The sequence below is a fragment of the Scyliorhinus canicula genome, chromosome 26 (genome assembly GCF_902713615.1).
Source record: "Scyliorhinus canicula chromosome 26, sScyCan1.1, whole genome shotgun sequence".
Classification (NCBI taxonomy): Eukaryota; Metazoa; Chordata; class Chondrichthyes; order Carcharhiniformes; family Scyliorhinidae; genus Scyliorhinus; species Scyliorhinus canicula.
Window position 1 is genome coordinate 4,930,166 of NC_052171.1, and position 144,179 is coordinate 5,074,344.

General features: G+C 45.7%; 1 protein-coding gene across 2 annotated transcripts; it reads right to left on the reverse strand.

Moving 5' to 3' along the window:
- Window positions 1-9,330: 9,330 nt before the first annotated feature.
- On the reverse strand, window positions 9,331-107,738 carry LOC119957361 (secreted frizzled-related protein 1-like). 2 transcript variants are annotated; one of them, XM_038785280.1, is made up of 3 exons: window positions 106,840-107,738; window positions 88,285-88,365; window positions 9,331-9,717 (listed from the first exon to the last, which is right to left on the reverse strand). In XM_038785280.1, the coding sequence occupies exons 1-3, from the start codon at window positions 107,366-107,368 to the stop codon at window positions 9,392-9,394; spliced, it is 936 nt and encodes a 311-aa protein (XP_038641208.1). In that variant the 5' UTR covers window positions 107,369-107,738; the 3' UTR covers window positions 9,331-9,391. The 2 variants fall into 2 exon arrangements, with proteins under 2 accessions (XP_038641208.1, XP_038641209.1); XM_038785281.1 differs by having other exon boundaries at window positions 88,285-88,362; window positions 106,840-107,733.
- Between the last annotated feature and the right edge of the window lie 36,441 nt (window positions 107,739-144,179).

Here is a 144,179-nt window from a genome sequence, read left to right on the forward strand (position 1 = left end):
CGATGTTGTGCCAAGCAATGATCACCCTACTCAAACTCACGTATCCACCCTATACCCGTAACCCAACAACTCCCCCTTAACCTTACTTTTTAGGACACTACGGGCAATTTAGCATGGCCAATCCACCTAACCTGCACATCTTTGGACTGTGGGAGGAAACCGGAGCACCCGGAGGAAACCCACGCACACACGGGGAGGACGTGCAGACTCCGCACAGACAGTGACCCAGCCGGGAACCGAACCTGGGACCCTGGAGCTGTGAAGCATTGATGCTAACCACTATGCTACCATGCTGCCCACATGAACCCACAAAGTGTAACCCTGCCACTGCTCTGACCAGTATGTATTCCTCAACTAATACCTAAAATAATTATCTGGTCATTATCACAATACCATTAGTGCACAAATTGCCTGTGTCTCCTACAATACTACACTTCAAATATAATTGGTCATAAAACATTCTGGGATGTTCTCGGACGGTGAAAAATCCACTTCAATCCAGTTCCTTCATTTTGCCCTCCTTGCTTTTTCTTCATTTTAATTAAGGTACAGAACTGGGGGCCCACCACAACTTCCCAGCCAGAGCTTGCTGCGGAGACCAGAACTCTTCATCAGCTGCACACAGTAGGAAATCAGCCCTGATGGACGATCCCACATTTTTATTACTTTCTTGAAACTGCAGCTCAAACATTTTTAGTCCTCATTGTTTTGTGTTATAAATGAGCAAAGCACAGTGAACACAGGGCAGAAATTGCAGAATGAAATATTTTCCAGTGAGCAGTTACAACTAAATTTACCATTTTTAACTAACCTCTTACTCATTTCAATTACTAAGATGTGACTGATTTATTGTCAAGACCTTGTACAGAACAATCTGTGGTTTAAAAAAAAAATTTTGCTCACAATTATTTCATTAAAACTGAAAATTCTACTTTTTTTTTCCACTGCTCTTCCACCCAAATTATAAGGGTTAGATTCCTTGTAACTCAATTAGCTTATGCCGTCTTTATATTCTCCCTATCCATTTGAGACTTGTGAAGTATGCTGGTCACAAGGTCTGGCTGGATCGCAACTCTGGAGAACTCTTTTTCTATTACTAATTGTACATTGTCTCTGGATTGGGGGGAATTTTAGTCGGCAGAAGGTTTGGGGTGAGCGGGGGTGAGGGGTTTAAATCAGGGTGTCTGAATTACTAAACTAGTGACATCACCATTGTATTGCCATCCGTCTGTTCTTCTTGAACCTCCTAGTGAATGCACTCACATTGTGATATTCGGTGCAATCAAGAATTTCAATCCATGGGCGGCACGGTGGGGCTGTGGTTAGCACTGCTGCCTCACGGCCCCGAGGACATGGGTTCGATCCTGGCCCCAGGTCATTGTCCATGTGGAGTTTGCACATTCTCCCCTTGTCTCCATGGGTCTCACCCCCACAACCCAAAAGATGTGCAAACTAGGTGGATTGGCCATGCTAATTTGCCCCTTAAATGGAAAAATGTTTTAAAAAAAGAATTTCAATCCAGTGATAATCAAGAAATGGCAGTAATAAATGCCGAATGAGTATTGTGTAACTTGTGAGGGAATTTACAGATAGTGGTGTTCCAATGCACCCTCTCTCCTTTCCCTTGTAGGGGTTGGAAGTCAGGGGTTTGTGAGGTGCAGCTAAAGAAGCTTCACATCATTTTATTTTGTGCAGGTAACCACTGCAACCAGTGGATGTTTCTCCCCAATTTTCATTGGTCTCAACGGAAGCCTTCTTGGGGGCACATTCAGTCAAATGCTGCCTTGATTTCAAGGCAGTGACTTTCACCTCACCTCCTGTTCAGTTCTTTTTGTCTCTGAATCATTGCTGGAAAGAGCTTTGGAGTTCTTCGTGGCTATTGATGACTCAAGGCAACTCACATACTGCTCATTTTGAGCTAAAAGAGCTGTTATTAAGCAATCCAATTTGGCATGGTAGTACTGGCAAATTACAATGGAGGCTATTCCCTGTGAAGGTGAAATTTAGTCTCTACAATGACTGTCTGGTGGTCACTCCTCTCAATATCATCATGACAAGACATATCAGTGATAGTTCTTAGAGAATGAGTTCAAGTGAGACATCATGGAATCATAGAATTTACAGTGCAGAAGGAGGCCATTTGGCCCATCGAGTCTGCACCGGCTCTTGGAAAGAGCACCCTTCTTAAGCCCACACCTCTACCCTATCCCCGTAACCCAGTAACCCCACCTATCCTTTTTGGACACTAAGGGCAGTTTATCATGGTCAATCTACCTAACCTGCACATCTTTGGACTGTGGGAGGAAACTGGAAAACCAGGAGGAAACCCACGAAGATACGGGGAGAATGTGCAGACTCCACACAGACAGTGACCCAAGCCGGGAATCGAACCTGAGACCCTGGAGCTCTGAAGCAACAGTGCTAATGTGCTGCCCATCATGTTGGTGACTAAGGAGTCTGGGACATTGGCTGATAGGTAGGAGTTGTATTAATAAGACCGTATTAGTCTGTTACTGGACGAGTCTGGAACTCAACTTTTTATACCAGTTCCCCAACATTAGTGGAAAGGTCTTTGAAGGGTCAATTTGGCTTGGCGTATCTTTGCTGTATCCTCATTTGATGCCAAGGCTGAGAGTTCCATCCAGTTTTATTCTTCCTGCTTTTCGTTGCAATTTGACGCAACGGAGTATCTTGCTTGACCAGTTCAGAATGCAGTTAGAAGTCAACCATGTTGGTCAGGTTTTCACATTACATAATAGCTAGGTTCATTCCAGGTTCACTGGACTCCCAGTTTGGTTACATACCGACTAAACTACTGAGTGATGGCACCATCTGTTTTTGTAAAACAATTATGTCTAATTGTCATTTTCCCAGTTAGTGTTCGTAACTCATCAGTTGCTTTCCAAACGCATGTTAGCTGCCAGTAAATCCTGAAAATGATTTGCATGAGCTATAACTCATAAATATTAAGCCATTACTATTAATATATTTTTGCTCGACAGTGTAGATATAGGAATGAAAAGTACTGTTGTGTGCATGACCATCATTTCATAGTTCTGAAAACACTTACAAACGGACAAGTTGTTCCACTGCTTCTCAGAAAAACAGGCTACAAAATTGGCATGCTGCAGGGAATTTACAGTTTTTCTTAATGCGTGTTATGAAGAGAAAATACAATAGGTATGATATCACATTGCACAGTTGAAAGAATTTCCTTGCGCTTTTCGTCCCCCTCTGCTTTAATGCAAACCTGCTGTGCTGTCTGACACATTGAATAATTGCAGTCAGGCTTTGAAGTGTGTCTTTTTCAGTTTTGACTTTTTTAAAAAATCCCCACATAAATGCTTCAGCAATCATTGCCTGCTATTAATTGCTGTGTCAGCAACAATTCACATTTTTGTTGCCATACAGTTAATCAACTTCAGGGGAAAAAATGGTTGACGGGCAGCCAACAGCAAACAGTTTTACAACTCCAGTGTGCTGTCAGAGGGCTCTACCAACCCAGGTCCTTTATCTGTGCCCTGTTGTGAAAACCAAGTGTTTCTCAGCTTCTCAGCATGAACTGAAGTAGATGGGGGGGGACTGCAATAGAGTCAGAAATACATCTTCCTTTGCTGATTCTAAACCTCCTAAATGCGCAGCTTTTGAGATTAGATTTTAGTTTGCCATCTTGGTGCAAATTAGAGACTGGCACAGATTTGAAAGACAAGAAAAAAGTATGGGTTTTCTTCACCAATTGTAGACTATTGAGCAGGCAGGTTTTCGGTTTATGTACATCTTATTTAGCTCACTATTCTCATGCAACAAAATTTCATGCTCGTGATCAAATACTTGTGCCCATTAGAATCCCCGATTACTGACTGGCGTTTTTTGTATAACTCTGTTTCCTCCACTCTCTAATATGCAAGGTTGTACAAGGATGGGCAGCAGGGTAGCATGGTGGTTAGCATAAATGCTTCACAGCTCCAGGGTCCCAGGTTCGATTCCCGGCTGGGTCACTGTCTGTGTGGAGTCTGCACGTCCTCCCCGTGTGTGCGTGGGTTTCCTCCGGGTGCTCCGGTTTCCTCCCACAGTCCAAAGATGTGCGGGTTAGGTGGATTGGCCATGCTAAATTGCCCGTAGTGTCCTAATAAAAGTAAGGTTAGGGGGGGGGGGGGGGTTGTTGGGTTACGGGTATAGGGTGGATACGTGGGTTTGAGTAGGGTGATCATGGCTCGGCACAACATTGAGGGCCGAAGGGCCTGTTCTGTGCTGTACTGTTCTATGTTCTATGTTCTATGTTCTATGATGGCTTTTCCCAAGTTTGAGCCAAGTGATGGGAAGTGACAAGACCCTCACTACCATCCTGGCAGTCAACTGCAACCTTGGCACAGCCCGAGGTGTGAATCAGTGAATGTTTCTTCAGTATAGCCCCCGTGTATGATGTTTTTAACCAACTATGTCGTTGAGAGGTCTTTTTTTTACAAAGAATTATTCAATTGGTGGGTGGAGCTTGGGCGAGCCGGAACTGGGAAATTGGCAAGCTCGGTCTGCTGCCCAATCCCCAGTGAATGCACAGGCATTTCAATCTGGCTCATTTTGAGCAGAATCCTAATGAAGCAGTTGTCCTGTGCTCAATAGAATGCAGTTCTTTAAATGGAAAGCAATCACAGCATTTCATATTTTAGGTGGTGCACGGAAGGAATCATGATCAGGTCAGCAGGTGATGAGATCAGCAGGCACCAAGATCGACTGTGAGGGCATCAACCCTATCTGAAGCCTCTGGTATACTTACCCACAGGGCAGGGTGAATGGGATTCTAACAAGTGCAAGCATGTTATTTTGTTTACGGGAATTTGTGGGCTAAATATGATGTGCCCAAACAATAGCACAAACCTGCATGCTCAATTATCTAAGACTGCACTCCTTACCATTAGGACAACTAAGCAGAAAATCTATAGCTTTTCTTTGTCTATTGTTTATCTATTGTTTAAGGGGCTGTTTCGCACACTGGGCTAAATTGCTGGCTTTGAAAGAAGACCAAGCAGGCCAGCAGCACGGTTCGATTCCCGTAACAGCCTCCCCGGACAGGCACCGGAATGTGGCGACTCGGGGCTTTTCACAGTAACTTCATTTGAAGTCTACTCGTGACAATAAGCAATTTTCATTTCATTTTCATTTCATCTCTCTGCCAGTCTGTAATTTTCACCAAGCTAGTTTCCTCCCCCCATTCCTCCCACTCCTTCCAGAGGTAAAGGACTCAGGTTTGGAGAATTGATGGCTCGCAGAGCACATTGGAGGATCAATTGTAGGGCTGTGCCCTCTAATGCAATGACATGCAAAGCCACCCTACATCACAGTCACCAACACCCACAACCTTTCTTCTTTGTTGATCCACCAGGTCAGCATAAGAACCACTTGCAGAATTAGCCCTGCTCCAACCCTGATGAGTGTCACCTTTTTCGCTTCTTCCAGTATAGAGCAGCAGCAGTACAACCCCACTGCATTTCGCCAAGTGCAGGCTCGATAGATTTCCTCTCTATCTGACACAGTTGCCCAGTTGCATTTGCATGTTGTGTTCACATTTTATTGAAAATTAAATTTCAGCACTCTAACACTGACATAACCTAGAGTAATGTTTCTTTTGACTGGAGTGCTACAAAGTTGACCAGTCACTGGGCATTTGATTACACTCAGTGCTTGCAAGTGGCAAGTGTAAACCCACGGCTAATTTTTGTTCCAACTGTTTTTACCCTGTGGAAAGTAACTCTGGCTGAATTAGAATGTCATGTCCGTGGAATAAATATTGCATCGCTCTCTTGTCTACCTATGTCGGGAAGAGAGCCAGAACCACTTTTACCTCCCACTTTAATGCTACGTTCTTTTGTTTCCTCTTCATCTGTGTTGAATTGAATGGTTTAAAATGAATATCTTCTTTCCTTCAAATGTCAGACAGAGGATTAAACAACTCTTAACATTTTTGTTCACTACATATGCAATTAATTATCATCGATTTACCCAAAAAACCAGTTACTCTGAAAAATATGGATCCACTTAATGTGGACATCACTTGATGGAGCAACTGCTTCCATCTGCAGACAGGCTTGCTTTCTGTGGTGAAGGTTTCAGCTGAGAAGTTACAGGCTTTCATATCTGCATTTTGCTTAACTCTTTTTTGGGGTTGACCAGCCCCATGTGAATAAAAAGCAAGATTACACGTTGGGATTAAAACTCACAAACAAGCATTTGAGGTGCTTTCTCCCCGACCCTTGCTGTTTCTTCAGTTTTCTCCTGTTCTATTCAATATATTCTTTCATGGGACGTGAGCATGACTGGCATTTGCTGCCCATCCCGAATTGCTCTTGGACTGAGTGTGTTGCGGAGGCCATTTCAGAGAGCAGTTAAGAGTGAACCACATTGCTGTGGGTCTGAAGTCACATATAGGCCAGACCGGGTAAGGATGGAAGATTTCCTTCCCGAAAGGACATTAGTGATCCAGATGGGCTTTTGCAATAATTGACGATGCTTTCATAGTTTTCATTTTTATTCATTTGAATTAAAATTTCGCCGTCTGCCGGGATGGGATTTGGACCGATTTCCCCAGAGAAATTTTCTAGGCCTCTGGATTGCTATCCCAGTGACATTTACCGCTGCATCACTGTCTTCCCATGAATATGGTGCCTCCCCGCTCCAGGGACCTGGGTTCGATTCTGACCTCGTGACTGTGTGGAGTTTGCATATTCACTCTGTGACTGCGTGGGTCTCCTCCGGATGCTCCAGTTTCCTCTCACAGTCCAAAGATGTGTAGGTTAGGTGGATTGGCAATGATCAATTGCCCCTCAATGTCCAAAGGTTAGGTGGGGTTACAGGGATAGTAGGGGGATTGGGCCTCGGTAGGGTGCTCTTTCGGAGGGTTGGTGCAGACTGAATGGGCTGAAGGGTCTCCTTCTGAAGTGCAGGGATTCTATGGTTATAGGTTACTCAGCTGAGGTATGGTTCCACATATCACCCAAGTGGTCCCTTTTATTGGAAAATCAGGACTGTTTGGCTTTGGAAGGCATCACCTCAACTGAGTTATGCAATTCCCAACATTACCAATCAATGATGGAAACTTGGGCTGATTTATTTTCATTGCCCAGCCATGTCAACATGGGAGAGAAAATAAGTTTTGGTCCTTCCCTGATTTGTATGAGACAGTGAATTGTCCAGAGTCTTGCAATGAGCTCTCCTTCCCTTTCAATAGCATTGCCAATGGAAGCCCAAAAGGACCACATGACCTCCTCTGACAGATCTAAATTACAGCAAACTGTTTGGAGATAAGCCCAATGAGGGGCAACATAAGGTGGATGGAGCCAACTTTCCCGGTTTCTGCTTTGCAATTCTCCATCTGAAGATCATCTGACTTGATTGGCGGGATGGTTTGCAAACGCAAAGCCTCACCTTCCTTCACCGTGCTGCCCACAAGAAAATCCATTTTCGCAAGATCAGATTTTGAAATAGGAAACAAAGTTCAATTTTTGAACCAATTTATTTTCAAAAAGCGGGTCTAATCACAAGGAACTACAAAGGAAGCAGCTCTTTAATCCTTACAATTATCCAAACTGTTTGAAATAAGTAAAATAAAGTCAGTTGAAAGCAAATACTTTGCCAGATACCTTGTCTTGGCAGAATGTAATATCCACAGTGCACTTAGATCAATAAAAGCAACACACTTAAATCTTTAAGCTTTCTGTCTACGGCCTTAATCGTCATAACTTTTAAGTAAGTAAACTAATTAAAACAGATGAAAATAAATCAGTGTGATACAGAAACACTATTGTTTTACCGAGCGAATGTAAATCTGTAAAAAAAAAAATCGATTATAAAAGCACAAAAGAATAAACAATAGAAATGAAAAAGCTGCTGATATTTGATTGTAATTTACAAAACTATTTTGTTCCGGTATGAAAATCATCATGTGGCAAACGCCACCAGCAATGAAGCTCAATTTAAAAAGCGTGCAATGTATTAAAGATCAGCCATGATCTCATTGAATGGTGGAGCAGGCCCGACGGACCAGATGGCCTACTGCTCCTAGTTCGTATGTTGTTATAACCTTCCTAACTCTTGTTCGCAAACCTACCAAGGGCAAAACTTAGTTCTCACCGATTCCGCTCCCAAGTTTTCGAATTTGTCCATTTCAAAAGGCTACTTTTTCTTCCCCAAATTACTTCTTAACGCTGGGTGAATATGGAGCAGTTCAAAGCTGTCAGTCTGTAAAATATGAAGCTGCAGTGCCAGAAAGAGATGGGGGGTCTTGGGCAATGATCCAATTCCTACAGCACATGAGATTCGATAAGCCTTTCAAGGAGTTTTGAATCTTACAATTGTGCTGAGGGACAAAGTGACGATCAGATGATAATTCTAATCTGCAACAATGAGCATTTTCGGTTCAGCATTGTGGACAGAAGCCCAGTGGTCTTCTGGAAACACTGTGCACATCCAGGGTCCTTGAGCAGATCTGGAATTCCCAGTGGAACCCAGCACTCTGTAATCCTGGCCAATTACTCACTTGTACGGACTAGAATTGGGCCAGCACGGTAGCATACTGGTTAGCACAATTGCTCCACAGCTCCAGGGTCCCAGGTTCGATTCCCGGCTTGGGTCGCTGTCTGTTCAGAGTCTGCACGTTCTCCCCGTGTGTGCGTGGGTTTCCTCCGGGTGCCCCGGTTTCCTCTCACAGCCCAAAGATGTGCGGGTTAGGTGGATTGGCCATGCTAAATTGCCCTTAGTGTTTAAAATTGCCGTTAGTGTTGGGTGGGGTTACTGGGTTATGGCGATAGGGTGGAGGTGTGGGCTTGGGTGGGGTGCTCTTTCCAAGAGCCGGTGCAGACTCGATGGGCCGAATGGCCTCCTTCTGCACTGTAAATTCTATGAAAAAAAAATTCTATGAATGTAACGATCAGTAAAATTCTCAGGGCTGTGCTTTTTTTGTCCCTTGTGGTTCTCTGAAGAACATCCAGTAATCGGATGTGGGGGTGGTCAAGGCTAAATCAGTTTTTGTAATGTTCCAAAATCATTCCTAACTCTAAATTCAATCTGCTCACACTTTTGAAGGATTTTAATTATGACGTCCTTCCTATCTGTCTGAACAGTTTTGGGTGCCATTTAATGAACATAAAAGTCACAGAATATATCCTAACACCTCCCTTTTAAATTTCTTGTTCTCTCTCTCTGGCTTAATAATCTATGCTATTGAATTGATTAACAGAAAGAAATAAAGAATCATTTTCATTACACACAGGCTCTAAATAAAAGTGGAAAATCATACTTCAAAAGGTCATCCTATTTTATAGAAACAAAAATGTTGAATTTTTTTAAAAGCATGTGCAAGTTCAACCGTTGTCATTTGATTAAAGAACAAGGCAGACAATCATTTGAAGACACCCTGGAATGTTGGACAAACATGAGTCTTCATTTTCTTCACAGCTTTTTTGACTTCCTTGCTCTTTTTATCCCACCTGTGGATAACCGTCAGCAGGTTCTGTTTGTTCACCTTTCGGCCCATAATGAGGAAGTTACTGTTGAGATTGTCCAGCTGGTGGCAAGGGCAGTCTGCCCCGTTCTTAATGTACAAGGTTAACTTCTTCAGGTCCTTTTTCTTGAGTGGTCCGAGTTTCAGAGGCTTTTTCTTTTTCTGTGGTATGATTTTTCGATCTCCGTTCTCCTTCTTGACTTCCTTTATCTTCATTTTTAGAGCTTGAATAAAATAGCACAATTGTTAGTTGAAAGTTGACAACAAGTGATACCATTACTAGTAATGGACAGCATTTTTATTAATCTTCCTTCAATAGCTGGAGACTACAGAGTTTGTGCCTGGCAACGTGTACAGGCATTTACTTTCATTGCAATGTGCAACCTTGCTCAATTGTTTAGTTGCACAGGTGAGGTTCAGGTTTAGTTTCTGACTATAAACATATTCCAGGAGAAAGCAAGAGATTTTTAAACAACCAAGTTTGCCGGGCCCACTTTGGCTGCTTTTGGAGGCAACCTAAATTATAATGTTTGTAAAATGTTTGAATGGATGGAGGATATAGCGTAGCATGTTTTTAAGAGGGGACCGAATCACATAGAATTTATCGCACAAAGAGATGGGCAACTTGGGCCAATTGGTTCATGCTGGTCTTTGTTCTCCATGTGCCGACTTCATCAAAACCTGTCCGCATATTTTTTCCCTTCCTTTCTCCCTCACTTACTCCCTATAAATGCATCCCTGCTATTCACCGTCACAACATTATGTGGAGGCAGGTTCCACCCTCGAACCGCGCTCTGGGAAAATAAACTTCTGCTGCATTTGTTATTGGATTTGTTCATGGCTCTTCTACAATTTCAGTCTACCCCATGGGCAGAAACTTATCTCGACATCTAGTTAAAAGATGTTGACGCGCTGCCTGGGCTCAGTTATAACTGGGGTTCGAGCACACGATGCTCATCTTTTTAAAAGCAGGAAAAAAAAATCTCTTTAGTAAAATTCTCTCTCGGATTACATGTGAGCTGGTGAACCTTTACTACACTGGATTCTTAAGACAATATGCATGTTGAACAGCTGCAATCCTGCGGGTGTGAATGTGGCATTGCCAGACAAAGCCCTAAGGCATTAAGTCAGCTTCCTCACAATGCTCAGGAGGTTTCCATATTTTTAACCCTCTTCATACATCTTGGAGAGTATATATCAGATTTTGTAATATGTTATCGCCACCCTCATTAATCTCAACTAGAGTGAAATATTTCAACTGATATTTTTTTTAGGATGGCTCACAATGGATGACTTTGCTTGAGTGGGGCCTCACGGTAGCATGGTGGTTAGCATCAATGCTTCACAGCTCCAGGATCCCAGGTTCGATTCCCGGCTGGGTCACTGTCTGTGTGGAGTCTGCACGTCCTCCCCGTGTGTGCGTGGGTTTCCTCCGGGTGCTCCGGTTTCCTCCCACAGTCCAAAGATGTGCAGGTTAGGTGGATTGGCCATGCTAAATTGCCCGTAGTGTAAGGTTAATGGGGGGATTGTTGGGTTACGGGTATACGGGTTACGTGGGTTTAAGTAGGGTGATCATTGCTCGGCACAACATCGACGGCCGAAGGGCCTGTTCTGTGCTGTACTGTTCTATGTTCTATGTTAAGGGCATCTAACCTAAAATGTGCCCATGGGTTAATAAACTAGAAGAACCGCTGTCAGGCTTCAGGTGTCCAAAGCCAAGTTAGTTGCAAAGTAAAAACAAATTTCTGGAAATACTCAGCAGCTCAAGCATCATATATGGAAATTGAATAGAATTGTTGGCCCCGTAACTCATGGTAGCAATCTCTGGCGGATTGCTACTGTCGACGGACTTACCCACATTGGGATTCTAAGCCCGATTTACCCAACCTTTCTCACTCAGGCTGGGTGAGACAGGGGCAGCGAAACGTGCCCCTGGCTGCATCGATGTGGGATAACTGGGGTGCAGAGAGGCAAAAGAAAAATCTTTATATGGCACCAGCTGCCTGAAGGAGGTGTTTCAATGGACAAGTAAAAGGTAAGTGGCCCAGACAACAGGGTAGAGGTTGGCCGGGTTGGACTGGTCTGGAGAGGGCAAAGGGGTGAGACAGGAGGTGGGGGGGGGGAGGGGGGGGTAGACAGGGTCAGGTTGTGCAGCACCCAAGAGAGTGGGGAGTTGGGTTGGTCCAGAGAGTAGGGGCGGGGGGAGGGTTGGACTGGTAAGGGTGGAGGGTGGCGGGGTTGTCAGACTGGAGTGGGTGGGGGGGGTCAGACCTTGGACTGTCAGGTTGGGGGAGGGGAGTGTGGTGTCCCAGGCTGGTTCTGGGTTTTCTTAAATAGTTACTCTGGAGTTAGAAGAATTTTTTTCCCTCTATCTCTTTCAGAGTAACTATCAGGGTAAAACTGGCAGAACCATCCGAAGTTAACGATTTAAATTGTTTCTGTCAGATGGTTCCCATCCCAACGCAACTATTCACAGGAAGTTTGCTGAGTAAACCCTTACGTGGGAACTTCCTAGACGGATTCCCCAGCGCATCATTGGGGCAACCCCTAAATGCGTCACTGGGGAACCAGGATGTTTGGGGTTTCAGGCTGCTGTAACCATTGCTGCCTGACATGCCAAATATCTCTCATACTTTCTTCTTGATTTCAGATTTCCAACCTCTGCATTCCAAGGTTAAGCGGAAGATCCAAGCTCAGGCCATGGGACTGGTGTCTTAGAATCTTCCGAATCTAAACTTTTGCACAGCCTTCCTGTCATTGGTTCTGTCTGACTTTGTAAACAACTTTCTATTTTTTCTCTGACTACATACAGGGGCAGCACGGTAGCATAGTGGTTAGCATCAATGCTTCACAGCTCCAGGGTCCCAGGTTCGGTTCCCGGCTGGGTCACTGTCTGTGCGGAGTCTGCACGTCCTCTCCGTGTGTGCGTGGGTTTCCTCCGGGTGCTCCGGTTTCCTCCCACGGTCCAAAGATGTGCGGGTTAGGTGGATTGGCCATGCTAAAATTGCCCATAGTGTCCTAAAAAGTAAGGTTAAGGGGGAGTTGTTGGGTTACGGGTATAGGGTGGATACGTGAGTTTGAGTAGGGTAATCATTGCTCGGCACAACATTGAGGGCCGAAGGGCCTGTTCTGTGCTGTACTGTTCTAAATTCTAAATTCTAAATTATTCTCAGTATGGTCACTGGGCATAACCAGACACCTGTTTTTTTTTTGTTGAACATTATTCTCACATGACTACTGCCAAAGAAACAGAAAACTTCCACTTTCAGGAGGTTCCCAAGTGTTTCGCAGCCCAAGGATTATTTTGCAGTCCAGTGAAATATTAGAGCCAATTTGCCGAGTGTAAAGTTCACCCCAGCAAATGACCGGTTCAGTCATCTCTTGCTGGTGGTACTGGTTGAAAGGGCAACATCAGTCAGCATACCACTGGACCTCTCAATCAGCAAGAGCTCTCACAACACTGAATCATTGCAAGGAGAACAAGATACGACAAATCCATCCGGGTAAACTTCAAAGTCTATTTTGCATTTAAATACATTATTTTTGGCACCTTTTTTCTCAGTGGAATGCTAAGCTGTGGTTAGATCCACAGGGGATGAAGAATGATTTGGAAGGGCAACTGAGCCCAAGACTCTGAATGAGCTTAATTAACATTGATGAAAATAGTAATTAATCTGAAGGACTTCAGAAGTGTTGTAATTTCAAATGTATTTAATGTTAATGCCAGGAATCTGAGTTTGCAGGGACATCTTTTTTGCAACAGGTAATCAAAATATTGAACAGAAATGGATACAAAAAATGTCACTCAGATAAAATTTGATGTTAAGTATTAAAATATTAAGTTTCTTTGATATGATCCTGAATTCCAGCTGCAGTGAAATTCGGCGGAATTCTCCGCTCCCCACGTGGCGTGGGAAGATCGTGGGAGGGCCTCCCGACATTTTTCATGCCCCCCTGGCGCTCCCAGCGATTCTCTCCCCCCCTCCCCCCCCGCTCACGGCGAACGGCGATTCTCCAAGCCCGATGGGCCATGCGGCCGGCCCTTCACGCCCGTTTCAACACACCAGCAACCACACCTGGCCGCTGCATTCGTGAAACGGGCACCAGATGCCTGTTTGGGGCATCTAGGGGCCCGATTGGCACGGGAGCACCATGACTGTGCTCGGGAGGAGACAGGTGATCGGTGCCCACCGATCGTCGGGTCAGCGTCCAAAACAGACGCACTCTTTCCCCTCCGCCGCCCGGCAAGATCAAGCCGCCACGTCTTGCCGGGCAGCTGAGGAGAAAGACGGCCACCACGCATGCGCGGTACGCGCCGTCTGTGCGATGAAGTCAACCGCGCATGCGCGGGTTGGACCCGGCAACCCGCGCATGCGCGGATGACTTCACATTCTCGGCGTGACGAGGTCACTGCCGAGAAAGACGGAGGCCCGCTCCTAGCCCCCCAGGTGGGGGTGAATTAGGTGCGGGGAGCGGGCTCCGAGGCCGTCGTGAACCTCGGCCGAGTTCACAACGGCCTTCACGAATTCGGCCCCCTGCGGAGAATTCCGCCCATTATCTTTGACATCTGAAAACTCACTTTACAAGGTTTACTGATTTATATTCCTTTCATGAATTTCCATCGTTGAGGGAGGTGGCTGGAGTTGGGAGAATTTCTGGCTCAGCCTGCCTACCTTAGGAGCAAGTACCAAGAAAGACTGGATTTTCATGCTGTAGGTGGGGTAACAGCTGGAGTCTACCCAGATAACCTGGGGAAAAGTTCAGAGGCTGGTAATAAAGCAGGCTATTTAAGAGGAGTACCTTGGTGCTATGAGACTTCATTCCAGTTCTCATGAGAAAGGTGACGCCCTCTAGCTCTCACCGCTCACACTCCCCATGCCCCAATCATGCCACTGCCTATTGCCAGTTTATGCCTCCCCCCCCATGTGAAGCTGTGGCACTTTCATGGCCATAATTGGGCTTCTCTGTGAGCCCAGAAATCCATTACAATGATGAAACAGCTATGTCGAGGAAAAAGATTGCTTGACTGAAAGCTCCGGCTCTTGGATCTCTTCTGTCAATTGCACAGCATTAATTTACACTTGATCAAGGTTTCAACTCCAGCAATTTCTGCTATTGATAATTTAAAAGGATGAATGACACCTCTTTATTAGCCAGCAGTAAAAAGGATTTATTTTTAAGAAAGTGGACATTTATCCATTTTTTCTTTCTTTTTCAAAATACTTTTTTTAATCCTGTTGATGTTTTTGGGTTAATTGATGCTATAAGTCAATCGTAGGTGAATGGATATGGAAATGCCATATGTTTAGCATGGGGAGTGGGTAGGGGCATTTCGAGGCATGGGAAGCATGAGGTGGATCTTTTGACATTACCTTCAAAGGGTTCCCGCATGCAAACTATAGTTCACAATGCCTCGAGGTGCCTCGAGGTGGGAGTGACTGAAAAGCTGGGCCGACATCCATGAAAATCGTTGAGTGCTGGAACATGCCTGTTCCCAGAATGGGACCAGCTAATTCCGGAATGCCAAATGTGGGCACGCAACAGAACAAACACACACCCTTGAAAAGGAACCCCCAAAGATCAGAGACCCTGGGAATGGGATTAGGAATACTGGAAATCGGGCGCCGGCCACCATCTTCAGCCATCTAGAGTCTCTCAGTTTATGTGAAAATCCAGCTGCAGTTTTCATTTAAAATAAATATTTGATGTTGAATGTTGTGAAATGAAGACAGCTGAAGGTATTAAAGGTAGAAATAACTGATTTTTTTTTTGTTCATTCTCATGTTATGGGTGTTGAAGGCAAAGCCGGCTTTTATTGCTCCTCTCTTTCTGCTTGAGGTGATTTTCTTGAAGTGCTGATAACATGGTGACACAATGCAGTGTCTTTCTCGGTCTCTTATTTCAACAAGAAATTGGGTCAGCTCCCCAATTACTGAAATAGCAACCCATTCCCTCCCACTATCTATTCAGAAGGTGTCGTTAGTGCCTTTTGAAGCAATTTATTTCAAAACTCTTCCTCAAAATCTATCTTACAGTAAGTGCTACATCAGCTGAGTAGCACGGTGGCACAGTGGTTAGCACTGTTGCTTCACAGCGCCCGGGGCCTCGGGTTTGATTCCCGGTCTGGGTCACTGCCTATGCGGAGTCGGCACGTTCTGCCCATTTCTGGGTGGGTTTCCTCCGGATGCACTGGTTTCCTCCCACAAGTCCCGAAATGGATATTCTGAATTCTCCCTCTGTGTACCCAAACAGGCGCCGGAGTGTGGCGACTGGGAGCTTTTCACAGTAACTTCATTGCAGTGTTAATGTCAGCCTACTTGTGGCAATAATAAAGATTATTATTATAAGTAGTAAATTGCCTTTAATTTAAAAAAAAGAAAAATTGAATAGAAACAATAAAACAATTGCGCTCAAGATCCACTCATCACAGATTAGGGTCTTGTTCATTTTGAAATAGCCAAGCTGTTGATGCTCTCTTAATCATTCAAGAAATGTTCCTGTTGGCTTCTTCAGATAAGCACAGAGGACATCGCTGCAGGAATTGTCCAGGACCCTGGCCATAGCCCAACTGCATTCAGCTGCTGATTAATGACTTTTAGGTGGAAGGTTTGAGGTGAAACTATTTACTGATAATTGCAGCTTTCAGTTCCATTCACGATGCCACACGTCATAAAAATGTTCCTGCCCTCATGCAGCGAAACATGGACAATCTGACTTTGGACAAGTAAGTGACATGTAATATTAGTGCCAACCAAGTGCCAGGCAATGAGCAGTTTCATCAAGTCCAGCCACCCCGCAGTGACGTTCAGAGGCATTACCGTCACCATTGCTTTTCCCAGGGCATCGGGGCAAGGGCAAATAATGCCAGCCTTACCACTGATACCTCTTTCCCAAAAATAATTTAAAATAATTCATGCTAAATACGTATAGTCAGGGTATAGCCTGCAGCTTCTCATCCTTCTGTGTCTTAGTTTGGCTGTTGGTACCATTTATTCTAAACCCAGTTGATGCCACAATCTGTATCAAACTTGGTTTTAGGTTTTACTGCAAACTTGCCAAATTTTTCAATAGGACTTGATTTTGAAGAAACTATAAAGACACAAACGACTTGATAGATTTATTGACTGTCTTACTCTTCATACTGAAAGGCTGACTTGGAGAAATATTTTGACATTGTCAGTGATGCATGCTACAGTTTGCCACGGTTGATAAGTCACATGATCTCAATGCTTCTTTTTTGCCTGACAGTGTTGGATGTATTAAATTTCTGGGGAGGCCCCCAGTGGCTCGCAAGGTAGATGCCTAATCTGCGATGACAATGATCATAGAAAGCAGACAGGAAAACAGGAGGAGTGCTGCATCAAATGGTATCCACTGAAGAGCTACAATCATTGACCAGATGAAGTTTCAGCTTCATAATGGCCTCGATGGTGTCTTGCAATGGAGACAAATAACTAAACGCAAGAATAGATCAAGCAACACGTGATTTCAAACTACCCAAGATGATTTTGAACAGTAAATAGCTTTCCATAAAAACAAAGATTAGGTTCTGCAAAGCAAAATGTGCAACTCAAAATGTGCTCGCCACTCTACTTTTATAGCATACACTGGATGGATTTTGTTCCCAACACTGAACTAATACAATGCTCAGAACAGCCTTCAGATTCATCTGTCATCTGTAATAGATGGCTCAACTGGCTTAGTCGTTGTCATCTGATCTCTGTCATTGTGGCCTGCCCACCAGTTCATACAATGAGCCCTTACTGGAGGAAGTGGTAAAGGATTACTCAAGATGAAACCAGTGCCAGGTTGTCACAATGGAAATCTACTGGTCAGTGGACACTGGCATGACACAAGAATATTGGCTGCGGACAGGAGAGAATGAAGTTCGTCAGCTCCTTCTTGATCACGAAGATGCAGGGACTACTAAGTCTAAGTAATTGACCATTATCGTTTTAGAATCAATCCTGCAATATAAAGAGGGTGGATTCCAAAGCACAGGAAAGCCTCCGCTTTCACTGCACAATCGCTGTTGTCATATAGGTAGCCAGAAATGGCAGCCATGGTTCTCTCCCAAGTCAGAAGGCTGTAGGTTCAACTCCGCTTGAGCATGAGCATATAAGTCCAGACTGAGACTTCAGCACAGTATTGAGGGAATGTTGCACTGATGGAGTTGGGAGTTTTTTGGATTGTCAGATTAGCTGGTCAGTGAGCACAGATCCTTAAAGGGCCAAGTTAATCTCACAAGACTGTAATCATTGACCTGCATGACAACACCTCAACGGCACTGCACTGGACGTGAAGCACCATGGGATGCCCAAGCTCAACGACGCAATATAAATATCAATCTTTATTTCCTTATTAAGTACACCCTTTGAAGATGTGACTCATGGTACACTCGAACCGCAACCTTTTAGGCCAGAAGTGTTATTTTAATGACTGACCCTGAGATTAGACCACCTCTTCAGTCAATTGCATTGTTGGTAATTGTGCATCACGTTTCATACACTGCTTGCAGAAGAATAAAAGGGAATTGTTTGGTGGAGACTGAGAAGCTATAATGAATGTTCATTTACATTAAATACTTCTTCTGTCTACTACTTCTGTGTATGTTGTTTGTTTTTTTAATTGCATGGCAGTTAGCCCTTGTGGCGTCTTTGGAGACAACTGACTGGAAAAAGATGGTGAAGACATACACCAGGGATTGAATTAATCTCAGCAGGGCCGTAATCATTGACCAGATTAATCTTCAGCTTCATTGTGGTCTCGATGGTGCCTTGCAATGAAGACTCCTCCAGACCAACATGGATGACACGATCCACTATTTGCTATTTAAAGACAAAATGTATTTCAACACTGACAGAAGAGAAAACTGCAAAACAATGCACAGGCTGTTCCGGGGAAAAAAGTCCTATTCGGGTTTTTTGCCTTTTTGTTGCACACAGACCCAGTAATACCAGAGCCCATAAGACAGAATTACAGCTATTCATCCCATCAAGTCTGCACTACCATTCAATCATGGCTGATGTGATGCTTTGTTTGCAACACTTCTCATGGTACTGTTGCTGTTATTTTTATGTGGGACTGTTCACAAAAGATTACTGAGCTTTCTCGAGAATTCAGTGTTTCACTGTCCCATGTTTACACGTGGATTGTGTGTACACAAGAACTGAGCTTGCTGATTTATCAATTTTGTTCTCTTTAAAACGCGGTCTTCAATCTATAAAGAAATGTACTTGAACAGCATCAACTGCATTATTGATAGGTGGGATCGTACTTTCAACAATCCTACAACTCTTGTACTCATAAGAATAGTTGTGAAGTTCTAATCCTGTAGAAATTGGGAAGTGATTGCTGCTGATTGCACACATAGAAACAGAAAATAGGAGCAGGAGAAGGCCAGTTGGCCCCTCTAGCCTGCTCTGCTGTTCATTATGATCATCCAACTCAGTAACCTGTTCCAGCTTTCCCCTTCATATTCTTTGATCCTTTAGGCCTTAAAAGCTAGATCTAACTCCTTCCTGTAAACATACTGGGCTGGATTCTTCCACCCTGCCTGTCACAAGATCGCCACAGGCTGGAGATGAACCATTGTAAAGGTTCCATTGGATGGGAATTTCAGGTCACAGCTGGAGAATGCCGACCACAATGTTTTGCTCGCAACGTCTTTCTGTGGTAGCAAATTCCCCAGGCTCAGCACTCTCTGTGTGAAGAAAGTTCTCATCATCTCAGTCCAAAATGGTCTACACCAGGGGTGGGCAAACTTTTCCGTGCAAGGGCCACATTCAGAAATTCACAATTCACAAAGGGCCGCATAGTATATTAAGTAAAATAATTACTTCACCCGGTTATGATTCTGGGCGCCTCATATAGAACATAGAACAGTACAGCACAGAACAGGCCCTTCGGCCCTCGACTTTGTGCCGAGCAATGATCACCCTACTCAAGTCAACGTATTCACCCTATACCAGTAAGTAACCCAACAGCCCCCCCCATTAACCTTAAAAAAAAATTTTTTTTTTTAAAGTTTTTAAAAAAAAGTTTTTTTTTAATGACTTGGTGGGCCGCAGAAATACCTTTGGTGGGCCGCATGCGGCCCGCGGGCCGTAGTTTGCCCACCCCTGGTCTACACGTATCCTCAGACTGTGACTCCTGGTCTGGACACCCTCGCCATTGGGAACGCCCTTCCTCCACCATGTTAGAATTTTATAGGTTTCTAGACGTCCACCATCATCCTTTTAAATTCCAGCGAATATAATCCTAACTGACTCAGTCTCTCCTCAGACATCAGACCCGCCATCCCAGGAAGTCTGGTCAACCTTTGCAACACTCCCTCTGGAGCAAGAACATCCTCAGATCCCAAGCTTCTTGGAAATGATACTTCTTCCAACACTCCCAATTCCCTATGTCTCTACAAGTTATGTCGCCCCGTCCTGACATCATTGGTATTTGTTCAAATTTGAAGAAAAGTTTGTTGAATCCTGTATCACTTTGGTCATCTCTGCATCTGACTATGACAATGACATGCGCCCATCTGAATACCAGAGATTACCGCTTGGTTTCTGGGCCATTAACAAGGCAGATAATTTACAATCTGTTCCTGGAATTCGAAAACAAAGGATTTTTACTTTTGCATCAGGAAATAATCAATGCCGCAAACAACTTGTATTTGGATGATGCCTTGAATGTGGTGAAGTCCTCCAAGGCCACAAGCGCATAATTGGACAAACATTGACAGCAAGCCAAAGGAGCAAATACTCAGATAGGTGACCAAAAGCTGGGTCAAGACAGATCGGTTTTATGGAGGGTGGTAATGGAGGAAAGGAAGGTGGAGAAGATGAGCATCATGATGACACGAAATGTTTCCCCACTGAGTCTGTTTCGATGCACACTTGATGTCACCTCTGCTCATGCAAAAATGTAGATTTTGTGGAACCATTTACCAGACAGGAATGAAAACCGTCTTAACTGTTTGCCTATAATCGCCGACATTTGTCATCTCTATTTTGTCAGAAAACGCAGTTATGCACCCCATTGCAAGTTCTCCAAGTTGTTTGAAAGTTATCATCTGTAAAAAGTGTTTATGTTTAAATTATGACTTCAATCAATAAAGTGAATGGAAAAACAGAGGGCTTCTTAGCCGAACATAATTGTGAAAAAGCAGTTGGTGAAAGTTTCTGTTTCCGAGCAGGTAAACTAACCACTCTGTAAGACTTGCCAGGTGAGACTGTGGCATTAACACTGAGGCATAACCCTTCCACAATCACAAAGGGAAAGTCATTTGCCAAGTTGTTTAAAATTAATATAAACATTCAATATAAATTTGTGGTCTCCACAAATCTCTCTTCCAAGTATTGATTTATGGAATCTGGAACTAATTACTGCAATGAAATAGTTCCATTTTCTGTGGTTGTCTGCAGTTTTTTTTCATGAGTATTACATTACCCTGGCCTTAATTTTTACTTGATTACACTCTGTGAAGAACCTTGAGACACTATAAAGATGCTGAGTAAAAGTCAGTTGATATTACATTATTCACTGGTTACAATTCTAGCAGTACAGCAAGTCACGTTGTGGACAGTAAGACATAGGGGAAGTAGGCCATTCAGCCCATCGAGCCTGCTATGCCATTCGAAGAGATTATGACTGAACTGATGGAATAATCCTCAACTCCATTTTCCCACCTTATCCCAACAACCCTCATTAAAAATGTCTCTATCTAGTATTGAACTTTTTAGCATTGGATTCCTTTCCATGGTTGAAATCAAAAATCTTGAGCAAAGCTACATGTCCAAGTCTAGCCCTGCGGCAACTGACCCTCCATCGATGTGAGGGGAGTCACCATAACTTCTCAATTACATTTATTTCACTTTTATCAATAGAGTTGGCATATCTAAAAATGTAAATAACCCAAGCTTTAGACATTTTGCTTTTACGTTATTTTTCCCCCAATCTTATTTCCCTTCAAGCAGATGCTCCTCTTGGGGTAAGGTTCCACAAAGACTGGAAATCCTGGTAGTAGCCTTCACAAGTTCCTTCTGCATGATGCCAGAGGCAGGTGAGTGTTGGCAAGCTGTTGGTGGAACTAGATGACCCTGATCCCACCCCCAGCCAATTATCAACAGGTGTCACTACATATGGGGTGGCACGGTGGCACAGTGCACAATCTCCTGGGAGGCAACCTGCGCCTCAGCTGGTGCGCTAAAGGGCGACTGGCTTTCTCCCCATGTTCACAGAATGTTCCCCTCGAGGACTCGATGGGCCGAATGGCCTCCTTCTGCGCTGTAAATTCTATGTTGCAGCTGGCTCACCACCTCACCCATTGAGAGTAACTCAAATTGTGTCTGCAACTTCTTCCTACTCGCCAGCAACTTCGATGTGGGGGCAACTGATGGCCCACCTCAAGGATGGAATCCACCAGCCTCTGCTGCTCCACCTTCCCAGTATTTTTCTGGTGTGACTTGCAGGAGATATCTCCCCACTAATGACCACCTTCAGGACCTCCCACAACATAGAAGGAGAGATAGACTCATAGACTCCCCAAATGAGGAGGATGCACGTTCGCAAAATCCTTAGTCTGCCAGCAACGCTGTGTCTAATCTCCATGGCAGGTAGTGAGGGGGATCCGGCTCTAATACAAATCCTCAAAAGGTGGAACATAGTCTGAGATCACAATTGCTGAATAGCCCTCCCTCTTCACCCCAGGAAGGAGGGACCTACCACCACAAAAATGTCAATCCAAACCTGATGGACATGGGAGAAAAAAGAATAATCGTTATCACTCGGATGCAAAAACTGCCAAGGGTCTCCCCACCCCCAATCTGTTTCGTAAATGCCAAGAATGCCTTTGCCACCCCCGATGGGATCAGATACTTTGGTCCAGATCAGCCCAACCCAGGGTCCAAAACACATTTTGTGCTCCCGTAAAATTAGCAGGTGTGAGGCCAAGACAGGAATAGAAACCAGTCACTTGGTAATAGCAGCCATCTCATCCCAATTTGGCGCATATATAGAACATAGAACATAGAACAGTACAGCACAGAACAGGCCCTTCGGCCCTCGATGTTGTGCCGAGCCATGATCACCCTACTCAAACCCACGTATCCACCCTATACCCGTAACCCAACAACCCCCCCCCCCCACCTTACTTTTTAGGACACTATGGGCAATTTAGCATGGCCAATCCACCTAACCCGCACATCTTTGGACTGTGGGAGGAAACCGGAGCACCCGGAGGAAACTCACGCACACACGGGGAGGACGTGCAGACTCCGCACAGACAGTGACCCAGCCGGGAATCGAACCTGGGACCCTGGAGCTGTGAAGCATTTATGCTGACCAACATGCTACCGTAACTAGAACCACCAACTTTCCCCCCAAAGAACCACTGTCTGCTAAGATCTTATCCGCCAAAAAAGGAGCCCTTACATTCATCAAAAATATCACCACCCCCCCTCCCCCCCCCCCTCCCCCCCTCCCCCCCCCCCTCCCCCCCTCCCACCACTCCCCGGGCCATACCATTAGAATAGAATAGAACAGTACAGCACAGAACAGGCCCTTCGGCCCTCGATGTTGTGCCGAGCAATGATCACCCTACTTAACCACGTAACCCGTATACCCGTAACCCAACAATCCCCCCATTAACCTTACACTACGGGCAATTTAGCATGGCCAATCCACCTAACCCGCACATCTTTGGACTGTGGGAGGAAACCGGAGCACCCGGAGGAAACCCACGCACACACGGGGAGGATGTGCAGACTCCACACAGACAGTGACCCAGCCGGGAATCGAACCTGGGACCCTGGAGCTGTGAAGCATTGATGCTAACCACCATGCTACCGTGAGGCCCCTTGTACCATTGAACCCCAAGTGAAATGCCTGTCCTCGCCATCCCTTCCGTAGCCTTGCCTGGTCCCTGACCCCCAAATTAGTCTCCTGCAGAAACACCACTTCAGCATTCAAACTCTTCAGGTGAGCAAATATCCTCCATGTTTTCAATTCTCTTACATTCCAAGTGACCAACCGAATTGGGGGCCTTCTACACGTGCCGCCCCCTCCCCCCAACTCCCCGCAACACTGCCTCAGCCATTTCCACCAAACGGGGCAATCCAACAACTACTAAAGAGTAGAAGCACCAGGCCCACCCGAGATGGTCACCAAACCCACCCCGACCAAGACAAAGGAACGAAAAAACTGGAGTCACCGTCAGAAAATTATCCCGACCCTCCCTCCCGCCTCCCAACAGTACCCCATCCCCCCAAAAAAATCAAACAATCAAATGGCAAACGAAGACCCCGAGCCCCTACCTCAATTACCCCGACCCCAAACTAAACAAAAGCACTAAGCTCATTCTCTAAAACTAGACTAAAATAATGAGCTGCAGCTACCCCCACCATTCCACTCCCGTGAGCTAACTTTTCAGCCAGCAGGGTGACCCCCTCCCAGAGTGGAATTGTAAATAGCCACAACCACTAGCCTCTCCCACCCAAATCCAACTTTAATGACCAAAGAAAAAACACCCATCCCACACAAGAACAAGAAAATACAAACTTTCCCAAGAAACCCCAACAAATCCCCATAACCATATGACCTCCCCTAGATACAAAGACCTTGTGAAAATTACAATTAACTCAACCCCCAGCCCATGCTTCTTAACAAAAGCATTTGCCTCCTCCAGCGCACTGAAATATTCGCCCCTTGCATCAAACGTCCTTCTGAGACATGCAGGGTATACCACTCCAACTTGAACTCCACTCTTATACAATGCGGCCGTGGACTTGTAAAACAATGTCCGCTTTTTAGACAGCTCTGTGCCCACATCTTGATACAGCCTGATAGCGTGGCCCTCTCATTTTTAGTCCTGATGATCCTTCGTCCACCTCCTCCTGATAGCTACGGAACCTCATGATGATTGCCCATAGTGGTTTGCCAGGATTGGGCGTCCGCCTGAGAGACCAGTGGGCTCGATCCAGCTTGGGAGGGAACATCAATCCATCCTCCCCCACTATCGTCCAAAACATCTTTGAGACCGAATCTGTCGGATTTGGGCCTTTCTTCTCTCCAGCAGCCCCACAATTCTAAGATTCCGTCTCCTAGAGCGATTCTCCAGATCAGCCACCTGGACCCTTAGTGCTTTACCATCATCGGCCAACAGTGCCATCTCAGCTTCCAAAGATGTCTCTGGCTCGAGAGAGAGAGAGAGAGAGAGAGAGAGAGAGAGCTGCCTCTACACCCTGTTCGCCACGCCATACACCTTTACTGCCTCCTCAGCCTTCTGCAATACCGACCAAATAGGAGCTCTGGCCTCTTCTATTGACATGTGGAGGTCCTTGGAGACAGCGTGCCACTGCTTCTGCTTTTCTGTTGCCAAGATGCCTGTAAGCATCTCGGCCGTCAGTGGAATGGCCAGAATCACGGTAGTGGCCTCCGCCATTCGAAAAACCTTGGGAGGGTTCCGAATCTACCGATGAATTTTTATTTGCAGACTTACTTGTCTTGGACTTGATGGGCATATCTCTTGCATGGGAACCTTATCCCATCAAAATAATCAAAATAATTTTAGCTGACAAAAGCCCCAAACAATTGGGCAGAAAGGGCAAAGATATACTACCCTGGCGGGAGCTACCTCGTGTGCAACTACTCCCCACATGCCGCCACTGGAAGTTCTCCTATTCAGCCAATACTTATGTGTGTGTGTGGGTGGCCCAGGAATGTTTGCCGGATTGTTTCATGGCTAGCCTTTTATTACATAGAACATATTTTGATTTTTCTGTAACTAGCAGAACATCCTGTACCATAGGAGCAGCCTAGGACACAACTTTGCACCTTTCATGCCTGATATTGTGAGGTGTTTTGTTGGCTTCAAATATATTTACCTGGGCATTCATGGAAAAACACAAGGTAAGAGTAGCCAAAACATATGTTTGCTCCTTTAGCTGAGGGAGAAACTCTCACGTCCAAGGCAAAACTTTATTGATGCTAGACCCGTGCCAAGAAAGTTGAAATGAAATGAAAATGGCTTATTGTCACGAGTAGGCTTCAATGAAGTTACTGTGAAAAGCCCCTAGTCGCCACATTCCGGCGCCTGTTCGGGGAGGCTGTTACGGGAATCGAACCGTGCTGCTGGCCTGCTTGGTCTGCTTTCAAAGCCAGCGATTAGCCCTGTGAGCTAAACAGCCCCTGTTCAGTGTTCATCCCTCCATCTCACTTTTTAAGGCAAATCTCTACAACCCCCTATTCTGGGCTGGTTTAGCACAGTGGGATAAACAGCTGGCTTGTAATGCAAAATAAAGTTCAAAGTTCAGTGTTGTGCTAAGCGAATGGATCCTAACCCCCCAACCCCCCCCTCCCCAGACATCATTACGTTAAAACAAACCCCTATCTGCCTGTTTGGATGGACACACAAGACATGAAAGGCACTACTTAAAGAGAAGCAGGGAGTTTTCCTGGTCTACTTTTTATTCCCTTCAGTGGATCACCGCAATCAAAAAACTGGGCATTCCCCTCACTTGATGTTTGTGGGATAACGATGCAAGAACATTCCAACATAATAATCACAAACTTCCAAAAGGGCTTTGCAATATCCTGCGAAAGCTGCCATATAAATTACACTTGTTCATTTCATTCAGTTTTCAGATTCCATTGAATATTGCATTTTTAAAACCCTCTTGTTACTCAGCATGATTTGCTTTGGGAACGCAACTGATGCCTTACAAATCTTGGTTACAATATATTTAAAGTATTATGTTTCCACTGTCTGTGTGGAGTTTGCACATTCTCCCCGTGTCTGCGTGGGTTTCGCCCCCACAACCCAAAAATGTGCAGAGTAGGTGGATTGGCCACGCTAAATTGCCCCTTAATTGGAAAAAATAATTGGGTAATCTAAATTTATATAAAAAAAAACAAAAAAAAAAAGTATTATGTTTCTACATCCATTTATTTCTCGTAATATATATTCTGGAGAAGTGTCGGAACACTTATGAGAAGAGCCAATATACACCATCGAAACATTATTTCCATCAAGATTTGCATTCATTTCAATGAACAGTTTAAATGTTTTGAATTAGAAAGTAGTAAAATGGAGTTTGCACGTCAAACAATGGGAATTTGCAAAGGCGACAAACCCCCCCCCCCCCCTTACCTCCCCACCCATACCATGAGGCAGCACACTAAGCTCAGGGTTGGTAGTGCTGGCAAGCAATTTTTTATAAAGTCTCGAGTGAATTCATGAGGCCAAGACAATCACTCGCACATTAATCAAGCTTTTGACTCTCCTCTGCTGAAAATCAATTGTTCATTACTGTAGTCCGATTTCTTGGCAACATCAGGAATTCATATAATGTTTCATAGACACATAAGTGCAACTCATTAACTTTTATTTGCACTCTGATCCTATCTCTGCACCTCACTTTTTAAGGCACATCTCTACAACCCCCTATTCTGGGCTGGTTTAGCACAGTGGGATAAACAGCTGGCTTGTAATGCAAAACAAAGCCTGCAGCGCGGGTTCAAGCAAAACAATGCCAGCAACGCGGGTTCAATTCCCATACCGGCCTCCCCGAACAGGCGCTGGAATGTGGCGACTAGGGACTTTTCACAGTAACTTCATTGAAGCCTACTTGTGACAATAAGCGATTATCATTATTATCTTGTGGCTTCTGTTGTGTCCTGAAGCAATGCTCAACATGGACAAGGAGTCTGGCCCCAGCCCTTAACTGGCACCACAGGAGTTGCACAAGATCAGTCCAGAGACGGCTGTATGAATAAACCTGTCAAGGAAATATCCAATTGCGCACTCTGCTTTCCGAAGTACTTATGCTAAAATTGGGAACGCGAGAGATTATGGGGAGGATCCTTACCCAAAGCACTTGAGCAGCTCCACCATCATGTCACTTCACCAAAACTTCTAGTTGCATGAAGTTTGACTGAGGAATAACTAAGTAGCAGTTACACAAAGCTACATATGCCAAAGTCACAGTTAAGGCAAAAATAGTGTTGTTATGCTTGAGAAGAATCTGTACCACATGGCTGAATAATGAAGCTTCTGGAGCTTCCAGTGTCCAATGAGTCATGACGTACTTCATACACATTCTTGAATTGATTCCACAAAGGAAAAGTGTTTGATAGGAGAGTGATGCAATATTTTTTAAATGTTGCAATGACTTTGGAGCCTGGTCAAAGGTCCCTTTGATGTATTTCTCAACAAAATGGGATGAAAAATAAGTTGAAGCAAGCTGCTCTGTAGCCACACCATGGATGATTTTTGTTCAAATAAAAAGCACCAGAAATGATTCTCTTCCAGAAAATGGATGGTTTCAACAAAGGGCAGATGATTAGAGTTTTGGGTTTTGGGTGGCACAGTGGTCAGCCCAGCGCCAGGGACCCGAGTTCGATTCCAACCTCGGGTGCCTGTCTGTATGGAGTTTGCACATTCTCCTCGTGTCTGCATGTGGTTCCTCTGGGTGCTCCAGTTTCCTCCCACAGTGACAAAATGTGCAGGTTAGGTGGATTGGCCACGATGAATGCGCGGGGTTACGGTAATAGGGCAGAGGTAGAGTGCTCTTTTGGAAAGTTGGTGCACTCTTGATAGGCCAAATGGCCTCATTCTACACTGTAGGGATTCGACGAACAAATTTAAATTGCATTTTATTTTTTGATCTGCCTCGTGCACGGTGTCCTTAATTAACTTTCAAATGGTTTTGAAGATATAAAACAGATTTTAGAAAGCAGAAACAAAGCATAGTCTTACAAATGTACAAATAAACACAGCTGCACAGCAAATAACTCTGGTGCCTAGTTCATTGTTCCAAAGATGTTTTGTTATGCATCTATTGGAATTGTGCATTCTGCTGCCACATGTATTTATTCTCAAAAGCAAACATGCAAAATTTGCACATATGTCTGGTTTCCATCATTTGTGTCAGCACACAACTCAAGCACTTCAGATAATTCTCAGTTGGCAATGTAAGCTGTTCCACTTCAACTTGCATAGCGGACTTAATCTGCATTAAATCTGAATTTAAATACACGCATATGGATACCCTTTATTCAATTTGATCCTCCAATGCAGCTTTGGAAGCAAAGGAAATGAAATGGAATGTCTATTTTTTTGTCACTAATACATTAGTGAGTAGGCACGGGAAATTTATGGGGGTGTCGCCAGGACTGAAAAAATGCAGCTATGAGAAAAAACTCATAGAGCGCTTGTCCTCTTTAGAACAGAGGAGCCTGAAGAGAGATTATATTGATGTTATAACCTGCCTTCTTTCCACTGGCTGGGGACTAATGGCAATCCCACAATCCTTTGGGCGTATGAGCTTCCCCAATGAGGGGGGGTGGGGGGGGGGGGGGGGGCGGAGAAATCATTAGCAGATTCCCTGCATAAATAAAGCTGGCCAGTTTGGAAACAGCTAGAGAGGAGTGAGCAGCAAGGGAAGTTGCTGCTGCTGCTGCTGCTGCTGCTGCTGCTGCTGCTGCTGCTGCTGCTGCTGCTGCTGCTGCTGTTGCTGCTGCTGTTGCTGCTGCTGCTGCTGCTGCTGCTGCTGCTGCTGCTGTTGCTGCTGTTGCTGCTGCTGCTGCTGCTGCTGCTGCTGCTGCTGCTGCTGCTGCGTATATATATGTTATTGTACATAAATGTTATTTCTTTCTATCCTTCAACTCATGCTGGATTCTTCACAAAACTGGCGATGAGGGTTAAAGTGGATAGCTGTCTACGTTGCTGAAGCCACCTCCCTGGATTTCTGTTGGATACAGGTTGGAAGTTGTTTTCTATTACACCATGCCTCTGTATGGACGTTTGGATGTTTTTGATGCTGCGCTGGAAAGTTGGAACCGGTACCCACAACGGATGCGTTACTATTTCCGGGCAAACAACATCACCGAAAACAAACACCAGGTGGTTATTTTGCACACTGCCTGCGGCCCGCATACGTTTGGGGTGATTAGGAGCCTTATGTACCCAGCCGCGCCGGACACCAAGGCGTTTGATGAACTTGTGAACTTAGTGGGGCAACATTTTAACCCACGATAGACCAGCGTTACCAGTTTGAGAGGAACCCAGGAGAATCCCTTGCAGAGTTTTTATCCAGGCTATGCAGGATTGCGGAGTACTGTGACTATGGTGAGACCTTGTCAGAAAGGTTACGCGACCGTTGGTTTGCGGTGTTAACAATGCGGTCACCCAGAGAAAGTTGTTAGCTGAGCCAACATTGACTTTTCAACAGGCCATTCGAATAGTATGGTACCGAGAGAGCGCAGAATGGGGAGTGCAGGAGCTACAGGGAATGGAGGTGCACGCCTTGGGGTGCAATCCCTTCCGTCCGAAAGCGACCCCCCGCACCCCTGCGGTACCTTGGGCGAGGCAACGTCCGGATCGACGCCAGTGGCCGTCGGACATTCCTCCCCAAAGGGAGCCTTCTTCAGAACCAATGGATGAGGAGCCATGTCCGTGTCAGCCTTGTGGCCACCGACCCCATCGAGGAAACCGGTCCTCGGGGTGCCAGAGGCGCCGTCGTTCCGACAGAAACTAGGGCCATACCTTCTATTTGTATGAACCTGCGGCGACTACTCCTGAGGACGTGGAGACGGAGGATGACTGCCTGCAGCTGCATTGTGTGGCAGCTCCCCGTGTGGTCCCCATTGAGGTGACAGGACGTGTCAATGGTCTCCCGCTTGAGATGGAGTTGGACACTGGCACAGCAGTCTCCGTGATTGCCCAGAGGACATTCGACATCATCAAGCAGGGTATACAGACCCCTTACATTAACCGACACACAGGCCAGGTTGGCCACCTACACGGGGGAACCATTGGACATTGCAGGAACTACTATGACCCCTGATGTTTATGGATGCCAAGAGGGGCGTTTCCCACTTATTGTGGTGCGCGGCCACGGGCCCAGCCTGTTGGGTCGGGACTGGTTGCGCCATTTGCGGCTACAGTGGCAGCACATCCTCCAAACAGGTTCTGGAGGGTTGACTGAGGTGCTAGGACGGTACCCAGATGTATTCTTATTTCTTTCTACCCTCCAACTCGTGCTGGATTCTCACAAAAATTGACATGCACAAGATTGAGGGGCCTGGTTAGAGTGGCTGTGAATGGCCTGTCTACTTTGTAGAGAGGTCAATGGCTAGGGAGAGGAGACTTAAAGTGATTGGTAGAAAGATGAAAGGGGAGATAAGGTCTGGAACATACTGCCTGAAAAGGTTATTGCAGGAAAAATCCATCAACCCATTTAAAACATTTCTACATATGCACCTTAAGCGCTGTAACCATTTTTTTGTTCTTCGGATGTGGTTGGGAGGTATGGTTCGGCCAGCGTTTGTTGCCCATCCCTAATTGCCCTTACTACAGGGGGTGGGAGGGGGGGGAAGTTAAGAGTCAACTGCAATATTGTGTGGGCCTGGAGTCACATGTAGGCCAGACCAGGTAAGGACGGCAGATTTCCTTCCCTGAAGGACATGAGTGAACCAGATGGGTTTTTACAACAATCTACAATGGTTTCATCATCATTATTCTTTTAATTCCAGATTTTTATTGAATTCAAATTTCACCATAAGACCATAAGATACAGGAGCAGAATTAGGCCACTCGGCCCATCGAATCTGCTCTGCCATTCAATCAGGGCGTGGTGGGATTCAAACCCGGTATCCCATTACCCTGGCTCTCCGGAGTATGAGTCTAATGACAATACCGCTATGTCACCGCCTTCCTGCAGGACTATGGACCAGATGCAGCAAATGGGGTTAGGCTGGATGGTTCGTTTTTCAGCCGATTCGGGCATTATGGGCAAAGTGGTCTCGTCTTGTGCCATAAACGTACCATGATTCTAATCCATGATTGAACTGAATAAGCATCATTGTCAAAGCACAGACTGTTACAGGAAGAATCCAGTGGGATTTTGTAATTTACCAAATTCCTGCCTCAGTTAATCCCCCCCCCCCTCTTAATGTACGAACAGTGACACAAGCATTTTGTAAGAGGGTGTGGAAGGGGAGGATGTAACCAGTGTTTGTGGCATCACGACCCAGTGGGAGCAGTCTCTGTTCTGAGTCACAGCACTGCGTTCAGCTCCTGCCGTGGAGTCTTCAGCACAAAGATCTCCAGGGCAACACAGTGTGAGAGTGCTGCACTGTTGGTATTGCTCTTTCAGGTGAGACATCACGGCAAAACTCTTCTGTCTCACGGTGACAGTAAAAGATTCCATGTCACTATTTCGGGGAATAGGAACAGGTGGGGTGTGTTCACCCCCATCCCCGCCCCAACGCAATCCTGCGCGCCCTGGCCAATATTTATCCTTCAGCCAACATGTGCTTGCTGTGCATAAATATGCTGCTGCATTTCATGGGCAGCACGGTAGCATTGTGGATAGCACAATGGCTTCACAGCTTCAGGGTCCCAGGTTCGATTCCGGCTTGGGTCACTGTCTGTGCGGAGTCTGCACATCCTCCCCGTGTGTGCGTGGGTTTCCTCCGGGTGCTCCCACAGTCCAAAGATGTGCAGGTTAGGTGAATTGGCAATGATAAATTGCCCTTAGTGTCCAAAATTGCCCTTAGTGTTGGGTGGGGTTACTGGGTTATTGGGATAGGGGGAGGTGTTGACCTTGGGTAGGGTGCTCTTTCCAAGAGCCGGTACAGACTCGATGGGCCGAATGGCCTCCTTCTGCACTGTAAATTCTATGTAAAAAAAAACATTCAAACTGGTTTCTGCTCTTCAGAAAGTGCTTAATTGGCTGTAAAACTCTTTTTGGGATGTCCTGAGGTTGTTCAAGCAAGGTGCTGCAATTCCTTTATAGTGGACAACTCGAGCAGAACTTTGAAGTAGAAGAGCAACAGTTAATCTCCTTGGCATACAAACCCATTCACTCCTTGTGTAAATTTATGAGTTTTGGATGATGAGGTGTGGGTGTGTGTTTGATGTTGGTGCATGAATAAAGAGACAGCTTGAGTCATGACATCCCCATTTAAGTAGCAGAGAAGAAATTTCCGACAAAGAAGTTAAGCATTTCTGGGCTAATATTCCCACAGAGTAATTTCAAGACCGAATTGCCACTTACACCCACTTTTTAAAAAAAAAACAATTGTGCAGGGCAGTGTAAAATTGAGCTCATCGGTACTTTGCGGCATCAGCTACAATAATATACTGTCTCTTCTGGGAGTAAAAATTGAAATGAGAAGCTTAACAAGTGGAAAATTGCTCCAAAGAGTCACATCCCAGAACCATTGGTGGTATGAATTGCTAACGTCTAATACAACTGAGATGTATTTATATTTTAAATTTAATTCTAAAGTTATTTCTGAAGTGACCCAAACTTGAAAGGAAAAATAAATTATTTTCCATTTCTCCTTAATTACGAAGATAGTGCAGCATAACAAAGCTTTCTTTTGCCTTTGGCACTGTCAATCAGCATAGAGAGTATTTGACTGGAGCACCACAGTGATGTTAGAACACTTGTGATGCTAATAATTGCTAACTGACAACTTCAAAGCTAAACAGATGCAAATGTTGCACTACTGTAATCTCAGTAATTGAAAGAGAATTAGAGGATTAGTTTTTGTTTGTTAAATGAATTCAAGTGAAGATCGTTTTTCTCAGTGTTTTCCAATTGAAGTGGTCCTGCTTCCAGCATGGATTGACCAGATATTACTGACTCAGTGAATGAGGTGGCGTAAGGAGGAGGAGGAGGATCTGCCATTCTTACCTGGTCTGGCCTACGTGTTACTGCAGACCCACAGCAATGTGGTGGGCTCTTGAATACCTGCTGAAGTGATCAAGAAAGTGATTCCGTTTTATCAACGCTGTGAAGTGTAAAAGGGATCAAACTCATCAGACCACCTGGCATCGGCCTCAGCACATGAGCCGACAATGACAATCCAACCCGGTCAACATGGCCAAAAGTCCTCCTTACTAACATTGGGCTTGAGCCACAATTATGAGGTCACTCCTACAGATTCTAAGGAATTACTCCGTGAGTACAATTATGTCACTGACACCACCTTCACTGTTGGTGGGGTCATACACAACAGAGGTGGCGGCAAAGTGAGATGCAGTCACGAGGGAGATGTCCTGGGAGTCTCTGGACCCCATGAAGATTTATGCCATCAGGTCAAACATGGGCAAGGAGACCTCCTGTGTGATATCACCTATTTCCACATCCCCACTCCCTCAGCTCATGAATCAGTGCTCCTCCACGTGGAAGAAGAACGGAGGGTGACAAGGGCACAGAACATACTCTGGGTGGGGGAAATAAGTATCTTGAATGCAAATTCATAATGGAGCTAGCAGCCAGTAGGCAGCATTGCTCATTGCTGTAGTCACAGAAGTAACTAAAAAAGGCATAATATTTGCCTTCATTATGAAAAATGAAATGAAATAAAAATTGCTTATTGTCACAAGTAGGCTTCAAATGAAGTTACTGTGAAAAGCCCTTAGTCGCCCATTCCAGCGCCTGTTCGGGGTGCTGGTACGGGAATTGAACCGTGCTGCTGGCCTGCCTTGGTCTGCTTTAAAAGCCAGCTCTTTAGCCCTGTGAGAAACCAGCCCCTTCATAGAATTTACATGTGCAGAAGTGCATTCGGCCCATCGAGTCTGTACCGGCTCTTGGAAAGAGCACCCTACCCAAGCCCACACCTCCACCCTATCCCCATAACCCAGCAATCTCAATTTTGGACACTCAGGGCAATTTAGCGCGGCCAATCCATCTAACCTGCACATCTTTGGACCGTGGGAGGAAACCGGAGCACCCGGAGGAAACCCACGTAGATACGGGCAGAACGTGCAGACTCCGCATAGATAGTGACCCAAGCCGGGATTCGAAACTGGGACCCTGGAGCTGTGAAGCAACTGTGATAACCACTGTGTTACCGTGCTGCCAACTAGTTATCTCCGACTAGTGATCTTAAGTAGCAAGATGAGGCAATTAAAAAGACAATTTTTTCACTGAACGCCCTTCCATTTACAACATTCAGAAACTGACAGTGCATGTACTTCATTGAAAAATGATTGGATTCATTCAGACTGCTCAGGCTTTCCACAGAATTATTTTCTTCCTGTTCAGTAATTCCTTTCACTCATCCAAAGTGGAATATTGTCTGCTATTTCAAACTCATATTTCAGCTCTGCTGATGATCTAATTTAGGAAGGACACAGTCTGGACATGAACATTTCGGGCCTAAATCCCATTGCTCAGTTCCCAGTATGTGCTACTCAGTTGATATCATGGCTCTGTGGCTCTGATAAACAGATTCTCTGAGCCTGATTTTCCGTTTTGCCGGCAGTGCACCCATGCCCGGGGATTTCCCGACGGTGCGGGCTGCCCACAATTGGAAAACCATTGTCTGGCTGGCGGGACGGGGAATCCCGCTGCCAGTGGGGCCGGGGGGGGGGCGTGCGATTCGGCATGTCGGAAATTTGTTCCATTTATCTGCACTGACCACACACAACACCGTTGGTGCTGGTGGTGGAGAGAAACATATCATCAGTGTTACGCTTTTTATTATATTTACAAGAATGACTTTCACATAATTTCTGTTTTCTTCAATTAGAATGTCGAATGTCCACCAGACACTTCAATATTATGGATATGTTGAGCAAACAAACATTAGATTGCTCATTCTGAACTATTCAAATAACTGGAGACCAGAATGTACACCTACGTTCCAGCTATTGTTTACATAAATGAAATGAAATATTTCTCAGGAGCTTTTTCTCATTAAATGCTAACTTTAAAGCTAACTTTAAAGCAGATCTTACTGTGCCAACTGTTTAAGGTCGTGAGTCACAGCCGGCCAGACCAAGGCAGTTCAACATTTGATCGCGGATTTTATTGGATTAGCTGAGTTTAGCTGGGGTAGGGCGAAAAGCTTCAATCGCCGACTGGCTCTGAAAATGTAGAATCGCCCAGGGGTCCCACTGCTAATCACTGCCCAGCAACCCTTTGTGTGGATGTGAGATCAGGATAGGAAAAGCTGGCTTGTGATTGCACTGTCACCCATTGTCAAACACTTCACTCATTCTAGCCCCCCTCACAACTAGAGTATTGGGAGGCGCTCTGGTCGTGTATGATTTGACAAGCCCGAGAGCAGAGATCATAGAATTTATATCATGGAATTTGCAGTGCAGAAGGAGGGCATTCAGCCCATCGGGTCTACACCGATCCATGGAAAGATCACCCTATCTAAGCCTACATCTCCACCCTATCCCCGTAACCCAGTAACCCCATCAGGGGGAGGACAGGAAACAAAAAACAGCAATGCAGCCAAGGGAAGTGATCAGAAGTGTGATTCAGATGTTTGGATATTCTTCTCTAGTTTTCTTTTTTCAGCTGTAATCTGTTCATTGCAATAAAGTTCGCATTGCAAAACATCAAAGGGGCAGAGTCATGGGCCAGGCTGCAGTTAACGTTCTCCAATCGCACTGACTCACATCCCAAGCTGCATTACCCCTTCCACATTTGAAGCCAGGTGGCCCACAACCTGCTGTTGGCTTCCTTCCCCTTCACACCCTCGCAACCCAATTCTTTAGTCAGAGCTAAAATGTTCCCAGAAGGAAAAAATATATTTTTCAGCAGATATTTTTAATCCACGCTCTCCTCTTCCTTGCTATCTGTAATAAATGTGTTGGAAGGCTATGAGAAATATCAAAAGGGGATGAAGCTTCCTCTCAACTACATGCTCAGATAATTTAAGCTGATTTGAATTCAACTTTAGCTTTATGCTCCATTAACTATTTGGAAAACATTCAACCCCTTTAGTCAAATACTTTTCAAATTAGTGTCCATTGACACTCATGAGCGAGATAGCTCAGTAATTAGATGGGTGGGGCGGCACGGTGGTACAGTGGTTAGCACTGCTACCTCACCACCGAGGTCCCGGGTTGGATCCTGGTCCCAGATCACTGTCCATGTGGAGTTTGCACATTCTCCCCGTGTTTGTGTGGGTTTAACCCCCACAACCCAAAGATGTGCAGGGTAGTTGGATTGGCCACGCTAAATTGCCCCTTAATTGGAAAAAAATGAATTGAGTACTTTAAATTTATATATTTTTTTAAAATTATTCATAAAATTAATTAGATGGGTAGGCTTGGTTTATTACATGTCCATAACAATAGAACTTTCTGTCACTTTCTGGAAACATGACTAAAAGATCAATAACAGTCCCACAGTCCAAAGATGTGCGGGTTAGGTGGATTGGCCATGCTAAATTGCCCGTAGTGTCCTAATTAAAGTAAGGTTAAGGAGGGGGTTGTTGGGTTACGGGTATAGGGTGGATACGTGGGTTTGAGTAGGGTGATCATGGCTCGGCACAACATTGAGGGCCGAAGGGCCTGTTCTGTGCTGTACTGTTCTATGTTCTATGTTCTAACAAAACTGTTTTATTTTGTGAAAATGGGATTGCGGGAACTAAGCAAACTTTGCATGTTATCCCCAGTCAAAAGTCTAAATCATTACTTTTGGGTTTTTTGTAATGCGCTCAGATCGTTCAGACAGGTGGGTAAGCTTCAGACAATATTGTAAATCAGTCCAAATTTTAATTTCACTGCAACAGAACAAAAGTCAAACTGAGCATGTTTCAACCAGTCGAATATGGATCCTTATGCAAAGGTAGCTCTTTCACTGCACAGAAAGTAAAAGCAACATGATGCATTGCCAAAACACTTCTCCCTTTGTAGTCTGGGCAGCAGCTAAAGCAATAATCAGATTTTCCCAAGCAATGAGACATTATTATGGCCAGAACGGATTGATCTGCTGGAAATCAAAATAGGTCCCCAACAAAGCTCAGCCAAGTTGCATCTTGTTCATTGATCAGTTCTACATTGACAGCACTGAATGAGTTGAGGTGTTGGATGGTAGGAGTTACAGCATGCTCCTGTGTGTGTGTGTGTGTGTGTATGTTTGTCATTGTGATCCAGAGTTAATTTGTATAACAGCTCTTTTAATTTTAAACTTAACCAATAGGAGCAGCAACAGAAAAAAAAGATGATTCTTGGCGAGAAGGGCCACCGGGTCTCTGAATCCGAGTTGCGATTCCCCCCCCCCCCCCCCCCCCCCCCCCGCCCCCGGGCCCAGTTCGTTTGATCCAGAGCAGATCTCATGTGCAGCAAATGAACCATGAAGAACATTTTTTTTAAAGTTCAAAACGCAAGAGAGATCACTCACTTACCTGAGCAGTGTTCTTTCGAATAGGTGGCACGATGCTTAGCTGGTGCAGAGTGCTATCACCTGGCATTTTGTGTTTTGGTTCAATTCCTAACCGAGATTGACCCAAATAGTTAGCTCTGTTTTGTTGTTAGCAGCTCCCAAGGTAAATTTGTGTCAAGGCAGATATAACACCAATCAATTATTGTAATTGAAAACACATTTTTCCTCATTTACATTGAAATGGATTCATGCTGTTGGTAAGCCCCATCACTTTTAGATTCAAGTGATTCTCCTTTTTGCAAGCATCTGGTATGAATAAGACTTCTGTTTGTATGGAAAAGAAAAATCATGTGACAGCCTTCAAATGGATAAAATATTGGTTTTCCAGTAGATTTTAAAAAAAGAACTATGTACTCTAGCTTCTGAAAACTGCCCCATCTTTGCAAGCAGGTATTCTTTTTTTCTTTAAATTGCTATTGTTATGGGATAATACCGAGAAAGATTAAACCAGCTTTAACAATTGAAAGGCGCACATTGACAGTGCCAATTTGTTTGAATCTGTGCATCCCTTCCATTCAAAGCTGAATGAAGCTGTGCAGCAGAAAGGATGGACCCTTCTCCAATGCTCCTTTCACTGCTCATTTGGTTGTGAAACAGCAACAATAGCCTGGGGAGGGGACGTGGGTGCATGTCCTAATGCCCTATGTCATCGAGACTCTGGGCTCGATCTTCCCAAAATGGAACAAAGTCCCGAGTGAGCGCTCGCCGGAACTCCCCTTGTAGCGAGAGATCGGGACGCTATATTTAAATGGCATCCCGATCTTCAAGGCCCCAAAAAGAATCCCGACCTCCCCCCACCTAGCCCAAATGCAACACAGGAGGATAATTTCAAGAAGGAATTAGATCTAGCTCTTGGGGCTAATGTGATCAAGGGATATGGGAGGAAGGCGTGGTCAGGGTTTTGAACTTGATGATCAGCCATAACCACAGGAATAACGGTACAGACTCGAAGGGCCAAATGGCCGCCTCCTGTTTCTATTTTCTATCTGGGTGAACCAAATGCCACCATCAGCCTGTTCTTACTGTTGATGTGGAAAACAGTTTCTTCCCTGGTCGGAGACATTTGGGGAAAATCCAGTGAAACATTTGAGTACCAGCCAGTGCTGATGTCCAAGACTCCTTCTAATCTTGGAAACATTTATCATTTGGATTACAACTGGATTCCTGTCTCAACGTTCTGCCAACCACACACCACCCTATTTGCATTCAATTGTCAGAATATTTGGCGAGTAGGGCAGCACGGTGGCCTAGTGGTTAGCACAACCGCCTCACGACGCTGAGGTCCCAGGTTCGATCCTGGCTCTGGGTCGCTGTCCGTGTGGAGTTTGCACATTCTCCCCGTGTCTGCGTGGGTTTCGCCCCCACAACCCAAAAATGTGCAGAGTAGGTGGATTGGCCACGCTAAATTGCCCCTTAATAGAAAAAATAATTGGGTAATCTAAATTTATAAAAAAAAAATTTTAAAAAAAAGAATATTTGGCGAGCAGGAAAGAAAATACATTGTGATTTGTGTATTTTTAGTGCCTGTGTTTTGGGCATAATCAGAGTGTGTCGAGTTCCAAAATTCCTCTCCGCAGTGCAAGTCACTTGTGGGGCAAACCATTTTGGATGTCACACGTTGATGAGAGAGTTTTAGTGCCCACATTGGATGTTCACCAGAACGATACAGAGCAGGGAATTCAGTTCATTAATTTTGATATCAGCATTCTAATTTGGAACCCCACACTCCAACTAACACCTTTTGTTGTTCCTCTACAAATTGCGGGTCATGGTGGGTCATGGGCAGGTGCCGAAAGGATCAATGAGCGATTGGTCGCGGCATTCCCAATTGCGAGAGAAGCGGCCAATGGCCACGACCGGCTTTTAAATTGAGAATGCCAGCTGTGACCGTCTTTTAAATAGAATGATGCAATCTTCCAGCCAGAAGCGGTGGCAGAGAGCAGGTCATGTGTCTGGCACATACACTGACGTCACGCCCCCTGTATATCCAGGCTTTTGGTGCAAAATCACAGGAGAGATTTCTCCATTTTAAAGCTGTGAGCAAACAGGAAAGCAGGCCTGCAAAGAACTGAAGATGGGTCATTTTAAACAAAGAAAAAAATGATATCGGGAACAAAGCAGTGTAAAGATGATTTATTGAGGTATGGCTTTGTTAATTGTGCCAATGCAAATCAGGATGCAAAGCTCATGTGTGTTATATGCAGGGAAGTACTGACAAATTAAAGTTGAAAACTCTCAATACATCAAAGACATTTTCAGACTACGCACAGCGAGTTAGAGGACAAACCTCTTGATTTTTTTTTTGAAGGATGCAGCAAGGTCTTAAATCATCAGCTGAAGTCCTGAGCAGAAATTTAACATTCAATGACAAAGCAAGTGAGATCCTGAAGACCAAGCAGGGCCACCTTTCGCATAAAAGGTAAGCGAAAATGGTGTGTAGCAAAGGTCAGCCAGTTGGTAAACGTGGTTCCCAGGAAAAAAAGTCTGAAAGATACCGGTGTAGCAAGTGCAAGACTTCCTTTTTTGCTGACTTCAGCAGTCCTGTACAAACCAGCTGCCCCCTAGACATGGGTGAACTTGTAGGCATCACCCTTGGAATATAGCATGATTTGGAGAATGAACAGAGATTAAACAGAAAGCAGGATAAGCTGCTGGAAGAGGAAAGAGGACAATAGTTCTCAACAGGAAAACATTTCTGCCCAGTGTGTTCAGGCAGCAATCCTCCAAGCTGACACCTCAACGTGGAATAATAGGTGAGAAGTCCCTGGTTCCTCACTGAAAACTGCCGTCTGCTGTCGTCACAAATGCAATCTGACAGCAGGACAAGAACCACATTACCAAGGGTTGCGAAGATGACCCTGGCAATTATTTTTTTTCCTACATCTGGCCCCTTCCAGACTGAAGCTGTAGACACTGGTGACATGCCACAGTTTGTGTCAGGGAAATCATTGAAGCTCTCTGCATTGAGAACTAACTACATTTCTTTCGCTCTTGCCCAAGAGAAACAAGAAGAGTCAGCATGTTGCTTTGCTCAGATTGTCAGTTTCCCTATGGTGTGGGGTTCCATCAACTGCAAACATATTGTGTTTTCAGGGAACCACGTGTCAACTCTGCTCCACACTGGAGACCAAAGGATCTCACTGTCCCAATGTCCAGCTGGCATACGAACATAGACAGAGAATCATGAAGACAATGCCCAATATCGTGGAAGCATTAAATTCCTTCATTCTGTAGCAGTCTGCTGTGCCATCTATCTTTTCAGCCACAACAACAAAGCAAAGGGCATCTACTGAAGATCTGATTCATGAGGCCATGAAACCTCTTATGCCCCGCCATCTAGATCCCTGGGGCTTGACTCCTGGCATTGAATTCCATGGCTGTGCGTTCCCACTGCCTTCTGAGCTTGTGGAGGGCCTCTGAACCTCTTACAGATACAGGACATCACTCCTTCCCCAAGGCCTTCCACTGCAGTGCCTGAAAAACTTGGAGCCTGGATTTTCCTACATTGTGCCATTCTTCAATATTTTGCAGACTGGAGTCACCTGCTGTAGCCACAATGCACTGCCTCTTTAAGTGGGTAGCTTTACACAATTGCGGCTACCTTCAAATGCCAGCTGCTTGCGATATTGGCCAGGGGCCAATCAGCAGCATAGTTGGTGCTGGCTGGAGGCCGAAACCACAGAAATAAACAGGCGGCACCAAGTCTGCATCACAATCATGGGCATGGGTTAACCACACCCATTTTCAGGCATGAATGAATTTAGCCGCACAATCTGTGTGCTGCAACCTGCAAGGTATGAAGAACTTTCACACCTTGTTATTTTATGAATAATACTCGGCCCGAACCTTTTCCACACATCTTGTCCGCTTCCTATAACTACGAATAGTTATCAGTTGCTTTTTTCGAGTATTGAGAACTGTTTCTAAGTTGTCACATCATCAACAGGTGACTTTCAAAACATGGCTTCGAAAGGCAATCAATTTGAACTATTACAACTGGGTTGGGGAAGAAGCAATGTTTCTGTAGCTTGCATTGTGGCAAGGTTGACTCCTGTGCTTAGAATCATAGAATCCCTACAGTGCAGAAGGAGGCCATTTGGCCCATCGTCTGCACCAACCCTGCGATGGAGCACCCTAGTCCCCCACCCTATCCCCATAACGCCATCTGACCTTTTTATGAATAACACTCGGCCCGAACCTTTTCCACACATCTTGACCGCTTTCTATAACTACGAATAGTTATCAGTTGCTTGTTACGAGTATTGAGAACTGTTTCTAAGTTGTCACATCATCAACAGGTGACTTTCAAAACATGGCTTCGAAAGGCAATCAATTTGAACTATTGCAACTGGGTTGGGGAAGAAGCAATGTTTCTGTAGCTTGCATTGTGGCAAGGTTGACTCCTGTGCTTAGAATCATAGAATCCCTACAGTGCAGAAGGAGGCCATTTGGCCCATCAAGTCTGCACCAACCCTGCAAAGGAGCACCCTAGTCCCCCACCCCCATAACCCCATCTGACCTTTTTAGGCACTGAGGGGCAATTTAGCATGGCCAATTCCCCTAGCTCATGCAACTCCTTTTTGCAAAGAATCACTTGATATTCTCCTCAACCTTGTGGGCATTGGCAGAACTTTATACATTTATCTGATTCTTTCTGTGGAACAGTGGAGAAGCTGAAGAATGATTGCTTTCCCCCACTGTCTTGTAGCTGCAACAATGCCTTGCTGAGATGATTAATCCATTAAACTGGCTCCAGTTCTAAATTGTGGCAAGATTCCTTCTGTCCCAAAGTTGGTCAACATTTCCCTGTCTCCATAGATTACAAAACAAGCCACAGGGTGTCACAAGTCCGGAGCTGGAAAAACATTGGGCCAGTTTGGGTTGTGAAAATAATGGTGAGACACTCAGCCTAAATTGTCATTCATGCGCAAATTGAATAGTGACCACCCATATGCACTTAAGCACTAAAATATCCAATTATTGCTGTCCAGGATGTAAAATTCCTCCACAAGCTGAGTGAGGATTCAGTGCAGATTCACCGGAAGGATACCAGAGTTAGGTAAATGGGTTTTTCTCCCAGAGAAACAATTTCCATTTATTCACCCTTGTGAAATATAGAATATTCTTTGCTGTCTTGTTCATTTTTCTTGAAGAAAGAGCTGTACAGAAAGAGACTGGCAAGTCTATGCTGTGGAGTATTTAGACTCCACACGAGCTTGCCCCAATACCTCTTTACCCCTTTCTCCTGAATCTCTCTATTCCTTTGTCCTTCAGGTATGCAATGATCCTCAACTTAGACATTTTGTTTGATAAAATGACAGTAAAAATGATGTTCCAGTAAAGAACGAGCAACATAAATATAGAATCAACAGGCTGTCATACAAATATCAGAGTGTTAGAACCTGTCAGAGTTACCATGGAGCTACAAGCCCTGGCAGTATGACCATGTCAATGTAATGGGTTATGCAATGAAATGTTACAAGGAACATGTCTTGCAGCTTTTCAAGTCTGTTTTTTAAAACAAAAATGTGCAAAACCAAACTTTATTTTGGAGCTTGACCATATTTTGGTTCACAGATTTTTAATGTTACTGTTTTGTTTTATTCGATTAACCTCGACATGGGTTCTAGCAAAGCCTCTAAATACGATCCTTTAGGCGTCACCAGCACCCTTCACCTGCCAAGAAAGCTCTGCAGCACTGAGGTAAAACTTTAGCGAAGTGAGTTGCTTCGACCAACTTGGGCATCAATCCGTGTTAAGAATGTGCCTGTGGGTTGCAGGAGATTTACCTGGACAGCAAAAGTTCTGTGTAACAGCAGAGCAGGTACGAGGTGGGGGAAAGGTCATTCTTACAGTGCAACAGAAGCGGAGAAACCTTGACACTGAGCCCCCATCGCAGTTCGTATACTGCTGAAACAATCAGCCACACCTCTAAGCTTATTACCTCTAAGCTTGACTATTTCTGTCAGTTTTCCCATGTTCTACCCTCTGTAATCTTGAGGGAATTCAAAGCTCTACTGCCTGTGTCCTTACTCGCACCATGTTCTGTTCACCCATCAGCCCTGTACTGATCTGTACTGGCTCTCGATTGAGCAACATCACAATTTTAAAATTTTCATCCTTGTTTTCGATTCACTCTCATCCGCAACTCCCCCGCTTTCTCTAATTCCTCCCCCACTTCCAGTCCCCCAACTCTCCAAAATACCTGTGCTCATTTAATTCGGCGATTAAAATTCTCCAATTTTAATTGCTGCTCCATTGGTGGCCGTGAACTCCGAGCTCTGGAATTCTGTCTCTAAAGCTATCTGCCTCGCTTCATCTGACACCTTTCATTCTCACTCCACAGTATAAATATTTCCCACTTTCTCTGTCTGTTAGCTTTGACAAAGAGTCATCGGACTCGAAACATTAGCTCTTTTCTCTCCCTGCAGATGCTGCCAGGCCTGCTGAGATTTCCCAGCATTTTCTTTTTGGTCTCTGCCTCACTTTCCTCCTTCAAGACATTCCTTAAAACCTATCTAACCGTTACCAAGCTTTTAGCCATCTGACTCAATATCTCGTTACGTGGCTCAACGTTCAATTTTGTTTTCGCAAGCTTCCACAAAGTACATGGGATGTTCTGTAAAGATAAAGCTGCCAAACAGTACAAGTGTTGTGCGGATGATGGAAATGGGGAAAATAGAAATGTTAAATCAAAAAGAAAACGACTAAAAAAGACGGAAAGGAAAAAAAGGGAGCAGCCAATTTGCACACAGCAAACTCCAAGAGGAAGCAATATAAGAATGGGCAGACACGTCAGGACCCCATGCTAAACATATATTTATCATAGTGCAAATATTGTGAGCTTCAGATGAAAAGAAGCCTCAAATATTCTCTTTCAAAAAAACTGATATTACAGTAAATATTTATTAATTTAGACAGTTTGAAGCACCCAATGTGGATTCTGAAACAAGGCTGGGGTGTGGAGAAATTTTGAAACAAAATTGGAATGTTTGTTAAGTTGTCAAAACCTTTGATCTTCAAAGGATTGCAGGTTAGCATACAAACCATGCATGGGAATTATTCCAAATTGTTTGAAGAGAGAAAAGGAATCAGAATTAAAAATATGAATTGCAAGTCACATGTTTCCTTACATCACACTGTGGGCGGTAGAATGCAAGCTCCAAGTTAACCCTTTGTGTGTCAGACCCTCATACTGCACATCTAGGGGTCAGTGTCGTCCTGGACAGAGCCGTGTGTAGAAGCAAGCATGGAGATAGCTCCCAGCTTGGATCTTTACTGTGCACATGTACTTTCTTGTAGTTAATCAAAACTTACTGAAGACACTGAACACCTTAATGAGACCGACTATGTCGAATATGTTGTAACATATGTCGTCTGAAAATATAACGGGCGCAATTCTCCGCACTCACAACGGTGCGGAGAATAGCGGGCAGCGTAAATTTTTACGGCCACGCTGGTCTGACGCCCTCCCGCTATTCTCCCCCCCCCACGCCCGCCCCCTGACACGAATCGCTGCCCGCCGTTTTTTTACGGCGAGCAGCGATTCTCAGCTGGCCGATGGCCCGAATTCCAAGCCCTTTACGACCGTTTTTATGAATGTCAAACACACCTGGTCTGACCGTTCGTAAAAACGGCCGTAAAGTCCCGATCTGGTGAACCATGGCACCGATTGGCACGGCAGTACCAGGGTGCACACCGATCGCGGGCAGCGGGTACTTACCCCGCGCACTCTTTATCCTTCCGCCACCCCGCTGTATCCATTCGCGGGGCGGCTGAGGGGCATACCGGCCCGCGCATGCGCGGGTTTCACGCAAATGCGTGATGACGTCATCCGCGCATGCGCGGGTTGGAGTCTTCCAATCCGCGCATGCGCGGCTGATGTCATGTGACGCGTCAGCCATCGCAAACTCTGGCTAGCGGGCTTAACAAAATTCGTTAAGCCCGCGATGCCGGAGTTCACGGCCGCGGGATGCTAGCCCCGACCGGGGACCAGAATCGGTTCCCAGTCGGGGGGGGCGGAGGCTGGCGTCAAACCCGCACGTTTTTGACGCCAGCCTCACGATTTCTCCCGGGTGCGGAGAATCACGCCCAACAGGTTTGTTTCAAACACGAGCTTTCGGAGCACTGCTCCTTCCTCAGGTGAATGGAGAGGAACATACCTACCATCTTCTTCTCTGGAATAAATCCTTCTGTGGCTTTCTCAAATGGAATCATCTCGTGTTTAAGAAACGCAGTTATAAATTCAACCAAACCTCCCAGAACTCAAATAATGGCCTCTCATTTGTTTGTAGCTGGGTGGGTGTTTGGAGGAAACACCACAACAAAAAAAGGACAGTGATTTCAGAAGAAATCTAACAAAATGCCAAGTAAGTGGTTGTGCAATCAACAGAAAAAATGATGTGGAACTGTGAGTTGATGGAAAACAGTGCAACAAAATGGGCTGGATTCTCCAATTTGAAGACTCAGTGCTGGTACCGTCGTGGGAAAGTGGCATTTTACGTCAGAAAAATACAGCGCAAAAGCTTCACAAATCCTCCATCTGGTGGGGGGCTAGCAGGCACGCAACGTAAACCTTTACCTGCGCATACAGCCAGAGAATTGCCGGGTCTGTGGCGGTGCAGGCGTACGGTGGTGGCCTGCAGTTGCCGCGCCGTGCACCTTGCCCCCTCCCGGACTACCCCCACCAGTGCCCCAGCCCCCGCCAAAGACCCCCTGCCAGCAGAACGCCCCCCCCCCCCCCCACCCACCCCCGGTGCTGGATTCAGTCTGCAGCCGCCACGTCGGGTTCATGAACAAAAATAGCATGAGTGACCCATACCGTCGGGAAGTCGGCCCATCGGGGGCGGAGCAGTGTAGTTCGCCGTTTTTGAGGTGGCGGAGCATTGCAAAAGCAGTGATTTCGGCGTCGGCGACCAGAGAATCCTGCCCAACGTTTTTTTTTTTTTTTTTTTAATTTTTTTATTGGAATTTTTTGCAGAAAATATAACAAAAAGTATAGCAAAAAGCAGTAATATGCAACTAACAGCCCCATAACACCCACAATTCCCCCCATACCGTAACATCACATGTATCACATTCCCCCACCCCCCCCCCCAACAAGAGAACTTAACCATAAATTAAAATTAGATAAATCAAATTTAAATAAAATAAGCTAACATAATCAACGCCCCCCCCCCCCCCCCCCCCCCCCCCCGGGTTGCTGCTGCTACTGTCCCAGTACCCTATCGTTGAGCCAGAAAGTCGAGGAAAGGTTGCCACCGTTTAAAGAACCCTTGCACCGATCCTCTCAGGGCGAATTTGATCTTCTCTAGCTTAATGAAACCCGCCATGTCATTGATCCAGGTCTCCACGCTTGGGGGCCTCGCGTCCTTCCACTGTAGCAAAATCCTTCGCCGGGCTACTAGGGACGCAAAGGCCAGCACACCGGCCTCTTTCGCCTCCTGCACTCCCGGCTCTACCCCAACCCCAAAGATCGCGAGTCCCCATCCTGGCTTGACCCTGGATCCCACCACCCTTGACACCGTCCTCGCCACCCCCTTCCAGAACTCCTCCAATGCCGGGCATGCCCAGAACATATGGGCATGGTTCGCTGGACTCCCCGAGCACCTGGCACACCTATCTTCACCCCCAAAGAACCTACTCATCCTCGTCCCAGTCATGTGGGCCCTATGCAGCACCTTGAATTGGATGAGGCTAAGACGCGCACACGAGGAGGAAGAATTTACCCTCTCCAGGGCATCAGCCCATGTCCCGTCTTCGATCTGTTCCCCCAGTTCCCCCTCCCACTTCGTTTTCAGCTCCTCTACTGACGCCTCTTCCTTCTCCTGCATAAGCTTGTAGATATCGGATATCTTCCCCTCCCCGACCCAGACCCCCGAGAGCACCCTGTCACTCACCCACTTCGCGGGGAGCGCAGGGAATCCCTCCACCTGCCGTCTAGCAAATGCCTTTACCTGCAGATATCTAAACATGTTTCCCGGCGGGAGCCCAAATTTCTCTTCCAACTCCCCCAGGCTCGCAAACCTTCCGTCGATAAACAGGTCCTTCAGCTGTCTAATGCCCGCTCTATACCATCCCCGAAATCCCCCATCCATGTTCCCCGGGACGAACCTATGGTTCCCCCTTAACGGAGCCTCCATCGAGCCCCCCACTTCTCCCCTATGTCGCCTCCACTGCCCCCAAATCTTGATGGTAGCCGCCACCACCGGACTCGTGGTATACCTCGTGGGAGGGAGCGGCCACGGCGCCGTTACCAGGGCCCCCAGGCTTGTATCCCCACAGGACGCTCTCTCCATCCGTTTCCATGCTGCCCCCTCCCCCGCCATCACCCACTTACGCACCATCGACACGTTGGCCGCCCAGTAATACCCCGAGAGGTTGGGCAACGCCAGCCCCCCCCCCATCCCTACTCCGCTCCAAGAAGACCCTCTTCACCCTCGGGGTGCCATGCGCCCAAACAAATCCCATGATGCTGCTGGTCACCCTTTTAAAAAAGGCCCTAGGGATAAAGATGGGCAAGCACTGGAAGAGGAACAAGAACCTCGGGAGAACCGTCATTTTGACGGATTGCACTCTGCCCGCCAGCGATAGCGGCACCATGTCCCACCTTTTAAATTCCTCCTCCATCTGTTCCACTAGTCTGGTGAAGTTAAGCTTATGAAGAGCCCCCCAACTCCTGGCCACCTGCACCCCCAGGTACCTGAAACTCTTCACTGCCCTCCTGAAGGGATGCCCAACGTTTTTAAACAGTATACCAAGAGGAGGCAAAGGGGATTAAAGCTATGGGAAAGGCAAAGTGCAGGTAAGGTCAAAGTAACACAAATATTGTTCATGAGGAAAAGAGATCAACCATTTAAACCCTTACCAAAATAATATTCAGTGTTTTTTTTTCCATTGCCCTCCTTCCCTTCCCCTTCCAATGGGGCAGAGGTAGACATCCTATCCCCTCCCCTATGTATCGAATCGGAGTCTTCACAATGAAGGGCAAGTGTTTTGAATCTGCTGACATGTTCTGTCCACCAAGGCAACTCCCAGAGCACACTGGCACCGTTCCAACTGAGATCCCTGGATAATAAGTGAAGATAGAAACCCTGGCCAATTTTGAAACAAGGATAGTGCGGAGAAAGCACTCAATGGATAAACTTACAGAGCTGACCCAAAGTAATCAGTCCACTTTGTCGCCTGATATCAGAAAGTAAAGGCCGTGGGCAGCACAGTAGCATGGTGGTTAGCATAAATGCTTCACAGCTCCAGGGTCCCAGGTTCGGTTCCCGGCTGGGTCACTGTCTGTGCGGAGTCTGCACGTCCTCCCCGTGTGTGCGTGGGTTTCCTCCGGGTGCTCCGGTTTCCTCCCACAGTCCAAAGATGTGCGGGTTAGGTGGATTGGCCAGGCTAAATTGCCCGTAGTGTCCTAAAAAGTAAGGTTAAGGGGGAAGTTGTTGGGTTGCGGGTATAGGGTGGATACGTGGGTTTGAGTAGGGTGATCATTGCTTGGCACAACATCGAGGGCCAAAGGGCCTGTTCTGTGCTGTACTGTTCTATATTCTATGATTAAAATGCCCGAAAAGCTCCTTGGATCCCTGGCATTTGTACTCGTTGAAAACGAGTGTCGATGTATTACTGACAAGAAGTGGGAGCACTCCACATCAACATGCAGCAGAAAAAGATTTCAGTGTGAATAAGATGAACCAAACTTTACTTTAGCACAAATAATTCTGATGATTCATGACGGATCCTGGGATACTTGCGGTTTTATTCCGTTTTTTAAGCATTCTCTCTCATTTTCGTTCCAACTTGTGAACTTTCTTTGCCAAAACATCCATTTGAGACTGATTGAAAAGTGAGAGTAGATGTACTCACTTCAATCACTCCCTTTGCCACCCACATCCTGTTTTATTTGATTAGCAACCAAGTCCTAGGAGTTCCCATACCCCTTCCTGCCACCCATTCAGTGAAAAAAGGCAGTCAATCCCAGAGTTTTGTCACTTTTCCACGTACGTGAGCTGAGAAATAGCACAAATATGTTGCCAGGTGACAGGGAACAATAACGCTCTCTGTCTCTATCCCCAATCTTTCACTATTCCTTTCTTTCTGTGTTTGACCTTTTCCGTAACTTCCTTTAACCTCAGAATACGCTTTTGTACCAAAAAGTGCATTTTCTAAAAATAATTTTCACAGTAACTTCATTGCCGTGTTAATGTGAGCCTACTTGTGACACTAAAAAGATTATTATTATTCTGATCTAAATCATTTTTAATCTTTATTATTTTAATCTTTATTATTGTCTCAAGTAGGCTTACACTAACATTGCAATGAAGTGACTGAAAATCCCCTGGACACCACATTTCGGCACCTGTCCAGATACACAGAGGGAGAATTCAGAATGCCCAATTCACCTAATAAGTACGTCTTTCGGGACTTGTGGAAGGAAACCGGAGCACCCGGAGGAAACCCATGCAGACACTGGGAGAACGTGCAGACTCCGGACACAGACAGTGACCCAAGCGATAATAGAACCTAGGACTCTGGTGCTGTGAAGCAACAGCGCTAACCACGGTGCACCGTGCCATCCATAATACCTGCTCATTAAAATATTTACATTGCCAAGGCAGCATGGTGGCGCAATGGTTAGCACTGCTTCCTCACGGCTCCGAAGTCCCAGGTTTCAACCCAGCCCTGGATCACTGTCCGTGTGGAGTTTGGCCACACTAAATTGCCCCTTAATTGGAAAAAAATAATTGGCTACTCTAAATTTATTTTTTTTGAATGACATTGCTTACCATCTCCTGGAGTCATACAATCCTGCAGCACAGAAAAGGCCCTTTGGCCCATTGCATCTATGCCGGTCAAAATCATTCATCTACATTTACGAGGTATCTTGATGGATGCATGAATAGGAATGAAATAGAGGGTTATGAACCAAGTAAAGGCAGAAGGTTTATTTAGTTCGGGCATCAATATCGGCACAGACTTGGAGGGCCTGTTCCCTGTGCTGTCATTTACTTTGTTCTTTGTTCTTACCTATTCTAATCCTATTTTCCAGCACGTCCTATCACCTTGTATGCCTTGGGATCTCAAGTACACATCTAAATACATCTTAAATGTTCTGAGGGTCTCTGCCTCCACCACCCTTTCAGGCAGCGAGTTCCAAACTCTCACCATCCTCTGGGTAAAACAGTATTTCCTCACATCCCCTCTAAACCTCCTGCCTGTTATCTTAAATCTGGTCATTGGTCCTTCCACCAAGAGGAAATGTTTGTTCCTGTCTACTTTATCTATACCCCTCATCATTTTATACATCTCAATCATGTTCACCTTCAGTCTCCTCTGCTCCAGGGAAAACAATCCCAGTCTAATCCAATCTCTCTTCATAACTATAACTCTCCAGCCCAGGCAACATCCTGGTAAATCTCCTCTGCACCCTTTCCAGTGCTATCACAACCCTCCTGCAATGTGAATTCCAGAACAGCACACAATACTCTAGCTAACCAACGTTTTATACAATTCCAGCATCAGCTTCCTGCTCTTAAATTCTAAGCCTCGGCTAATAAAGCAAAGTATACCATATGCCTTTTTAACCACTGGTTTCACCTGCTCTGCTACCTTAAGGGACCAGTGTACATGCACACCGAGATCCGGCTGATCCTCGGTGCTTCCTAGAGTCTGGCCATTTATCATGTGTTCCCTTGCTTATTTATCCTGCCCAAGTGCATCACCTCACACTTATCCGGATTGAATTCCATTTCCTGGGAGTGAATTGTCTGTCCTCCCTTCATCCTGCCCCTGTTAAATTCGAATAATAATAATATTTATTACTGTCACAAGTAGGTTTACATTAACACTGCAATGAAGTTACTGTGAAAATCCCCTAGCCGCCACATTCTGGCGCCTGTTCGGGTACACGGAGGGAGAATTCAGAATGTCCATTTCACCTAACAGCGCGTCTTTCAGGACTTATGGACGAAACCGGAGCACCGGGAGGAAACCCACGCAGACACGGGGAGAACGTGCAGACTCAGCACAGACAGTGACCCAAGCCGGGAATCGAACCTGGGACCCTGTGGGTACTGTGAAGTAACAGTGCTAACCACTGTGCTACCAGTCAGTTTAGAGGTAGCTTGATATCCGGGTTCAGGAATTTTACAATTTTAACATCTGACCTGACCCCCAAACTTGCTAGCTTCTGGATGTTAAAATTTGCCCCCATGAAGTCCCTGGCTTGTTGATTAATGCCAGAAAACCACAGGAGAGACTTCCTTTAGGCATTTACACAATAAGCCTGATATGAATCCTCTTCATCCAAACAAACGGGTAGCAATACACAAGTAATTTCTGGTGCATGGGATATTTATGCACATATCTCTGCAAAGGGAATGTAAATGTGTTTCAGAATAGATTTCAAAGCCCTGGCAAAAACATGGAGGGAGGCATTGAATGTAAGGAAATAATTAGGGATAAAATCTTGGCATCAGGACCTCTTTTCAAAATAATAAAAATCAATTATTCCACAAATTCTGAATAATTTTAACATCTTTCTTTAATTCCCACCCTTGTTTGCTTTCGCCTTGGTCCACAAGCAGTGACTCATGTTGGGGTTTGATTTAATAGGTGCTATTCACACTCCAATGCCGAGTGGCTATGCTCCATGTTGAACAATCAGTTGGTTCGCTATTCAGCAACTGGGGCTTCACAGCCAAGTACAATCATGTCATCAGCTGGGAACTATACAGAAGCATTTTCCAGCAAGGAGGAACTGGATAGCCATCAGGCGGGGAATTTGATTCATCTGAGTTGGCCACTTGAAAACTTTACCAAGGTTAACCGTAGCCTGTATTTTTAAAAGTAGTCAGTCATTGAAAGCATTTAATTCAGCAACAGCGCATGGTGATGCAAACCCCTCACACAGTCACACCAAATATCCCCCCCCCCACCACCTTCATGGTCCCAAAGACATTACTCTTCAAGTAAATATTTACAGCAAGTGGAATCATTTTACTTCCTGCTTTGTTTGCACCAGAGAACAACTTATTTCACTATTTTACTGAGGTGACTACAAGAGGTCGAGGGGCATAGACAGGGTGGCTAGGAAGGAATAATCCCCCTCAGTGCAGGGGTCAATTACCAGTGGGTATAGATTTAAGGTAAGGGGCAGGAGGTTTAAAGGGGATGTGAGGAAAGACTTTAGCACCCAGAAAGCCGTTGGATTCTGGAACTCGCTGGCTGAAAGGGTGGTGGAGGCAGGAACCCTCACAACATTTAATAAGTATTTGGATGAGCACATGAAATGCCATAGCAAACAAGGCTACGGAGCAAGTGCTGGAAAATGGGAATACAGTAGATAGGTGTTTACGGCTGGCATGTGAAGTGTTGGCTAGTGTAGACTTGAGAGATGAACAGACACTTCCAACACTGATGAAGGTTCAACTCAATTTTATTAACTACTTCTAACTAACTAACACACGATGACTGTGGGTCTAAATAATGCTAACTTAAACTAGAGACCTAAGCCTTGTCCGAACCAGTTGATTCTCTCAGCACGTGTTGTGAGTTCGTGCTGGGCTGAATGAGTTCCTGTTACACTCAGAGGCAGCACCCAGAATGAGCGGGAACCGTGGTGCCCTCTGCCTTTATAGTGTGTGTATTCTAACTGGTGATTGGCTGCAGTGTTTGTACATGTTGATTGGTCCCTGTGTGTGTCCATCAGTGTGTGTCTGCACCATGAGATATTGGTGTATATTATGACAGCATGATGTGCCAAAAGACCTCTTGCTGTGCTGTAGAAACTCTAGAGCAGTCACAGGAATTTGATACAGAGGCAACAAGCTGTACCCTGGCACACAGCAAGAGTTACCGCCACATTGCTCCACGGAGCTAAAGGTTGCTGCCTAAACTTCCCCTGCCCTTTTATTGTGATCTCAGGCATCAACCCATTTAACATCAACCAGGTAAAGCCTTTGTTCTGGTAGCAGATATAGAAATTTCATCTCCACTGGTTTGTTGCCAATGATGCACAACGCATTTTCAACCCAATTGAGTTCAGTGTGATACCCAGCTCAAGTCTCTGCAAGCAAGTAAGGTAATTTGCCAGATTTGTTTTTCAAGCGTGTCCATTTAAAATATGACTGAAACATCAAGGATAAATAAAACAGGATGTCAGAATTCATCATACATTCCTTGCAATGTTTTAAAAAAACATTTGGGCCATTGACGGCGAGATGCCGTGTTATAAGGTTTCTTTAGCCCTTGCCCATCTCAGAAGGGAGTCTGCAATCTCTTTCCTGCATGACAGAAATAAATTCTGTCCTGCAATGGGAATCATTTAAACATCCTCAGTGTAATTGTGCTGGAGGCCATTGGTTTTCATTGAAGTTGGGCTACCGCTTTCGAGATTCAGCCTACTGCGTTTTTTGTACTATATCACTGCGAGAGTAGAATCTGATTGATATCTCTCTCGTGCCTGTCTTTTTAAAAATCAGCAAACTCTAACATTCCAGCATGCTAGGAAAGGGCAGTGTGTGGCTTCATTCTCACTGAGGAGAAGCAGTCAGATCCACACGCCAATCAGCAATGATTGACAGCTTTATTTTTCCACTTTCCAACCCACAGACTGGTCCATTTGACGTGAAACAATTATGTCCAAAAGCAGATAATCCCACCGAGGCCTTTCAGGGCTTTTTTTCTGCTTTCATCTTTCTACTGACTACAGTTTAAGTGAAGGGCAGAGGTCAGATTCAGGTTGGAAATTTCCTCCTATCTGCTGAACAGCAACAACCTCATTTGCCAAATTAACAAGCAAATTGAATACAAACCCCCCTCCCCCGCCCGCATGACTGGCGCACATTTGTTCTCACGCCAACCCTTCTACTTGATTTTCCCAATTCTCTCTTTCTGGTTTCATCCCTTTTTCCCCTGCCAGGTCTCTGTCACCACAACTCTCAATCGTGTTCATTTAGCTGCCCGTGCTGCCTCACTCAAGTGACTATCGACTGCAAGAGGCACCACGGCTGTTCGTGACTCTGACGCCACTCGTAACACAACTCACCCGGCAACCCCGACCCACTCCCCGCCCCTCCCAATTACCACTTTCTGACCCCCAACAGCCCAAGGCAAACTTTGCATTTTTTTGGATGTTAACTAACTCAGCCTGTGAAGGAACCTTGGGCCTTGAAAGTCAATGATGCACAAATTTACAAAACCACAGGAGGGAACGTTATCATTATTCGCTCTGATCCCCAATTCCCTTATTTCTCCTGATTCATCTAGAAGATCAACATCAAGCTCCCCTTCTTAATTATGATTAATTATGATAATAATCTTTATTGTCACAAGTAGGCTTACATTAACACTACAATTAAGTTACTGTGAAAATCCCTCGTCGTCACACCATGGTGCCTGTTCGGGTACACTGAGGGAGAATTCAGAATGTCCAATTCACCTAACAGCACGTCTGTCAGGACTTGTGAAGGAAACCGGAGCGCCCGGAGGAAACCCACGCAGACACGAGAAGAACGTGCAGGCTCCACACAGACAGTGACCCAAGTCGGGACTCGAACCTGGGACCCTGAAGCTGTGAAGCAATTGTGCTAACCACTGTAATAATAATAATAGCTTATTGTCACAAGTAGGCTTCAATGAAGTTACTGTGAAAAGCCCCCAGTCGCCACATTCCGGCACCTGTTCGGGAGGCTGGTACGGGAATTGAACCCGCACTGCTAGCCTTGTTCTGCTTTGCAAGCCAGCTATTTAGCCCACTGTGCTAAACCAGCCCCTATCTACCATGTACTACCATGCCGTCCACTGTGCTACCATGCTGGCTCCAGATCTGACGGGCTGCTTTGACCTCCAACGGCACCCACACGCAACTCTCCCTGTCCAGCTCCACCTGCAATGCCAGCGACCTGGAACACTTCTAAGGTGAGACCATTTGCACCGGTTTACCCTCAGCTTCTCACCAGTTCTCACCATTGGAGCTTCTCAAAAGGGATAAATTCCATCTGTTCCCCCTCATGCGAGCTTGTTCACTCGCCTCCTCAGGTGATCCCCATCCTCAGAGACACCTGCTCCCTTTCCTGCCTTTCCACCTCTGATACATTCTGACACCAACTCACCGCTAGGTTCAGCAATGGTTAATTCATTTTTAAAATTACCCTAGATGTAGAGGGTTGAATAAAATTTAAATATGCACTCAGTTGTTCAGCTGATTTGGAAGAAGCAATTTCTCACAAGCAAGTGTGATATGATTCATTTTCACCGACAGGAACAAAGCATTCTTTGTGTCAAATGTACAACATGAATGTGAAAGGATTCTAAAGCTGAAAGGCACAGCCATATTGCACCCTTCAGCCATTGATAAGGGCCAGGGATTTTGAACCGTGAAAACTTGCTTCTTGCGCAATGCAGACAATGAACAGCAGAGAATTGTTTGTGAAAAATGCATTTATATTCAAAACTCGGCTTTTGGAATGCTGAATAAAAAAAAACCTATTTGATAGTGTTTTGAACTTAAATCATCTTGAGCAGTACTTCAAAATGAAGATTTTCCAACAGATGCCTTTGACATTTGCTGGTGTTCGAGAATTGAAAGTACTCCTATTTGTATCAGTGGAATAAATGTTAGCATTAAACTAATGCACAAAGCAACAAAGCAGCAGTTTGCAGAATTGTAATGATTATATTTATCTTTAATATCCAAACACTTCCAATTTCACATCCCAAAGACATGTATCTCCTTTAACCTTGGAGTTATCAATATTCATTTCTTCGCTCAAATGCACATTGTGTATGTTGTGTTCATTATAGCATGCATTCCCAAATGTGATCAGCATCCAACAACTAGAGTGGCTGACTTGTCAGTTGTTAGTTCATTCCTTTGTGTGTGAGCTGCCACTGGGGTTAGGGTCACGGTAGGTCAGGGTTGACCAATGGACATTGAGTCATTTTAGGGCCCCACAAACCTATTACTTGGGACAGGTCGAGACCAGGAGTTTCAGGCATCACATATTTCCGTGCAACAGGATATGTCTATAAAATGGGCCTCGCAGAATTTTTGTTGGACTGGGCTGTTGAAGCTTTTACATGCTCCACAGCTGGATAAACTAAATATTTGCCCTTTTGTTTTCCTGGTCTTGTGCCAGTTGCTGAGGCTGACAAGCTGAAGGAGCCAAATTAACTTGTGCAGTAGAAATAAAATAGCGTCGATGCACCCCCAATGTTTTTTTTAAAAATATTTTTATTCTCCTTTTTCACAATTTATCTCCCGAATTTACACCCAACAACAATCAATAACCAACAACAAATATGTCAAACCCCATAACAATAACAACGATCCCATCCTCCTACCAACCCCCAAACATGAGCCCGCATGTTAACATCAACAAATGACAAAGAGAAAAAGGAATCGGGGATTACCCCTAGCCATCTTTAACACACATAGCCCCCCTCCCCCCACAACCCACCCACCCACCCCCCCCAACTAATGTTCGATGTTATCCAGTTCTTGAAATTGCATAATAAATAGTGCCCGTGACTTGTAGAACCCCTCCTTCCCTGAGCTTCCCCTCAGTTCGAACTTAACCTTCTCAAGGGTCAAGTATTCCAACAGGTCCCCCCGCCACGCCAGGGCACAGGGTGGAGCGGCCGCTCTCCATCCCAGCAGGATCCGCCTTCGGGCGATCAACGAGGCGAAGGCTACAACATCTACCTCCGCACCCACTCCCAACCCCGGCTGGTCTGACACCCCGAATATGGCCTCCCGGGGACCCGGGTCCAGTTTCACACGCACCACCTTGGAAATTACCCTAAACACCTCCTTCCAGTACTACCCAAGCCTTGGCCAGATGCACCCCCAATGTTAATGGGCTGTATCTGTGTAGTTCATCCCCCCCCCATACACGTTTGCATCATTAACATCGGTTTGTTCCTCCTTCAAGTTTGCCCTAATTTGGTTTTCATCTCTCGTTAATCAAAATAAAATATTCAAAATGAAAATGAGTCAAAACATGACTGATAATTTGAAAATGTCAACAATTGATGCTTGTCCCACTTGCCAAGAAGAATATGCTGAAATATTAGCACAAACCGGTAGGACAGTACTTAGCACTGTTGCTTCACAGCTCTACGGTCCTTGGTTCGGTTCCCGGTTTGGGTCACTGTTTGTGTGGAGTCTGAACGTTCCCCCTGTGTCTGCGTATGTTTCCTCCGGGTGCTCCAGTTTCCTCCCACAAGTCCCAAAAGACAAGGGGCGGGATTCTCCGACCCCCTCGCCGGGTCGAGAATCGCCGGAGGGAAGGCGTGAATCCCACCCCCGCCAGCTGGCGAAATCTCCGGCACCGGGATTTTGGCAGGGGCGGGAATCGCGGCACGCCGGTCGGCAGCTGCTGGCAGCGGCCCCTCCCGCCGATTCTCCGGCCCGCGATGGGCCGAGTGGCCGCTCGTTTTCGGCGAGTCCCGTCGGCGTAAATCACAGGTCATTACCGGCGTGACCTGGCTCCACGGGTGGCCTGCAGAGTCCTCGGGGAGGTCGCTGGGAGATCTGGCCCCGGGGAAGGGGGGGGGTGGGTGCCCCCAAGGCGGCCTGGTCCGCGATCGGGGCCCACCGATCCGGGGGCGGGCCTGTGCTGCGTGGGCACGCTTTCCCTCCGCACCAGCCGCTGCCAAACTCCGCCATGGCCGGTGCGGAGAAGAACCCCCCCTGCGCATGCGCTGGGATGACGCCAGCACACGCTGGTGCTCCCGCGCATGCGCCAACTCGCGCCGGCCAGCGGAGGCCCCTTTGCGCTAGCTGGCATGGCGCCAAACACTCCGGCGCCGGCCTAGACCCTGAAGGTGCAGAGGATTCAGCACCTTCGGGGCGGCCCGGTGCTGGAGTGGTTCACGTCACACGTCGGCGCCGGAGTGACGCGCACCGCCAGTTCCCGTCCGCGCTGTCAGGGGAATTGGACATTCTGAATTCTCCCTCTGTGTACAAGGCGCCGGAGTGTGGCGACTAGCGGCTTGTCACAGTAACTTCATTGCAGTGTTAATGTAAGCCTACTTGTGACAATAAAGATTATTTATTTAAAAAAACATACAAAACGGAAATTGTTGTTGATGCAATTTGTTTGAAATCAAGCAGAAGATAAAGGGGAGGAGATAGATTTATGTGCTGATGATCTAGGAGCAGATGGCAGTGGGGATGGCAAACTGCAGGACAGGAAACTTGAAAGTCATGTTTTCCCACAGGCCAAGGGGATTTAACTCCACATGCAATTTGTATCCCTTTTCTCCATCCAGATAGCACCTTGAGTGGCAGGCTTGGCATCTGGTTGGGCACAGAGCTCTGTAGAGAAGCTGAGGAACAGCTAAAGCAGTCCCATCTCCATTAAAACCTGGAAGTCAGCTTCCGGACGAACTTGAAATGAATACCCAAAACACCTCACCTCATCGAACCCTAACCGGTACCCAGTCCCAACCACTCCCTCATGATAACACTCCTCCCCTCCACCATTGTCTGTGATACATGAAATCAGGTGGGTGTGTGGTGGTCTTTTTTTTCCTAAGTATGCTTTTCCCACCTCGCTCCAATCTGACATTGAATGGGATGGGGGCGGCAAAAGCATGGGAAACAGGGGATAAGCTAAATTTCTCTTTGCAGAGAGCTGACATGGTCTTGACAGGCCAAAGCGCCTTACTATGTGCTGCAAGGATTCTATGAGAAGGATGGTGTGGCGCACACAGATTCTCGCTTTTTTGCCCTTTTTAGATTCCTCCCAATTCTGGACAAGTAAAGCTATTGGATATTAATTTAGCCATCTACTCAACACAATAGTCCCTCAATATTGCAGCCGTGTCTCTTAAATGATAGCATGCAGTTTGCAGTCATTGCAGCATCACCAAGTCCATTTGAAATGTTGCTCACACCTCGCAGGAGGAACACACCTCAAACATTCCTTTCAAGTAACTGGGTTGAATCAATATCCTCCCCTGTATTGCCGCAAATCCTGGAAAAGTTCTTTAGATTTTAATGCCATTAAGCACTCCTTTCTCATTAGTTTCATTTTGAGGGAAGGGGCTGGAGGTTTCGAGGGGATTTGAGGAAAAACATTTTACCCTTAGGATGGTGGGAGTCTGGAATGCACTTCCTGGGAGGGGAGTAGTGGCGGGAAACGTCACAACCTTTGGACGAGCACTTAAAATATCACAACATTAAAGGCTATGGGCCAAGTGCTGGAAAGCGGGATTGGTGTGGATCTAGTGCAGTTTTGTTGGTGCAGACTCGATGGGCTGAAGGGCCTCTTCTGTCCTGTGTGACAATGAACTACACAGAGCTGGACTTCAATTTATTGGTCAGATTCAAAAAAGCAAAATAAATAAGAGACAGCCAAGGATGGCACTGAGAACAGACACAAAGTTAGAAGACTTGAGTGCCAATCCCCACTTCAGCACTATCTGGGCTGACACAATTCTGAAGGGTGGGGGGAGCTCTCCCCAGTCGCCTGGCCAACACTTCTCCCCGACAAACATCTTTAAGAAAGAAAACCCAGAGTACCTGATCATTACCAAGTTAATCTTCGTTGGTCATGCAACCCAATTGGCTGCCATGTTTGCTACATGACAATACTGACTATACTTCAAAGGTACTACATTGGCTGTCAAGTGCTTCCTGACATCACAAAATCAAGAAAGAAAGGTAGCTGATAAATGCAAGCCTTGCTTTCTTTCTGATTCCACGGTGTGAAACAAAGCTGAAAAAATGCACCAATCCTCCCCCACCTCCCCTCCCTCATTTAGGCAAGGCTTATTTTCACTGGATTCAATCACTTACTAATGAAAGTTCTCAAACAGCAGCTGATAAACATTGTTTATTTTCCATTAGAGAAAAACGATATGCTGATACACTTGGGAGTTGATATTTGTAATGACATACTAAATTAAAAACCTATCTGCAGTACAAGTCCTTTCCTAGAGAGCAGGGATGAATGTTGGTTGCAACAATAAGAATGAGTTAGCGCCACGATATTCTTTAATATTTAATTGATATCGATTTATATTCCACGCCTTCAATTTATGTGAGGAAAGGCTCGTTGGATCAGCAAAGCTTTGTTTTGTTTGGTGGTTCAGTATACCCCCTGCAGCCGTGTATCTTAACCTGTTAATCTTAACCTAACCTTAATCTTAACCTTTCTTACTGGGCCATCACTTAGCTTATCAGTGTAATTTCTCCCAATAGACTATTCTGCAGCATGCTACAATGGCCAGGCTATTTCCTTATGTGTTCCTGCTCAGAAAATTCCACTCCTCATTTCTGGAAATTGATGGGCTGATATCAGGACTTCAAGCGTTCATTAAAAAGCAATATCAGGCTGACGTTTTTACTGCTCTCGCTGTCTTGGGTGGGAGGGAGAGGGGGGGGGGTGCGAGGAAGAGAGAGACGACGAGATGCTAAGAACATTTTTGTATTAGAATAAAAACTATTGTGATTGCTCAGGGAAATCGGAAAACAAGGTGTTTTTCTCCCAGCTCTGCGTTTTGCTTAAATATTGCATTTCATTTCTCAGTCTCGAAGGGCTGCAGTGAATATTCGATTGTATGGGATGACATTTTCTTTTCTTTCCTCTGAAGATTGTTTGGGATGAGGGGAGGTGATTATATTGTGGCTATTTCTCTGAGGAGGTGAGTCACCAGACATAACTTTTTTTGTCGTAATTGGAGAAGGGGGGGGGGGGGGGGGGGGGAGGGGGGGGGGGGGGGCGGTGGAGTCGTTATTCCCAAAGCCCTTTTCTTCCCCAATAATTTTTTTGAAATGAACCCGATGGTTTTTTTAAGTGCCTGCAGAGCAATTAAAACTATCAAACAAAACGCTTGAGGGATTTGGTTGCTTCATTTTGTGGAGAGAATAAAGAGAGCAGGTTTAAGGGTTTATTAAAAGGATAGGTTTGTGCTAAACTGTGCCTCCGGCGACATCTCTGGCTCTTGAAAAAAACCCACAAATAAGCATAGCTGCAGTTTAGAGCAAAGCCATTTGAAATAGAGGTGGTGGCTTGTGGTACTTAAAGCACCATTGTAGCCTGTCTTCCATGAGCTTATCACCCAACTAGGAGGGAGAAATATTTTCATGAGTGGTTGAAGTGAGATGGGACAGTCAAGGACAACCCACTCAGTCAAGCATAAGGCCCCGAATGGCCTCCTTCTGTACAGTAATGACTATATGACTCATTCACTTCTAACTTGATGCTTACAGCAAAAGATCTCCATTCCCTTGAGAGTTCCAAAGATATTTGTCCATGAAGCATGAAGCCTTGCATGATGAACAAAAATATTTCTACCCCCCCCCCCCCTCCCCCCCACCATTTAGAGCAGACTAACTGCATAAAATTCCAACACTTATTCAGCCACAAAGAGAATGATTGGCAGAGTAAGCATTTTGTGGTGCTCATTGAGAGAAGCGCTCATTGTTAGGCAGGACACACAAGAGCTCCTCGATGCTATTTGAAGAATGCTGTGCGAGTCTCAGAATTGTAAATGTTTCATTAAAATTCTTCAAGTGTGCAAGACTGCCTTTTCCTCCCGCCGCCCAACAACACCCGCCCGCCCCTCCTCCCGTGGGCCTCGCTTCAGAGAAAGATTAAAAGAGTTTCTTCCCTTGCTCTTGATTGAAAAATGAAAGGAGGATGTTACCTCCAACAATCCCGTCATGTACTAAACCACCAAATTGTCACAACTTTCAACTACGTGGTCAGCTGTAAACAAAAGTGCACAAGGGGGAAAATTGCCTCGGTCACTGTGACTCAACATTCTGCTCGAACTGCTCAACCCGTTTTAGCTTTTACAGACCTTATACTTAAAACTTACAGTCCAACTGGGTATTCAGATGAAAAAGCTGCACCATAATATTAAATAGGCAACTTGTTGAAAGTCTCATAAATCTTAAAATCCTCATAAATATTCAGCAAAGGAATTGCATAAAAGTTTACGGCACTGAATCAGACCATTTGGCCCAAATGTCTCCCTGCGCCTGTGTTTATGCTCCAATTTACATGGAAGATTAAAGAGAAAAGAAAACAATTTTTAAAGATAATTAATTGTCCTTGCCACAAGGTTGATTGCAACTGGAAAACAATTAGTTGGCACAGTAAGCAGTTTAGTTGGCCGCAAAAACCTAAAGAGTGTTGACAGATTAAGTGAGTGGCAGTGCTGTAGCAGATGGACTTCAATGTGGCAAAGTGTGAGATTATCCGTAGATAGATCAGAAGCTAGGAACTACAGAGGAGGAGAGAGATTAAGGGATCCATGTTCAGAAATCACTTGTCGCTCACGGGCACCAACAACACATTGTTCAAAACGCTTATGGATGTTAACCTTTAAGTCAAAGGGATGGAAGTTGGGTTACAGCTTTTTTGATCTCAGATTATACTCCATTGAGAACGCTGCATTCAGTTTTGAGCAGCAAGCTGTAGGAAGGATATACTGGTCATGGAAGGAGTACACCATAGATTCACTAGAATGATACTTGGATGAAAAAAGTGACATGATGATAAATTGACACGTCTAGGCTTGTGTTCCCTTGATTACACAAAATAAAGGCGTGATCTGATTGAGTTGCACAACGTGACAAAATGAGCTGATAGCGTAAAGAAAGACAAAACAGGCCCCAGAACAAGATAAATTAAAACAAGGTTATTCAGGACTGTTCAGCAGGGCGCAATTCTTCACCTTCGGGGAAATATAGTCGGGGCTCGAGGGCTGAATGTCCTACATATTGTCCTCTGTTTTGAATCTTCCAATTAGAACAGCATTGAAAAGTTTCAGAATGTTTGGGCTGCTCTGAAGAATGGGCGTGTTAAAGAATCATCTGATGAAACACTGAGATAACGGGAGGTTCAGCTCCAGTTCTGGGCAGAATTCATTAATCGCAGATAGCAGAGTACAAGGAACCCGTCATGGCTCCAGGAAAGAAAGAGTTCAAATAAAGCATTCCATTTTCTGACTCCAGATTGCTGTGTGTGTGTGTGTGTCTGGAAAGGAAATGCGATCGGATTCAGGTGTGATATCTCTCATGATCAAACCTCCTGTGCCACCTGAAATAACAGGCTGCACACACAAAGGATGGCAAACCGGGTCTCGATCAACAGCAAGAGAGTCGTATAGTTTTGTCTTGGGCAGCGATTAACAGATTAATTTTCAGGTAAACATGTATTGAATGAGATGTGCTCATCTTCTGTTTTTTCTTTATTCAAAAATTACCATATCACTTGCAAACTCCAGGACAAAGCAGCCCGCCTGATTGGCATCGCTTTCCACAAACATTCATTCCCTCCTCCACCACCAAACAGTGGTAGCAGTGTGTACAATCGACCAGATGTACTGCAGGAACTCACTAAGGCTCCTTTGGCGGCACCATCCAAACCCAGAACTGCTCCCATCTAGGCCGACAAGGGCAGCAGAGGCACAGGTACGTCCCCTCAGAACATAAGAACTAGAAGCAGAGGAGGCAATTCAGGCCCTCTAGTCGGCTCCGCCATTCAGTGTGATAATATTAGACCTATTCTTAGGGTAGCACGGTGACGCACTGCTGTCTCACGGCGCCGAGGAGCCAGGTTCGATCCCGGCACTGTCCGTGTGGAGTTTGATCATTCTCCCCGTGTTTGCGTGGGTTTTGCCCCCACAACACAAAGATGTGCAGGGTAGGTGGATTCGGCACACTAAATTGCCCCTTAATTGGAAAAAAATGAATTGGGTACTCTAAATTTAAAAAAAATAGCTGATCTAATCTTGACCTCAACTTCACTTTCCTGCCTGTTCTTCATAACCCTTCAACCCATTACTGATTAAAAATTTGCCCATTGCTTCCTTGAATGTACTCAATGTCCCAGCATCCACAATGCTCTGGAGTAGTGAATTCCACAGATTCACCACCCTTTGAGAGAAGTCATTTCTCCTCATCTCGGTTTTAAATTTGCTGTCCCTTATCCTAAAACTATGACCTCTCGTTCTAGATTGTCCACTCTATGTCGACTTTGCCAATTCATTTTATTATCTTTTATACCTCAATTAGCTTTCCTCTCATTCAGAGGCAACTCCATTTCATTCTGTCCTGCCAGAGACAAACAGGCGATGCTAGTATGTGGCTTTGCAGGCTGCAGGTTAGCAGTCAGTGTTCACGCATTGTTTTTGTGGTCACTAGGTGCTCAATCTGCCCAAGATCAGAAAGAATAGGGTTTCCACTTCTCAATATGCTGCCAGTATATGAGCATGGACAGAGAACCGTGCAGGTCAATAATCGGTATCATGGCAGAAAACACAATGGGCGGGATTCTCCCAGCCCTGGGCCGGGCCGGAGAATCCCCGTGACTGGGCCACGCAGCCCTGATGCCGGCACGCGATTCTACGGCCAAGAGCCGTAAGACAAAGAAACCGAGTCCCACCGGTGCCGTTCTAACCTGCTCTGAGCCGGCGGGGCCTCGTCGTTGAAGGGTCAGGTGGTGGCCTGTGGGGGTTTCCGACCCCGGGGTGGGCCTCTGATGTGGCCTGGCCCGCGATCGGGCCCCACCGATCGGCGGGCCGGCCTCTCTGACTGGGGGCCTCCTTTCCGACGCGCCGGCCCCTGTAGCCCTGCGCCATGTTGAGTCGGGGCCGGCGCGTTGAAGGAAGCCACTGTGCATGCACGGATCCCACGGCACCCAGTTCGGGCCGGGTTCGGCAGCTGGAGCGGCGTGAACCACTCCAGCGCCCTGCTGGCCCTCTGTAGGGGCCAGAATTACTCCTGGCAGTGGCCCATTCCACGCCGTCGTAAAATGCGATGGCATGGACACTCTGCCGCAGGATGGGAGAATCCCGCTTATTGTCTTCATTCTGCAGCAAGCCACTCCAATCTATCCTCACAGATACTTACAGCATTGGTATCCATGCCAGCCAGTAAACTGGGAAGAACTCCCCAGCTCTTCTTTGACAAATGCCATGGGACCTTGTATGCCCATATGAAGATGTAGATGTTGGACCTGAAATGTAGCATCCTGACAGTGGAGCTCTCCCTTGGTACGGCACTGGAATACCAGCTGACATTAAATGCTCAAGTCTCCAAGTCTGGGGCTTGAATCCGGGGCATTCTGAAGGAGAGGGGAAAGTGAGCCCTGCATATGCACTTACCAGAAAGCAGAGAGGAATGGGTCGTGACAAGAGTGTAATTGGGGAAAGGCACGTTGGCCAATTTACCCTACCCCTTCCCCTCTCCCAGACCGGGGCTGCCATTGCCAAATGGATCCCAAATGTTGACTTGACTAAGATCAGCTGAGGCAACAAGATGTGTTTTTTTTTTAGAAAAAGCTCCCTGGAGTTTTGTCCAAAGCATACATTGAAGTTGCAGTTCAACTGGAATGGAAAGGAGCTTTCTCTAAAACCTATACCTCACACAAACCCTGAATTGGTTTCTATTCTGCCCTCTGTTGATTCTGTTACTTTAGCCTTTGGGAAACAAATTCATTTCTTTTATTCGAGCTTGCCCTTCTCGCACTGAAATTTATGTAAAGCACGTTTCAAAAATAAAACAAGTAACTATTGAACTCACCCCTCAAGGCACAGTTATAGAAAAAATTGGCAACAAAATAATGGCTCCTTTCAAAGATTTTTACGTTAACATATAAAGGGGTTATTGCCCTGAATGTATTTCTAATGGCAGAACATAGGCTAAAATGGATTCAAAAGGCAGTAGCTCATGTTCTAGGATAAATATTTAAGAATTAAATGAAGTCTGCATAGGTCTCTTCGATTTCAATTGGGAGTCTGCCATGGTAGGCGAGGGTGATCTGGAAGGATGTTGAATAATTACATTTTCGTCGAATGTGGAAAGATCACTCAGATTTAACTGCAGGTCAGCTTTTGTGCAATCTGTCAGCAAAGCACACTGAAATGGTTAACAAGCAGCCACTTGGAAAAAGGGACTGGAGATGGAGTAGTCTGTTTGGCCCCTTGAGCCTGCTCTGCCATTTAACTGGATTACATCTAATCTTCTAACTTGTCATCTTCCTACACGATCCCCATATCCCATGATGTCTTCGGAATCTCGAAATTTATCAACCTTAACATTGAAATACTCAAAGACTCAGCCTCCGCAACACTCTGGAGTAGAGAATTCCCAAAGATTCACCACCCTCTGACTGAAGAAATTGCCCACAATCTCGCCGATAAATGGCTTACCTCTTCTTCTGAGACTATGTCCCCTGGCTCTGGACCCCCCCCCCCCACCTCTCCCCCAGCCAGGGGAAACATCCTTCATCCACCTATTATGTGGGGGACTAGAGAAGTTGGGAACGTCCACCAGAGCAGAGATGTTCAAGATGATCAAGGGTTTTGCTTGAGGAAGTAAGGAAAAATACTGGAGGAGGAGGAAAATGGCGAGGGCCCTTTTCTCCACAGACCAAATACATTTTCTTGTTCTTTGGGGGGGTGTGGGGGGGGTGTGGAGGGGGGGGGGGGGGGGGGGGAACAACTTTGGCTGATATATTAACAAAGGTATTAACCTACTGACTTTGCACCTTTATGAAAATCAGGGCTGGTAAACAATGTCACACACTCATATCTCACAACGCAAATTTTATTCCCAAAAACACTGCACAATGTTGTCTTTTTGGAAACCACTTTCCCATCTGTTTTGCAAAGCTGTCATCGGCTTAACTCTCAAAGAAAGTATGTAGATGACCACAGGCGCAGACTCTCTCTGTCTTATCTAGGTTTTAAGAAAATCTGTTCCTGATAAAGGCTGTTTAATGTACAGGATGTAGAAAATTGCATTACACTGAATCACAGAGCTCAAAACCACACAATAGTTCCATGGCTAAGCATAGCCAACTAAATGCTACTGAAGCCATCACTTCCAGCATCCTGCCATAGAATCACCTTCCAATGTACAGATTCCATCCCTCTCCCAGTTATTTGCTGTGGATAAATTGACTTTCTGATAATTTCTTAGGTCACTGATTTCCGCATTCAATTCTCCGATTCCTGAAGAATGATGAAGCGATAGACTGTGTTGCCTTAATGCAATCAAACCCATGATATATTTCAAACTTGCGTGCGCTGACATGCAGGGCAATGCTAACTGTTGGCCAAGTACGTCCCAACAACAGAAGATTGCTGTTTGCCGTTAATTATGAAATTTTACCTGTGCACATTTAAACTATGGCCGAAGTTTGGCATGCTATTAAAATGCACCAGAGAGAGAAGGAAAAAAATAATCATCCACTTGGATGCAAACGCTTTTTATGCAATGAGCTCAAAACTTCAGGGAAATGGTGCACCAATACTGGCTGCCATTATTTTGCCTATTTTCCCCCTCTTCATCATTTAAAGTTTGTGACTCAAATTGAAGAACGGTTCTATGGTGTCAACTTCCTTCTCCTGCCTCCCCAAGTTAAGAATAGATAGAACAGTACAGCACAGAACAGGCCCTTCGGCCCTCGATGTTGTGCCGAGCCATGATCACCCTACTCAAACCCACGTATCCACCCTATACCCGTAAGCCAACAACCCCCCCCCCCCCCCCCCCTTAACCTTACTTTTTAGGACTCTACGGGCAATTTAGCATGGCCAATCCACCTAACCCGCACATCTTTGGACTGTGGGAGGAAACCGGAGCACCCGGAGGAAACCCATGCACACACGGGGAGGACGTGCAGACTCCGCACAGACAGTGACCCAGCCGGGAATCGAACCTGGGACCCTGGAGCTGTGAAGCATTTATGCTAACCACCATGCTACCGTGCTGCCCTAAGTTGTTTTTCATTATTTCATGCCAGTGGATGTCACTGGCAAGGCCAGCGTTTTCTGCCCATCCCTTGAACTGGGGCCTTGCTGGGGCAGTTCAGCGTCAACCAAATGGACCTGAAGTCACACATAGGCCAGATCGGCGAAGGACGAGAGATTTCCTTCCCTGTGTGAGATTGGTGAACAATTATTGTTTCATGCTAACCGTTACTTAGACTGGTTTTCAATTCAAAATTTATTAACTGACTTTAAATTCCACCAGCTGCCACAGTGGGATCTCAACATGTCTCCTCAGAACATTAGCCTGGGCCTCTGGTTTATGAGTCCAGTGACAGACCACACCATCTCCCCGGACCTCCAAATGGTCAGTCTTTACATGTGTGTATAGGCAGTTGGTTCAGGTTGGCTGTTTGATCGTGAGGAGTATCATAGTCAATTTCTACTCTGTGCGCTCGGTGTTTGCATGCCTCTATTCTCCCGGGAGAACTTGACGCCTCATGATCAGGGAAGTTAGCTGAGTGACTAGAAATGTGTACATCCCCATCACCCAGACAGGTTAGAATTCAAGCCTTCAAATCTAGACATGAAAACAGTATAGAACTGGTGCCCTAAACTACCTTAAACACATTGCAGACATGGCCAAGCCATCACATTGCAATAATTCAGCATTACCTGCTGCTTTGTGTTCTCAACTCTTACAGATACAAAACTCTGAATCTCATTCACTTAGTGTTATCTGTCTGCGATCTGTCTTGAGAGATTTGAGTAATTCTGTTCAACTAGATGTTTCTGTTACTTCACTGCATCGTGTCTTTTTCCATTCAAAGAAATGAGGTGGCCATTTGGCCCATCAGATTTGTGCTGACCCGTTTTTCAGTTCGCCCAACTCCACCGCTCTATCCCTAAAGCCATGCAGTTTTTTCGGCCTTCAAATATTTATCCTATTCATTTTCAAAACAAAATTGGGCGCGATTGACCCATAAATATGATTCGGCACGATTCAATGCCTCTCACAAGGTTTGCGACGCTCAGAATGCCTCGCAAGATCTAAGACAATCTCATGAGATGCTGCGATCTGGATCTCGTCCTCACTGGGCAGGATCCGGATCCAGATATTTCAGTGCACTGTTCGCCTCACTGACTGCGCCCGATGCTCCTGAGGCCTGGGATTGAACACCCATGGAGGCCTCGCCGTGGTGCCATTGGATACTGGTTCACACAAACGTGGACCAGGTGTACCAGCACCTTGGGGGGAGTCTCCCAGGCCATCGGAGGCTCCCGGGTGGTTGGGCTCTGGGCAGGGACCAATTCCTGGTTTTGAAACCTCCATTCTCTTTGCATTTCTGCCAAATCGTACAACTTCCTGTGTATTTACGTTGAGCTGCAATTATTTCAATATGACCATGTTCCTCATCTGTGCCCGCCTGTAATTTCCAGTATCCTTATTGACCATTTACTGCACCGCCATAAAATACTCCATAATTTGCTTGAGCATCTGAATCTGGTCCATGTACACATGACAACGCTATCACTGCAGAGTACCACGACATAGTATGTGCAGAGCTATTGGTCTGGAATTCCAGCTAGTAACATTCAGTTAATGATTCTGGCATCTAGTTCCAACGCAGAATCCATTGGGTCCTATTCTGGGCTCACACATCTAACCTTGATATTTCAGAGTGAAATTGAACATCAGAAATAACTCTATGCATCAGTTCAAATCTACTTGTTGCTTATTTGTTATGGACATCTGGATTTAAGCAATGCTGATTGTTTTTTTAAAAATAAATTTAGAGTATCCAATTATATATTTTTTTCCAATTAAGGGGCATTTATTTTTAGTGTGGGCAATCCACCTAACCTGTACATCTTTGGGTTGTGGGGGTGAAACCCATGCAGACATGGGGAGAGTATGCAAATTCCACACGGACAGTGAGCCAGGGCTGTGATTTGAATACGGGTCCTCAGTGCTGTAGTCCCAGTGCTAACCACTGTGCCACATGCCGCCCCAGCAATACCGAGTGTTGACTTTCATAAGTTGTTTGTAATAAACTGCAATGGTATATGAAAATGAAAATCGCTTATTGTCACGAGTAGGCTTCAATGAAGTTACTGTGAAAAGCCCCTAGTCGCCACATTCCGGCGCCTGTCCGGGGAGGCTGGTACGGGAATCGAACCGTGCTGCTGGCCTGCTTGGTCTGCTTTAAAAGCCAGCGGTTTAGCCCAGTGAGCTAAATATATAAAGCACTGTTCATCATACTTTATATATATTTTTTAAATTATTCTTTCATGGAATGTAGGCATGTCTAGCTCGACCAGCATTTATTGCACAATCCTAATTGCCCTTGAGAGGGTGGTGGTGGGCTGCCTTCTTGAATTGCTGCTGTCCATGTGTTGCAGGAACACTCACAGTGCTGTTGGGGAGGGAGTTACAGGCTTTTGACCCATGGACAGTGAACGTACGACGATATATTTCCAAGTCAAGATGGTGAGTGGCTTGGAAGGAAAATGCAGTTGGTGTTGTTCCCATGCATTTGCTGCTCTTGTCTTTCTAGACGGTAAATGGCGTGGGTTTGGACGCTGCTTTTAAAGGAGCCTTGTTGAGTTGCTGCAGTGCATCTTGTAGATTGTATACACGGCTGCCACTGTGTCGTGGTGCAGGGAATAAATGTTGAAGGTGGTGGATGGGGTGCCAATGTAGCGGCTGCTTTGTCCTAGATGGTATCAAAATTCTTGTGTTGTTGGAGCCGCACACCGCGAAAGTGGCACGTATTCCACCACACGCCTGATATGTGCCTTGTGGATAACGGACAAGCTTCAGGGAATCAGGAGTTGAGTTACTCGCTACAGAATTCCCAACACTGTTTTCTTTTGCAGCCACACTATTCAGACAACAGTGTTTACATACAAACAGCACCTTGTTGTCATGACGGTGCAATCTCTGGCGACGAACACTCTGGCCTCACCGAGTGTGCACATCAGGTGCTTTAATCTCATTGAAAACATTGTTATCTGCCCTCCAATTCTTTAACTCAGCAACAACAACTTGCATTCATCTGGTGCCTTTAACGGATCTGACATCAAGCTGCAGTAGGCACTATTGTGGCAGATGACCGAAGCTCGTTTGAGGAGCGTCTTAAAGGAGAAGAGTGAGATAGAGATGTATTGCTACACAGCGCCGTGGACCCGGGTTCTATTCCCAGCTTGGGTCACTGTCTGTGCGGAGTCTGCACGTTCTCCCCGTGTCTGCGTGGGTTTCCTCCGGGTGCTCCGGTTTCCTCCCACAAGTCCCGACAGACGTGCTGTTAGGTGAGTTGGATGTTTTGAATTCTCCCTCAGTGTACCTGAACAGGCGCCAGAATGTAGCGACTAGGGGCTTTACACAGTAACTTCATTGCAGTGTGAATGTAAGCCTACTTGTGACACTAATAAAGATGATTATTATTCTTCAGAAACACCCCGCTATTCAACGGCACTTTGCTGGGTTTGTTTGGCCTCTGGGGCTTTCTCTCCGCCAAGGCTGCACTTAGAGTCATTTCCCGCTGATGAGTGCCCCCCCCTCCCCCCCCTGGTTTTTGAACCCCCCCCTTTTGAACCTCGGAGGCCCCTGGGAACATTGCCCCTCCACCTGATAAAGCACCCCTGGTCCAATCCCTAGCAGCGTCAACCAGGAATTCCAGATTGCAACGTCTCGCGAGCATTTTGAGCATCGCAAATCTCGCCAGAGGCTTCCCGCAAGATTCAACGACCTCGTCCAAACACCAAGTTGGGCACGACGAGGCTGTTAAACTACCCCCCATGGCTGATCGTGGGCTGCAGCTAAACTAGAACATAGAACATACAGTGCAGAAGGAGGCCATTTGGCCCATCGAGTCTGCACCGATCCACTTAAGCTCTCACTTCCACCCTATCCCCGTAACCCAATAACCCCTCCTAACCTTTTTTGGTCACTAACGGCAATTTGTCATGGCCAATCCACCTAACCTGCACGTCTTTGGACTGTAGGAGGAAACCCACGCAGACACGGGGAGAACGTGCAGAATTTACATAGACAGTGACCCAGCAGGGAATCGAACCTGGGGCCCTGGCGCTGTGAAGCCACAGTGCTGTCCACCTGTGCTACCGTGCCGCCCTTGTCCTACCGTGCCACCTTAAACTATCCTGCTTGCAGGGCAGCACGGTGGCACAGTGGTTAGCATTACTGCCTACGGCGCTGAGGACCCGGGTTCGAATCCCGGCCCTTGGTCACTGTCTGTGTGGAGTTTGCACATTCTCCCCGTGTTAGCGTGGGTTTCGCCCCCACAACCCAAAGATGTGCAGGTTAGGTTGATTAGCCATGTTAAATTGCCCCTTAATTGGAAAAAATAATTGGGTACTCTAAATTTATTTTAAAAAAAGAAGAGGAAAAAAAAACTATCCTGCTTGCTCCCGACGTCTCTCTCTCCTTCAAGACCAACAGTCTGTGTAGCTCAGCCTGAAGTATATTGAATGATGATATTTACAATGCCCTGGGATAGAGAATTCCAATGATTCACAACCCTTCCAAGAAAATGATTACAGAAAACATTCTGAGCGATCGGCCCCTTTGCCTGACACGGAGCTGCCTTGTACTCGACTCCCCAGTTAGGGGTAAGAACATCTCAGTGACTACCCTGTCAATCTCTTTTACAATCTTGAATGCTTCACAAAGATCATCTCTCGCTCGAAGCTCCAGAGAATATTAGATCCAATTCACTCAATCTCTCATCATCGGTCAACCATCTCATCCCAGTGTCCAATCCAGTGAAGCTTCATTGTACTCCCTCCAATACAATATATCCTTCCTCAAATACAGACACCACATGATGGATTTCAGTCTGATCATCATCTGATATCATTATCTGAACAAACCTGAATTAGTGTCATTTTATCTGACTGTTATTGTGCTTTGCCATGTGCTAGACTGGCCCAGGACACTTCAAATTCCAGATAGCAACATTTCTGTTGAAGATATTTCAAGCAATGTACCTTCTTCTAATCAATCAACAGGTACCTGGTATTATTACAGGTCCTGAAACAAAATACTGAGGCACAAATCATAAAAGTCAATAATAACCATTATCCTGCTTCATATGTTTTCCTTTCAACATCACCAAGATTGGAAAATTATATTCCAAGCTAACAGGTTGACAGACAGTGGCACACCATCATAAAGTGATAATCAATATGACTAAACAAGCTGAAAGCATTCATCCAATCTCAGAATTCTCAACCAAAGGGCAGCATGGTGGCACAGTGGTTAGCACTGCAGCCTCACGGGCGCCGAGGTCGCAGGTTCGATCCCGGCTCTGGGTCGCTGTCTGTGTGGAGTTTACACATTCTCCCCTGTTTGCAGGGCTTTTTCCCCCACAACAGAAAGATGTGTAGGGTAGGTGGACTGGCCATGCCTAATTGCCCCTTCATTGGTAAAGATGAATTGGGGACTCCAAATTTTTTTTTTTTTTAATTCTCAGTCATGTTTAAAAGCTGGTAGGGGTGGTCTCTGGAGGCCATGGCGGCGGCAGAAGAAAACGAGTGCCCCCACGGCACTGGCCTGCCCGCCGATCACTGACCCTCAGCTGTCAGATTGCCAACTATGATTGAATGTATTCCTGGAGATTCCATCACATGACTTTCCCACACTCCAGCCATTCGGCATCCAACACATCCATCTTTGTGTCACCAAGTGGGAAATGCGTGGCTGACAGCCAAACAGCCTTCATTCCCTTCATTTCCCATATTTAATAACTGGTAAAAAGAAAAATGTTCAAAGAAAATCACAAAGAAAAACTTTTTTTTTCCATGTCCTGATGATTTGCAGACAGTGGTGTCCTGGAGATGGATCATTCCTGGAGACTCCAGGCTAATCTTGGGAGGGTTGGCAATAACCATCCCTCCACTTATTCCCCCCACTGGAAGTAGTGTTGCTCATGACAAGAAAAAAAGTTATTGAAAAAGGAGAACAGTAAGTAAATTTGCACAGTTTGAACATACTTAATCTCTGGGAGGTTTAGGTATAACCTGCTGTGACTTATTCTACTTAAGCACTGGGTTTAGCACAAGGAAAGGAGCAGGAAGCATACTCTGTACCAACAGTGCCACCTCAGGCCAGCCAATGACATATACAGCTGTTGAACTGAGCAGCTCTTAACAGAGCAAAGCTACCAAAATGCTGTCAGGCTTCGGCCAGTAGAGCATCCCCCCCCCCCCCCCCCCCCCCCCTCCCCCCCAACCACCACCCCACCACCCCACCCCCAATTCAACCTCTACGCATTCTGGATTAACTTCCCTGCTGTAATCCCCCACCTCCCCCCACACCACCACTCATTTGTGTAAAGCACTTGACTTGAAGTGCAGCAGATGCCACATGGACGTGTTGGAGATTCCACGCTGCTATCACAGCAACAGCCACATAGTCAAGGTCAGAGGGTGAAGCTGCAGCGAAGCACGCTGCCGGCTGTCAGTGCATAGTCACAGCAAGCATTGGATCTCAAAAGATTTAAGCTGGAAAGCCATGTACCAGCCTCCCCGGACAGGCGCCGGACTGTGGCGACTAGGGGCTTTTCGCAGTAATTTCATTGAAGCCTACTCATGACAATAAGCGATTTTCATTTTTCATTTCATGAGAAGAAATCAGATCTTCGCTGTGCAAATATTAAAGGCTCAAGTACAAGCTATGATTTTCTTTTAATAATCTGCAATCCTCTGCTGGTTTTAGTGTTACTGTGCTGCCTTCAAGTATGAAGGCCACCCTACCATTTGCAACAGCACAAAAAAATCACTCCAGCGGTTGAACTGGTGGCCGAGCTGAAACGATCAATAGGTGTACGAGATCAAGAAAGTTCCCCGGCTCAATCCTGGCCTGTGCCAAGCCATCTGGCCTTTGATGATTTGGCAGTACAGGGCGGCACAGTTTGGTTTTATTGCTCGCCAGCTTTGGGAATGGGAAATCAGACATAGTATCTTCTCCTGTTTGCTGCGTGTACATATGCATGACCACTGGGCAAGAGTGATACCCTGTCAGGATGACTCATCATGGCAACACTGGGCTCTTGGGTGAGATAATGTGGGCATGCATCTTAACAAGGAGAAATAAGAATGGGGGAAGAGGAAGGAATGAAAAATAATTTGTTCATAGAGCTGTGGGTCATCAGCTCCACCAGGGTACCTTCAGCTGAATGGCGCAATCTAGAACTCTAGATCCACATTCCAATCCATCCTTCTACATTCAAGAAATCGTGCACAGCCATGCCACTGGAGACATACCGTGTAAAACAAAGATGAATCCCTATTTACATTTTACTGTCAAAACATGCCCAAAGCCATGATGCATTCAGTTTCCAAACAAAAAAATATTTTCCTCACTCAGACAAACTGATGTTTCACAAATGCATCAAGTTTTCTCAAGCTAGGCAGACACAGTATGTACTTATGCCTGTTTTTAAATGGGAGGATTTTCCTCCGACAGGTTTCCAGCCTCCCACCAGAAGTTATAACTTGAGGAGGACCGCTCTGCATCAAACATGGCCAACCAAGAGACTCGTCAACTCTTACCACCACCGGCCATAGGCATATTGGAAGCATTTACAGGTTGATGATCAACCTGTTCAGCCATGATACGAACACCTTTATGACAGCCATTAAGTCTTGCCATGGGGCTCTAACCTGGAGCTTCTGACTCAAGAGATAGGAACGCTACGAAATGTCACCAAGACCACCACCATCTTGAATTTCAACACTGCTGAGTTAGCTGATCCATGTCAGGTCTTGCACAAGTTATTTTCATCAGGGGATAGCTATTCTATCAGAGTTGCAGCTGCTGGTCCAGTGGTACCCGCCCACTCTCATTTAATAAACCCCATGTGCAAACACTAGGGGCATGATTCTCCACCCCCAAGCCGGGTGGGAGAATCGCGAGGTCCGCTCTCGCACCTCCCGCTATTCTCCCACCCCCCCCAAAATGGCGTGTCGCGTTTTGCGACAAGCCGCTCGGAGAATCGCGGGCTACCGTTTTTCACGGCGGCCCGCGATTCTCCGGCCCGGATGGGCCGAGCGGCCTGCCGTTCGTGACCGGTTCACGACGGCGGCAACCACACCTGGTTGCTGCCGTCGTGAATGTGGCGTGAGATGCCTGTTTGGGGCTTGTGGGGGGCATACAGGGGACTGAGCACCACGGCCATGCTCGGGAGGGGACAGGCCCACGATCGGTGGCCTCCGATCGTCGGGCTGGCGTCTCAACGGGACGCACTCTTTCCCCTCCGCCGCCCCGCAGGATCAAGCCGCCACGTCTTGCGGGGCGGCGGAGGGGAAGACGGCAACCGTGCATGGTTTGAGCCGTCGTGATGGCAACCGCGCATCCGCGGGTCTGAGCCGTCGTGGCATCAGTCGCGCATGCGCAGGTTGGAGGCGGCCAACCTGCGCATGCGTGGCTGACGTCATTAGGCGCGTCGGCCACGTCATTCTCGGCGCGGCGGGCCTTGATGCCAGCGACAAGGCTGGGCGGCCGAGATTCACGACACGGCCCTTCTAGCCCCCCGGTGGGGGGAGAATAGGGGGCCAGGAGCGGCCTCCGATGCCATCGTGAACCACTCTGGGTTTCACGACGGCGACGGGCCTGGCAGAGAATTCCGCCCTAGGTGTGCACAGGACAGAGCAGGTCCGTGATACCACAACTGTTGAACTGCCTGAAGATGCTCTCTGTTGTCACATGAAAAGTGCCTAACTGGTCTGCAAAATCATCTATCTGTGGCTAACACTGCTGCCTCACATTGCCAGGGGCCTGGGTTCAATTAAAGCCTTGGGTGATGTGTGGAGTTTTCACATTCTCCCACTTTCTGTGTGGGCTTCCTCCGGGTGCTCTTTACTTGCTACTATATTCTTGTGTGTGCCAAAATGTTCCAGACGCATGCTGTTTTAAAACACAGTATCTTCTATGCCTTGTGCTTCCAAGTCCCCCAACATGTTCCAAATGTACTTCCCAGGCTCAGAAACAATGGCATTGCCTTTCTCTTTGTGACCAAGAGGTGTCAACCTGTTCAAAAACTGCAGCCGTGTACCTCAGCCGTGGCTCAGTGGTAGCCAGCCTGCTTGAGTCAAAAGGTTGTCGGTTCAAGTCCGGCTCGGTCTTGAGCAGAAATTCCACATTGAAGGTTTCAGTGCCAGCACTGAGGGAATACAGCATTGTCAGGGGTGCGGTCTTTTGGGACATACATTAAACAGAGGTCCCATCTGCCTTCTCAGGTGAAGAAAAAAGATACAGCAGCAAAATTTCAAACAAGAGCAGAGGAGTTTGCTCCGTTGTGCCAGCCAATTTTCAAACTTTAATCAACATCTGGCAAATTGATTATTAGTCACTGTTTGTCAGACGTTGCTGTGCATACATTTGCTACTTTCATTCTTACAGGACAAGTGACAGCAGCACTTCAAAAGCATTTGATTGAGTACAAGGTGCTTTGTGAAATTCTAAAGCTGTGGAAGGCACCGTATAAATGCATGTTGTTCTTTTTCATTTTATGACATGCGACAAACGAGGCAAAATTTCATCTGCAAAAGTTGGCACAGCCACTCAGCCATGAGTGAGTTCTGGCTTGTAAGCAAAGTTGGAGGAGCTAGAGAAGTGGTGTCAGTCACGAAGAAGCCAGTAAAAACAGATCGGGTTCCAACTTGATACTGTTTCAATGCTGGAAAAACAAATATAGCCCTTACTTATTCCCCTCCCCACCAAAAATAAATAAATAAAGTAGGACAATCCTTGGGTCAATTCAGCTGAAACGAATACATTCAGATGTTGCAACGTCAGCTCAATAAGTGCATGGAACCAGTTGCATATTTCTTAGTTAGTCATGAAAAAGGCAAGTCTTTGCAAAACCATTCCCCAGGGGTGGAGTGAACATGTGAAGGACATGAGGGGGGAGGGGGATGGGGAGGGTGGGGGGGGGGGGGGGGGGGGTGGGGGGGGGGGGGAAACGGCGGTGGAAAGAGAAGATTAATAGCTCAATGTATGCAATTCCTCTGTGAACAAAGTTGTGTATTTTTTCCAGTCGCCAAAGAAGACCCAATATTTGGTGGAGGGGTCTCTGTTGGTTACAAGCTCGATTCAACTAAATGGGAACAAAGTCCCATAGTGAGCGCGTTTAGCAACTTGCATTGTACAAGGGGCCTCAGCGGGGAACGCACATCCGAGGCCGCAAATAGACCCGTTTTGTGCACTGGGGAGCGAGGAGGCCCCTCTGAGGTCCCCGAAGCAAACCCGGACCCCCCCCCCTCCCCAGCCCAAACGCACTCGCGAGGTCTCTGAGGCGAAGCGGATAAATCTCCCCACCTCAGGTATCTTGGGAACCTGCACATTAACGTGAGACTAGCTGTCTCACCCTAATATGCAGATTTGCCAAAAACGTGATCTTACATCGCACTGACTCGCGAAATAAGGTTGCATCGCGTGAGGCATATCAACCATGCTGCACTGCGCGCGAGCTGCTTTTCTGGCACAGTGTGGCCATTGGATCGTGCCCAACATTTTAAATTCGCTCATCGGGACTAGATGTTTTGTGAAGCCTTAAAAATAGGGCCAATTTCTACAGAAGAGTAGCCATTTTCTACAGTTACTGAGGCAAAGCAACATGATGAAACGTTCTGATTCCCAGAATTGCAGGATTCTCGGGAGCTTGCAGACAAACTGAAAACAATTCAACATCCAATCTGCTCAAGTTGCTTCTTTCGATCTTTCTCCCGTCAGCAATGAATTGGGCAACAAAGAGATGTTCGACCTTTTCCGAAGAGATGCCAGAGGGGCAACATTGTTCTCAAGTGAGGAACAAGCCAGCCTGCCCATTCGGGTGTACCTTCTCGTATCCAATCCCTGAGCTGCCTGTGTGCAAGTCGTCAGGGAATAATGCAGTGGGGGATGCAAAGGGGGAAAGACGTTGACACAGAAGGCAATGAGATTATGGTAACAATATAGCAAAAATGCAATTGTGCATGTGCTGTGGGAAGGACTGAAGGGTTTGTAAATAATGGCTTTGGCCTGCAGTTCCACATGGATTGCTTTTGCACACATTTTTAATTGGCACAGTTCAGACTATTCAGCATGCTCTTTCTGAACTTTAAGTGCACCTCTTAGATTTGGCTTCCCGTTCCTTTGTGGGAACAAGACTTTGTTGCACCATGGTCCCAGTCCACCATAACTACAACTACAAAAGCCCCTGGCATCAGTGAGGCACTACTTCTCGATTTACTGCCGCTTCTTCCACTACCTTGGCCAAGTTCTGTCCATGGGTTTTAGCCGGTCACAGGGGTTCCTTTCCAAAATAAAACTGTAGCCATCACAATCTCTCTCCGGGGTTCAGCGTCCTTTTAAAAAGGCAGTAAATTCAAGATGTGGAACTGCATTGTGTTAAATCTGAGCGAGGCAGTGTGTTTAGACTCCTGGTATGTTTGACGGAAAAAGAGTGAGACAAGTAATAAACTAGCTGACAGGAACACTCATCACGAGCGAGACTGTGGCAGGAACAAAAGTGGTTTTATTATGTGCTTGCCCAGTTTAACTGAGTGCTCTTTTCAAACTACATACAAACAGCACCTTCATTTTCACTGCACAATGTTTCATTTTTGAGTGTCTGGAAAAGTGCTGAATTACCAAGTTACCAGCCTTATCAGTCTACTGTTCAAAAGAAGATTAAGTTGCAATGTGAAATCGCAATGAAATAAAATATTTGTTTTTTTTAATCCAAAATGGATTGTTAAAATATTTCATTAGCAACTGTGTGCCATATTGGCAGGATTTATTGTTTTCTGTTCCAATTGTAACTGTGGTATGAATACAAATGCCTGGTGGCTTAAAGCAGTGTTTTTCAAACATTCTTTTCCTGGGATCCACATTGCAACACACCGGGCGCGATTCTCCGCACTCACGACGGGGCCGAGAATAGCGGGCGGCGCAAATTTTTACGGTTACGCTGGTCCGACGCCCTCCCGCTATTCTCCCCCCCCCCCCCCCACGCCCACCCCCCGACACGAATCGCTGCTCGCCGTTTTTTTACGGCGAGCAGCGATTCTCCCCTGGCCGATGGGCCGATTTCCAAGGCCTTTACGGCCGTTTTCACGAATTTGAATACACCTGCTATACCAGTTCGTGAAAACGGCGCCAAAGTGCCGTTCTGCACAACCATGCCACCGATTGGCACGGCCGCACCACAGCCATGCCAAGGGTGGCATGGGACCGCGATCAGTGGGCACCGATCGCGGGCAGCGGGTACTTACCCCGCGCACTCTTTGTTACTCCGTCGCCCCGCTGGATCAGTCCGCGGGGCGGCTGAGGGGCATTACCGACCGCGCATGCGCGGGTCTGATGCATATGCGCGGATGACGTCATCATATGCGTCAGCCGTCGCTAACTTTGGCGCGCGGGCTTCGCGAAATTCGTTAAGTGAAATGCCGTAGTTCACGGGGCCGTGATGCTAGCCCTGACCGGGGAGCTGAATCGGGTCCCGGGCGGGGGCGCGGAGGCTGCCTTGAAACATGGCCGTTTTCATGGCAGCCTTCACGACTCTCCGCATTTGCGGAGAATCGCGCCCATCATTTTTGTTTAACTTTAATACGACAGGTGAGCCTACTTGGTCCTTGCGATCTCAGTTGCTTTATCATTAAATCATGATTTAAGTTCTTGCCGCATCCCTTGAAAAAAATCAAGAGGTTTATTCTCTGATTGGCCTTTAAAGTTTTGAGAATTTTTAACTTTTATTGGCCAGTACTTCCCTGCATTGAACACACGTGGGCTTTACATCCTGATTTGCATGAGCACAATTAACAAAAATCATCTTTATGCTGCTTTGTTCCTGATTTCAGTTTTTTTTTCTTTAAAAGGATGGGCAGGGTAGATGGATTGGCCATGCTAAATTGCCACTTAATTGGAAAAAAATAATTGGGCTCTCTAAATTTTTTTTTTAAATGTGATTCGGTGGGGAAGTAAATTTTTCCCTGACTGACCCTGTGAAAGTGTGTGTCAGATTCTCACCCACATCTGGTGGTTCCACTTGAAAGTTGCTTTGATGCCTTATTGTTTCATTTGTTTTGCAGTAATGGCAACCAGCGAATTGGTAACAGTAGTTTGCATTGATGTAACCCTTGCCACAGGCAGTCACAGTCAATGCAAGACCCTTCCCCACAAAAAAAATAGATGTTTTTAATATAAATTTATAGCACCCAATTCATTTATTCCAATTAAGGGGCAATTTAGCGTGTCCAATCCATCTATCTTGCACATCTTTGTGTTGTGTGGGCGAAACCCATGCAAACATAGGGAGAATGTGCAAACTCACACGGACAGTGGCCCAGATCCGGGATTGAAACTGGAACCGCGGCGCCGTGAGGCAGCAGTGCTAACCACTGCACCATTGTGCTGCCCTTCCACAAAAAAAATATACAAGGCCACTTTCCCCTGGGCCGAGTCAGCTGAGGATTAGTAAAGTCTTGCTGGTTTATCTCAGGCAAATAATGGGAGGCCCAAAGATAATGAGAGTTGAGACCATTTCCTGAAAAGAAAGATGTCACAGGCTCTCAGTGAGACATTTGGCAATGCTCCATGGTGACATAGAGACAAGGAAGCTTCAACATTAATTCCCCTCTTTGGGTTAGCACTGCTGCCTCATGGTGCTGAGGACCTGGTTCGATCCCGGCCCTGGGTCACTGTCCGTGTGGTGTTTGCACATTCTCCCCGTGTCTTCGTGGGTTTCACCTCCACAACCCAAAGATGTGCAAGTTAGGTGGATTGGCCACACTAAATTGTCTCTTAATTGAAAAAAAAAAGAATTGGGAACTCTAAATTTAATTTTAAAAAATTGATTCCCCACTTTGTGCTCAGTTAGACAGCATGTTACTGGGTCACCGGCACGACAATTGGTTGTCAGCTTTCGCAAGCCAGCCATGACCTTTATTGGTTGAGGTAGGGTAGGATTGACCTCGGCTAAATGATCTGGTGGTACTGCCTGTGCCCAAGCAAGATTGACCATCAACAGTAATGTGGCATTGAGGCCTGTTTGAACGAAGACAAGACAGAAGAGGATGGCAGTGAAAAAGGGAACTGTTGCCATGGAAAGTACAACTTGTTCCAAGTTAAATATGTGCTGATGCTGGTGAAAAGGCTAAGAGTGACTTATTTAAAATATTTCTGAAGTGTCTCAGGTAACTAAAACATTGTGGGTTTTGTGTTGAATTTTTCTCATTTTCTTTTCAAAACCTAACACATGTGGAAGAACAGAAGGAGCAGTGTTCAGTGTGAAAAAGTTTCCCTGGGTCACAAACCACATGCAGCAAAATCGATCCAGACTAATTCATCAAAAGTGTGACCACTTGCTTAGATTGCATTTAATTGCTCGACTATAGCGAGACGCTGCTGTACCTCTGATTTAACTCTTTCACCAGGCCCCACTGAGAAGTTCCCAGTGCAGACTCCTGAAAGGTTGCACTCGTTCAACTTTCTCTGCTCCATTCCCTTAACGAAAGAACAAATTGGCTCACTTGTATGTGCAGTTCCACAGTTGATGGCCACCTTGATTTGACTTGGATCCCAGCCCAGTTGGATTCTCCTCACACCACCACAGCTGAACCTCCACCAAGAACCCATGGATCCAAAACAAGTATAGCTTGCTGCACTGCAAGTGAGAACCGTTCAGATATTTGAACACAAGGGCGAACACAAGCACCTCTGTCCTATCAAAGATCAGATAAGAGGGCAGATCAGACATCAAGGAGCTTTCTGGTTTGGATAGAGTTACTATGCCATGGCGTTGGAATTCGATCATACCACACACATGCACAGACACATGCACACACACCTCAGTGTCCAATATCACAGATAGCGATGCACACTTGTTCCGCACCAGTTGTGTGCTGCCACCATGTTGGATGACGCTCCTCTAATATGTGTATAAAGCAAGAAACTGATCTATGGCCTACCTAAATTGTAGTTTAAAAGTCTTTCTCAGGCCCCTTTGCAAATGTTCTTCTGAAATCAGATGCAGTCCTTGCTTGGCAGATTACCTGAGGTTCACTGATAGGCAGTGGTGCCTCAACCAATTGTTAGAAGCTGCCACCCACAAGGTGGGTCTCTATATGAAATGACCCAACATTGTGCACATTGAGCCATTTACCACACCTGTTTTTAACATGAGGTGGCTATTTCTGAAGCAGGCGTAGCCTAAGCCCTGCCCCAAAACTGTGCATTTTTTGTTCAAATTGCTGTGAATTAGGTGCTGTTTGCTGGTCTATAATCTGAATAAAAGTCACATCAGCAGTGGGAAGAGCCTTTGGTGGGGGAAAAAGGGAGCAAAAGCGAATGTTTATAGGATGTTTGCCAGGCTGCATAAAACAACACCATACCACAATCAAAACAGATCTCCAGTCTGATATTCGCATTTTCGAATCTCCCCCCGCGCCCCCAGTGTACAGCACCACCCTCCCTGACAGCCCTTCACACACCCATCAGTCCTTCAACTCTCATTCAGTGTGCATCTCCCCTCATCTCACTTCACCACTGTCGACTAGAGATTTCAGCTGACTTGACCACGCTCGCTCAAACTCCTCAATGCACACCCCACCACACTTAATCATTTCCTTATTTCTTCACCATCTATTTCTCTGATCTTCAGTCACTTCCCCGAACTGCTTCCCCACAGTTCAGCATCTACTTCCTTTCATTATTTTTCAGTAAAGCTTTGTGGAATCTTATACATTAAAAGCGCGATATAAATCATTGTCATCTGAGCTTGGCTCAGATGTACGGCCACTTGAACAAGACACTGGATATTGGTAAAAGCCTGGACACCACACTCCTTTCTGAAGGAGAAAGGAAGAAAATGGAGTGTCGTGAGTAAAAATCAGGAGTGAAACTTCAATTTGTATCAGTAAATCTGCCGCTAAAGTCAGCACAATGCTGGTCTTTCAGTGGAGAAGTTTTAAAGACATAAAATAGACAAAATTTAAGACAGTGAATATTTGAAAATAGTGCGAGGAGCTAACAGGCAGTATCTGCACAATCTTCAGTCAGTGAATAAGGAGGAGCAGGGCCAAAATAAATGGCAATTTGCCTGACACACACTGTTCCCAAGCTGTTAAAATCACACTTTAATAAGCTTTAGTCTTTGAGAGTCTGTCAAACAGAAGTGGTTTATAGTTGGACAGATGTGATTCCTGCTGTAGCATTTTAATTGAAGTGACACTTCTGATCACTGTGTATAAACATTTAGCACTGTTAAATACCACTTTAAATACCAAAAATACTATTTAGGAATCTCTTGTCAGTGTGATAGTTTTAAACACATTGGCCATTTAGACTAAAAAGAGATAAAGAAGCTTATCATTTAGTCCCATGTTACTTTTTGTATTATTACTCTGAATGACAGTAACAGGAGGAGGCCATTCAGCCCCTCGAGCCTGTTCCACCATTCAATGGAACCATATCTAATCTGCAAACCTTCTCCCATATCTCTTCATATCTTTTGTTAACAAAACTCTTCTGGGTTGACAAATCTGTCAAGTTTATTGCAGAGCACATTGGAGATATAACACACTGGAGATATGACAAATTATTTCGAACAGCATGACTGAAAGATAACAGGTATCTGACTTTGAGTGGCATTTTTGGATGAGATCGATACAGCAACTTCAATGGAAATGAAATTCCTATCAACAGCTGAATTGATACTGCCCGCTTCACATATCTTATGTAAGGAGTCGCCAATATTTGAAGGGCAATTTGTGGGTCAGCGAACTTTGCCCACAGGTCTCATGAATGGCAGGTCTACAATTTTCCATCATGTGCTAGCTGCAGACAAAGCTCTCGGTGATCAACTCAAATGTCAAAAAACAGGAGTGGTTTCACGGATACTTCCACGCCCTTACATACCGGTGATCAATGCTCAGTCAGATCCTACATTCAAACATTATTCTCAGAGATGGAAAGGTTCGAAACACCTCCTTATGGTCTACCAGTCTTAATGAAAGCAGATGCATCACAAGGAAATAAAATATCTTCCTGATAACAGGTCTGACATTTATATTGAGTGCCTACCATTCCACAATATTCTTTTGAGTTCAATTGCTGTGTTTTTGTCTTTTCCAATTTGCCACTTTACTGTGCTCATCATTTTGCACAGAAAATGGGCAGCACGGTGGCACAGTGGGTTAGCCCTGCAGCCTCACGGCGCCGAGGTCCCAGGTTCGATCCCGGCTCTGGGTCATTGTCCGTGTGGAATTTGCACATTCTCCCCGTGTTTGCGTGGGTTTCGCCCCCACAACGCAAAAGATGTGTAGGCTCGGTGGATTGGCCATGCTAAATTGTCCCTTAATTGGAAAAAATGAATTGGGTACTCAAAATTTTTTTTTTAAATATTGCACAAAAAAGACAGACTCTGCCCAATCAGGTTGTAACAAAACAATCTTTCTCATTGCATATCAGCAAATTGGGAATTTCTGTAGGATACTGCTTCTGTGACAGAATGCACAGTGACTCCATGTAAGAATTAAGTGTGTAATAATATGAAATAACTCGATCTGTACATACTGAAATATTATCTCCCCCCCCCCCCCCCCACCAACACACACACAGAAAATCAACAGATTTTACACCCATATTCATTCCTAGGCAATAACAGGCACACGGGAACACCATCATCTCCAAGTCACTCACTAGCCTGATTTGGGACCATATTGCCGTTGCTTCACTGTTGCTGGGTTAAAATGCAAGAACTAACAGCCCTTGGGGTGTACCATCCGAACATGGAATGCAGCGGTTCAAGAAGGCAACTCACCAACATCTTCTCAAGGGCAACAATGGCCCAGCCAGTGATGCCCATATGCCACGAACAAATTCTTTCAAATCCCAAAAATGAAGTAAATAAACAACAACTACATGCCAACCAGCACCCCTCTCCATCAAGCTTATGCAGGGGGAATCAAAGGTGTTTATGTGTCAACTAGCCCCATTCCCTCTTGCTACCCTCCTGTTCTCCCCATTCCCATGGCTTTCCAATGAGATGCGGATCTGGTTCCATTGGCAAAGAGCTGGATGAAAAGACAGTGGCTAGTTTCTGAAGGAAACAAGTACGGGTTGACTAGAGATTTCTCGAGACGGAAGCTGAGGGAGAGTAAAGGAGGTGCACAGCACAAGTTGGAAACATTAGACATAGGAAGAAAACAGCAAGGAGAAAAGGCTGACAATTCCTAGGGGTGCACATCACCAAAAATCTGTCCTGGTCCACTCACGTCGACGCTATCACCAAGAAAGCACAACAGCGCCTATACTTCCTCAGGAAACTAAGGAAATTCGGCATGTCCACATTAACCCTTACCAACTTTTACAGATGCACTATAGAAAGCATCCTATCGGGCTGCATCACAGCCTGGTATGGCAACTGCTCGGCCCAGGACCGCAAGGAACTTCAGAGAGTCGTGAATACCGCCCAGTCCATCACATGAACCTGCCTCCCATCCATGGACTCCATCTACACCTCCCGCTGCCGGGGGTAAGCGGGCAGCATAATCAAGGATCCCTCCCACCCGGCTTACTCACTTTTCCAACTTCTTCCATCGGGCAGGAGATACAGAAGTCTGAGAACACGGACGAACAGACTCAAAAACAGCTTCTTCCCCACTGTCACCAGACTCCTAAATGACCCTCTTATTGACTGACCTCATTAACACTACACCCTGTATGCTTCATCCGATGCCAATGCTTATGTAGTTACATTGTATATCTTGTGTTGCCCTATTATGTATTTTCTTGAATTTTGTTTAATTCCCTTTTCTTCCATGTACTGAATGATCTGTTGAGCTGCTTGCAGAAAAATATTTTTCACTGTACCTCGGTACACGTGACAATAAACAAATCCAATCCAATCCAATCCAATGTAATAGATAAGAGAAAACTCAGAGCACCTCCATCATGGAACTCTTGATCCAACCATGAATTTTTCAAATCTGACATATGAGCTACAGGTGTAAATACTTCCCTGATCCTCAACCATCCCGCATCGAGAGAGCAACATAAATGGAACTTGTCTCAGCTTTTCGGCCTCCAAGCCATACTCTCTGTGCTCCTCATTCCCACACCTGCCCAAGAAGGAACAAATGACTTCCTCTCAGCACCTGGCTAGGTGTTGCTTTGACTCAGTTGGCAGCACACTTGTGTCCAAGTCAGGTCCTTGTGAGTTTAAATCTGACCTCAGGATCAGAGTGCTTTAACCCTTGCTGAGGGCGTGCTGCATTATCAGTGGCATTAACCAAGGCTCAGATCCCATATTCAAATGTTATACTCCAAGATAGAAAGGTTTGGCACATCCCCTTACAGTCTTAATGAATCCAGATTGCTGGCACTGCACTATCTATCAACATATGTAAGAACATGTAAGAATAGCTATACCAATGCTCTGACTGGTGAACCTCTGATGTTGTGGTTTAGATTCTATCAACGTTTCCCTAAAGGTAGCACAGCTTGATACACAGGGTCTTCTGACAGGTGCATCAGCTGGCAGCAAGGCAGTTGCAACAAGAGATCTTCTGTCACCTCAGCTCTCCCTGGGAAAGCCTGGGAAGCTACAGCCACAGCCCCAGAGCTTCAGAGATGAAATAGACAAACTCCCCTTCATCTACTGGAAATACCATCAGTAACATGGTACAGAAGGCTGAAATTCATCAACCCACCAAAAGCAAAATTGAAGTCAGAGGGTTTCCCCACACATTTCAAAACCCTCAGTGTCGGCAATTAAGTTGACAGAATTAAACGTATCTGGGAAAAGAGGTCAAACACAAGCTTGATTGGGTCCGTTAATGGTGAACGCAACTTACCAAATTCACTTGCACAGAGGTGATCCAGAATAATGTCTGTATTCATCTCATTGTCACATGGTGGACATACATCCAATTCTGCTGGAAAGAAGCAGGCAAACAAGGTGGTGAGAAACAGCAGCAACTGTTTATTGTCGAGCTGGTTACAACAACACAATCAATACCCGCACTTAGTGTTTTGAAAGTAGGAAAATGTTCCCATGCTGAACAGAATTATAAATCAAACAATTAATCAGGCTACAAGAGTTGACGATGAATAAAAAAAGGAATTCTCCAGAGGAAATAATAGCTTCTTCAAAGAGGTCAAATTAAAGATAGAGAGTAAATTCTGAAACAGCATAGCATTCAGGAGATTCCGTAGACTAGGTGAAATACAACATCAAACCAATCATCCATATTAACAAATCATCACGTTATTTTACTACTCAGAAAATAGGTTGACCCCGTTTCCAGAGGTCTTCGGTCCTGTTCTGGAGCTCCGAGTGGCAACACCTTACCAAATCTCCAGTTGCTCTTGTCTGCGCAAATGTTGCAGGTTAGCAAGCTATTTGAGCACCAAGGACTACTCTATGTTTAGCCTATCCGATTCTCAGCCATCACCAACAGGGATTACTGGATAATCACCAGGAGTGACCTCCTTTCCGCACCATTCGGGAAGATGACCAACCAACAAATGCAGACAAGGACCTTTGTAATATTTATGGTTCAGGACACCAGGGTGATGCATTTATCCAGCAGACCAACAGAAATGCCTGCATTTATGTAGTGTCTTTAATGACCTTAGGACATCTCAAACCACATTGCAGCCAATGAAGTACTGTTGATTAGTCATCATTGGTAATGTAGGAAATAGGGCCATGACTTTATAATCTGGTTTTATTTACATGGATTGAGGGGCAAATATTGGCCAAGGTACTGGGAGAGCTCTCCTGTGAGGAGGCGAGATGCGGCCTTGGTTTAACTTTTAATGCAAAACATAATACCTCCAACACTGCAAACCTCTCCCAGCACTGCACAAGAATGTCAGCCTAGATTTTCGCCCTGTGGTGGGATTGGAAACCGCACACGCTTATGACTCAAGCAGGAGTGCTAACTCACGGAACCACATTTCCTCACTGCGAATAGACCAGCAAATTGGGTGAAGCTGAGAGCCCAACATCCAGACTTGGCTCAGACTCAGTGGAACCACACTGTTTGACTGGTATGACAACTTGTGTACACAGGTGGCTCATGCAAGACACTGTTTAATGGTTCCATCAGCTGGAGTGCAGTGAAAGATTGATTGTGCTGCAGTGCTGGATTACAGTTCTCCTGACAGACACTGCTCACAGCTATTTACGTCACATGCTGATTCAGCAGACCCCAGCCTCTTACTGCACAGTTATTTATTTTACTTGTCATGTGCAATTTCACAGTGAAATAAAAGCAAGCCTTGCTTCAATGTTCCCCCACTGCCCCCATTGTACCCTCCTTGGTGATTACTAGAACACTTTTCTCAACTGACAGAAAAGGCTTTTTAATTTTGGTTCTTCTTTCCAAACCAAAACTTTGGACTTTCCCCAGATTAAGCTTGCCTTTTTTCCCCCTCTCGGTACGGAGGAGGAACATTTGAAATCAGAATGTTCAAAAGACCATTTTAACATAGCTGAACGGAGTGGCATTGGGTGCAGGTGGAGAATCAATGGACAAAATAACTGAAAGTCTACTGGGAAGAGGGCCCCAATCCACTGATTTTCGGGTGAACTCAACTCATTGCCAAGAGGGAGATTGGCATTTCAAGTGCGCCAGTGAAGCTGGACGCCTTGGACTTTGTGGATTTAACTTGCTTTGCAGACTTATAAAAGGCCCCGGCTGAATTCTCTGTTAACTCAGCAGAGGGCAGGCAACAGTCTTGTGCTGGCTGCTACCATCTGCACCAGCATGGATCTATCAGCATCGTTAATTTGAATTGGTTTTCTGGAACATTTGAATAAATTCATGTCGACGCATCCTAAATTTCTATCTAGAAAACCAGACATGATTGACCAGTCCTTCATTCCCCTGTCCTGTAACTGCTCCAAAGTCTCTTTCCCAATCTTCCCACGACTTCAGAAGGAAACCTCCACGCGTTTGCAATAAGCAAGAGCAGAGTTCAATTTGGAAACTGATCCAAACCAGCAACTGGATTACCTTGGTGAACATTTGAGTAAGGATCTGTGACGAATGGAGAATTTTAAGAACAGTGGATTATAACTATCGGGCAATGAAAGGGTTAAGAGCCTGGGGTTAGAATGTGTTTGACTGCAGTGGTCATCTTTAAAAAGGAATCCTGTTTTGCAGGTCCTGGGAGTTTTCAGGAGCCAGGAGGTGAAATTGACCAAGTGGAATGTGTTTTTCAGTCTGGGCTAATGCACTGTGGTTTGACTGGAGACAGTCCTTGGAGAGTTCATGTCCTTTCAATCCCTGGGGAGTTAATTTTTTTTCGGGTTGTGAAGTTAAAGAGTTTAATATTGTATCCATATTAAATTTGTGTTTTAAAATACCAAATCCCTATATATTGTGCAATCACTCTTGGAATAAAAGATTATTTCCGCACAGTTTTAAAAAATAAACTAAAATATTGCGCTTTTGGTCCGTTATCCTAGCCACGGTTGGGGTCCTGTCTGGGATCCTAATAGATCCAAATTATGTATTTGCTTCATAGGTTTATCTGAAAAGGGCAGCAAGGACAAGCTATTTAATCATAAGCTTACACAGAAATTTGCTTGCTAGAACCACTCGCAGCATCCATCACCAAAACATGTTGGAGGGGAGAGAATGTCCATCATGGCTAAGGTATAGCAAGCTGCTTATCCAGACGTGGGCTGACAAGTGGCAAATTACCTTTGAGGACTCCTCTGCAACTCAACATCCTGGGGGTTACCATTGATCAGAAATTGAACTGGACTATCCGTATTAATATTGTGGGTACTAGGGCAGGTCAAAGGCTAAGAAACCAACGGTAATGTCAAGGGGCGATGGTTATATCCTTTTGTAGGAGATGGCCATTGCCTGCCACTTGTATGGCACAAAGGTAATTTGCCACTTGTCAGCCCAAGCCTGGATATTATCCAAGTCTTGCTGCATTTGTCTGATGAGTTGCGAATGGTGCTGAAAAATATGCAATCATCAGCGAACGTTCCCACTTCTGACTTTATGATGGAAGGGAGATTATTGATGATGCAGCTGAAGATGGTTAGATAAATTCCTGGAACTCCTTTCCTAACAGCACTGTGGATGTACCACAGTACAAGACCCTGTTTGCTTTCTCATGAGGACAAATATTATCCCATTGTGTCATTTTAGAATGAGGAGAGTTCTGCCTGGTGCCCTAGCCAAGATTTAATTCATTGATAACACCCCAAACACACAATGTGGTCATTTATCTCACTGCTGTTGTGTGGAAGCTTGCTGGCCACCATCTTAATAGTTCGTCAGGATGTCTGAACTCTGCCAAGCTCACATTTCTTGCTTTGTGAAATTAGGCCAGATTCTGTGGTGGAGGAATCCAGAGTTATCACATTTAGGGATTAAATCAGAAAGCACACACAATTGGAAATCCAGAACTCCCCCTTTCTTGCAAGGATACCAAAATTTGTGAAATTAAAAGTTGAGATTTTTGTTAACAATGGTGTGAACATGTGTGAGATCGTGCACTGTGCAAATTGGCTGCCACATTTGCAGCAACTATTTAATGAGCTGCAAAATTCTGTGTGGCATTCAGAGGATATGAAAGGTGCTATGTAAATGCAGGATGCTTTTCTTTACATCACCCTGTTGGATCATATTCACTAGCATCATCCTCTGTACAAAATAACAAGTCCGATGGTGCAGTTTCGAAAATGAAAGGCTGCACCATCTGCTGGCAAGTAAATGGGAACAGGAGGATTTGCAGTAAAACAAAATCTGTGTGCAAATTGGAATCCGCTTCACATTCCCTGAATGATTGGTTTGGTTTCTGTCACTTTTACAGAGTTTACTGAGTCACCATAAAACTTGCATTGCATTTCAAATCAGCAGTTTTCCAATGTGAAGGTTGCAATTGTAGATGGCAAAGTGAGATATTCTTTTTTTTTCCAAATTAAGGGGCAACTCATTGTTGCCACTGCACATCTTTGGGTTGTGCGGGTGAGACCCACGCAAACACGGGGAGAACGTGCAAACTCCACGCGGAGTGTGACCTGGGGCCAGGATCGAACCCGGATCTTGGCACTGTGAGGCAGCAGTGGTAACCACTGCACCACTGTGCCGCCCCGAAGTGAGATTTTCTTACATTACAACAGTGACTACATGTCAGAAACACTTCATTAACAAAAGTGCTTTAGAATGTCCTGAAATTACTGAAGAAGGGTTTGCGCAAACGTTCAAAGAGTTCAACGGCCATTTCACACACAGTTGAGTTGCGAAGCAAAGATATAGGGCTGGATTCTCTGTCGGCGGTATCCTCTGTTTCGCCGGCAGCATGCTCATGCCCACGGATTCCCGATGGGGTGGGGGTGCGCACAATGAGAAACCCCCATTGGGTGACTGCCGGGACGCAGAACCCCACTGCCTGCGGGGGATGCGCCGCACCAGAAAACGGGTGCAGTGGGATGGAGAATCCCGCCCATTGAATCTGAAAACTATGAGCTGTGACCAAACTTGAATCCAATTGAGGCATTCAAAGGCCATTACAATCCACAAGTGTGCAGATTGGTTGAGAATCAGTATTTGAACCTAGAGATCAAGCTGGTGATTGGACATGTCCTCCCCAGTATCTGATTTACTCATTCATAGTTCAGATGGTGAGTTATTTTGTACAAGTGGCATATTATAGTACAGACCCCAACAATCTATATCATTAACCCTGGTTGATATTCATCATAGTTGCAATATCATTTACCATAATCTTAACGAAGAAATTTGCAAAGTGAAGATCTACGTCAATTATTTACGCATGGTTTAAGTTCCTTCCGATTTAGTTCCATTATTCATCAATGATTTTGAGGAGGGAACCAAATGTAGACTTTTCAAATTTGCTGACAACGTGAAATTTTTGGGGATATGAGTGGTGAGGAGATTGTGAAGAGACTTCAAGGCATATGCAATACCTGGCAGATGCAATATAACGTAGATAATCATGAGGCCATCCTTTACAGATGGAGAAACAGAACGGCAGAGTATTATTTAAATATTGACACACAGGGGATCCGGGTGCCCTTGTACACCAGTCACAAAAGCAATTATGCAGCAAGCAGTTAGGAAGGTAAGTGGTATGTTGGCCTTCATTGCAAGAGAACATTGAGTAGAAGGGAGGAAGGGCATCTAGAATAAAGGGTCACAGTGCAGGGCCATTTAGGACTGAAAGGAGAATAATCTTCACAAAAAGGGTGGTGAACCTATGTAACTCTCTGCCACTGAAGGTTGTGGAGGCCAAGTCGCTGAATGTATTTAAGAAGGAAATAGATAGATTTCTGGACTCTAAAGGTGTCAAGGGGCCTGGCGGGAGCAGGATGATTATGGTGTTGAGATAGATGATCAACCATAATCAAACTGAATGGCAGAACAGGCTTGAATAGCTGCACGGCCTACTGATCCGCCTATTTTCTGTGTTTCTATGATGGGAGAGGACGTTCCCCACTTCAGAATATTTTGTATCCCTGTGATACGAGGCTATATTTGTATTTAAATACCAGCCTAATTTCACATCCACTCACTTGCATATTCTGCCCATTACAGCGATCCATCTCTGCGCAACAACTCATTAAATAGCTGGTTTAGCACACTGGGCTAAATCGCTGGCTTTTAAAGCAGACCAAGGCAGGTCAGCAGCACGGTTCAATTCCCGTACCAGCCTCCCCGAACAGGCGCCGGAATGTGGCGACTAGGGGCTTTTCACAGTAACTTCATTTGAAGCCTACTTGTGACAATAAGTGATTTTCATTTAATTCATTTTCAAATGTCATCCACATGTCTGCTTCGTATACTACATGAAACAGATGGATACCATTGGATTATACAGACACATACTGTGCCAGAAACAGAGCATGAGTGCATATGTTATCTGAGGCACAACTCCTCGGAGCAACTTTTTTCTCCTCCCAATGCAAGCACCATCTATGGCACACACAAGTGAGGAGAACTGGAGTTCAGGCAGAGAACCAAAAAGTAAAAGTATGAGTTTAAATGGCTCCACCCTGCTTGCTGAGTCCATGGTTTCAGGAATCAGGGGCGGAATTCTCCGACCCCCGGGGCCGGCGTCAATCCCGCCCCCGCCGTGTCCCGAATTCTCCGCCCCCCCCCCCCCCCCCCGAGATTCGGTCGGCGGGCCCCCCGCGGCGATTCTCCGGCCCGCAATGGGCCAAAGTCCCGCCCCTGACAGGCCTTTCCCGCCGGCGTGGTTTAAACCACCTCTGGTTCCGGTGGGATTGGCGGCGCAGGCGGGCTCCGGGGTCCTGGGGGGGCGCGGGCCGATCTGGCCCTGGGGGGTGCCCCCACGGTGGCCTGGCCCGCGATCGGGGCCCACCGATCGGCAGTCGGTGGGGGCATTCTTTTTCTTCTGCCCTGCCATGGCCCTCACCATGGCGGGGGCAGAAGAGACCCCCCTAACGCACCGGCGCATGGGCGGACTTCTGCCGGCCGACGAAGGCTTTTCGGCCTCGGCTGGCGGGGCGCCAAAGGCTGTTTGCGCCGGCCGGCGGAGTGGGAGCCACTCCGGCGCGGGCCTAGCCCCTCAATGTGAGGGCTTGGCCCCTAAAGGTGCGGTTCACGTCACTCTGTCCTGCCGGGATCCCCCGCCCCGCCGGGTAGGAGAGAATCAGGGGTTTCGCTGGTTGTCAACTGCATCAGCACAAAAGGCACACAGTGGCCTTGGGAAGGTTGTTTCTGTATTTGAGGATTGACAGCCAAAGGGGTGTCCTCTCTGCCTCCCTATATCTTTATCAGTATCTGATAGCGTAGAAGGTGGCCACTTGGCTGACAGACCTGTCCAATTATTCCCGTTCCCCTATTCTTTCTCCCCTCCCATGCAACCTTTCTCCCCGTTCATGTATTTACTGAATTGTCTTTTGAAAGTTGCCACTGAATCTGTTTCTGCCACCCTTTCAGGCAGAGCATTCTATATCCTACCTCAGTTTGTGCAAAAGACATTTAATCTGGTGTCAAAGTTTGGAAAGGATTAATTACTACATTTAGTCTGGTGATGGAATTAATAGCAAAGTCAAGTTACAGTGCTTTCCCCTGGGCTCTCATAACACTACTGACTCGGAATCAGAAAAGTCGGGGTTTCAATCCCCCTTCACAGACTGGAGACCATAATATCGACCGTCACCTCAGTGCAATAGGCCAGAAGACCAGTCAGAGGTGCCATCTTACAGAGAAGCCGGAAAACTAAGTGTTCTCATGTGGGTGTGGGGGGAGTGAAAGAGAGAAGGGAGTAAATACTCCTGCTCCTCATTGACCATGAACAGTGTTTGGAAAGCCACTTCACCTTCTTACTGAAGATGACCTCACCTCTCTTCAATTGTCCTCTGTTCGAGAAAATGGCAGAGGCGGCTACAGTGGCTGCAGACACTCCGATAACGACGAATACGCTTCCCGGTGTGCCATCAACGGAGTTTGATAAGCAGTGGAGAGCAATGGCAGAGGGCCTCCGAAAGCCCTGGGTCTTATCAGATCGAAATTGGAAAAGACCTCAGATGGGGAAGGAACATGGCGACGTGTTCGAGGGAATGGAGAAACTTTGACGAGGCATATTGAGCAAATTGCCTCGTTGGGGGCCAAGATCATAATTGTAGCTGGCGAGACTAAGTTGCTGAGGGCCAAATCAATTATATTGAGAACCGTTCAAGGAAGCAGAACCTCGGAGTTGTGGGATTGTCGGGGGTATGGCGGGCTCGGCTCCCACTGCGTATTTTTTGCAGATGTTTGGGAAGATCATGTGGTGAGGGAAGACATAAATTGCCTCTGGAGCTGGACAGGGCTCATAGGACACTCTGGCAGAAGCCCCGACCGAACAAACCACCACGGGCAGTCATCATTTGGTTTCACAGCTTTCAGAAGAAGGAAAGGCTCCTGGGGTGGGCCAGGTAATACCTTGACTGGAAATGGGAAGGTAACCTCATTCGGATCTACCAAGATGTTGGAGTTGCGGAAGAGGGAGGTGAGCCAGGTATCTCATTCAGTTTTCGACGAGGGGGGGGCGGGGGGGGCGATTTTGATCCACAAGTGGGTTCCTTTTTCGGGAGCAAACACTATGGCACCACCAACGGCAGATATGTAATGGTCTGGGCAGCACGGTGGCCTAGTGGTTAGCACAACCGCCTCACGGCGCTGAGGTCCCAGGTTCGATCCCGGCTCTGGGTCATTGTCCGTGTGGAGTTTGCACATTCTCCCCGTGTCTGCGTGGGTTTCGCCCCCACAACCCAAAAACGTGCAGAGTAGGTGGATTGGCCACGCTAAATTGCCCCTTAATTGGAAAAAATAATTGGGTAATCTAAATTTATTTAAAAAAATTTGCGGGAAGGTTGGTGGTATTGATCAATGTCTATGCTCCATATTGGGACAACATTTGGCGATTGGGGCTGGTTAGCACAGGGCTAAATAGCTGGCTTTTAAAGCAGACCAAGGCAGGCCAGCAGCGTGAGTTAAATTCCTGTACCAGCCTCCCCGACCAGGTGCCGGAATGTGGCGACTAGGGGCTTTTCACAGTAACTTCATTTGAAGCCTACTCGTGACACTAAGCGATTTTCATTTCATTTCATTTTCATACAGCATTTGTGAGGAGACTGCTGGCATCCGTTCCTGATCTGGACATGTATCAACTGGTTTTTGGAGGGGATTTAAACTGTACTTGATCCAAACTTGGATCGATCAATTCTAGACCAAAGTTGTTGGCTCTAAAGTTGTTGGGGTAGCTAAAGAGCTGTTAGCTTTTACGGAGCAGTTGGGGGAAGCAGGAGGTGGCAGATCTATGGCAGCTTTTACACCTAAGAGATGAGGAAATTTCATTTTTTTCTCAGGTCCACAGGTTTATTCTAGGATAGATGTTTTTCTGATGGGTAGGTCTCTTTTCCCATGGGTGAGGAAGACGGAGTACTCAGCTAGTCTAATTTCGGACTATGCTCCTCATTTGTTGGAACTGGTTCTGGAGTTGGGCTTCATTCAACGCCCACTGTGGAGGTTGGATGCAGCGCTGTTAGCGGACAAGGAGCTTTGTGGGCATATGTCTTTTGCCATTGAGGATCAGCATGAGTCTGTCTCACCCTCCACATTGTGGGAAGCCTTTCGAGCGGTTAATAGAGGGGAGATAATCGCCTATCAGGCGAATCTAGAGAGGACTGCAAGGACGGAGTGGCAGAGGCTGGTGGGGGGCTATCCTTGAGGTAGACTACCAGTATTCATGTGATCCTATCAGAGCTGCTAGCGAGCAGGAAGAAGCTCCAGATGCAGTTTGGCAGTTTGAACTGTTGCCTACAGGAAAGACAGTGAACCAATGACATGTTCAATGACTCATCCTGGGATTCGTTGCCCGCCACACTTTCACAGTCTATCTCTCTTTTTCCGAGGAAGAACAAGGAATGCACAGAATGTGGGTCAAATCAAGCCATATCGCCGTTAAACGCAGACACTAAGCTATTTGCCAATGTGTTGGCCCTGAAACTGGAGCCTGATCTTCTGGAGGTGATGCGGAAGACCATAGAACATAGAACATAGAACAGTACAGCACAGAACAGGCCCTTCGGCCCTCAATGTTGTGCCGAGCCATGATCACCCTACTCAAACCCACCCTATATCCGTAACCCAACAACCCCCCCCCCCCTTAACCTTACTTTTATTAGGACACTACGGGCAATTTATCATGGCCAATCCACCTAACCCGCACATCTTTGGACATTGGACCACACAGGCTTCGTTAAAGGTCAGCAATTGTCAGCCAATATATGATGGTTGTTGAATATTGTTCCTTCCCTCTCTCCTGTGCCCGAACCAGAGGTGATTGTATCCAAGGATGCCGAGAAAGCATTTGAAAGGGTGGAGTGGGCGGTATCTCCTTGGGATACATTTTGTGGGTTAGGTTATTGTATGAGGCCCGCAGGCTAGTGTTGGTACTAATGCCTCGAGATCGGGGTACTTTTCTTTGAATAGGGGTCAGGACAGGGGTGCCCACTGTCTCAGTTTTTGTTTGCTTTAGTTATTGAGACTGTGGCCGCTGTGTTGCGGTCTTCCGTTAAGTGGAAGAGGATAAGGCGGTGCGGGAGGGGGGGTGTTACCTTTTCATCATGCCAGGTCTATCTTCCGTTATCTGGGTATCCAGATGGCCCATGACTGGGCCCTGCTCCACAAATTGATCTGTGCTGGTTTGGTGAGCAAGGCTATATCCGACTTGTATAAGTAGAATAACCTTCCCTTGTCCTTAGCGGGCAATGTCCAGAGTGTAGGTGCAGCTAAGGTCTAGCTGCCGTTTTCTCTGGCAAGATTAACGGCCTCACTGCTATTTTCCCAGCAAGGTTTTCTTCGAACCTGGTGTTTGTGTCTACTCTGAGGATATGAAAGCAATTTAGGCAGCATTTTAGGCTTAAATCCATGTCATTGTATCTGTGATAACCACCTATTTATGCCATTGAGCTTTGACTGAACATTAAGGTCATGGGGTCTTGAGAATTTTGACTCTCTGGAATGGATTTGTTCAGATCCCTGCAGATTCGTAATTTTGTGCTGATTTCCGTCATTTCCCTTGGCACCTCCGTCATCCCTGCTGAGGAGGATTCTATCTTTAGCAGAGTCTGGTGGGGGGGAATATTTCAGGTATCCAGGGGCAGATCCTGTCAGTGGAGTTGGTCCTGATGGATGGAGTGAAGGCAAAGTGGGAGGAGGAACTGAGACCTATTTTGGATGAGGTGTGGAGTGAAGCTCTTCACAGGGTGAACTCTGTGTCCTTTGCATGGCTCAGCCTGATCCAGCTTAAGGCGATACAATGGGCTCACTCAAGGCTAGGATCAGTGGTTTCTTTCTGGGGGTAGATGATAAGTGTGAGCAGTGTTCTCGGGGGCCGGCTAATCACACCCATATGTTCTGGTCGTGTCCCAAGCTGGAAAGCTTTTGGATTTCTTTCTTTAACACCATGTCAGCAATTCTTAACATCGATCTGCAGCCTTGTCCTTTGGTGGCCATTTTTGGGGTGTCGGACTCGCCGGGGCCGAAGGCGGATGCCCTTTGTTTGCTTTCTTAACTTCCCAAAGGAGAGTTCTGCTGGGGTGGAGGTCCTCTATTCTGCCCAGCGCTTTGGAATGGTTTGGTGATCTTATGGAATTTGCGCATTTGGAGAAGGTCACGGACAATGTCAGGAGTCAGTTGAGGGGTTCTTCCTGAAATGGCAGCTATTGATGTCCTTCTTTTAAAGAGTTAGTCTCCATCAGTTGTTGTGGGATGGGGGGGTTAGCTTAGTTTATTGGGATGGGGCGGAAAAGAGGTCTTTTTTTGCTTTGGACGGGGTTTATATGGTTGGTTCAGTTTTGGTTACATTGCATTTTGTAACATCTGTCTTTTATGTTGTTAGTTTGTTATAAATTGAAAACTTTATAAAAATATTTTTGAAAAAATTATTTCCCGAAACCTGGGCAACCCAAACGACTATTGTTAAACCTGAAAAGCATGTTCACCTCGAGACTGCAACCACTGAAATGTTTAAATTGCCAATCCCACCTCCTCTATCTGCCCCATTGAACTATCTTCATTAAAGTCTGTTCACACTTGGGTTCGGCCCAAGTCGTCTGTTCTTGTGTGTTCGGCCCAAGCTCTCTCTTTGTGTGTCAAAAAAGAACATGTGGCTTCCCGCTTTATCTAACTTCCAAATGTCTGACAATAATAATGAGACACTTTCTTCCCGAGTTTGATGAGCTGTTGGATTAGCCACCTTCAATCCTTTATTAAGTACTTGCTGCTTATTCTGCATGTCAGCAATCATTAAGCCTTCCTAACGAGACCTTGAAGAAACCCATGGGAGGCTGATGAATATAAACTGACAAGAGTGATGCTGAGGGGTGATTATAGCATTGTTCTCCAAGGACAAGCTGCAAGGTTAATAGATTAGCAGCTAAAACAGTGGTAGTTTCACAAAGAGTAAGTGGAACCGAGAGAGAAGGGTTTTTGTAAAGGTGCATTATTGTGTTTGTCACTCAAATCCTTCAGCAGTTGTGCACAAAAATAACAATCCTTGTCCAAAAAATATTGGTCGGAGCTCTCGAGTATATCGGAGTGCATTTCAAATTTAATACTGCACTGCCAAATGTAACTTCAAAAAAGTGTGCGTGAACAGGCGGCACAGAACAAAGCTGTCCCAGTCTGTGTCCTGGTGGCTTCAGAACAGACTTTACAACGTAGGGAACTCAGCTGATGGGAAAATAATACCACAGATTGGTGATGGTGCCTAAACTTCACTTGCTTCTCTTGATGACTTTTCAATACCTAGGGTACGACGATGAACTTGCATTTACATCTTGTCTTTAACGCTATCAGCCCTGCAGCTTTCCCTCCAACGCAAAAGGACCCCACGCCTCCTGTTTCTCCCCTATTATCCTTCTTTCACTCTCACTGTCCTCACTAGTATGACCCTCCCACTCCCTTTTTTCCTCCTCATTTTGTGTTGTCGCCTCACATGGGGCAGGGAAAGGCAGTCAGTGTGTTTTGGATTGTTTGAATGAAGAGGCAGTGACTTTCCTCTGGACTGTAAAACTCCACGATCCCAAGGTTCTAGATGTTCCACCCCCAACAGATAAGCTCTTCTCACCCCTCTTGGCCCCACCCCTCCCTACCCCCACCCAAAGCCCAAACTGGCAATGTAGCAGCATTTGGAACAGAATGGGTCATTCAGCCCCTCAGGTTGGCCTTGTCATTCAATCATGGCCGATACACTGTAACTTCCTACCTTTGCCCCAAATCCTCAAATACCTTTATCTGACTAAATCTATCCACCTCGGTCTTGAAAGCGCTAATTGTTCCAGCATCCAGAACCTTTTGATAGAGCGTGTGTTCCAGATTTCCACTACTGTGCAATATAAAGCTGGCTCAGTTTGCATCTGTTCATCTACTTTTCACATGCTGTCTCAATTCAACCCCCTTCGTAACGTCCCCCAAACAAACAGACCACAGCCAGAAAACTCTTATCAAAATAAAAAAGGACCAACATTTTTACTTTTCTAATCAGCCTGTCTCTTTTCTTTTAATTTGCAGCTCCATTCACATTTCGACAGCTGTTTTTATTCCAAACCATACACTTGTCATTGAGAAATGAGACTGTTTTATATACCTCAAGGCAGGTCACTTGATGAACAGAACATTCACTCACTGCACTGTGATTAAAACCAGAGCTCTAATACTTTCTATGGCACTGCTGTAAGACTCGGCTTTCTCTATAAAAACTGAACATAATTATTACCGCCCCCCAAACCAACGTTATAGGTCATTTAGAAAATACAAAAAAGGAATATACAAAGCATTCACTGCTGAAACAGAAACATAAGAATGTCAGGGAATAGAAAAAGTGTCCTGTGTTGGACCATCTCTCTTCTGGTGCATATGAAATCTGTTAGTTGTATGCATCAGTGTGTGGAGCCGTCTGTCTAAAGTGTGTATGTGTGTACAATGAATGTACTATTGTGTTTGTGCTGCATCTATGTGGGCATAAAGTTAAGCCTTCAGACATAAACTGCTGTCCTGGGTCAGGTAAAGAGGCTCACAAAACAACTTACATGAGGTTATGAAGCAAGAAGGTGCAATTCATTCACCTTGCCCCATTTGAAATCTACATTCACAGTTTGAAAAACAAATCCTATCTTTCATATTTCAAGATTAGTTAGGGACACTCTGTCCAAGAATTTAGTGATGCCTCCAAGTGGCGCCTGTAACAAAGCTTTCTTTGATGGCCGAGCCTGTTTGTGGCTTTGCATTGGTAACTGAGATCTGCAAATGGCCCAGTAAGATGGCAGTTCCCTTTTATTCTATTTTCAGGCAGAATTCATTTCTTGTTCGAAAACTGCTGACAATGCCCAGTCAGATTGATCTCACACCATGGTTGCGATTCTCCCGAGTTACGAAAACTCGGGAAGCTGGCGTCAAAAACGGGCGCTTTTGACGCCAGCCTCCGCCCCCCCCCCCCCCCCCCCCCCCCCCCCCCGACCGGGAACCGATTCATCTTCCCGGTCGGGGCTAGTATCGCACGGCCGTGAACTCCGGCATCGCGGGCTTAACGAATTTCGTTAAGCCCGCTAGCCAGAGTTAGCGACGGCTGACGCGTCACATGACGTCAGCCGCGCATGCGCAGATTGGACGACTCCAAACCGCGTATGCGCGGATGACGTCATGGCGCTTGTGCGTGAAACCCGCGCATGCGCGGGCCGTTATGCCCCGCAGAAGCCCCGCGGATGGATCCATCAGGGCGGCGGAGGGAGAAAGAGTGCGCGGGGTAAGTACCCGCTGCCCGATCGCGGGCCCATGGCACCCTTGGCACGGCCGCACCGGTGCCATGGTTCCTGAGAACGGGACTTTACGGCCGTTTTTACGAATGGTCAGAGCAGGCGTGTTTTACGCTTGTAAAAACGGCCGTAAAGGCCTTGGAAATCGGCCCATCGGCCAGGAGTGAATCGCTGCTCGCCGTAAAAAAACGGCGGGCAGCGATTCGTGTCAGGAGGCGGGCGTGGGGGGGGGGAGAATAGCGGGAGGGTGTCGGACCAGCGTGTCCGTAAAAATTTACGCCGCCCGCTATTCTCCGAATTTTCGTGAGAGCGGAGAATTGCGCCCCATGTGTTTCTGACACACACATTGTGCACAAGTAGCTGCCACCAACAGGTAAACCAGCTGGATTGGGTCAGATCACATGTTAACAAGTAGCAGGTGTCAAAAAAAAACAGGACCACTCCCGTTGTTGTTCACCACAAATTGCAACCAGCAATTGTGCATGGAACCAACCTTTTTGTGGCAGCAACTGAGAGCATTGCTCCTGAAACCTTTGTAGCAAAGTAATAACAGTGTCCTATCCAATGTGAAACTATCTCAGATTAGGAAAAGTCAAAATTTGATCCATGGTCCATTCTGAGTTGAATGATCTCAACTGGAATAAAGCTCACTTTGTCTCAAGACCCACAGACAGTTGAAAGATCAACAAGTCAAACATGATTCCCCCTTCTAACTGTGAATCAGTAATCACTCCATTAATGTAATGTGCCTGTATGAAGCAAAGACAGGACCAAACTGAGATGTCCCATACAATCAAATTGCTTCCTAAGCTCAGCCATTAGAGATAGTGCCCATGGAACAGTAACCGAACACCCGTCTGTGCAAGGGGGTGTGGAGAATAGCAGCAAACAAAGTGTCTGAACGCCGCTGAAGTTTCTTCTCCTCCAGCATTGGAGGGGCTTCTGACTGCATTAACAGATGGGTTTATGTCAAGAGGAAGGCTCTAAGTGTTAAAAATGCATTGTTAGATGCTGAACACAGCCCAGAAAACTGGCTCCCACCCAGGATAAACTAATAACCATTCTGTTTGCTCCAAATATTCATCCTCTGGGTGCAAGGAACCAAGAGCTATGTTTTAAATAGTTTTTGTTATGTATTTTTGTAAATTTACAAGGAACTAACTATACTCCAAAGTCATCAGTAAATAGTTTGGTGTCCCTTTTAGGAGGCATTTTCAGGAGTTTAAAAGGAGGCTTTTTTGTGATAAATTAATTCAATTGAAAATGGGTTTAACTTAACTGGGTTGTCACTCAAATATATCAAGTGTTACTTAAGGCAGCCTGAATGCTTTGATTCACAGCAGATTTTCTATTTGATGAGATGCAAATGAGTTTGAACAGGAATTCTGTGGACAAAACACTTTATCGAATGGGCACAAATTGCACCCATTTGGAAAACTCTATCCACCAGTTCCTTTCATTAATGTTGATGGAAGTTTGTTTTGTGAAGCGAGCAGAAATAAAGGCACTGTTTAATTTACAGCTATCACTCCCATTCACAAGACCCAAATGCTAATCTGTTCATAATTATTCATCAATGCTTCATAATCTCTGGCCAAGATCAACATTGCAGACTTGCGAAGCAGTTCAGATTGTCACTTTGTTTGAAATATAAACACCATTCTTCTGACTACATGGCAATCTTGTCCCATTGCATTCTTCATCACTTCAACACTTAGCCTATATTCCACTTTATAAGCAGGGGACATTTATATTGGCCTGCATAGAGAACCTTTTGGTTAAAAATAAATGTTATGTTTTGACTAAACTAAACTGGTGTGATCAAGCCCAGACTTGGATTGTTTTAAATCAAGCTCCAGCCCATATGGGGTCAAAGCCCTCACCACTTAAACCCCAGCCTTCAGACTGCACAGTCAAATAGAACGAGCTGATATGGAGACCAGTGTAACACCAATCAAATGACAAGTTCATGCAGTAAGCAACAGACCAAGACAACAGCTTGCCTTTATGTAACAAAAAAACACATAAGGAGTGATTGGAACAGGTTTGGTCAAAGAGCTCGATTTTAAAGCACAGGAGAGAGAGGTACAAAGGCAGAAGTTCCAAAGCACATGGAGATATGGCTGCCAACGGCGGAATAGCCTACATACATGTTACCAAGTCTCAAAATGGGCATTTGGCTCGGTAGAATGAGATTTGCATCTATATTTTTGCAAGAAGTCAATGTCTTAAAGAGAGGGAAGAGGGATTGGTGAACTATCAAATGGCAATTATTCTCTCCATTCACACACAGGCCAAACAAAAACAACAATTTATTTGGATGTTTGCTCAGGATCAGATAGGTTTGTCTCCATTCTGCTGTATTAGTTTCATAAGGCCGACACAATTGTCCATTGAAGATATCCAGGGTTCCACTCATCATACATTTGCTGAAAATGTTGCAGAACGGAAGCAATAAAAGCAAGAGTTGTCACCAGCCAGCAGGCGGGCTGATTTGAGGGCCAACAATGGTTCCATTGCCAATGAAGTTCACTTAAATATTCAGTGTAATCATAGCCATTTTTCTCTTACCTGCATGCTTCCTTTCCTTACTGCAAGTTATGGATTGTTACTGGACTATAATTTCATGGTATCACTACCTTCCAGTGTCTAGGTTCTTCAGGCTCTTCGGCCTTTGGGGAGGGACGCGGGTGAAGGGGGGGGGGGGGGGAGGGTAGAGAGCATGACCCTTGTCTGATGACCAAGAATATGCAAACAGGAACAGACAGGCCTCGACTGTCTTTGTCTCTCACACCCTGCCCAAAGGTTCATTTCAGGAAAATCTGTTCAACTTTGCAATGAATGCGACCATCAGTGTGCATCTCTTGTGAAAATGCCCCAGTGAAAGATTACTGAAGGACATCTTGCCAAGCAAGTACTTAAGTAAATAAATATTGCCCTGATTGAAAGCTGCTATCTCAGCTCAGGATTTAAAAAAACAAAAGCACATATTCGGACTTTGTACATCCAATCTATAATCCTCATAAAAAAATAGGATGCTGTAATTATGAGTATCCGGTGCAAATCTATCTTGCTGAAGCAATGTAACAATGTAACAGAGTAACTGACAGGTAAATCCTCTCTTTCCAGCACAAGTATAGAAGTGCCCCAGAAATCTTACAATGATGTAGACATCGCCCGATATCAAGCCAATAGCATGAAGGTCCTGCAGACATGGAAATATATTGTTTCAGATCACTTTGATTAGATTACTTTGAAACGACTCCCAGATTATCTATTAATTTATTTCACCATTGCCAATGCTTATTCACAATTAAGGGGGATGCATTTCACAAACTTTAGTTTAGTTGGAGGGGAACACAAGGAAGTCCATGGTAGGCTGCTGCTCCATAGCTGCGTGGAAACATGGGCACAACAGTTTCAGACAACTGGAGGGGTAAAATTTCCCTTAATAACTAGCAGAAAGGGATGGTTAACAGCAGCTCCTGTGCTTGACCTACCTTTGTGACCAACCCCCAGCAAACTGCAGCCGTTCAAATCCACTTGGATCGAGACACAGAAGCGTGGCCCCGCTCGCTGGCAGATTGGCTCAAAATAAACTCTTCAAGCGAAAGGGAAGGAGTGAGTGAACACTCTGGACATTCAGAAGCAAAGCAGAGACACATCGCGGACAAAGCAGAGTGGGGCTGCGACCATTTGGGAAACCCCAGATTTCCCGGTCACAACCAGGACAATTAATTTCTCTCTCGCCCAACTGTTGCCCACACACCCACCCATTGGCATCGCCGTTTGAAAGAGTCGGGTTGGGAGAAATGACAAATGGTTAAGGATAAACCTTGATCTGCAGGAATTTACTTCTGCACTGTAAATTCTATGTTTTTCAACTGGGTGAAACTTCCAGCTAAACACGGCGCTGGGAAGAAGAATTCAGCACAAGCCACTTACTCACATGAAGTTTAGCAATGGGATAAAGCAGGGGTCACTTGTGAGCCGTCATTAAAGCTATCTATCCTCTTTCACATTTCTAGGACAATCTCTTTTCGATATTTAGCCTCTTTTAGACCGCAGTGAAAGCTGCCAATCTTACCTTGCGAGCTGGTCGACTGAGTGGCATTGGGGTTTGGAAGGGCGATGCACAAGTCATTGTCCAGTGGGAATTTGTCACATTTCAGCATGTCCGGCCAGGGGAAGCCAAAGAACTCCATGACAGGTGTGCAGGCATCTCGGACTGCCGTGCAGAGGGAGCGGCACGGATAGATGGGTCTGTCCAGGCAGATAGGGGCGTACAGGGAACACAGGAAGAGCTTAGTATTGGGGTGACAGTTCTTATTGAGCAGCGGCACCCAGCTGCTGGCCTGTTGCTGCACCTCCTCCATGGTCTCGTGGTCCAACAGGTTGGGGAGGCTCATTTTGTGATAGCCCACGTTATTGCACAGTCTCAGGGCAAAGGGAATGTCCACGCAGTGGGGAGGCTTGATGTAAAAGCGACTGTCTGCTTGCCAGCTCGATTCGTCCAATTCCATCGCGGCACAACAGGCAACTAGCCCTATGCTCAGTGGGAGAAAGGCTGTGTAAAAGTTCCAGCAAGTCTTCCTGGAAATGCTTCTTCCTCCCATTTTCCTTGTTGCTGGAGAGTCCTGTGTGCCGATGGCCAAGTCACGCTTCTCTCTTTTGTGCTGTTGGACTTTAAGCTTCACTCTCCAGGATCACAGGATCAGCCTTTCGAGAAAGCAGCAGTGTTTGGTCTTATTGTGCGCCCGGCTTTCAAACAGCACCGCCTCGAAGAGATCAGTACCTGTCTCTTTTTTCATCATCTAGTCTAGCCAGGCTCTGTGTGTCTCTTTTAATCCCCCCCCCCCTCTTCAGCCCTCTGTGCACCGAATGTTGTGTAGAAGCAGTGTGGCTTGATAAAAAAGGCTGCCCCAACATCCAGCTTTTCTCAGCATCAAGTTTGTACTGCCTGGAATGTGCAGCTTCCTGTCTTCCCATTCCAGCCTCTGCGTCTCGCAAAGCAACCAATCAGCCTGGAGCTATCCCCCCCCCCCCCCCCCCCCCCTGATTCCTCCCCTCTGGAAGTGTCAATTACAGCCCTGACTTACCAATCAGTGACAGGCAGCACCCCCCCGGGTCTCTCCACCTCACCCCCCACCCCCAGCTTTCATTTCTTCTTTCACTTCTGGCCAATTGTAGTAACACACTGAAATGAAAAATAGGACATGTTTCTTTCTGACGGAGCTTCTGAGCGGTTCCAAGCAACAACGCCGGCACGTTTTATCTCTGACTTTACTTGAACTTCTGGAAAGCGCTGGCATGCTTGTCAGCTCCGGGTCAATTTCATCAATGCAGCAACAGAGGAAGAGCCCACCCCGGCATTCCCTGGTCTCATGTCAGCTGCCCCCATCTCCCACTCTTCACCACAGCTGACTCGGAAACTTCCAGGCAGCCAGGCGAACTTTCCAGAACACCTTCTATGCCAGCTAATTATTCCAAGAAAGTTTCTCCTTTACAGATTTTGTGTTTTTTTTTGTCTCAGCCTACTAGGCAGAAGTTGAAGCGAGGCTAAACTACTGGATTTGACGAGGAAAAGTGAGTTGATGGAACTTTGCAAGCAGCGAGTGCTCCAGCGTGCTGCCTGAAACGCCATTTACCTTGTCAGCATCTGCAGAACTCTTTTCATCAAGTCTGCATCTGATGCATGGCAATATTCTTCCCCTTTTGTGCTTTCCCCCCTCTTCTCTTTCTGCGTGACTTTGGTGGCCAGAAGACCATTTACCCTGGGTGGCAATGGGTTGAGTTACAGGGACGTTCAATTCTCATCGCCAATATCATTGAAGCAATTTACTGTCACCACTCAGAACTGTTTCAACCCTCTCTGTGCCCACCTGGGTTAATAGATTGGCCCCACGTTACGATGCCGATCTCTGCTGATTAAGATTCATCAGTAAAACAGATATATACAACTGCACATTAATTTCACTCCCTAGGGTGGCGGCTTAAATCTGACACTATACCCAAGCAAAATAGTGCGAAAAATCACCTCACCGTCTGTTCAGGGTGGGTCGATGTCAGCTCAGGCAGAAGGGGGCAGTACAATCGGTCCATGCCAATCCAAGGCCAGAATGAGAACCGGTGCTGACTGGCTATTAGTGACATTTGCTAGAATGGTTTGCCGATGGGGGTGGCGTGCGGGGCAGTGGTTAGCACTGGGACTGCGGCGCTGAGGACCCGGGTTCGAGTCCCGGTCCTGGGTCACTGTCTGTGTGGAGTTTGCACATTTTCCCCCTGTCTACGTGGGTTTCATCCCCACAACCCAAAGATGTGCAGCTTAGTTTAGGACACGCTAAATTGCCCCTAAAACTGGAAAATAAATAATTGGGTCCTCTAAATTCATTAAAAAGAGAATGGTTGCCAATGGTTGCACAGACTGCTGACACTCCCTGTTTAGGTTTGAAATGTGAAATGGCCAGTTCTAAAGGTGATGCCAATAGGTGGGCATCAGTGATGCAGCCAGCATTTGTTGTCCATCCCTAACTTCCCCTTGAGAAGACGATGGTGGCCAGTCTGAGTGATGAAGATGTTCATACAGTGCCAGGATCATTAGCCAGTGATGGTGAGGGAACTCCATTTGGATGAATGCTTCAATGCCATCCCATCATTTACATGGTCTTTTTTAAAAATAAATTTAGATTACCCAATTATTTTTTCCAATCAAAGGGCAATTTAGCGTGGCCAATCCACCTACTCTGCACATTTTTGGGTTGTGGGGGCGAAACCCACGCAGACACGGGGAGAATGTGCAAACTCCACACGGACAGTGACCCAGAGCCGGGATCGAACCTGGGACCTCAGCGCCGTGAGGCAGCTGCGCTAACTAGTAGGCCACCGTGCTGCCCCATTTACATGGTCTTGAAAGTAGACAGATGACCATTCAGCAAAGAGAAAAGGCCAGTTGGCCAGTCATTGCTGATTGGGGTTGACTCAGCTCAATACAACTTCAATCAGCTTTGTTGGACCAAAGATTATTTTGGCTCTCGTATCCATCAGAGTGTTCCAAAGAAAGGCCTGCATTCCTGTACACTTTTCACAATCAGCACACGCCTCAATGCATTTTACAGCCAATTAAATACTTTTGAAAGTCCCCTGACTGATGGAATGTAGGAAATGAAGCTGTTAATTTCACACAAACAGCACTATGATAATGGGCAGTTAATATGATGTTGATTGAGAGATACATACTGGCCAGGATACTGGGGAGAACTCCTCTTCTGCACAATAATGCCATGAAATCGTTTACATCAACCCAAGTAGATAGATGGTGGCCTTGGTTCTACATTTCATTGAGAGATTGGTCCCCCCAACAATGCAGCACTTGCGTCAGCCTTGGGTTTTCACACGCAATTCAGGAGAGGGACGTGTACCCAGAGATTTAGAGGCAAGCATGTTACAGCTTACACAGTTTAACAGAAGCTATTTCTAATCAATTTGCTTCTCACTATTTTAAATTTAAGTCCTTGATATCACATTCTTGCTTACTTTGATGTGATATTCATGATTTATCTAATCTGTCAGATTTAATATTTATCTATCTGCATGATCTGCCTCTCTTGTTCATAAAATGCAGATCAGTCGGATTCCTTTTTCAAGTCTGATGTAAATCACTCCTGTTGTTAAATGCGTGCTCTTACTTCTTAAAAGACGCAGTTATAGGCTGATGCAAACAGTCTCTGGACATTTGTGCGACAGGACAGGTCAACTGTACACTTGACAGATTTTCTTCGAAAAAATGTGAATGACACTGATATCAAACAGTTTACTGTGGAAAATTGTTTAAATGGCAGGAAAGCCCCATTTAAAAAGTAAGTGTTGAGGAAGAATCCTTTGCATTTACACCTAAATGACAGGAAATTTGTTGAATAACTGAGTAAGTTATTAGCGAGGTCACTAAAGTAAACAGTGCAAATGAGTTCAAGAAACAATCCAATACTTTTAGAGAGAGAGAGAGAGGCAAAGAGAGAAAGGATTGAGGAATGCTCAGGTGCTGACAAAAGATTCCTGTCTTTACGTTGATGGTGCCATCTTCCACTGTTACATTAGTTGAAGTGTCTTGCTTGATCAAACCTCCATTATGAACCTCAATAGATACAATGTTTTGTACAAAACACACTCTTCATTTAACTGTTACATTTGCATGTCTCACTTTAGCAGTCAGACTTCAGGGACGAGATTCTCCCATTGGGAGACTAAATCCCAACGCCGGAATGAAAACCGGAGTGTTTCACTCCAGTGTCGGAGGCCGCTCCTTGCCCCCTATTCTCCCACCCCCAGGGGGCTAGGAGTGGCGCCACGTCAATTACACTTGCCGGGCCTTGGTGACGCGTGAAAGCGCCGCCGCGTAATTTACGTGGCCGGCTCCAACCTGCGCATACGTGGTTGCCGTCCTCCCCGCGGGCGTCTCGCAAGAAATCTTGGATTGATTCTCCTTCAGTTCCTCCTTCAGCGAGGCCGGCCCGCCGATCGGTGGGCACCGATTGCGGGCCAGACCCCTTTTGAGTGCCCCACCCCCGTGCTGGATCCCCGCTCCCCCCCCCCCCCCACAGGCCTCCTCCCCAGCGTTCCTGCGCTGTTCCCGCCGGCAGCGACCAGGTGTGGACGGCGCCGGCGGGAACCCGTCGTATTGGGCAGGCTGCTCGGCCCATCCGGGCAGGAGAATCGCCGCTCGCCCATTACAAACGGCGAGCGGCGATTCTCCGAGCGGTCAGCTGTAAATCTCGCCGCGCCTGTTTGGGGGGGTGGGAGAATTGCGTGTGTGTGGGCGTGGCGGGACTCGCCCGGTGCCCCAGGGATTCTCCCACCCAGCATGGGGGGGGGGAGAATTGCGCCCCAGATGTGAGACACCTGATTCCGGTGTGGAAGACCACATACGATAGCTAACATGTATTGGACTGTGGTTAATTGTATCATGAGGGAGCACAAAGAAATGGAAAGCAACTGAAAAAAATCCTTAAAGATCTAAGCGTACGTGTATATTTTGGTCTCTAATTAATGTAGGGCAATTGCATTCACCTGGAAAGATTTCCTTTTTTTTCAATAAATATTTTTATTGCCCTCCTTTTTCACATTTTCATCCAAATTTACACCCATCAACAAACAATCAACGGTAACAAATACAATGTCAATCTCCAAGCCAACAATTCCTCCCTCCCACCAACCCCCAAACACCTTCAACATTTTAAATACAAACATCAAAAGAAAAGATTCAGGAATCCACCATCCACCCCAGATATAGTAACGAACAACATACACAGTCCAACACCCCACTACCACCCCAACCCCCCTCCCCAATGGTCACTGTCATCCAATTCTTGAAAGTCCATAATAAGCAAAGCCCATGAATTTAGAACCCTTCCATCCTTCCCCTCAACTCAAACTTTACCTTCTCGAGTGTTAAAAACTCCAACAGATGCCCCCGCCACACCAGGGCACAGGGTGGAGAATCTGACCTCCACCCCAACAAGGCGATCAACAAAGCGAAGGCTAAAACATCTGCCTCCGCACCCGCGTCCAAACCTGTCTGATCTGATACCCTGAATATGGATTCCAGATGACCTGGTTCAAGCTTCATATGTACCACCTTCGAGATTACCCTGAAGACCTCCTTCCAATACACCTCAAGTGTTGGACAGGACCAAAACATATGAATGTGATTTGCTGCACCCCCCCCCCCCCCCCACCCCGCAACGTTCACAAACCCCCTCCAAGTCGGCTCAGCCTCGCCTTCATGAGGTGCACTCTATACACCAGCTGTATCAGCCCCAACCTCGCACACAAAGTTGAGGCATTTACCCTCTGGAGCACCTCACACCGTAACCCCTCCTCTATGCACTTTCCCAACTCTTCCTCCCACTTTGCCTTAATCCATTCAAGCAGTGCCTTCTCTTCTCCCAGAATTGCTCCATGAATAGCCGACATCAATCCCCCTTTCCACGCCCCCTGTCGTCAGCACCTCCTCCAACAGTGTGGGGACCAGCGCCACCGGAAAGCTCTGTATCTCCTTCGCGAAATCTTGGACCTGCATTTCCCTCTGACCCAACCCTATTTTGTCCCCAGTTCCTCCAGTCCTGCAAACTGGCTCCATAGAAACAAATCCTTTAATGCCCTGACTCCCTTCTCCATCTCCAAAAACTCCCATTCCACTTCCCTGGCTCAATTGGCATTTCCCTTGACCCCGCCGCCCAGCCTAAAAGTGCTGGCGCAACTGCCTCCAGATTTTCAACGTTACTACTACTACCGGACTCCCTGAGTATTTCCCCGGGGCCATCGGGGGTGGTGCTGGTGCCAATGCTCTCAGCCCAGACCCCCTACACAAACTCTCCTCCCTGCTAACACACTGGGAGCCCCCCATGTCTAACCCAGCTCCTCACCTTCTCCGCCTTCGCCGCCCAGTAATAAAATATTAAATTCGGAAGACCCAACCCCCTGACTGCTGTCCTCTCTGCAACAGCACCTTCCTAATCCTAGCCACCTTCTCTCTCTCTCTCCCCCCCCCCCCCCCCACCCCTACCCTACTATATAAACGAGGTAATCATCTTTTCAACCTCCTTGAAAAATGCCTTTGGCAGGAAGATCGGCAGACACCGAAAAATAAACAAGAATCATGACAACATATTCATTTTAATATCCTGTACCCAACCTGCCAGCGACAGAGGGAGACCATCCCACTTTGCCAGATCCACTTTCACCCTTCCCACCAGACTAGTAATGTTATACCTTTGGAGCCCCCCCCCCCCGCCCCCTCAATCCCGTGCCACCTGCACCCCCAGATATCTAAAGTGAGTCCCCGCCCTACGGAATGGGAGCCCTCACCCCTGGCCGAAACACCACAAAATATTCACTTTTATCTAAATTTAACCTGGAAAAATTTCTGTGCAAATATAATGACTTGAGCAGCTGTGGTGGTTGGAGTGAGGACTGCGAATTGGAAACCCAAAGACAATGCCACTAAACTCTGCTGTCTGTACCACAATTCACACAAACTTCTGTTCACCCATCACTGCTGTGCTCGACCACTGGCAGTGGCTACTGGTCCAACAATACCCTGACTTTAAAATTCTCCTCCTTGTTTTCAAATCTCTCCATCGGCTCACCCATCCCTATCTCTGTAATCACTTCCAGCCACACAACTCTCTGAGAGCTCTGTGCTCCTCCAATTCTGGCCTCTTGCACATCCCCAATTTTAAATGCTCCACCACTGGCAGTCATTCCTTAACTGACAGTATTTTACGTTCACCTCTTGCCACCTTTCTATCAAGTTTTTTTTGCCTCCCCTTGTTCTAATATCTCCTTACATGATTCAGCAAGCACCTTACAATGTTTTATGGCATTAAAGATGCCACATGAATGCATATTATTGTTGTTTTTGCATAGGTTATCATGAACACTGAGTGCCATATGACCACGCGTGAATAGAACCTGATTCTTTAAAAAAATTAATTTAGCGTACCCAATTAATTTTTTTTCCAATTGAGGGACAATTTAGCATGGCCAGCCTACCTATGCTGCACACCTTTGGGTTGTGGGGGTGGGATCATGGAGAGAATGTGCAAACTCCACACGGACAGTGACCCGAGGCCAGGAATTGGGTATTTTCATTTTTTTTAAAGTTCCTCTTCACTCCTCTCCCTATCTCTTTAACAAACCTGCCCCCCCCCCCCCCCTCCCCCCCCAAATTCTCCATTTTACTGTCAGGCTCCTTTTATCCCTGCACACTTTGCCTCAGCACTGCCACCTATGCCTTCAATTGTCTAGGTCACGCTGAGTGGAATTCTCTTCTGAAATCCATTGCATACCTTGTGTGAGAGTTCCCTTAAAACCCATCTCTTTGATCGTCCCTCCCAACATACCCTTTTTAAATTCATTATCTTTTCCCCACAGGAATCTGTCGTTTTTTTTATGTCAAAGTTTATGCCATGCTGTTTTCCCTTGGAAACTGAGGCACGTTTGAACATGGTTTGAACATGGTGTTCCCAAGCCGCGTTTGTCAAATTGGAATGTTTCTGTGGCCACAAATCCTGAGCTTTCAATCAAAAACTGTACTGGTTTTGAATTGACCCTCTTGCAGCAAATAGTTACATGCATATTGCACCATTAACGTGGTAAAAACCCCCACAACAGCATTCAGTATGGCTCCAAAAAGTGTGTTTGAAAATAGCTGAAGCAATATTGGCAGCCAAGCTTCTGTGTCACAGAGTCATGGAATCACAGAATTGTGGAGGAGGCCATTCAGCCCATCATCTCTGCACTGGCTGTCCTACCGAGCATCGTGACTTCGGGCAATTTCCCTGCCTTTCCTGCACATTGTTTCTGACAGGTTTGGCTTACCTGAGCTTTAAAAGAGACACTAGAAAAGTTGTGGATTGGTAGCATATTGCACAATAGTGATCACTGAGGCTGCTCTGTACTTTCATCGCAACTGCATGCTGCAGGGTTAAAGAGTTGCGGCAGGGCTCAGGTACTGTGTAGTTTTCTATTCCAACCTGTGCCAGCAAGCTCTCTGCTTTCCTCCATAATCTCTGGTCTCCCCCCACTACATCTTGTCGGTGATTGACAGAATGTGAAAATTGCCTGGTCCAAGGACCATCAGTGAAAAGTTCAAAAAACATGTTGATGTTTCATCGAACATCAACTACCACTCTCATTTAAAAACTTGCAAAATGCATGGTTATTTGGAACACTGTCATGTGAGAGTACCTTTAAGAAATGGCTGTTTATAAATGGGTGTGTATATAAATATCTGTTGTGAGAGTACCTTTAAGAAATGGGTGTTTATTACTGCAGTGATGTCAGAGAGTGGGTGGAGCTGGTCTGTCTGTCAGCTTTTTACTTACGTTTTAGGCTGTTTGCTGCAGGGTGTGTTTTAGTTTCGTTTTCGGAGCTGGATAGCTGCAGTCACAGCCAGAAGGTGTATTAGAGTCTCTGTCTGTAACCTAAAGACTGTAAATCGATCCTGGTGATTTAAAACTAATAACAGTAGTGCCTTTAACCTGGTGTGCTTCTGGTAAAAGTGTTTTAAGTCTTATGGATGTTAAAAGGAGAGCTTGAAGGAATACTTAGTGTTGTATTCTTTGGGCGTTGTATTTGAATTAATGGTTGCTAAGATGTTCACTGTATGTTTTAAAAAGGTTAACTTGAGTTCATAGAATAAACATTGTTTTGCTTTAAAAAATACTTTTCAATTTTTGCTGTACCACACCTGTAGAGTGGGCCATGTGCTCCCCATAACTACAATCTATTCAAAGTTGTGGGTCAGGTGAACTCCATGAGACACTTTGGGGTTCTCTGAACCCTGGCCCACAACAACACAAACAAGGGTTAAGGTTGAAGAATGATGTTGGAAAAGATAAGAAGATTTGCTACGACAGTACCAAGAATGAGGAACAAGGGGAGTTTTGGTTGTTCAGCTTGGAGCAGAGAAAGTTTAAGGGAGATGTAACAGAGATATTCAAAATTATGAAGGGTTTTGATAGAGTAAATAAGCATAAACTGTTCTAAATGGCAAGAGATTCAGGAACCAAAAAGCCACAGATTTCAGATGATTAGCAAAAATGCCAGAGAGGGGATGAGGAGAATTTTTTAATGTAGCAAGTTCTTGTGAGCTGGAATGACTCCCTTTTTTTAAATAAATTTACAGTACCCAATTTTCTTTTCCAATTAAGTGGCAATTCAGCGTGCCCAATCCACCTATCCTGCACACCTTTGGGTGAGACCCACTCAGACACGGGGAGACTGTGCAAACTCCACACGGACAGTGACTCGGGGCCGGAATCAAACCACTGCGCCACCGAGCCGCCCTCGGAATGACTGCCTGATTGTGTGGTAGAAGCAGATTTGTTAGTAACGTTCAAAATGAAATTGGGTATAGACTTGAAAAAGAAACATTTTCAGAGAGCTGGGAGTTGGACGTATTGGAGAGATTTTACAAAGAACCAACAAGCGTAGGTGGGCGAAATTATCTTCTGTATTGTCTAATTCTATGGTTCTAATTGCACTGTCACAGAGCAAATAGTCTACTTTAGATTCTGTGCTCCAGATGTTATTAAATCAGATTAAATAAATAAATGGAAGGTAACCAGGAAAGAAAGCTCCATTCTCTGGTTCTTGGTGAATGAAACTAAGCCTCTTATCCCAACTCACATCAGCATTTCTACAAGCCAATCAGCATTATCACACTGAAAATTAATATTGGTTATCTGAACTTGGCAGTCTGAATCAGTGGAGAGTTTGTGAAAGCAACAGAGAGGCAGCATTGTATGGCCCACATCATGGGATGATGCTTCTCAGCAATCTGATGATATAAGGAGCCTCTGTAGAAAAAGGAGGGTTGTACTTTCTTGCGCGGGGGGGATCATGACTCAGCAGCCTCTTTTGTTTCGGGTCTGAGTGGCTCAGGATGGTAACTCTGTAAGTCCTTGGGAGCTGAATGCCAAGTCACTTTAGCTGGACAGGGGAAATTATGCCGACACAGTGCTGCTTGCAAAACAGCTCATAACAAAACCCAATGGCCAAAGAAAGAGACATTATTGAAGCTTGATTGTGATGGCAATATTTTCATTTGAAAGCGAGGAAAAAGCAGCCATTACATGGAACTCTTGCACTTCACCCACATCAATCTCTTAAATCTATGGATGGATTTAGACTAAACTTAAAACAGATTTAAAACTTACCCCACAAATCCCTGGGGTACCCTGGGGCAGCAGGGTAGCATGGTGGTTAGCATAAATGCTTCACAGCTCCAGGGTCCCACGTTCAATTCCCGGCTGGGTCACTGTCTGTGTGGAGTCTGCACGTCCTCCCCCTGTGTGCGTGGGTTTCCTCCGGGTGCTCCGGTTTGCTCCCACAGTCCAAAGATGTGCGGGTTAGGTGGATTGGCCATGCTAAATTGCCCGTAGTGTCCTAATAAAAGTAAGGTTAAGGGGGGGGGGGTTGTTGGGTTACAGGTATAGGGTGGATACGTGGGTTTGAGTAGGGTGATCATGGCTCGGCACAACATTAAGGGCCTGTGCTGTTCTATGTTCTATGTTCTAAATCACATTGCACGCAGACATAATCCCCATTTTATATCACAAATAAATCTTTCTGAATGAACCCCGCTTCAGAAAGAAGTTAATTCTCTTTTTAGAAGTTTTGTTATGTGCATGAATCCATGAATGAGACCTAAGACCAACAGGAGAACTGCTCCGAAGTCAGCTAGATTGCATTTTGAAGGAATAATCGAAAATAAATGGAAGGTTCCCAGCGAAGGACTGGTCAAGAGCTGCCAAAGCCTGCAATAACTTTTTTCCATTCTCAAAAATAGATGATTTCACCAAAAGGATTAATCATTGCTTTGTGCTGAGGGATTGGATAGTTAATGTCAGGCTGGTAAAAGCCCCTTTTGTACTAATTGATCAGGAGATGGTTAATGGCCGCTAGAGGTTGATGTTATCATCACCTTTGCCTTTCTGTGGAGTTGATACTGATTGAAAGGAGCAAATAGATATTGCAGGCACAACCTCATGGCCTGGTAGTTTGCAGAATATAAGTGCAGGCCTGTGAAGTGTGACAATCATGTGAGTTGCTATTTACACAGAGACCTTGCATCCTGTCAGTTTTTTTCTGTCAATTTTCTCCACTTTATCAGTTTCACAGGAGGCCTCTCGCGACCATGCCACGTTTGAGCCGTGTGGTCCAGCCTTTGAATCTCCTGAGGTCTCCAGTTTTCCCACCTCTGTTCCCCTCCTCCCTACATGACAATCTCCTACCACCCAAATCCTGCTTCCGATGCAGCCTTCCTCATTCCTACCAGGTGAGGATGGACATCCACCTTGGAAAATAGTGGTGAGACCCCAGGGGTTTAAATGGCTCATTCCTCTCGGCCAGGCAATTTTTTCCCTCCTTTATACCCTGAAAGCTGAGAAAGACATAATGCAGAACATTCCATTGTGCCAATCGCAGTGCCCAAACCTGGTGAAGTCCCGTGCCACAGATATATAAGGAATTGCCTTTAAACCATTACTGTTATGGAAGGTGTTCTAAAAAGCGAACTTTTTCATCTGGATGTTGATTTTAATTTCCCGAAGTGTGGCAGATTGCAGGTGACCACGCACCATGTTTTACAGAACACTACTTGTGCTCTGCCTAAAAGCCCAGTAATATGTGGAAATCATCTTTACTGAAGCACTTCAGAAATTTGATACCCTGGTCAGGAATATGAATTTTACAGATTGTTTCAGCTTGAATCACTAACTCTCAACCCTAACCAAGAATTTAACCTGAAACCTTAGAACATAGAATAGTACAGCACAGAACAGGCCCTTCGGCCCTCAATGTTGTGCCGAGCCATGATCACCCTACTCAAACCCACGTATCCACCCTATACCCGTAACCCAACAACCCCTCCCTTAACCTTACTTTTTTTAGGACACTACGGGCAATTTAGCATGGCCAATCCACCTAACCCACACATCTTTGGACTGTAGGAGGAAACCGGAGCACCCGGAGGAAACCCACGCACACACGGGGAGGACAGTGACCCAGCCGGGAATCGAACCTGGGACCCTGGAGCTGTGAAGCATTTATGCTAACCACCATGCTACCGTGCTGACCTTCTTACTGTGTGTGGCGAAGTACTATGTTGTGCCCTGATCTATTTGGAGAACATTCAGCATTAATTAGAAAGGGACATTACTCTGCGGGAAAGATGGGGAGTAGGTGTATTCAACATAACTGTATGACTCAGGGCATTTCCAGTGCAGAAGCAGAATAAAGCAAATTCCTCTGAGTGTATTAATGGGACCGTAGGCATACATACAAGGACCTGCCACTTCCCGAGCCAATGAGGCTAGAGCCAGTGGTAGAGGTGTGTAATGGTAGTGGTAGAGGTTTGCCTCAAACCGGTGATATCCACGTAAGGGGCATGCAACCCACAAAGCAAATTGAGGACATCATGAATAAAAATAGGGCTGAGGAGCGAAGGGAAATCATGACAAACGTCATTCTCGCTAGGAAAATAGTTTGTTTCAGTCACCTATCATTTATCCCATTGCAGTAATCAATTCTTGGAAAGTCAGATCTAAAGATACGACTCCAGAGTGCCTTTCATTTTGTACTGAAATGAACAACGCCAAGTGTTGATCATACCCCTTGTTAGGGATAGAGAGACATCAACCAAGCATATCAGGGATGGATGGGCCACGCCCCATGAATTGGTGTAATATGATGCGATAGATGATATAATAATAATGGACAACAACAATGATATAATAACGTGCAGATCTGTCCATGATGAAAATTGTTCACCTTCTGTCCACACCTGGCCATGTACATGTTCTGTCCGTGTCAGTGTACATGGTGTGCATCTGTCTAAACTCCTCTGTTCATATCTAAAACAGACCAAACTGTCAATGTTGACACACAAGAACAAAAATTCCTTTAAATAAATAAGCACGGTTTTTCTTAACAGCACAAGTAGAACAACCTAAAAAATAAGGTTAATGGGGGTTGTTGGGTTACTGGTATAGGGTGGATACGTGGGCTTGAGTAGGGTGATCATTGCTCGGCACAACAACGAGGGCCGAAAGGCCTGTTCTGTGCTGTACTGTTCTAATTCTAATTCTAATTTTAAAAAAATAATTTGTTAATTATGTTCGAACAAGTTAAAATGTATCCCTAAATGGGCAAAGCTAACCCAGTGCAAAGAGTTACATTATTCAGTTCTGTCTCGTCACCAATGCTACAGTTGATAAATTGGCCCTGATGTAATAGCCTTTACCACTGAAACAAGCTGAAACTTGACTGGATTGTCTCATTTCATATTGGTTAACACAGTTTGATTATGTGACTATGAATGATTAATAGGATATGTTGTCCTGGATGTTATGGTGTTGTGTCACTAATGGGACCATTGGAATGCACAGTGGCAAAATAACAAACTGGGGTAAGGGAACATAAAAAAAAACTGCTTCTTTCATCGCAACTTCAAAAATGGATGTTGTTTGTTGTAAATTTTACCTTAAATAGCAAACATAGTATTGCCAGTTCTGACTGAATGTTTATTCCTGGTGGTTTCACTACTTGACCTCCCACCTCTCAAAGGTCTGATGCTCACCTCTCCCAGGTTCCCGCATATTCCCACTATTGGTCACGTGACACGTTCATCTTCACAGCTTCCACTTTCTCATATCAATTGAATAGCAAACAGACTCTTCAAAACCAGATTGGAAGATTCTCAACCAGCAGTCGAAGAAGCATTTGTCCCTACTCGTATCTTCAGAAGTAATGAACTTTTTGAAGAAAATATTCTTTGTCGGCGGGATCACTTGCTTTACCAGCAGCGCACACGCACACTTGCGGGTTTACTGACGGCATGGGATGGGCACAATGGGAAACCCTATTGGCCGGCTGCCGGAACTTACCCCACAAATCACATTGCACGCAGACATAATCCCCATTTTATATCACAAATAAATCTTTCTGAATGAACCCCGCTTCAGAAAGAAGTTAATTCTCTTTTTAGAAGTTTTGTTATGTGCATGAAGACGTTCGAAAAAAACACACCAAACCCCAAACCGCACCCCACCCCCCTAACCCCACCACTCCCAGCAACTGACGATGACTAATTCCGTAAAGTTGGCAATGAATGGCTGCCTCCAGTAGAACCCTTCAACCGACCCTCTTAACGGTGTTCCTGATGTTCTTCAGGTCCAGCAACCATACCGAGGCACCGGGTAGAGAAGAGGTTCTCCACTCCAGCAAAATCCGCCTCCAGCCAATCAGCGAGGTTAAGGCAAGGGCATCTGCCGTCACTCCCGTCTGCAGTCTTGGCGAGTCTAACACTCCAAAAATGGCCACAAGAGGACAAGGCTCCAGATCGATATTCAGAATGGCCAACATGGTTGAAGAAGGAAACCCATACGTTTACCAGTTTGGGGCAAGACCAGAACATGTGTGTGTGATTGACCAGCCTCCCGGAACACCACTCGCATCTGTCTTCTACCTCTGGAAAAAAGCACTCATCCTAGGTTTGGTCAATGGCGGCACGGTGGGGCAGTGGTTAGCACTGCTGCCTCATGGCACAGAGGACACAGGTTCAATCCTGGTCACAGGTCAATGTTCGTGTGGAGTATTTTCTGTTCAAAATATTCCAATAAAGAGACAATTTAGCATGGTCAATCCACCTACCCTGCACTTTGTTGGGTGGGGGTGTGACCCAAGCAGACAAGGGGAGAATGTGTAAACTCCTGTGGCAGCACGGTAGCATTGTGGATAGCACAATCGCTTCACAGCTCCAGGGTCCCAGGTTCGATTCCGGCTTGGGTCACTGTGTGGAGTCTGCACATCCTCCCCGTGTGTGCGTGGGTTTCCTCCGGGTGCTCCAGTTTCCTCCCACAGTCCAAAGATGTGCAGGTTAGGTGGATTGGCCATGCTAAATTGCCCTTAGTGACCAGAGTTACCCTTAGTGTTGGGTGGGGTTACTGGGTTATGGGGATAGGGTGGAGGTGTTAACCTTGGGTAGGGTGTTTTTTCCAGGAGCCGGTGCAGGCTCGATGGGCTGAATGGCCTCCTTCTGCACTGTAAATTCTATGTCTATGTCTATGTCCTCACGGACACTGACTGGGACAGTGACTGGCACTGTTGACCATACCTCCCATCACAAGGGTTTTTGAGTGATATGGGAGAATTCTGGAACTGCTCCACCACAGTTCAGCGACAGAGGAACATAGTTACTGCATTAGCCGAGATGATAAGGAACAGTTCAGGACCCGGTGGTTACAAGTGTATAAATAATAACCTTGCAGTGTGTCTTCTAATGATAGTTTTGACATGACAAATTTATTGAATAAGCAGCGTTATTCAGACCAAGAAATTACACAGTCTACATTGATATTTTTAAAGGCTTTTTGCAAGTGATTTTCTATCTACAAACTAGTTATGTTATAAATAAACACAGGGAATTGAGGAATCATGTTGTTTTAATCACTGAAACTGCCAAGACAGGCATAACACAGCTACACATAAATCTTTCAAACTATCACAAAGAAGGTGTTCAGACAAGAAGTGTGAGAGAGCAAAGTGATGTATTTAAATCCTCATGAATATAGTTACAGGATCACTATTTTTTGCAATTGAAACAAATTTAAATGTTGCATTTTTTCTCTCCACTCGTGGCTCAGTGCTTCGCCTTTGAGTCAGAAGGTTGTGGATCAAGACCTCACTCTCCAGACCAGAGCACCACATTTTAGCTGACACTGCAGTGCAGTACTGAGGTGGTGTGGCACAGTTCGAGGTGCCCTGAGTTGTCACGCTGACTTGACCACGTATAGTGCTGAGCAGAATTCGCAATACTGACAGCAGTGCAGAAATAAATATGAAAAACAAAAGTTTCTACAAGCGGTGATTAATACTGACCAGATGATCTGTTTTTGTGACGTTAATTGAGTGAAAAATATTGGCCAGGGCATGGGAGGTAACTTCCCCTTGCCCTTCTGTGAAATAATGCATTGTTATGTTCTTCTGTTTACTGGAGAGGGCAGTCAGAACCTCGTTTTAAAGTCTCAAGCAAAAGACAACACCTTTGAGAACGCTGAACTGTGGACTAAACAGACTACGGGCGCAGAGAGTTTCAGCATTTTTGTGGGAAACGTCTGATCAAGTTTTTTTTTCAAATGGGATTTCATGAGATTTGTGAAAATAGCACAGTCCAACTCCCCTGATTGTGCTCACATCTTACATACAGTCACAAAGCTGCCCTACAGATAAATATTTCGCACTTTAAACACATTAGAATTGAACATCTTTTCAATTATAGGCAATTTCTGGCCAAAGAATGCTTGCGTTTATCTCGTAATTTAGCACAGCCTCAGGATGTCTCAACACGCTTCACAACCAACAGCACAACCAGCAATAACAATCGGCACATATTTAACATCTTTCATTTCTTAAAACATCCCGATGCACTCTTCATCAGTGTTATCAAATAGGAAGTGACAAAGGAAGAATTGATTGTACCTTTGCTCCCAGTCTCTGACTTTACAGTGAGTTGGGATGGGTGGTTAAGTGAGCCTGAGTATGTCTCATTCTCCTGTGCTAAATCTGGGTTCTCAGCAAACAAGGCCGGGGGTGGGGGCTGGGGAGGAGGTCAGACATGTCTTCTGACCTTCGACCTTTCGTTTCACTGCTCACCATAATTGCCGAATACTGCCCTCTTGGCAAAAGACAATTAAACAATTTGTCACTTCGATTGTCTGTCAGTCAACACTGACCCTTTTCAGCAAGTCTTCACATGTTTTTTTTTAGACTGCTTGTCTAGCCACATTAGCAGAGAAAATGGCACCTTTGTTATCCTTCCCATGGCAAAGTGCACCAAGCCTTCCTATTCAGCAGCCTGTTGCACTAATTAAGGAGCCTGTAAGTAGACTGCAGAAAAGATTGATGATTATTGCGAGTGGTATTCACATGAAAAATAATTAGAATATAGTTTTTCTGTGTGTTCAAATTCCCATCAATGTGACCTGCTTGGTACCTAAATGTTGAGACGTGAACTAGTAAATTAGTACAAGCACGGCACTGAGATCACAACTTCCAACATCCCTACGAACAGGCTGCATCAAACTATTCAGCAGAGAAGGAGCCCTTTAGTCCATTGTGTGTCTGCCAGCTCCTTAAAGGAGTTGCCCGATTAGCCCCTAATCCCCTGCTTTCTCCCCATTTACCATCAAAGGCATTATTTTTCATTTTTGGGTATTTATCCAATTTCCTTTTGGAAGTTGGTACTGAATCTGCTTCTCGCATTCTTTCACGCAGTGACAGTGTCCAGAGCATAACAACCCGTTGCATCTTACCTTCTACTTACTTTGCCAATTGTTGTAAATCTGTGTCCTCTGGTTGCTCGCTCTACTGCCAGTGGAAACATTTTCTTCTTATTTACATCCTGAAAACCCCATATTTTTGTTTGATTGGCGCTGCAGGATATTCAGGGCCTTTATTTCTTCTTTCTCCCGTGTTTCCTGGTGTTCCTGCACGTCCTGGCACAAGTTGGGTGACTGTGGCGCCTGGGCGATCTGCCCTCATGTACCTCATGTAGATTGCCATTATTCACATGAACACAGTGAGTGTCAATAGGGCACTCAACAAAGGGACCTGTCACAGCTAAGCAGGATTGCATCATGACCCTGCTGCCAAACATACACACACACACACACACTTGACAGCAGGAAATCACTGTCAGGAATGATTTGACCCTTTCACAGGTTCAGTTAATCCTCTAAATGCAGCAGGTACCCTTATCGTTCTTCTGTCAACTTGGCTCAGTTGGGAACACTTTTCCCATCCAAGTGACCCAGGCAGTGAGTCTGCTTCTGAAGGCAGGTGATAAGCAGTGGGAATCCTGCCTCGCTTTCCTTCTCCCTGCAACACACAAGATAGCAGAGCCTGCTGTGCCTGATAAGAATGTAATATGTTGATGCATTGAGATGATGCCAAGCATCAGAATGTATTCTGCCTTTGATCACTCTGCAGAGTATGTTGCTCATTTTCATGTGGAAATGCATCACTTTCTTATCACTTGCCCTGTTCAATTTACCATTTTCCTGCCTTTACAGTAGAGGCATGGGAGGATGTAATGAAATCCATCTATTCCTGTGTCCTTGTGTGCTGAGATAGCAGACTATGGAGATTCTAACATGAAAGATACAGGATGTTCCACTGCTTGTTACATTTGTTCTGCTTAGTAACAAGGACCGGACCTTTTTTGTGTGCTTTGATAGGACACCAGATCAGTTCAAGCATCAGTGAACAGTCAGTTAGAGTCATTTGTGAGTTCATTTTAACCCAAAGATAATTTTCTGCGAGAGAGGGACAAGGGAGGGGGACAGGGAGAGATTCCAAAAGGAAGTGCCAGGCAGGGAACAAAGACAGGGAACAGAAACAGAACCAAGTTGAGTTAAGAAAAGATTGGGGAAGGGAAACCAATTAGAAAAAGGGCTGCGCGGGGTGGGGGGGGGGGGGGGGGCAGGCATGAGAGACACCCTGAAGATATGAGCAGGCCGCAAAAGGTTAATGACTGTGTGCTGTAGGCCATTGGAGAAAACATACCCTTTTAGAGCAGTGGTGGGATGCTTGGCACAGCTGAAGAGCTGAAATTATGCTTGTAAGTTGATGCTTGAGTGTACTCGGGAATCTAGGAGAACAGAATCGCGGAGGCCAAAATTGTAACCGTACAAGATTGGCTGTCATTGAAGCCATCTGAGTTGTTGCGACGTTTGGAGAGAATTCCAATGAAAGATTTTTGAGAGTGAAGATTGGAAGTCCTCAGGAGAGAGACAGAGCTTCCGTGAAATTGATGGACTCAAAGTGTGACTCACGTCTCGGTAGGTTGCTGAGAAATCCATGGAATCTGTTTGGTCGCATATGCCATTTATTGTGCAGTGTGGTGTGTTCGACCACTGTTTACTTTTAACATATGTCTCATACTTTCTCTGATTGTTACAGTGTAAGATAGATATTGCAAATTCTGTTAGCTTTCTGACTTTGGTACAGTGAGGTTTGTTTTTGATTGTTTAAAACCTGTAGAATCTTTTGGCTTTATTCAACTGAGCAAGTGCAGGAAATGTCAAACTTTGTACATTAAACAAAATTTTATTAGTCCTTAACCGGATTTTACCAACAACTTGGATGTTTGGCCAAGGGTCATAACAAGGGCAAAAACACACATGTTACTCCTTGTCAATCATTTGTTAGGCCCCAGCTGCAGCATTGTGTCAAAATCTTGGCACCACACTTTGGGAAGGATATCAGGGGCTTGCAGAGGATGACAACCAGTAAGTAAATATTTATCATCCCTTGCACATAATCAATCTAATTCAGCAGACTCAGGCTCGAATTCCTGCTCCCAAGCTGAGCTGTTTAGCACAGGGCTAAATCGCTGGCTTTGAAAGCAGACCAAGGCAGGCCAGCAGCACGGTTCAATTCCCGTAACAGCCTCCCCAAACAGGCGCCGGTATGTGGCGACTAGGGGCTTTTCACAGTAACTTCATTTGAAGCCTACTCGTGACAATAAGCGATTTTCATTTCATTTTTAAAAATTGACATCATACATATTCCTCTTCCCATTTTCTCCGTCACTTGTCTCTTCCTCCCCTCCTTTGTGGATTCTGTCAGTGTGCCGTCCCACAGGCTATGACTGCCTTCCGGGAACGCATGAGGCCAGTATTGACATTAGAAGACTGTTTGACTGCAGAGTGCTTCACAGTCAAGTCGAGTGTTAACCAGATTTGACATCCATGCACACACTTGCAATAACGCTTATTGCTGGCACCCCTGTGAGGACAGGATGCTAACCAGGGCCAGTGTGCCCCAATTGACAACCCAGCTGATGTGAGACGGCACAACCTGGCAATTTCATGCAGCTCACCAACTTTGGTATAGAACACTGCCAGTGTCTCAACATAAGAACATAAGAACTAGGAGCAGGAGTAGGCCATCTGGCCCCTCGAGCCTGCTCCACCATTCAATTAGATCATGGCTGATCTTTTGTGGACTCAGCTCCACTTTCCGGCCCGAACACCATAACCCTTAATCCCTTTATTCTTCAAAAAACTATCTATCTTTACTTTAAAATAAATAATATCAAGATGTAAACCAGGGGCTGGTTTAGCACAGAGGTAAGTCACTGGCTTTGAAAGCAAACCAAAGTAGACCAGCAACATGGTTCAATTCCCATACCAGCCTCCCCAAACAGGTGCCGGAATGTGGCAGCTAGGGGCTTTTCACAGTAACTTCATTTGAAGCCTACTTGTGACAAAAGCGTTTTTCATTTCATGTAGATATAGCTTTACAGTTATTTTAAGGAAGGGTTTGTACACAGGAGTTAGTGTTCCAATTGGTCCATATGCATATGAGGGAAATTAATGGCTCTCTATTAGTGACACAAAGAAGGAAAGAATTGTTTTGTTTCACTTTGATAGTCATCCCGTGTTCTGAAGATTCAGGGAATGTAACCTTGGTTCATCTGTTGTGCAATCCCACCCTCCTCTGCAGAACCACGGAGATTTAACACCCACCTAGTCTATTGATTGCAATGATCCATGCTAATGCCATCGATTTCACCAGATTCTTTGAAGCAACAGTCCCTTGTCACTCTTGCCATCTTCTGCCAAAGCTCACTGGTAAATTATTGTTCTAATTCTTCTGATCTTCTCTGCTGAAGGAAACAGATTCCTGGATTAAAAGCATATTTTTATTGTCATGTGTGTGTCTGTCTGTGTTTGTGAGTATCAGTGTGTGAGTTCATGTGTGTGCATGTATGATTATGGTCATGTGTGACTGTGTTTGTGTGTAACTGTGCTCATGAGTGATTTTGTTCATGTGTGACTGTGTGAATGTGTGATTGTGTTCATGTGTGACTGTGTATTTGTGGGTGTGTGTTTGAGTATGTGTATTTGTGAGTGTGTGTGTAAGTGTGAGTATATATACGTGTGCATGTGTGTAACTGTGTGTGTCTTTGTAAGGCTGTTTTCCTGGAGTCCTGCACGATTGCTCAAGAGAAGAAAGGACCATCTGACCTCACTCAAATGCTCCAATATGTCAACACCTGCATGTTACTGTGAATGTACAATTCAAACATAATGTGCATCACAACCAAACTTGAATCTTTTAGCCAGCCAAAGCCCAAAATCATAGGTTCCCTCCAAAAACTGAGAATCCTGGGCGCGATTCTCCCAGAGGGGGAGAAATCGTAAGGCTGGCGTCAAATCCGGGCAGGTTTGACGCCAGCCCCCCCCTCCCCGACCGGGAACCGATACTGGTTCCCGGTCGGGGCTAGCATGCCGCTGCCGTAAACTCCGGCATCGCGGGCTTAACGAATTTCGTTAAGCCCGCTTGCCAGAGTTTGCGCCGGCTGACGCGTCATATGACGTCAGCCGCGCATGCGCAGATTGGAAGACTCCAACCCGCGCATGCGCGGATGACGTCATCGCGCATTTGCGCGAAACCCGCGCATGCGCGGGCCGGGATGCCCCTCAGCCGCCCCGCGAAGTGATACAGCGGGGCGGTGGAGGGACAAAGAGTGCGCGGGCATCGGACCCGCTGCCCGCGATCGGTGCCCACCGATCGCGGGCCCATGGCACCCTTGGCATGGCCGTGCCAATCGGTGCCATGGTTTTAAAAATCGGGACTTTACGGCCGTTTTTACGAACGGCCAGACCAGGTGTGTTTGCCGTTCGTAAAAACAGCCGTAAAGGGCTGGGAACTCGGCCCATCGGCCCATCGGCCAGCTGAGAATCGCTGCTGGCCGTAAAAAAACGGCGGCAGCGATTCGTATCGGGAGTCCAGCGTGGGGGGGGGGGGGGGAGAATAGCGGGAGGGCGTCGGACTAGCGTGGCCGTAAAATTTTACGAGCCACGCTATTCTCCGCACCGTCGTGAGTGCGGAGAATTGCGCCCCCTCTCTTTGACTTATTTCTCCTTTGTAAAGGATGGTGAATTTAGTGCTTCTGTCCCCCATTGCTGTCCGAACTGACGTCCATTTTTTAATTCAAAGAGAGGGATTTTCTGCTTAGTGCCAAACTGTGTCATCTATTTACCTTCGAAACAATCAAAGGAGGGGTTACCAACTGTTTATCATCCTCTCTCTCCCAGCAAGTTCCTTGCTTATTTTTCAACTCGGGATTCTTGCAAGATAATCATTAAACTGTCACTAAGCTAATAACAGCAATTACACTCAAGGAATTGAGTTTACTGACAGTTATCTCTTGTGTAAATATGTTTTTAAGATAATTCTCTTGACATCCTTTAAAATTTTTGGAGTAATCCCTTTAACCACAAAACTAATAAAGAGGATTGTTTGTTTTGGGGCGTAGTGCTGAGTGAGATTGTTTATGGAATTTGAGTGCTATAATCTTTAAGGCTTTAGACTTGTCGACAATAAACTTTAGACTTTGATGTGGGAGGGGAAGGATGCATCTGTGAACAAATAGGCACAGAGGTTCACAGTTGAAGTGCCAATACCACATTGAGGAAAAAAAGCAAATAAAATGATTGGATAATGATCATTATCATTGTCAGTGTGCAGTGAAGAACAATAATTACATCCTCTGTTCCTTCCAAATTTCAACCCAACGCTTCAGCTATTAAACTGCTGTACCAGTTCATCATGTGCTTATTAACTGGTAGTTTGCCATTTGGTGTTTTAAACAATAATTGCACGAAACAGGCACTTTGAGAGCCAACAGGGTGTGATTCCAAGTGCTTCTTCTGCCCCTTTCACACAGTTGGCGAGTTAACCTGCATCCTCAAACTGAAAACATGAGGAAATTGGAACTGAGTGAAATGTATTGCCCTTTTATTTGCTGGGGATCCTAATTATATTTTGACCTCCGCAAATACTGACTTGCTTCTTGCCCAACCATCACCCCATTTTCCTGACTCACAAAGTTGCAGACAAAGCCTGTGCATTCAGACAGAGGCAGCATCTGGAGCAGGGATAATGTCCCATCAAAGGCAGAAAGGAAGGATGGGCTGCTCTATCCTGGAGTTGATTTAGGAGCTCCCTGAAGGAGAGGCCTGAGAACTTTGTTTGGAGCAATTCTTAGTGGCACAAAGGAAAATGGTTGTGGACTTCACTGCAGGAGTTCTTCAGCGCGATGTCCTCGGCCCTTCTTCATCTTTAGCTCCTTCGTCCATGAACTTCCCTCCATCGTGAGGTTAGTGGTGGGAAGGTTCACTGATGATTGCACAATGTTCAGCACCAGTCACAACTCTCCAGGTACTGAAGCAGTCCATGTCTTTATTCAGAAAGGTCTGGGTAACATTCAGGCTTGGGCTGATGTGACCAATAATATTTATGGCAGATAAGTGCCAGGCAATGGTCATCTCCATAAGGCAACAATCTAAACGTCTCCTCTCAAGAGAGTAACCATTGCTGAATCAACTGAATCTCCATCAACTACCTGAGAGTTACCCATTGACCAGAAACTGAACTGGCCATATAGATACTATCGCGACAAGAGCAGGTCAGAGGCTGGGAATTCTATGGCGAGTAGCTCACATCCTGACTCACCAAATATTGTTCACCATCCACAAGTGAAATGGAATGCTATCCATTTCCCTGAATGGGTTACGTTGCAACAGCACTCACAAAGTTCAACACAGTCCAGGATAAAACATCCCTATCCCCATGCACCACCTTCAACCTCCACTTGCTTCAGCTCGGTGTGTTCCTGTGTGTGTGCACATATACAGCAAGAATGGGACCCAACACAATTATGTTATATCACCCTGCTTAAACTTGTAATAATGAATGTAATAAAGAACATTTGAGGACCAGGATCTCAAACTCATGGTCAGCAGTGATCCCCATTTCTTCCATGTTTTGGATGCTTGGACCACCTACAGTTGGCACCTCAAAGCACTGAAGAAGGACCATCAGGACCAAAGCACTGAAGAAGGACCATCAGGACCAAAGCACTGAAGAAGGACCATCAGGACCAAAGCACTGAAGAAGGACCTTTGCAAGATCCCACAAACCCAGTTGCAAGAAATCTAGTCCCACAGCAGCATCCTCTCCCAAGCCAACACATCAAGGATCAAGACACTGATCATACAAAGTCAACTCTGCTGGGCAGGACATGTTATTTGTATGCCTGGCACTTGAACCCGGAAGCAACTGTTCCACTCAGAACTCGGCCATGGCAGGAGTCTCACAGGAGGACAGAGGAAAGAGTTTAGGCATGCTTTCAAAGAATCCATGAGGAGGTCAAAAATTCCCACTGACTCAAATCGGGCGTTCCTGGCCCTGTGATTAAACAAAACTGGAAAGTTCATTTGCGAAGGCATAGAAACTTTGTCAGAAAAATGCAGTGGTGAAGCGAGTGCACAAACAACTCATCCACCTGATCGGCCCTTCAAGCACCTCCGGTCCTGCCATGTGTCTGAACCTGCAGGTGACTGACTAGGATTATCAGCCAGCTCAGAACCCACTGAACTGGAGGAGAGGCAAGACATCCTCAATCCCGAGGGACTGCCTGACAACAATAATAATAAAATGAATGCAGGGCAGGACACATTGTACAATCTGATAGGATAACCCAGCTGTAACTTACTGGTCAATGAACTGTTGCATGTGCTCTGTAATAGAGCTGTTCAAAATATGATTTATATAAATTGCCAGACTAAAACAACAACAAATAGGTTTAAATGCATATGCTGCTGTTGTTAAAAGCAGAAAAGTGAATCCACAAAACACTGCTCCGGAGAGAGTGTCCTAGAGTAAGTCATGTTGCAAACATGGCAACATTACTGTGTCTTGTGAATCCCTCACAGGGATTACAACTGGGTGGTTCAGATTATTCTACTTGCTCAGTGACTCAGTGCATATGCTGTCCGGCTATCATGCAATACAGTCACTGCATTTAAATGCAACATTATAACTCATACAGAATGCATATCAAACACCGTCATAAAAGTGGATAAGATGGTGGTATAATGTATATTGCTTCGATTCTTCTTGTGAGGAAGAACCAATCACTTACCAATTCACTCTCAAAATATCTTGTCCAGAGGCCACTCAACTGTTCCCCTTTGTTCATTCCTGCTCAACATTAAACTCCTTTTTTGGATTCTCCACCTCATGGCTGGACCAAAATAAAAACAGGACAACGCTCTGGAAAGTCATTTGTAGATTTTATCTCAAGTAACAAAATAGCAGGCCATGTTTTCATTTCAAGCCTCTCTCAGATCCTGGGGTATGGATTTCCAACCGCAGTCCCTCAAAAGGATCCGGAGTTCCTACAAAGTACACTGTATCAGAAACACAGAGGTCAGATGCAATAATTGTGTTGTGAGCTGAATACTTCTCGTCCATATGTTAGGGGCTGTTTAGCACACTGGGCTAAATCGCTGGCTTTTAAAGCAGATCAAGGCAGGCCAGCAGCACGGTTCGATTCCCGTACCAGCCTCCCCGAACAAGTGCCGGAATGTGGCGACTAGGGGCTTTTCCCAGTAACTTCATTGAAGCCTACTCGTGACAATAAGCGATTTTCATTTCATTTCATATCTTTGAGTTTGCCACAAAGACCAAATGCATGAAGGTGCCGCATTCTTACAGGCACAATGGGAGGTTTTATTAGGGATGTTCATACAATCAAAGATGGAGAACTGAAGCGCGCAAAAACACTCACTGCTGAAGTCGTTGCAGATCATGTGTCACTTCACCCTTATTATACACAACTCAATAAGTTTTCCAAGGAAAGTATATCTTGAGATGATTCCCCGATTTCACTCAGTGAAGCTGGTAGCTGATCAGCATGACGCTGTCAAACTCTTTCATCATCCATATGTACGGAGTATGATATTGACCTGTCTTTGCTCGGATCACAGCAGGTACATCCCCCATTGGTTGTGTAGCTTCTGGTTCGCACTTGCTCCCCTTGATTGAATACTCACATTTTCGCGTTTTGTTCCCTCCTATCAAACTATGCTTGTTGTTTTCGTTTGACATTCTCTGAAGTATCAGATGGTATCAACAATTCAAACAGTGTTCTCAGTTTCATTTTGATCAGCAGCATTGCTGGTGAACTCTGTGTTGTGGCGTGTGTGTTGTTCCTATAAGACATTAAGAATTTGTTCACTCTTCTTGCTGATGTACCTTGGTCCTTCGACACCTTGATGGAATGCTTCAATGATTGAATGAAACATTCAGCCAATCCATTTGTTGTAGGATGGTACGGAGCTGAATTTATGTGCTGTATATTGTCCTCGCACTCCTTCGAAGTAAACTGAAAATCATTCCCACTTACGACCTGCTCCAAATCTTGCAAATATATAGTCTAGCTTCTCAATGGTTTGTTCTATCATCGTGGATTTCATGATCATGACCTGGCCATTTGGAGTGTGCACCCACAATCACTAGGAACATGTGACCCCCCCCCCCCCCCCCCCCCCCACTGGACCAGCATAGTCGATGTGTATTCTCTGCCATGGCTGTGTCGGATATTCCAATGGATGTAATGGTTACAGTGGTGGACTGTTTCTTAGTTTTGCACAGGACCGACATTGCCCCACTGTCTCTTTGATTTGAACATCTAATCTTGTCCATCAAAAATAACTGCAAGCCAATTCCTTCATCCTCACCACACCAGGATACCCCTCATCCAGTCGGTTAAGGACTTTACGACGCAAGCACAGAGGAATAATTACTCCGAATCCCCACAACAAAACTCCATTCTGGACTCTCAACTCAGGTTTTCGTGAGATGTCGGGCTTGAGGTTTGGATTTTCATATGAACATCTGTCAGCGCTCCTGTTTGGTCCATGTCCATCTCCTTTCCTATCACCGGATCGTTTTTGTGTATCTCTGTAGTTGAGATTATCCACGAGTGAGAAATACAATTGACAAAATGTTCTTCAAGTTGTTGCTTGACTTGTAACAGCAATCTTGACAAAGCGTCAGCATTTGCATGTTGCTCTGATATTGGATATCGTACGCACGTGCCGATAATATGAAAGACCATCTTTGTAACTAATGATAGAATACCTTTATACGGCCCAAAGATTGTCGTCAAGAGTAAATAATCCGTCAAAAGGGTAAAATGACGTCCATAAAGGTAGTGGTCAAACCTTCTTACTCCGAATACGGTGCTCAAAGCCACTTTTTCAAGATCCCACATCAGCCGGGAAGATAGATGTACCAACATCAGTTTCCTTGAAGAAGACAAGAGCACCAGCATTGAGGCCATGATCATCTGAGCCCTACTCCGCTGGGCCGGCATGTGCTCAGGATACTAGAGTCCCAATTGCCAAACTTCACCCAGCTCAAGGAAGGCGTCTGAACAAGACGGCAAAGGAAGCGTTTCAATGATACCCTGAAGGCTTACCTCAAGAAATGCACCATTGACGTCTGCTCAAAAGAGACCACTGCTCAGAAAAGAACTACTTGGAGCAACCTCCTGATCGAAGGGCATAATTCTTTGAGGACACGCAATGGCCAGAGGAGGCCAGGAAAAGGAACCTGAGAAATAAATACCAGTGATCTAGAGTCCAAGGATCAATCCCACCTCCAGGAAACTCTTGCCACCTGTGCAGTTGAATATACAACTCCAGTTTCTGGCTCATCAGTCATGCAAGAACCCACAGAATCCATCACAAGTAACACAAAGTTTCTTAGGTGGGCAATCATACTCCTTAGTTCAGTGTTTTTCAAACTTTCTTTCCCGGGACCCACTTTTAGTAACTGGTTGACCTTTAGGACCCACGCTGGCCGACTTTCGCAACACACCGTTTTTTCTTACTTTTAATACAACAGGTGAACCTGCTTGGTCCTCAGGATCTCACTTGCTTTGTCATTCAATGTTAAATTTCTGCTGAGGACTTCAGCTGATGATGTAACTTCTTGCTGCATCAGCTGAAAAAAAAATCAAGAGATATGTCCTGGAACTCACCATGCTTAATCTTCAAATGCCATTTTGTTTTGAGGGTATTAAACTTTCATTTTTCAGTACTTCCTGCACATAACACACATGGACTTTGCATTCTGATTTTCAGTGGCACAATTAATAAAGCCAAATCTCAAGAAATCAACTTCATCCTGCTTTGTTCCCGATTTCAGCTTCTTCTTCATGAGTTGTTCACCAGAGGTCCTGGAGCTCACAGCAGCACTGCTTTGTTTTGCTCTGGACTCTCTTGAGAAGCTCTCTCCAGCAGACTCCGATGTGAGATCCTGGCCCGTTTGTATCTCTGGCCCTCTCTTCCTTATTTCACAATGACCCTTCAGCTCTTTACAACCTTGTTGCTTGCTTGCTGACAGCTACAAAATGGAGTAATCTCTCCTCTGTGATTTTGCTGCCAGAGCAAGTGATGTCAGCGTACAGGACGCATGACCTGCTCTCTGCCACTAAATCTGGCGGGAAGACTCCATTAACTCTTTTAAAAATCTGGTCTTGGGACCCGCTGGGCCCTGCTAGATCCGGCTGAGGGGGACACACATACACATCCACCACTCTTGAAAGGGGGTCGCAGCAGACATATTTAAAAGCCAATTTTGGCCATTGGGCACTTCTTCCCACCAACAGGAACACCACGACCAATTGCCCTGTGACCCGCCCAGGGTCGTGACTTTGAGTTTGAAAATGACTGCCTTAGCGAGTGATTGCCGAAGAAGAAGGCACATAATACCAGGCTAATGGTTGTTTTAAAATCTCCACATATTCTCAGTGAGCCATCTCATTTCAGTACAGTAAGTGTTAGTGTTGCCTAATCAGTTGTAGCAACTGATTTAATGACTCCTGTTCGGACTAGCCTTTCTCGTTCTTCTTTGACTTTTGGCCTGATGATGTATTGTGCGGTTTTAGCTTTGAGATATTTTGGTGTACTGTTTGGCTTGATCTTTAGCTGTACTTCTAATGTGGTTGTGATCATTGAGTCTGGTGGCTCTTCAAACACCTTCTCATACTCCTTCAGAAGTTGTTGTAGGTTGCTCTTTGAATCCACTAGTTGCTTTACTGTCCTCCAGTTAAGTTTAAGCCTTGTCAACAATGCTGTACTAAATAAAGCAGGAACATTTCCACGGACAATGTAACAAGGCAACTCTGCAGTTTGTCCATTTACTTCTACTTTGACCATAATGCATCCTTTCTGTATTCTCTGATGTACAACACCACTTATATCCATTGAAGAAACAATTTCAAGCGATCATGAGTGGAACAGGCACTTGATCTCTTCAGTGTACATTCTTTGGATCACATTTGATAGCTTTAAATGCCTCAACTTTTGATTATAAATTGTCTCAGATATTAACAGTACAGCTATGTCCGAATCCACTTCCATTTTGATTTGGTGGCCATTAAGTTTTGGAAATGCCCAGAATCATTGTTGATCGCCCTGCATCGTTGAGACGCCTAGCTCCAGCTCCTGAAGTTGCTCAGGTATGTCGCCTTCTGATTGGCCTTGAACTTCATCAACTAATTTGTAGACACCACTCATCTGCTTACATGTGTTTTGTTTTTCTTGCAACTCCTTGGTGTTGGTGAGGTTTTCTGAGCCCAAAGGGCAATATAGCCCTTTTTGCTACTGTTCATGCACTGATTTTATCTACTTCAGCATTCCCCCATTGTGTGTTCACTGTGTACATCAGCAACACAGCTGAACTTTTGCAACTTTGTTTCTTCTGTTTTAAGTTGTAGCACCTCACTTGTGTGGGCAGTTGAACAATTCATTTAAAATAAATATTTTTCTTTAGGGCAGTACAGTGGCGTAGTGGGTAGCACTGCAGTTTCACAGCACCGAGGTCCCAGGTTCGATTCTGGGTCACTGCCCATGTGATGTTTTTTAAAAATAAATGTTTTTAAGAAAATCAATTATTATGCATTCTTCCAAAGCCTGTTAACTTAAAATAGAGGTGAAAATTTATATTTAGGCATCTAGTAGAACAAAAAATGAAGACTAAAACAAAATATTGCGAATGTTGATAGAACGCCAGAAAATGTTGGAAACACATCATGATCAGAGGAAATGAAATGCCTTTACGTCCCTTTGAATAGAGAGCCTCTGTGACTCCCTTATGTAGCAATGGACTTCAAACTGCAAGATATTGCAAAGATCATCACTCTGGCTACCTGCTCTACCACTGGCAACACTAGGAAACTAAAGTTGTGGCTGCAGTAGGTGGAAATTTTCACAGTGGATCTCCTTGGTGAAGTGCTGGCATTTAAAATATTTGTCAGTGCTGAAGTTCAGGTAGGTGAATTGCTCTCTGAACATAGAATTTTTTTTAATAGTCATAGAATTTACAGTGCAGAAGGAGGCCATTCGGCCCATCGAGTCTGCACCGGCTCTTGGAAAGAGCACCCTACCCAAGGTCAACACCTCCACCCTATCCCTATAACCCAGTAACCCCGCCCAACACTAAGGGCAATTTTGGACAATAAGGGCAATTTATCATGGCCAATCCACCTAACCTGCACATCTTTGGACTGTGGGAGGAAACCGGAGCACCCGGAGGAAACCCACGCACACATGGGGAGGATGTGCAGACTCCGCACAGTGACCCAAGCCGGAATCGAACGTGGGACCCTGGAGCTGTGAAGCATTCGTGCTATCCACAAAGCTACCATGCTGCCTTTTACTGCGCAGATACGGCTTCCTGCTGAGAATGCTCCCTTTCCTCCTCCTCCTCCTCCTTCCAGCAGTTTGCCCTACTCTGTGTGATCTCTGATCATTCTCAAAGTCATGTTGTATTCAAAGGGGAATGTCTACTAGTGCATCCACGTCTTGAAGCACCTTGTCCTTGCAGAAGCCTTAAGGTCACCAAAACCTCCTTCGGGAGCCGCCGCACTATTTGCTGTGGAATTTTGGAACTTGAAAGCATGAGAAATGTAAAATTATAGCAACAAGTTATAGCAACGCTGATGAGGCAATCCTTCCTACCGACTATTTGTTCCGCTCTGTGAGGCTAAGAGAGTGCAGTCGCAGAGCATCTAGTTCCACAATGATAGAGCCAATGTCAAATTAGCATAAGAGGCTGACTAATATCATGATCTGCCTGCTCTGCATGCTCACTCACTCCATTCACTCATCCCATGGCCAAATTGCATCAGGGCGCAGCTTTCGTCAGAATCACACATGCAGATGCCATGGATTTGGAATGCTAAGGAAGTTATTCCGGAACCCAAAGAGAAAACTGCGGCTCATTAACCCAACTTCCCCACTCCTGCTGTCCTGAAATGAATGAAGTGGTGAATATTGGGCTTTCTAACCGTTTTGGGTCAAATTGTACTATTTAAAAATATGCAGCTTCACTTTAGTTAAACAAGATCTAAGGAAACAGATCCAGCACCATGTTGGCCCTGTGCTGGGAAGAAAGAGACAGCCACAAATACAGAGCAACCCTACAGAAGAACAAGCAGAACTCCCTTATTCAGAGCGTGCTCTAAGTCTGCCAGCGGACCTGCAAGCACACTGTACGAGGAGATTTCCAGCTGGTACCTGAGGCTGAGCGAAAGGCTTCACATACCAAGACTTTTCAAATCACCACAATCAACAGAAGAAAGGCTAATCAGCTTGTTTTCACTTCCCCAGACAGACTAATTTAGGGTTTCATGGAAATAACTACCCCAGATTCAGCATCCCTCTAATTGGTCGTCATAAAACGTAACTACTGACTGACTAGAGACTGCAATCATTGAAGGAATCCCATTGTTATAGTTTGTATTCTTTTTAATTCTTGCCCTTTTGGACTCAGTCCCAATCGTGGCAATCCCTCCAAAGCTATCACAGAATAGTGCATGGTTGATGCTTGTGGTTCTGTCAACAGATTGCACCATTTCAGAAAGGAGAATGAAAAATGTAGAGTCCGGGCTCGTACAGAAACTTAAATATAGATGTGGGAGTGCAATAGACCGGCACCGTCCTTCTAAAATAATGATGGTGCTGACCAGAGAGCTGTCATTCAGCAGTGAATCAGGAAGTACTTCTGCACACAAAGAGGATTGGAAAGCTGGAACCCTTTCCCAAAAGGCTATGGATGTTGGGACAAGTGGAGCTTTCAAGATTGACATCCACGAGTTTTTATTGGGTAACGAGAGAGCAAAGTCGGCAACGTTGAGGGACAGATCAGCCACAGTGTGACTGGCTAGCAGAGGACTCTTGATGGGCTGGATGGCCAACTCCTGTTCCCATGCATTGCTCTCCTGAAATTGATCGCTGTCAGAAACACAAGTTTCTTCAAACCTAAACTTAACTGGGACTACTTAAAATGCCTGAGATGAGGAAGCCCTTCTGCTAAGCTGTGGGAAACTGGACACAAAATGAAATCCTTTCCCCTCACAGCCTGAAGTCATTAACTCTCCCCCCCCCCCCCCCTCCCCCCCCTCCCCCCTCCCCCCGGCCTCCTCCCACCCCCCCAGCACACTCTAATGAATGATAATTTCAAAAAGAAGTCATGTTTGGTTTGGGAAACAAGCACTGACAGACTTCAGGAATCTAAATGAATAAACAGCTTTAAAATAAACAGTGGGTGAAGCACAAACACAAGAACACTAATTCCGACAATGAATAATGACTTTGAACATATGGCCATTCCCAGCATCCAGCCGACGGCACCCCAAGGCTAAGAAAGTGCAACCTCAACGCTTTGCCCCTGAGTGGTGTTCCTTCAGCTGGCAATTAAAAGCTGCATTGTGTGACTCAGCCACAGAATAAACAGGATGAGTGCCAGCAAGTTCCAAGTGTGAATTTGTCTTTCTTTGTCTTTCTGCAAATCATAATTGCTCTCCTCACGACTGCTTCCACAAGTTTAAATGTTTAAATAACTATTCGGCCTGCTGGGTTTATTTTATTTGCCCGCCTTCTCGGTTTTGTTTTTGCTCCCATGCCACACATGTCACAATACCACTGAAAAATATCTGTGTGAAGCTCGATGCGCTGATAATTGCAGAGGTGGGTGCAAAAATGGAGGGAGGCCATCTTCACCGAGCAGTTGTTGCCTTGAATCTCAGAGCTGTCATAACTCAAGTTTACTGTTTGGTGCTGGGAAATATCTGGCACCAGGGCCTCTGGTTTAAAACTTTTTATTTGCATTTTGTAAACTGGGAGCCAGTTGCAGAACTGTTTCCACGTCAAGGGACTCAAATGTCGAACAGTTTGTCAATACTGTAATCAGAGGTTAAGCCAGCTCATTCCTCCTGCTCTATGAGCTGTTGAAGGGATTAATTGCTACTCTGTGGGGAAAATCGGTCTCAGATAGTGAGCGTGGAATGGACAATAGCAAATGGACATGCCTGTTTCACTCTCTCTCTGTTTCATATTGTACTTCAATGAAGAAAATGGGGTAGAATGTGCAGCAGGAAGCACTTTTCATCTGCTTCCACTACTCAAGGTCCATCTCACCTCAATTCATTCATTTGTTTTCAGCAGGACTGCTGCTTTGGGGAACAGAAACCTACTCTTAACAATGCCTCCTCACTGCTGGCATTTAGTCTACAAGAGAAGTGGTGAGAACAGACCATTACAATCAATTGCAGTCAGATGGAGTTAGGGAAGCACGGAACCACACAATGGGTAACTGTGTTGATTTTGCAGTTATAAACTGTCTCTGACACAGCATCAATTTACCCTCTTCGCCATGGGAATGTGATATAGATCAGGAGGCCACATAATTATTTGTGCAAAAAAGGATACCTTTAATCTTTATTGTCACAAGTAGGCTTACATTAACACTGCATGAAGTTATTGTGAAAAGCCCCTAGTCGCCACACTCCGGCACCTGTTTGGATATACTGAGGGAGAATTCAGAATGTCCAAATTACCTGACAGCATATCTTCGGGACTTGTGGGAGGAAACCGGAGCACCCGGAGGAAACCCACACAAACTCGGGGAGAACGTGCAGACTCCGCACAGACAGTGACCCAAGCCGGGAATCGAACCTGGGACCGTGGCGCTGTGAAGCAACAGTGCTAACCACTGTGCTACCATGCCACCCAGACAAGGTTACATGAAGGAAGGTGGGAGGAGGTTTGAGTGGAATATAAATATCAGCGCAAACCCAAGTAGGCCGAATGGCCTGTTTCGATGCTGTAAATTCTATGTGACAGCAACATAACCACAGCAGCAAGGTTTCTCAGGCCAGATAACAAGAGTTTGTGAATACTTTTGCATGACCTTGTTTTTATGTGACATCTGCTATTGGGCTCCTCCTGTTTTCATTGATTATGGTATTCATTTCTCAGCACTTTTTGTCAGCAAATGTCAGGAATGAGAGTGTAATGTTGGAATGTGACTTTGGGCCTGTAGATTTTCAAATCCATCCAGTTTGTCCAGGTCCCCTGTCTGGACATCTGCAAGGAGACATCAATCAGATATGCAGTCAGAAGAGAAGGTGCTTGGCCAAATGGATGTAAACACTTTATTAAACTGTACAAAGAAGCAGATTCAGGACTGAATGATCTGCGCTGCCTTTAAGGCCTTTGAAAGAAAAATGGGGACATAGGGGTTTGATTTCAAGTAGATTCCCCCAAACAGTTTCACTCTTTCCAATAATAGAACCATTTCACAGGTTGTATTCCACTTTCTGTCACTGGTCAAGTTGTCAAACATTTAATTGACCACTTCATGCAGGATTTTCTGGTATTTCCCGCTGGTGCGACATTCCAAAGGCAAACCCCCCAACCCCCATGGTTGGTTCCCCAGCAGTGGGATGGGCAAGCCACAAAATGCCATGGACTTCGGCAGTAGTAGAAGATCTGCTGGCAGCCATTGGCAAGCCATTGGAAAATACATCACGAGAGGGGCTGGAAAATCCCATCCTTATTTGAATGACTCAAAGATGTCAGAGTTATTTTAACATCCTGGGTGATTCATCCTCAAATTGAGGTGACTCAGAAGTTCATTAAGAAAGGGAGATATTGAAACTACTGAAGGGGATAGATCATATTAACCTTCTGAGAATGGAACAATGAGGCCCAGTTTCAAACCACTGAAAGGCATGTTTTAAATGCTCGTCAGTCAATCGTTCACATCCAACCTGATCAACAAGTACAAAAAGCTGTTTGTCTGGATTCAATCAAGACAGAGATGATGGATGGGACATTGTCAAGTCTGTCAGGAAGGGTGGGTTTAGATGGGCTGAATGGCCTTTTCTCATGCTGCACCCATCATGTGAAAACTCTGAAATTTCTGAAGAATCATTTCTCATTTGAATATTTATTCACTTCTTTCTTTCTGAAGATGAGGGGTGGAATTCTCCAGTCTGGGGACTAAACCCCATGGCAGGGTGGGAAAGTGGAGTGTTTCCTGCTTGGGAAGCTGGAGGGAAAATGCACCAAATCCTCTGGCCCCGACCTCATTAATTACATAACTGGCAGTCTTGCGCTGTATTCTGTGGCGGGTAAGTCCGATGGCATGTAGCCAGCGGTCACATCAGGGAGCAATATCCCACCGTCACTGACCCATGACTGAGGAAAGACGGTGGACCTCCAGGAAATGAAGGTGGACCTCCTGTGAAAGCAGTTGGACCTGAAGGAACATCCTGAGACCGGAAGATGGACCTCCTCCAGGTGACTGAATCTGGAAGATCCACTCGCAGATGCTCTCCCACCCACTGCTATGGTGTTCCAGAGTCCAGGATTGCTGTTAGCCTCAGTTCTGAACTCTGGGGGCAGCCCCAGTCATTGTTCAGGTGAATCCCGACATATGCACACCACTTTGTTCCAGATGTGTTTTGCACTGGTGTGTTTTCCAACTGGTGTTGCGGAATATTGGATAAGGCACAGTACCAGGGAAGTGCCACACTGTCACAGAACATATTGAACCAGAGCCTCACTCACATGTTTCCAGTATTAATGATCCCATGGCCTCATAGGAAAGGGAGTATTTAATTCTCTTGGTGTTCTAGTCCTGAAGCAATTCCATCAACTAACCGGCCATTTATCTCATTACTGTTTGTGGGATTTCCTGATGCGCAGATGCATTTTACCAGCAACTGTTGATGCATTTCAAAGTTAGGTCAGTAAGTGTGAAATGCCTCAAGATGTCTATGAGAGGGGACATGGCGTGACAGAATTCCGAGTCCTTCTGAAAGACAGGCTCAGTAATGAACAGGTTAAGTATCGGCGTACAATTACATTTTCAACCCACTGCACAACTGAGAGAGGTGGGTTTGATTTGTTGCTTTCTGAAAATCAAAACCAGACCGTCTCAAAGGCTCCTTCAGCTTGGCTTGTCTCAAATGCCGATGTTATTGGAAAGCAGCATGGCCAGTTATGCTTCTCACAGCAGGCTTACTTACTTGCATCAAGTCAGCACTCTGGGAGCTCATCAGTCTCCTCCCTAATACCATGGCGAGGAAGTAGTGCCCGCAAATCAAGCTGTCCTAAATGGCATGTCGCTTGCTGTGCAATAATGATCCAAGTAGCAACTGATTGTAATGTGAAACTGCAGTCACTGCATGGCCCAGGCAAATGAATCAAACCCCGTAACAAACATGGTTTCTATTCTGTACAAGTACTAATCAGGAACAGGAACCAAAGATGATGCCTTTCCTCCTCCCCAATCTACTCGCCCTGATCCACTCCCGGAGCCTGAGCTGAGGTCAGATGGGAGATCTATCTTGAGACCTTCCTTATCTATATAGCCAATCAACACAAAGACAGTTGTAGACTCCTGAAATTATAAGAGCGCAGAAGGAGGGCACTCAGTCTATTATGTCTATGATGGCTCTCTGCAGAGCAATCCAGTCAGTCTAATTATCCCTCTCTCTCTCCTATCAGCCTTCAAAGTATATATCCCTCAAGTCCCTATCCAATTTCCTTTTGAAACCATCGACTGTCTCTGCTTCTGCCACCCTCAGGCCCATGAGTTTCCAATGTGCACAAATGATGTGTAAAAACATCCTTCATCAGTTCCTCC

Bases quoted from the DNA above. Each gene is read 5' to 3' on its own strand.
- LOC119957361 (XM_038785280.1), bottom strand. From the start codon at position 107,368: ATGGGAGGAAGAAGCATTTCCAGGAAGACTTGCTGGAACTTTTACACA. The intron at 88,366-106,839 runs GTAAGATTGGCA...GCTTCTTTCCAG, and splicing joins TCAGTCGACCAGCTCGCAAG to CAGAATTGGATGTATGTCCA. The intron at 9,718-88,284 runs GTAAGTTGCGTT...ATTTTATTCAAG, and splicing joins CCTCTGTGCAAGTGAATTTG to CTCTAAAAATGAAGATAAAG.